Source organism: Ostrea edulis, chromosome 3 (genome assembly GCF_947568905.1).
Source record: "Ostrea edulis chromosome 3, xbOstEdul1.1, whole genome shotgun sequence".
Taxonomy (NCBI): domain Eukaryota; kingdom Metazoa; phylum Mollusca; class Bivalvia; order Ostreida; family Ostreidae; genus Ostrea; species Ostrea edulis.
This window is the reverse complement of record NC_079166.1, coordinates 75,764,207-75,908,385: the sequence shown is the minus strand read 5'-3', so window position 1 is coordinate 75,908,385 and position 144,179 is coordinate 75,764,207. Positions and strand designations below refer to the sequence as shown.

Sequence of the window (144,179 nt, the reverse complement as noted above, 5' to 3'; positions counted from 1 at the left end):
TTCATAAAGAATGTATCTATGTGGGAAAAATAAATTAAATTCGATGATCTAACTCTCCGAGGAAGAAATGACCGTCCAATTTGCCATATCTACCGAAAATACCGAAATTCGCTTCCTGGGCTGCGGGGGGTGGGGCGCATTCGCGTCGGGGTGCCTATACGGATCTAGATAGAGCAATGCTGATATTTTGGTTGTAAAGAGCATTAAATTCTAAGCAGGGTAGCATATTTGGTTGGTTTTTTGGCGGCCTCTTTAGGGCCATAGGGAGGAGCGGAGCGGCCATCGAGGACAGCTCGCTTTCTCGGCAGCAGCAAAATCAGAGACATCATTTGCCGAGGCGAGGAGGGGAGCGACCGTTGAGGACAGTTCGCTTTCTCGGCAGCAGCAAAATCAGAGAAACATCATCTGCCGAGGCGAGGAGGGGGGCGACCGTGGAGGACAGCTCGCTTTCTCGGCAGCAGCAAAATCAGACATCATCTGCCGAGGAGCAGGGCGGCCGTCGAGGGGAGCGTTGATCTCTCAGTGGTCTACTGAGTTTTTCGTATTGTAGGTGTATTTGTATTATTAACAAAAATTTAATTCTATATTCGATTGAATTGGTATATTAATGATACTGTAAAAAGTGTTTCCTCATCTAGGCACGAGCGGGACGATCTTGGCACGTGCCAGGTAATTTACAGGTAGCGTTGTTCATTCTGAGGCACGCGCCCTTGTGTATTCCAGGTAAATCCACCTCATGCAGGCACGTGCCAGGTAATCCAGTGGTAAACTTTTATTCTAAAGCACATGTCCTCTTTTATATCATGGAAAACAGTACGAAATACTTTTTAGATTAAATAGCTAGAATAATATATAGCTTCACATATTTCTATTTCATCTTTTTATTGAGAGGGGTAGACTATCCCCACTGAAAAATCGAATTTTTTATTTATCAAGGTATGTTTAAGTTCTTTATATCATTTTATTCCACGTGAGAAGACGAGAAAAATGATATCAATATCATAATTATAGCTTTAAAAATAAAAGTTCCAGTTCTCAATATGTGTGGAGAACCTGGAGTCCGCTTTTTTTTTTATGTGGCAGATTCTGACACAAAAAAGGCCGTCTCCAGGTTTTCCGATCCAAAACCCAGATATCTATACATGAAATTGTTCGTCTCGATGAGACGAGAAAGAATATGTAATTAGAATTTCAGTGGCTCCAAAAATAAAAAAGTTATTGACTGAAAACTTTAGGAATTGGACTTAGACTTTTTGTCGACGAGTAAAATGCAATCCTTATAGGGGGTGATTGTCTTATTATACACACTACAGCATTGTTTCTTACATCATTTTTCTCGTCTCAACGAGACGAAGACAATGATATCAAACACAAGGAAATTGAACAATAAATAAAAATTTCACAGGCAAATAGGTAGTCATTTTTATCGTTCCTAGCAGAATATCCTCCTGTCAAAAATCGAATTTTTTATTTATTAAAGTATTTTAAAGTTCTTTATATCATTTTATTCCACGTGAGAAGACGAGAAAAATGATATCAATATCATAATTATTGCTTTAAAAATAAAAGTTCCAGTTCTCAATATGTGTGGAGAACCTGGAGTCGGCCTTTTTTTTTATGTGGCAGATTCTGACACAAAAAAGGCCGACTCCAGGTTTTCCGATCCAAAACCCAGATATCTATACATTAAATTGTTCGTCTCTCGACGAGACGAGAAAGAATATGTAATTAGAATTCTAGTGGCTCCAAAAATAAAAAAGTTATTGACTGCTGGAGTCGGCCTTTTTTTTTATGTGGCAGATTCTGACACAAAAAAGGCCGACTCCAGGTTTTCCGATCCAAAACCCAGATATCTATACATGAAATTGTTCGTCTCGACGAGACGAGAAAGAATATGTAATTAGAATTTTAGTGGCTCCAAAAATAAAAAAGTTATTGACTGAAAACTTTAGGAATTGGACTTAGACTTTTTGTCAAGTAGAAATTAGTCCCTTCAGGGGCTTCATGTCATTTATACTCGACCTACAACAGTATGCTTTACATCATTTTCTTTGTCTCATTGAGACGAGAAAGAATATGTAATTAAAAAATATGTAGGGTGGATAATGAAAATTTTATGCCTCAAACCTTTGGCAAATTTTTTATTACTTGAGCTATGACATTGTGCTTTATATCATTTTCTTCGTCTCAAAAAGACGAGAAAGAACATGTAATTAAAATAAATGTAGGATGAAAAATGAAAATGTTATGCCCTAAACCTTTTACAATTTGGACTTAGTCATTTTACAGCGAGTGATAAAAAATGCTTTTGGGGGCTCATTTCCTTATTTATTATCACACCTTAATGTTTCTTATCTCATTGTTTTTGTCTCAATGAGGCGAATCAGGTTATATCAAGTTCATATTTCTAGCTTGATAAATATAATGATGAGCCCCCAAAAGCATTTTCAGTCATTTGTCTGAAAAAGTCTAAGTCCCAAATCAGGTTATCTGGGGTCAAAATCTTTATTATTCATGTTACATAAAATATGATTGTATATTTCTTTTCGTCTCAAAAAGCCGAGAAAGACTATGGTAACAAAATATTTTTTGGATGACAAATACAGGACTGAGGGCTAACCCTAATTTTAAATCTCGCAGAGCTAGGGTTATGGCCCGTGCCTAGGTTTGGGGGTACCCTTTGGTCGGAAAAAATATTTGATGGCATATTCTTTTTCGCCTCATTGAGACGAAGAAAATGGTATAAAGCTCAATGTCATAGCTCAATCAATGAAAATTTGGCTTTCAAAAATCTACTAATTTCCTTATAAGGCATAAGCCTAATACTCTTATAAGGAAATTAATAGATTATTGGAAGCCATATTTTCATTTATTGAGCTATGATATTGAGTTTGATATCATTCTCTTCGTCTCGAAAAGACGAGAAAGAATATGTAATTAAAATAAATGTAGGGTGGATAATGAAAATTTTATGCCCTAAACCTTTTTCAATTTGGACTTAGTCATTTTACAGCGAGTGATAAAAAATGCTTTTGGGGGCTCATTTGCTTATTTATTATCCCATCTTAATGTTTCTTATATCATTTTTTCCCTCTCAATGAGGCGAAACAGGTTATATCAAGTTCATATTTCTAGCTTGATCAATAAGATGATGAGTCCCAAAACGCATTTTAAGTTAATTGCCGAAAAAAGTCTAAGTCCCAAATCAGGTTATCTTGGGTCAACATTTTTATTATTCATGTTACATAAAATATGATTATATATTCCTTCTCGTCCCCTCAAGACGAAAAAAATGATGTAAAGATCTTTTAAATATCCTGAATAATAAAGTTTTAGGACATGAATATGTCTTTGTTATTTACCCTCCTAAAAGGGACATAATCTCAATAGGAATGTCAAGTATTTCAGGTGGCAAAATTTTTATTACTTGAGCTATGACATTGTGCTTTATATCATTTTTTTCGTCTTAAAAAGACGAGAAAGAATATGTAATTAAAATAAATGTAGGGTGGATAATGAAAATGTTATGCCCTAAACCTTTTACAATTTGGACTTAGTCATTTTACATCGAGTGATAAAAAAAGTCCCCCACACCAGCGTACTGGTGCAGAGGACAAGTTATTGGGAGAAAAAAAAAGTCCCCCACACCACCGTACTGGTGCAGAGGACAAGTTATTGGGAGAAAAACTATCTTTAACAGGAGACTTAGTGATATAAAGCAGTTCCTATTTGAGCTATATGTGCATTCCGGAGGCTAAAGTCCAAAATCAATTATGGCCACCTAAAATTAATATTCTTCAAGATACCCCAAATCTAATTGCATATTATTTGGGGCCTTTTTGAGATCAATAGTAAAGTACCTTATATCCCCTTATTCGTCTCAATGAGACAAAGAGAATGATATCAACTTTGTTTAGCTAAGTCTATGTATAAGTAAAACACAGTCCAGAAATTGGTATTTTTCCCTCGTCGGAAAAACTCTAAGTCCAAATAACAAAGATTTTGGGGTGTAAAATCTTTATTTATCACCCTAGCAATTATTTGATGACATATTCTTTCTCGTCTCGTGAAGGCGAACAACATGATATAAGACACTATAGGATAGGACCATTAATAAATATTTGGTCCCCCAAAAGGTATGTATTCCCTATATAATTCATTGTGCGTGTCAGAATTTGCCACTTAGGTCATATTATTTTTATTGATGGTCCTATCTCAAAGTTCTTTATATCATTTTGTTCGTCTCGTTGAGACGAAAAGAATGATATAAAGAACTTTGAGATAGCTTGATCAATGAAAGTTTTTCCTATTTGGCTTATATATGTCTCGGACGCTAAAGTCCAAAATCAATTATGGCCACCTAAAATTAATATTCTTCAAGATACCCCAAATCTGATTGTATACTATTTGGGCCTTTTTTGAGACGAACAAATTGATATAAAGAACTCTGATGTACTACAATAAATAAAGGGGAAAAAAATTGTGTCAGATTCTGCCACGTTCAATGAATTATATTGGAAATGCATAGCTTTTGGGGGACAAAATCTTTATTAATGCTCCTATCCCATGATATCTTATATCATTGTATTCGTCTCAACGAGACGAAAAAGAATATATAATCAAATAATAGCTAGGGTGATAAATAAATATTTCGTTCCCCAAAAACTTGTGAATTTGGACTTAAGAGTTTTTTCGACGAGTGAAAAATACAAGTTTTTGGGTTGTGGTTTTCTTATACATAGACCTAGCTATATGAAGTTGATATCATTCTCTTCGTCTCACTGAGACGAAGAAGATGATATAAGATACTTTAAGATAGAGTAATAAATAAAGATTTCACATCCGAAAAACTGCATTTTCCTGTATTTCTGTCGGCGTGGCCAAATTTCCCTCATCGGCCATTTGTTTTTTATTTATTGCCCAATCTCAAAGTTCTTTATATCATTTTCTTCGTCTCAACGAGACAAACAAGAATATGTAATTATATTTCTGATAGGATAAGTATTAAGCGTTTTCTGACCGAATAAGTGAGATTTTCCTCGGTCTCCGGATTTCCCGGACTCTGCTCCGGATAGGGCGGGGGCATATAATGGGAAACCCCCTCTCCAAGGTGGGGATAGGCTCCCCTTATGATACATACCCATAATAATGCTCAACACCCTCGTTAAAGGCCTCCACGGGGCGTGTGGCGGATTCTGACACGAAGTTTTTCCGATTTTGTCCGGATCATTTCCGGTCCGGGAGAGGAAATTTCCGAAAACCAAGACCATGGTCCGATAGCCCACCTCCAAGTATCCCCATGTACCAAATTGCATTGAAAAATAATAACAACTACTATGTTTTTTAGAGGGCTGAAAATGGCTATATTTTAACTAAAAAGCCCCACCCCCGGGGCGGGGGTGGGGGTAGAAAATCGAAAAAAAACCTCCGAGGTCGGACGAAGTTCCCCTAACCATATATACCCATACCAATACCCTAACCCATATAACGAGGCCTCCAGGGGGCGTGTGTCACAATCCGCCACGCCAGCGTGGCGAAATCCGCCACAAAAATGCTAAAGACGGCCTGTTTCAACAGGCCGACTGCAGGATTCAAACGTATTTGATCACATTAATTTTTTGACCAGCAGGTAAGTTTGAGCTTCTAGAACACGTTTATGATAAAAAAAAAAATTTTGAAATTCTTAAGATTTTGGGGGTGGGGGGCCATTTTTCAACTTTTCTTTAACAAACCTTACCAACTTAAATCGGCCGTAAAAAATTTATTCCGCGTGATATTTTAACCAACTTGGTGTCAAAATGTAGGTAATTATGTGTACTATAGATTAAAAATAAGTTTCATAACATTTTTTAAAGGTTTCGAGGAGACGCTGGGTCATTTTTACACCCACCCCTATTTTTTTTTTTAAAAATTCACTTTTGACCGCCGATAAAAATTTTACTTGGTATACTACAATAAAAAACTACATATCAATGGATAGATATTTGTAATACCTATCCAACAACACCAAGTTTGTAAAGATCGATTAATAAATACGGAAGTTATAAGACCGCAAAGTCCGAATTTGTACGAAAACCGAAAAATTTCATATCGATGTCACTTTGAGTGCCTGTATCTCAGGTATCGGATGCGACAGAACAATGGCACCTATTTTCCTGTTTAGGTACATCCTTTGGACATTTTATGTTAAAATTGGGAGGAGATAAAGTTCTGATTTCAAGGAGAAGCTGGGTCATTTTTAAACCCTACCCCCCCTTTTTTTAAATTTTCGGGTTTTGACGCTTCCTCATCATCTTTGTATGTAAAATTTTATATTTCTTTTTTCATAATTAGTTAGATCTATTCAATACCTATCGTTTGATACCAAGTTTGTTTATTTCTATGCATAAATACGATCCCCAGAGCCCGTGATATCGGCGCTTCCGCGCGAAATTTAATTTTTGAAAAGAAGTCCCTTTTCGCGCGCCTATATCTCCGTTCAATAGGCCCCCAAAATGATCTACTTAGTATCAAAAGTTTCCAAATTTATTAGGCAACATTGAATTAAAATTGCAGGCCAAAATATTTTTGAATTCAAGGCGAGGGCGGGTGATTTTTCTAACCTACCCCCAATTTTTTTTCCCGGTAATTATTTTGACCGCTTATAATTTGAGCTAGGATGCTTGGATTTTATTGAGTATTATATCAATGGAAAGGCCTTGTCAATACCTACAATTAGACACCAAGTTTGTATAATTCCATTGATAAATGAATATTTTATAAAGGATTGAAAATGGAAATTTTCGAAAAATTAACGGAAGTGTCCTATATAAATCTGCTCTTTGTCTGATGTTTGATATCATATTGGAAACAAAATAGCATGCAATTATAGCCCAATAATGTATGTTTGTGGGGGGGAAAAAAATTTGAAAATCGGTTAAGAAATGGAGGCACAAATTGAAATTCATTACAGTGAACAAATCGCAAAAACGAATAGCCGCGGAATTCCGGCTCTGTGCCATATTTAATCCCTTCTGGTACCCATACCAATTGAGATATCGTCATTTTGAAAATTCTAATGGAAAGAGCACCCCATTTACTACTAAATAGCAGTTCTAAACTTTATTTTACTATTAAAATTAAGAAATCGCAGACGCCCGGAAAAGGGGACAAATTAACGGCGATATTGACCAAAAGGATTTTTTTCGCATTTTTGACACGAGTTAAAAGGTTCATTAATGTAATTACTAGTAATGTTTTGATATTAATCAAGAGACAGGAAACATGTGAACAGATTATGAGAATTTCAAAGACTACTTATAAGAAATAAAAGTTTAACTGCCGTTCAAAATAGCGAATACATCAAAAATTCAATGAAAAAATGTTTATGGGTACCCCGGTATTTTAGCTCTAGGGAGATTACCCAGGAAGGTAGAGACATGTTCTACCTCTCAAAATACTCTAAAAGAATGTATCTATTTGGGAAAACTAAATTAAAGTCGATTAATTAACCCTCCGAGGCAGAAATCACCGTCCAATTTGCCGCATCTACCGAAAATACGGAAAATGCTTTCCAGGTCCGCAGGGGGTCCCGCATTCGCTCCGGGGTGCCTATACGGAGCTAGATAGAGCACTGCTGATATTTTTGTTAGAAAGAGCATGAAATTCTAAGCAGGGTACCATGTTCGATTGTTTTTTTCAAGCCCCTTTAGGGCCATAGAAAGGGCGGCTCTATATAGACTTTTAAGCGGATTTCCATATGAAAGGGGTAGCCCTCAGTATTTTAGCTCTACGGGGACTACCCTAGTAAGTATAAACATGTACTACCCCTCAAAATACTCTAAAAGAATGTATCTATTTAAGAAAAATAAATTAAAGTCGATTGATTAATCCTCCGAGGCAGAAATCACCGTCCAATTTGCCGCATCTACCGAAAATACGGAAAATGCTTTCCAGGTCCGCGGGGGTCCGGCATTCGCTCCGGGGTGCCTATACGGAGCTAGATAGAGCACTGCTGATATTTTTGTTAGAAAGAGCATGAAATTCTAAGCAGGGTACCATGTTCCATTGCTTTCTTGAAGCCCCTTTAAGGCCAAAGAAAGGGCGGCTCTATATAGACTCTAAAGCGGATTTCTATATGAAAGGGGTAGCCCTCGGTATTTTAGCTCTACGGGGACTACCCTAGTAAGTATAGACATGTTCAACCCCTCAAAATACTCTGAAAGAATGTATCTGTTTGAAAAAACTAACTTAAAGTCGATTGATTAACCCTCCGAGGAAGAAATCACCGTCCAATTTGCCGCATCTACCGAAATTACGGAAAATGCTTTCCAGGTCCGCGGGGGTCCCGCATTCTCTCCGGGGTGCCTATACGGAGCTAGATAGAGCACTGCTGATATTTTTGTTAGAAAGAGCATGAAATTCTAAGCAGGGTACCATGTTCGATTGTTTTTTTCAAGCCCCTTTAGGGCCATAGAAAGGGCGGCTCTATAAAGACTCTAAAGCGGATTTCCGTATGAATGGGGTAGCCCTCGGAATTTTAGCTCTACGGGGACTACATAGGTAGGTACGGACATGTTATACCCACCAAAAGAATCATAAAGAATGTATCTATTTGGGAAAAAGAAAGTAAAGTCGATTAATTAACTCTACGAGGAAGAAAAAGCCGTCCAATTTGCCGCATATGCTGAAAATAGCGAAATTCGCGTTGTGGGCCGCAGGGGTCCTGCATTCGCCTCGAGGTGCCTATACGGAGCTAGATAGAGCCACGCCGATATTTTTGTTAGAAAGAGCATTAAAATCTAAGCAGGGTACTATGTTCGATTGTGTTTTTCAGCCCCTTTAGGGCCACAGAGAGGACGGCTCTATAAAGACTCCAAGGGGGATTTCCTTATGAAAGGGGTAGGCCTCTGTATTTTAGCTCTACGCGGACTACTCGGGTAGATAGGGACATGTTCTACCTACCAAAAGATTTCTAAAGATTGTATCTATTTGGGTAAAATAAATAAAAGTCGATCAAATAACCCTCCGACGAAGAAATGGCCGTCCAATTTGCCGCATCTACTGAAAATACGGAAAATGCTTTCCAGGTCCGCGGGGGTCCCGCATTCTCGCCGGGGTGCCTATACGGAGCTAGATAGAGCACTGCTGATATTTTTGTTAGAAAGAGCATGAAATTCTAAGCAGGGTACCATGTTCGATTGTTTTTTTCAAGCCCCTTTAGGGCCATAGAAAGGGTGGCTCTATGAAGACTCCAAGGCGGATTTCCATATAAAAGGGGTAGGCTTCTGTATTTTAGCTCTACGGGGACTACATAGGTAGGTATAGACATGTTCTACCCACCAAAAGAATAATTAAGAATGTATCTATTTGGGAAAAATAAATTAAAGTCGATTAATTAACTCTACGAGGAAGAAAAAGCCGTCCAATTTGCCGCATCTACTGAAAAGACCGAAATTCGCGTCCTGGGCCACAGGGGGTCCCGCATTCGCCTCAAGGTGCCTATACGGAGCTAGATAGAGCCACGCTGATATTTAGTTTAGAAAGAGCATTAAATTCTAAGCAGGGTACCATGTTCGATTGTGTTTTTCAGCCCCTTCAGGACCACAGAGAGAGCGGCTCTATAAAGACTCTAAAGCGGATTTCTATATGAAAGGGGTAGCCCTCGGTATTTTAGCTCTACGGCGACTACATAGGTATGTATAGACATGTTCTACCCATCAAAATACTCTAAAAGAATGTATCTATTTGGGAAAAATAAAGTAAAGTCGATTAATTAACTCTACGAGGAAGAAAGAGCCGTCCAATTTGCCGCATTTACTGAAAATAGCGAAATTTGCGTTCTGGGCCGCAGGGGGTCCCGCATTCGCCTCGAGGTGCCTATACGGAGCTAGATAGAGCCATCCCGATATTTTTGTTAGAAAGAACATTAAATTCTAAGCAGGGTACCATGTTCGATTGTGTTTTTCAGCCCCTTCAGGGCCACAGAGAGAGCGGCTCTATAAAGACTCTAAAGCGGATTTCTATATGAAAGGGGTAGCCCTCGGTATTTTAGCTCTACGGCGACTACATAGGTATGTATAGACATGTTCTACCCATCAAAATACTCTAAAAGAATGTATCTATTTGGGAAAAATAAAGTAAAGTCGATTAATTAACTCTACGAGGAAGAAAGAGCCGTCCAATTTGCCGCATTTACTGAAAATAGCGAAATTTGCGTTCTGGGCCGCAGGGGGTCCCGCATTCGCCTCAAGGTGCCTATACGGAGCTAGATAGAGCCATCCCGATATTTTTGTTAGAAAGAACATTAAATTCTAAGCAGGGTACCATGTTCGATTGTGTTTTTCAGCCCCTTCAGGGCCACAGAGAGAGTGACTCTATAAAGACTCTAAAACGGATTTCCATATGAATGGGGTAGCCCTCGGTATTTTAGCTCTACGGGGACTACCCTAGTAAGTATAGACATGTTCTACCCCTCAAAATACTCTAAAAGAATGTATGTATTTGGGAAAAATAAATTAAAGTCGATTAATTAACCCTCCGAGGAAGAAATCACCGTCCAATTTGCCGCATCTACCGAAAATACGGAAAATGCTTTCCAGGTCCGCGGTGGTCCCGCATTCGCTCCGGGGTGCCTATACGGAGCTAGATAAAGCACTGCTGATATTTTTATTAGAAAGAGCATTAAATTCTAAGCAGGGTAGCATATTGGGTTGTTTTTTGCAGCCCTTATGGGGCCAGAGAGAGTGCGTCTCTATAGAGACTCTAAACAGAGCAGAAGGGGTAGCCCTCCATATTTTAGCTCTACGGGGACTACCGCGGTAGTTAAAGACATGTTCTATGCACCAAAAGATTCATAAAGAATGTATCTATGTGGGAAAAATAAATTAAATTCGATGATCTAACTCTCCGAGGAAGAAATGACCGTCCAATTTGCCATATCTACCGAAAATACCGAAATTCGCTTCCTGGGCTGCGGGGGGTGGGGCGCATTCGCGTCGGGGTGCCTATACGGATCTAGATAGAGCAATGCTGATATTTTGGTTGTAAAGAGCATTAAATTCTAAGCAGGGTAGCATATTTGGTTGGTTTTTTGGCGGCCTCTTTAGGGCCATAGGGAGGAGCGGAGCGGCCATCGAGGACAGCTCGCTTTCTCGGCAGCAGCAAAATCAGAGACATCATTTGCCGAGGCGAGGAGGGGAGCGACCGTTGAGGACAGTTCGCTTTCTCGGCAGCAGCAAAATCAGAGAAACATCATCTGCCGAGGCGAGGAGGGGGGCGACCGTGGAGGACAGCTCGTTTTCTCGGCAGCAGCAAAATCAGACATCATCTGCCGAGGAGCAGGGCGGCCGTCGAGGGGAGCGCTGATCTCTCAGTGGTCTACTGCGTTTTTCGTATTGTAGGTGTATTTGTATTATTAACAAAAATTTAATTCTATATTCGATTGAATTGGTATATTAATGATACTGTAAAAAGTGTTTCCTCATCTAGGCACGAGCGGGACGATCTTGGCACGTGCCAGGTAATTTACAGGTAGCGTTGTTTATTCTGAGGCACGCGCCCTTGTGTATTCCAGGTAAATCCACCTCATGCAGGCACGTGCCAGGTAATCCAGTGGTAAACTTTTATTCTAAAGCACATGTCCTCTTTTATATCATGGAAAACAGTACGAAATACTTTTTAGATTAAATAGCTAGAATAATATATAGCTTCACATATTTCTATTCATCTTTTTATTGAGAGGGGTAGACTATCCCCACTGAAAAATCGAATTTTTTATTTATCAAGGTATGTTTAAGTTCTTTATATCATTTTATTCCACGTGAGAAGACGAGAAAAATGATATCAATATCATAATTATATCTTTAAAAATAAAAGTTCCAGCTCTCAATATGTGTGGAGAACCTGGAGTCGGCCTTTTTTTTTATGTGGCAGATTCTGACACAAAAAAGGCCGTCTCCAGGTTTTCCGATCCAAAACCCAGATATCTATACATTAAAGTGTTCGTCTCGACGAGACGAGAAAGAATATGTAATTAGAATTTCAGTGGCTCCAAAAATAAAAAAGTTATTGACTGAAAACTTTAGGAATTGGACTTAGACTTTTTGTCGACGAGTAAAATGCAATCCTTATAGGGGGTGATTGTCTTATTATACACACTAGAGCATTGTTTCTTACACCATTTTTCTCGTCTCAACGAGACGAAGACAATGGTATCAAACACAAGGAAATTGAACAATAAATAAGAATTTCACAGGCAAATAGGTAGTCATTTTTATTGTTCCTAGCAGAATATCCTCCTGTCAAAAATCGAATTTTTTATTTATTAAAGTATTTTAAAGTTCTTTATATCATTTTATTCCACGTGAGAAGACGAGAAAAATGATATCAATATCATAATTATTGCTTTAAAAATAAAAGTTCCAGTTCTCAATATGTGTGGAGAACCTGGAGTCGGCCTTTTTTTTTATGTGGCAGATTCTGACACAAAAAAGGCCGACTCCAGGTTTTCCGATCCAAAACCCAGATATCTATACATTGAATTGTTTGTCTCGACGAGACGAGAAAGAATATGTAATTAGAATTTCAGTGGCTCCAAAAATAAAAAAGTTATTGACTGAAAACTTTAGGAATTGGACTTAGACTTTTTGTTGACGAGTAAAATGCAATCCTTATAGGGGGTGATTGTCTTATTATACACACTAGAGCATTGTTTCTTACACCATTTTTCTTGTCTCAACGAGACGAAGACAATGGTATCAAACACAAGGAAATTGAACAATAAATAAGAATTTCACAGGCAAATAGGTAGTCATTTTTATCGTTCCTAGCAGAATATCCTCCTGTCAAAAATCGAATTTTTTATTTATTAAAGTATGTTAAAGTTCTTTATATCATTTTATTACACGTGAGAAGACGAGAAAAATGATATCAATATCAAATTTATAGCTTTATAAATAAAAGTTCCAGCTCTCAACATGTGTCGGAAACCTGGAGTCGGTTTTTTTTTATGGCAGATTCTGCCATAGTTGAGGCCGACTTTAGGTTTCCCAATCCAAAATCCAGATATCTATACATTAAAGTGTTCGTCTCGACGAGACGAGAAAGAATATGTAATTAGAATTTCAGTGGCTCCAAAAATAAAAAAGTTATTGACTGAAAACTTTAGGAATTGGACTTCGACTTTTTGTCGACAAGTAAAATGCAATCCTTATAGGGGGTGATTGTCTTATTATACACACTACAGCATTGTTTCTTACACCATTTTTCTCGTCTCAACGAGACGAAGACAATGATATAAAACACAAGGAAATTGAACAATAAATAAGAATTTCACAGGCAAATAGGTAGTCATTTTTATCGTTCCTAGCAGAATATCCTCCTGTCAAAAATCGAATTTTTTATTTATTAAAGTATTTTAAAGTTCTTTATATCATTTTATTCCACGTGAGAAGACGAGAAAAATGATATCAATATCATAATTATTGCTTTAAAAATAAAAGTTCCAGTTCTCAATATGTGTGGAGAACCTGGAGTCGGCCTTTTTTTTATGTGGCAGATTCTGACACAAAAAAGGCCGACTCCAGGTTTTCCGATCCAAAACCCAGATATCTATACATTAAATTGTTCGTCTCGACGAGACGAGAAAGAATATGTAATTAGAATTTTAGTGGCTCCAAAAATAGTTATTGACTGAAAACTTTAGGAATTGGACTTAGACTTTTTGTCAAGTAGAAATTAGTCCCTTCAGGGGCTTCATGTCATTTATACTCGACCTACAACAGTGTGCTTTACATCATTTTCTTTGTCTCATTGAGACGAGAAAGAATATGTAATTAAAAAATATGTAGGGTGGATAATGAAAATTTTATGCCTCAAACCTTTTACAATTTGGACTTAGTCATTTTACAGCGAGTGATAAAAAATGCTTTTTGGGGCTGATTTCCTTATTTATTGTCACACCTTAATGTTTCTTATATCATTGTTTTCGTCTCAATGAGGCGAATCAGGTGATATCAGGGTCTTATTTCTAGCTTGATAAATATAATGATGAGACCCCAAAAGCATTTTCAGTCATTCGTCGGAAAAAGTCTAAGTCCCAAATCAGGTTATCTGGGGTCAACCCCTCTGAAAATACAGCAGGATATCCCAGGAAGTCCCGAGACAAAATCCCAGGATTTATCAGGATTGTCCTGAAAAGTCCTGCTTTTTTGAAACTGAGATTGACAAGGAATTAGAGGGACGGTATTGGCAGTGGGACATTTCAGGACTTTTAAGGATAATTTCCCCATTGAAAATACAGCAGGATATCCCAGGAAGTCCCAAGACAAAATCCCAGGATTTATCAGGATTGTCCTGAAAAGTCCTGCTTTTTTGAAACTGAGATTGACAAGGAATTAGAGGGACGGTATTGGCAGTGGGACATTTCAGGACTTTTAAGGATAATTTGAACACTTAAATTTGCCTTTTATAGTCCTGCAAAGTCTCACTTAATCCTGCAATCTGAAAGGGGAAAAAGTGGGATTATTCTGGACATGTCTTGGAAAGTCCCAGTAGACAGGACTGGGATTTTGCAGGATTTTATTGGATCTCCCTAAAAATCCTGCTTTTTGAGTTGATGCAGGACTCCTGGAAAGTCCCAATTTATCCTACTAACCTGTTTTGGTCTTTAACCCTACTGTGGAATAAAACTCGAGATCCAGGATATGTGATATCTTTTCTGTAAAAGTGGCAATTAAGAATGAAATTACGAATCAAAATGATAATCTGATAATAAAATTTATTTAACATACATATACATAAATTTCAGCAATACTTATATGAACTTCCAAAGCAAGTACTTTGAAAAGTTCATTTAAATTATGGCTGGGGTGAGCTAAAAAGCACTATTTCTTACGTAAACAAATAATTAAACAAGAGGTCCATGGGCCACATCGCTCACCTTAGTCATCTTGGTCCATATTTAAAGATTTCCCATATACTTGTATGTAAAACTTTTGTCCCTATAATGTGGCCAAAACCTATCCTTGGGGGCCACGATTCAGGGTTGTCACTAGAAAATATTGAAGACGAGTCCCGGTATCATGGTTTGTAAGCAGCTTGAGTCCCATGAAAATTTGACGAGTCCCATGAAAGTTGAATTAAAGAGTCATTTAGATTTTTCCTACACCTTTATTTATACCGAGTGAACACAAGCTAATGTCGTACCTCTTTTCACTTTCATCTTCAACAAATGACAAAAATCAGTTAATTTTCGTCTAGCCCATGCATAACAGTGCAGTGATCACTTTGTACACATGAAATTAAAAGTAATCATTCACAACTCGGTCTCATACAACTAATTGCCCATTGCAAACAGAATTACTTCCCCGAATCCTCTATCATCGATACAACCCTATTCAGTATTAAACAAAATTTTAATTAAATAATTATTGTGATAAAATAGATGCGTACTAATTTTGTTTGTAAAATGATGTAAAATCTACCAAAGTTTACAAACTACGCTACTTTCAATTCCAATAAAAATGGCTACCGGAAGACAAACATTTATAATTAAATATAGATCCTGATTTGTAAAAAAAAGAAAAAGAAACATATATAAATAACTGCCTGTGAGTGGCAAAATGTTTTTTTACTTTGTATCTAAATTTCAATATTATATTCTAATTTGCACCTAATTGACTGCACTAAACGCACAAGTCGGATTGGGACACTGTGAACTCGGTGGTATCATCTCGGTTCACATTAGAGCGTAACGTTTTACCTAGATTTTTTCCTATGAGTTTTAATTAATACACAAATCAGGGCTTCTAAGTAAAATTATGATTTTTACTCAGAGTCCGAGACACGTCTGCAGGACTCGCCATATCAGACAAACCCCAATGAAATTTCTGTGATCCTATTCTTGCGTTAGTGACAACCCTTTTACAAACTTGAGTCTACACTATGTCGGGAAACTTTCATGTAAATCTCAGCTTTTCTGGCCAAGTGTTTCTTGAGAAGACAATTTTCATAAAGATTTTCCCTGTATATTTGTAAGTAAAACTTTGATCCCCTATTGAGACCCAATCCAACCCCCCCCCCCAAACCCCCGGTCATTGGTTTTAACAAACTTGAATCTGTACTATGTCAGGAGGCTTTCATGTAAATTTCAGCTTCTCTGTCCCAGTGGTTCTTAAAAGATTTTTGAATGACCCACCGTATTTTTGCGATTATCTCCCCTTTGAAGGGGCATGTCCCTTCATTTGAACAAACTTGAAAGCCTTTCACCCAAGGGTGCTTTGTGTCACTTAGTTTGGTTGAAATTGACCCAGTGGTTCTGGAGAAGATGAAAATGTGAAAAGTTTTCGCCGACGACAGACAACGAACAAATTTTGATCAGAAAAGCTCACTTGAACCTTCGGCCCAGGTGAGCTAAAAAAAAAATTTTAAACAGGTATTATCAAATTGTCCCTGAAGTTGAATTTTGTTTATCTTGATGTCACGGGTAACCTGGTTCAAAGATCTATTTCTTCGACTCGTGGGTGGGGGAAGGTGGCTCCAGACCTAAACAACTTGAGACGGTCTCTCATCTTGTTTCTAACTTCTTTGAGGGCCATCTCTGGATTTTTCTCTGGTACAGAGGCTTAAAAGATAGCATAATGAATTATTTGAGAGGTTGCATAACAGGTTTTGTAAATGAACATCATGCAAAATTTAAAATATCTATTGTATATATGCACCTTCTGCATCGTCTTCCCTTTTATCTAAGCCATCTTTGGTCTCACGGGCGTTTTCCTGTCACACTGCATGATGTCGGTTCATCCACTGAAAACAGTGCCTTATTAAGTCACTTGATGATATTCTAAATTCATAACTATCTCTTCAAGTCCATGCTACAATGAAAGAGAACAAGTACTAGATAAACATATTGGAAACAGGATGATAATTTGTTAAGGTGTGACAATTCCACTAGACTACCAAAAAAGACGAATTATTACAAACCAAAAGTAAAAATACTAACCAGCAACGCCGTGTATTTTGAACAACTAGGCCTATCCCCCAGTTTCTGAGTGTAAGGTGAATCCTATATTCCTATCTGGAATCCATTCCATGCTTGATTGCATACTGATTCTGTTGAATGTTCTCCATCCTTGCGAATATTTCCCTGACTTCGCGCCCAGAAAGGAACATTGAAAAAAAAGCGCTTTGATCACTTGCGTGAACGTCAGGTCGTACACTGACTGACTCGTCCCCAGGTCAACACGTAACCAAAAGACGATCAGTAAAAAGTTATACAATCGACCAGTGGAAACCCAGTGTATAAGACTTCATATACATACATATGATATATTTTATACATGATATATCTTATATCGAATTAGAACGGGGAGAAGAAAAAAACACGACAAGCTTCGTACATTGTACAAGTTGACCGAAACGACATCACCGGAAGTTACAACTTTCAAAGAAGTCATTTATGATTTAAAGATTTGTGAATGGAAATCAATAACATCGGAATGAAAAAGGACTACGGGGTAACGGATGACACTCTGTAAGTACCATATGCTTATTTTGTTTACGTTTGTAAATGATTACATGCATTGGAAAAATACACGCTTGATCGCTGGACCACTCGAAATTCCTCGATACAATCATTCTATTTACAGCTTAACATATCAAAACAAACTACTCTTTTTTTTAACGTAAACCATTGACTGGTTCGATCTAGATGGAAAGGGTATAATCACCAGAACATTGTATCATGGATATCCATCATTATGATTCTGTTTCGATCAGTTGACCTTGTTCTGTAATTATTACTGCTTCGTAAAATAACTACGGACAGTACGGTTACAAAATTTAGCATGGCAAGCTGATTGTATCCATCAGTGATAATTTATTGCTATTTGCACCTCAAAACATTGATGTGTCAAAGAAACTTTTCTAAATATAAAATTTTTAATCAGTGTCTTGAAAATTAAGTTTCTTCATTAATAATTTGTAATTAATTATTATTGCAGGAGATTGAGAACCCAAAAGGTACATGCTGTGCAAGAAAGATGTAAACATGCGAATTCCTAAATGTACTAAATATTAAAACATCAACTGCAATCTTCAGTGGTGACATCCAAAAGTTGATATGCCATTGGTACTTCAAGTGATACGACCGTGACATTGGAAAATCCTTTTAACTTATCATCACTTGAGCCTGAATTGCAATCCTTTTGATACAGACATTTTTTTAAGTTCAGTTTTGAACATTAATGCAGCTGTGTCATCTCTGGAAATGGAAAAGCCTACCACAGAATCTGATGAATTTTTTAACATTCTTTCACAAAAAGGGATCTTCTTTATTTTGAAGAAGGTAGCCCAGGAACTGGAAATCTGTTATCAAAATGATCTTAATAATACACTGGACAATATTCTAACCTTAAAAAAAACATGACAAACCCGATTGAACTCCTGTGATGAAGCATCTCAAAACTCAAATTATGGTAGTCTTTCAAGTGACATTGAGGATTTCAATAGTGCATTTGACAGTAAAGTGATTTTAATTCAAGTTCAGATTGTTGTCATTATAAATTTATAAGAAGTGTTCTCATAGCCAACATTTTTCAAGTCTACTTTTGATGAAATATAGTCTTTTCTATTACAACTTATTATGACATGATTGTTGTTGTATACATAAATGTTCTTATCCACGAATCATTCACTGTTCTTATAGGTTTTTTTTTAGCCTGAACTATGTAGCAATGACATGTCAAGGTAATCCAGAAAATGTAAAATCTTTTCTTTGATATGACAAGGATTTAATTTTGTAACAATTAATATCTAAAAGTCCTGTAACCCTCATTAAAGTCCTTTATAATCTGACTTTACTGGTTGTAAGATTTTGAGGGTAATTGCAAGACTTCTCTCTTTGTATACTTTTAATACAAAGTCCTGGAAAGCAATGTAAAGTCCTGCATTATCTTGAATGTATCAAGTATGAGATTTTTAGGGAATTTCTGGGACGATGTTTTCGTCTTCATTTTATAATAAAGTCCTGAAAAACACAAGAATGTCCTAGAAAAACCTGCTGCTATGAGAGTGGGACATTGTAAGACATTTAGGTAATAAATATGTCCTAGAAATTCTTGCAAAGTCACTCTTGATGTAAGTGGGATATTCCAGGACAAATGCAGAAACATGAAGTCCTGTATTATCCCACTGCATTAGGACATGGGAGAAGTGGGACTTCACAAGGAAGTCCCAGGACTTCCAGGGATATCCTTCAATTAAGCAAAAAAGTGGGATTTATTTTCAGAGGGGTACATTTCTATTATTCATGTTACATAAAATATGATTATATATTCCTTCTCGTCTCTTCAAGACGAAAAAAATGATGTAAAGATCTTTTAAATATCCTGAATAATAAAGTTTTAGGACATGAATATGTTTTTCTTATTTACCCTCCTAAAAGGGACATAATCTCAATAGGAATGTCAAGTATTTCAGGTGGCAAAATTTTTATTACTTGAGCTATGACATTGTGCTTTATATCATTTTCTTCGTCTCAAAAAGACGAGAAAGAATATGTAATTAAAATAAATGTAGGATGGATAATGAAAATTTTATGCCCTAAACCTTTTACAATTTGGACTTAGTCATTTTACAGCGAGTGATAAAAAATGCTTTTGGGGGCTCATTTCCTTATTTATTATCACACCTTAATGTTTCTTATCTCATTTTTTTCGTCTCAATGAGGCGAACCAGGTGATACCAAGTTCTTATTTCTAGCTTGATAAATAAAATTATGAGCCCCCAAAAGCATTTTCAGTCATTCGTCGGAAAAAGTCTAAGTCCCAAATCAGGTTATCTGGGGTCAACATTTTTATTATTCATGTTACATAAAATATGATTATATATTCCTTCTCGTCTCCTCAAGACGAAAACAATGATGTAAAGATCTTTTAAATATCCTGAATAATAAAGTTTTAGGACTTGAATATGTCTTTGTTATTTACCCTCCTAAAAGGGACATGATCTCAATAGGAATGTCAAGTATTTCAGGGAGTAAAAATCTTATTACTTGAGCTATGACATTGTGCTTTATATCATTTTCTTCGTCTCAAAAAGACGAGAAAGAACATGTAATCAAAATAAATGTAGGATGAAAAATGAAAATGTTATGCCCTAAACCTTTTACAATTTGGACTTAGTCATTTTACAGCGAGTGATAAAAAATGCTTTTGGGGGCTCATTTCCTTATTTATAATCACACCTTAATGTTTCTTATCTCATTGTTTTCGTCTCAATGAGGCGAATCAGGTTATATCAAGTTCATATTTCTAGCTTGATAAATATAATTATGAGCCCCCAAAAGCATTTTCAGTCATTTGTCTGAAAAAGTCTAAGTCCCAAATCAGGTTATCTGGGGTTAAAATCTTTATTATTCATGTTACATAAAATATGATTATATATTTCTTTTCGTCTCAAAAAGCCGAGAAAGACTATGGTAACAAAATATTTTTTGGATGACAAATACAGGACTGAGGGCTAACCCTAATTTTAAATCTCGCAGAGCTAGGGTTATGGCCCGTGCCTAGGTTTGGGGGTACCCTTTGGTCGGAAAAAAATATTTGATGGCATATTCTTTTTCGCCTCATTGAGACGAAGAAAATGGTATAAAGCTCAATGCCATAGCTCAATCAATGAAAATTTGGCTTTCAAAAATCTACTAATTTCCTTATAAGGCATAAGCCTTAATACTCTTATAAGGAAATTAATAGATTATTGGAAGCCATATTTTTATTTATTGAGCTATGATATTGAGTTTGATATCATTCTTTTCGTCTCAAAAAGGCGAAAAAGACTATGGTAACAAAATATTTTTTGGATGACAAATACAGGACTGAGGGCTAACCCTAATTTTAAATCTCGCAGAGCTAGGGTTATGGCCCGTGCCTAGGTTTGGGGGTACCCTTTGGTCGGAAAAAATATTTGATGGCATATTCTTTTTCGCCTCATTGAGACGAAGAAAATGGTATAAAGCTCAATGTCATAGCTCAATCAATGAAAATTTGGCTTTCAAAAATCTACTAATTTCCTTATAAGGCATAAGCCTAATACTCTTATAAGGAAATTAATAGATTATTGGAAGTCATATTTTCATTTATTGAGCTATGATATTGAGTTTGATATCATTCTCTTCGTCTCGAAAGGACGAGAAAGAATATGTAATTAAAATAAATGTAGGGTGGATAATGAAAATTTTATGCCCAAACCTTTTTCAATTTGGACTTAGTCATTTTACAGCGAGTGATAAAAAATGCTTTTGGGGGCTCATTTCCTTATTTATTATCCCATCTTAATGTTTCTTATATCATTTTTTCCCTCTCAATGGGGCGAAACAGGTTATATCAAGTTCATATTTCTAGCTTGATCAATAAGATGATGAGTCCCAAAAAGCATTTTAAGTTAATTGCCGAAAAAAGTCTAAGTCCAAAATCAAGTTTTCAAGAGTAGAATTTTCAATATTCAAGCTACAGCAGATCTGATTACATGTTCATTCTCGTCTTTTCAAGCCGTAAAAGATAATATAAAGATCTATTACATTACTTGAAAAATAGAGGTTTTTTTACTTTAATAGGATATTTCTTATTTCACCTGTTAGGCCAGCATTTTTTTATTTTTAGGTTTACGAACCCAAGAATTATTAAGTCCCAGAGGAGGAGGAAATAAAAAAAAAAAATCCATATTTTGATTCATTATCGACTTTATTCTGTAATGTACATTTATTTTCGCTGTTTCTTTGATGCTCGTGTAACCGGCTCCTTTCCACTGGCTACACAGTGGTTACAAATGGGACGAACAAGATAGTTCGACCTTAAATTGTTTATTTCATCGTTATCAGCCAAATCTTCGTCTTTGCCACAATGAAAACACACAGACTCAAACACCTGGGCAGTTCCTGTTATAAATAATGAACTATTTTGATATTATGTTTGTCATAAGTTACCAACTACCTCCATAGAGCATATATATTGTGAGGCTGTAGAATTGTAGACAATTTTCAAAATTCTCATAAAATGCATCAATTAAAATGAGTACCAGAATAGTACGTGGTCTCCATGGGGCTCTGACAATTCATCCCCTCCTTAACGATGATAATATCTTGGTAAGCACCACCAGGGAAAAGAGGGTTACCACATGAGTAAAGCAGCTCTTCCTTCACACGAGTGACTGCGGTTTCTTGCTCCCTAGTTAGTTTTGCAGCAGAATACACAACCCGTCTTTTTCCACAGTCATGGCAGACAACATAGTTGCGAACTTTGGCTATTAAATAAAAGAACAACATATGATGGATGAAATAAATAAAAACTTTACCATTTTTGATGTTACCAACATCGAAAATGGTAAAGAATATCAAATGAACTTGTTTTGAACACATTTTTTTTAAATATCAGATTGAACAACATTTATCAACTTAAAATGTACCCAGCAGAAGTTTAAACTTTGTTAACTGACACCATTTAAAATGATTTTCAAGTAAACATGTAACAAACCAGCAACAAGCATGGTCTTGAATTTTTTGTCTCTCTCTGTAAGTTCAGGTTTTTTGTGCAAAGAGGGTCTATCTGAATCTGATGTTTCAGTGCCATAAACTTCAGTAAATGGTTTGAATCTGCCATCACATCCCAATACTGGGTCAGGTAAGAAAGAAAGCTGTTCAAACACATCATGAGGAAGTCTAGGTGGGTTAATTGTGCAATATGAGCAGCAAGCATCCTTGCACTTCTTCAGCTGAAATTTATGATCCAGTGTCCTAGCCATATTATATTAGCAAGCAGGTAGAGTGTGCAATAGGAAAGTTAGTATACTAGCTGAGTATGAAAAAGCATGAAAGAATGAGTGTTCGTTACAAGATTAGTACATGCACTGTTTCTTTGATCAAGCTCAATTTAATGCATATCTAAGCTTCATAAATAATTAGGATACCAAAAGCTAGCAAGCTATTATTCTACGAAGGGACATTAACTAATACTTCACACCATTATATGTCATTTTAACATGCAAAAATTACAATGCATATTACCATACCTGAAAGGAATACTGGCGAAACCTTGCATGTGACTTCATGAATGCATGAACCATCCTAGATTTTTCAAAGTTTGAAATATCTTCTGTTTTGTAGTCTTGATCGAGCACATGAATAATTTCAAGCAGATCTTTGATTTCTCCATCTGTTGCTGCACTGTGCACATGAGCAGGTTTTCCTTTTAGTTTAAGTTTCTGAAATCGTTCAGAAATAATAGTGATAGGCTCCTGAATAGAATCTATATAGTCAGTTTTGAAATCTGGATTTTTCTCAGCATATCTTCGTATGGAAGCAAGTGATGTCAATCGCTTTGCTTGTAGCTCTCTTCCCTCAGACATGGCTGTACGACAAAGGGCGGTATTCTGCAATGCAATATTCAAAATTGACATCATCCTCTCTGCAGGATTATTATAGCTTTGGTTTGGGGCTGTTCTAACACAGACTAGCAAGTCTAAATCCAAACTCATAAATTCCAGCAAAGCAGCAACTTGAACAGAGCGAAATGTTGTCCTGTGGTCAGGACCACCATCTGTATAACGGAAGAGTATTGGCTTATCCAAATTCACATCATCATGACTATGAAACTCCCGCAAAATGTTGATGGTTTCCATACCATGCCTAAATGGAGTGGAGCTCTGGAATACCTTGTCTTTCAGTGTAATATGTAAGGTTCCTGAATGAAATGAATCTCTGGAATTTTCAGGAATAGACACTTGAAAGCACACTGAAGGTACCATCCCAGCAATGCTGTAATCGTGATCGAGACAAAGTAGGCCTTTGCTATTGCTAATTGTCAGTCCTTGATGATGTGCCCTAACACCAGTGGAAACAGGTCGGTATGGTTCACCTATGGGTACGATTGCTTTATCATCAAGACACTGTATGTGAGCAAATTCCCTGTACTGGACGGCCATGTCTTTCAACATGTAGAACTGATGTAAGGCAAAGGATGCATCATCATGTTGTGCACGCAGCAATCGTTGCTGTACAGCATATTTAACATTGAATCTGCCGGTGTAGTTTGCTGCCGTTTTAGCCATTGGGTTAGATGGCATGAAATTCAGTCTGATCCAGGAATTTGAAGGAGTCGGATCACCTGGAGGAAGTCTTGCTTTCACTTGTTCTCGTAAATCATCAATAGAAATTGCAAATGGAAGATAGGATGTTGAATGCTGGCGGCGATCATCCACTGTTGAAACCTCCTCCAGTAACTTGGCAAGTTCATCCCAAAATGGTTGTAGCTTCGGGTCACAAGGACGGCCATTGTTTTTCCTAAGGTCCACTATTAAGTCTTCATCATCACTAGATAAAATAAACTTCAAGAATCGTTCATCAACAGCTGCAGTGGTTTGATTCTCTGCACAGTATTCAAAATTTGTAAGCTTGAAGAACATATTTCTCAGTTCATATGGTTTCAGATTCGGATATCTTTCAAAAAACTCTTTCCTTATTGCTCTGGTAGAAAACACAGGCATTTTGTCCTTAATGTGAGTCACTACTTCAAGTTCTTTTTCAGCACTTCTTTCATTTGCACATGGTATTTTCCATAAAAAAAGTGAATTGCCAATGTAGTTCCCAAAACTGATTGAAAACAATGATACTGGAAATGGTAACACGCTCTCTATCTTCATTCTCCATTTGCGCCTATCACTCACCTCACTAGGTTCAAAATTGTCTAATGGGACTGCTTCGTAAGTATCCAAGGTTTCAAGTTTTGAAATAAGGGATTTACAGTCAGTTGGTACAGACTGACCTGGATTACCTGAAATATTAAATATATTTAACAAATTTTGTTTGTGAGAAAATGATGAAAAATTGTCAGATGCCTTTTATTTATATATTAAAGAAATCTTTAGGCCTTCCTTGTATTGAAATTTCTTTGATGACACGTACATTGTACCATTATTTTGGCCCTTGCTATTCAAAACTTTGACCTTGTGATGATGTTTTAAATACTGACCCTCTATAGACTTTAAGGACCAATTGTCGTTGAGAGATCTAACAGGTGTAGGGGATGCATGGTTTTGGTTGGTACGCTCCTGCTGATTTGCTAGAAATTTATGGTATTTCTCCAATGCCTTGTACAGACCATTCACACATTTGTAAAATACTTGAAAGCGAGGATTCGTCCACCATGGATACATCAGTACCTCTGCTAAGGCATCTAGACTGGCCTTAAGTTCTGGCTCTTTCATCTGTAAAAACAATTTAGTCACTGTATGTTGTTGTTATCCTATTTCTAAATAAAATATTGAAGTATTTCAGTAAAAACTAAGACACCCTGGACATGTTTGTTATTTTTTTTTTTTTTTTTTCAAAACAATAATCCAAAATATCAAATATCATTTTCACATAGCAATCAAGTTTACCTGTACACCAACATATTTTTTATGACACTTTTTCAAATCTCTGTATCCACAAAAGTAGAGCTCGTCTGGGATCTTGCAGGATCTTTCCTTCATTTTGTCAAGAAAAGGGTCAATAAACCAAAGAGTTTCCACTAGAGTGTTGATGATCTTTGATCCAATATCCTGCTGTTGTCTACGAAAACCAACTTGAAAGGTATCCATACATTTCTGAAGAACATCATTATAGAGCTTGTCCTTATTGTTTGATGGTGTCCTTCTACAAAATTTTAACAAAAATTCAAAAACTTTGAAATAAAATTTCAAGAGGAACACTATAGCTATATACATGTAAAGTGAAAGTAGCTCAAAAAGAGGATTTGCTCGTACATTGCATTTTAATATTGCCGACTTTTAAAATTACATGGTTTTTTGTTGTTGTTGTTTTCTTTTTTTTTTTTTAGGGTTTTTATTACTTGATAAGAACTTACTTGGGTGGGGGCAGCCAGTCATAAACTCTGTTTACATCACGGAGCACATCAAAAGCATTTCGTTTAGTTGGTTCGGGAACTGCCTTGGCGTTGTTTTCATAGTATACCACTAAGTATCGCACCCCAAATGCAGCGACAGTATGCATTGGCATGTCGTTCGGTATTTGCATCGCATTTTCACTCTGCCTTGAATTTGCTTCATCTGGGTCAGTCTTAAAACCCTCAATTTTCACCAAATGCCTCATCTCACCAACATACCCCTGAACAACAAATTCCCCAGCAAGTTGGGTGTCCTCCGATCGAGCGAAAACTTTCCGAACGGCACTCCCGTCGATATATTTAATACTAAACCAGGCCATACACGTTTTCTCCATCAAAGCGCCATGTTTTCATCAACCGGAAATACGAGTTCGTAAATTCAAAATCTCGATCCCGATACAAATTTGACATCGGAAAGAAAAAAAATCCCAATTTTCTCAATTTTATTTTTTTTCTGAAAATTCGAAAAAGCGAGCGGCGGGTTTGTAAACCTAAAAATAAAAAAATGCTGGCCTTAATGTCAAAGTATATGTATAGATATTTGGGGGTCAACTTTTAATTTCTTAAGTTATATGAGTGTGCTTTATATCATCGTTTTCGTCTTAAAAAGACGAGAAAGAATATGTAATTAAAATAAATGTAGGATGAAAAATGAAAATTTTATGCCCTAAACCTTTTACAATTTGGACTTAGTCATTTTACAGCGAGTGATAAAAAATGCTTTTTGGGGTCATTTCCTTATTTATTATCACACCTTAATGTTTCTTATATCATGTTTTTCGTCTCAATGAGGCGAACCAGGTGATACCAAGTTCTTATTTCTAGCTTGATAAATAAAATTATGAGCCCCCAAAAGCATTTTCAGTCATTCGTTGGAAAAAGTCTAAGTCCCAAATCAGGTTATCTGGGGTCAACATTTTTATTATTCATGTTACATAAAATATGATTATATATTCCTTCTCGTCTCCTCAAGACGAAAAAAATGATGTAAAGATCTTTTAAATATCCTGAATAATAAAGTTTTAGGACATGAATATGTCTTTGTTATTTACCCTCCTAAAAGGGACATAATCTCAATAGGAATGTCAAGTATTTCAGGTGGCAAAATTTTTATTACTTGAGCTATGACATTGTGCTTTATATCATTTTTTTCGTCTTAAAAAGACGAGAAAGAATATGTAATTAAAATAAGTGTAGGATGGATAATGAAAATGTTATGCCCTAAACCTTTTACAATTTGGACTTAGTCATTTTACATCGAGTGATAAAAAAAAAGTCCCCCACACCAGCGTACTGGTGCAGAGGACAAGTTATTGGGAGAAAAAAAAAGTCCCCCACACCAGCGTACTGGTGCAGAGGAGAAGTTATTGGGAGAAAAACTATCTTTAACAGAAGACTTAGTGATATAAAGCAGTTCCTATTTGAGCTATATGTGCATTCCGGAGTCTAAAGTCCAAAATCAATTATGGCCACCTAAAATTAATATTCTTCAAGATACCCCAAATCTGATTGTATATTATTTGGGCCTCTTTTGAGACGAACAAATTGATATAAAGAACTTTGATGTACTACAATAAATAAAGAAAAAAAATTTTTGTGTCAGATTTTGCCACGCTCAATGAATTATATAGGAAATGCACAGTTTTTGGTATGTGAATTTTTTATTAACTACTCAATAGTAAAGTACCTTATATCCCCTTATTCGTCTCAATGAGACAAAGAGAATGATATCAACTTTGTTTAGCTAAGTCTATGTATAAGTAAACCACAGTCCAGAAATTGGTATTTTTCCCTCGTCGGAAAAACTCTAAGTCCAAATAACAAAGATTTTGGGGTGTAAAATCTTTATTTATCACCCTAGCAATTATTTGATGACATATTCTTTCTCGTCTCGTGAAGGCGAACAACATGATATAAGACACTATAGGATAGGACCATTAATAAATATTTGGTCCCCCAAAAGGTATGTATTCCCTATATAATTCATTGTGCGTGTCAGAATTTGCCACTTAGGTCATATTTTTTTTATTGATGGTCCTATCTCAAAGTTCTTTATATCATTTTGTTCGTCTCGTTGAGACGAAAAGAATGATATAAAGAACTTTGAGATAGCTTGATCAATGAAAGTTTTTCCTATTTGGCTTATATATGTCTCGGACGCTAAAGTCCAAAATCAATTATGGCCACCTAAAATTAATATTCTTCAAGATACCCCAAATCTGATTGTATATTATTTGGGCCTCTTTTGAGACGAACAAATTGATATAAAGAACTCTGATGTACTACAATAAATAAAGAAAAAAAATATTTTGTGTCAGATTTTGCCACGCTCAATGAATTATATAGGAAATGCACAGTTTTTGGGGGACCAAGTCTTTATTAATGCTCCTATCCCATGATATCTTATATCATTGTATTCGTCTCAACGAGACGAGAAAGAATATATAATCAAATAATAGCTAGGGTGATAAATAAAAATTTCGTCCCCCAAAAACTTGTGAATTTGGACTTAGATTTTTTTCGAGGAGTGAAAAATACAGGTTTTTGAGTTGTGGTTTTCTTATACATAGACCTAGCTATATGAAGTTGATACCATTCTCTTCGTCTCACTGAGACGAAGAAGATGATATAAGATACTTTAAGATAGAGTAATAAATAAAGATTTCACATCCGAAAAACTGTGCATTTTCCTGTATTTCTGTCGGCGTGGCCAAATTTCCCTCATCGGCCATATTCTTTTTATTTATTGCCCAATCTCAAAGTTCTTTATATCATTTTCTTCGTCTCAACGAGACAAACAAGAATATGTAATTATATTTCTGATAGGATAAGTATTGAGCGTTTTCTGACCGAATAAGTGAGATTTTCCTCGGTCTCCGGATTTCCCGGACTCTGCTCCGGATAGGGCGGGGGCATATAAAGGGAAACCCCCTCTCCAAGGTGGGAATAGGCTCCCCTTATGATACATACCCATAATAATGCTCAACACCCTCGTTAAAGGCCTCCACGGGGCGTGTGGCGGATTGTGACACGAAGTTTTTCCGATTTTGTCCGGATCATTTCCGGTCCGGGAGAGGAAATTTCCGAAAACCAAGACCATGGTCCGATAGCCCACCTCCAAGTCTCCCCATGTACCAAATTGCATTGAAAAATAATAACAACTACTATGTTTTTTAGAGGGCTGAATATGGCTATATTTTAACTAAAAAGCCCCACCCCCGGGGCGGGGGTGGGGGTAGAAAATCGAAAAAACCCCTCCGAGGTCGGACGAAGTTCCCCTAACCATATATACCCATACCAATACCCTAACCCATATAACGAGGCCTCCAGGGGGCGTGTGTCACAATCCGCCACGCCAGCGTGGCGAAATCCGCTACAAAAATGCTAAAGACGGCCCCTCTGCAACTCCTCCGTGCCCCATCCGTCTCTAGCACAAGCCACGTAGTTGTCTGAAAAGACATAATTATACTAAGTTTCATTTCCAACTTCACTGTAGAAATGTAATAAACGATCATACCCATATTATCATGTGGTTGATGACGCTATTCAAAGTCATTGGGGGATATAAGAATACGATGTTATACCTTTCCAAGGCTGAGATGCATAATGTATATGATATAATGTCAAGGGGGATAACTGTGTAATATAATCTGAAACACATTGTGGGAGAATTTAATCCCGACTATATTGTGGACTAAGTTTATGTTACCATTAATAGTCAAGAAATGTAAGTGCGATTCATACACAAGCGATATATGGACTTTGTAATAAAATATATCATTATATATCATTTACGAAAAGAGAGCTTGCAATCATATTGAAAAGGAAAAAATGCAGAGATAATTACATGTACAAATGTCATACACATATACGCGCGCGCACAGACGGGCTAAAATACATTTCTAACATTTCATATGAGCATTAAATAATAACCCAGGTACTGGTATTAAATTGCTGGGGAAAAAAGCAATAAATGAAATCATTTCCGATGCTGCTTTCTTTTCCACTAATTTTCCAACAATAAACAAATTTCATACAATTTGTCCATGAAAAAAACCCAACAAAAAACCGCACTTATCATGACAAAAACTGATGTGAAAAATGCATCCCACTGAACATGTTCTGAAGAATAGATAGTGTCTGTTTTTTCGCCTTCAGAAAGCCGCCATAAGAGGTGACAGTCACAGGTCTTTTGGACGAGACAGTGAAAATCGAGGTATTGTGTCACAGTGAGTATTACACTGTATGCGTAACACGATAAAAAAAAAACCACAGTAGCGGGCTGCAGTGTGGGTCATAGGTCAACATTGCGGGTTTTCACCTGATGTCGGGAAGCCTTGAAATGAGAGAAAGACGTTCCAAGGAAAAGCTTTCTTTTAAAAGTGCGTGATTTTTCGTTCTTGTTGTAACCAATACAACGTACACAGTTTTTCTTCAAACTCATTATATTACAGTTTGTGAATCAATCAGTCACCCATCGAGTAATTAAGATAGTTCGTTTATCCTATCTGGCACGCATCTATAACATTCCCAATTACCATTTTCTTCATGCATGATCATTTTTTAAAGATATCGGATATTCGTTATTTATTTATTTTGTCAAATCTCATCACAAATGTCCAGAATTTGAGGATTTAGACAAACGACTGGCAATACCTGTTGGTGCGGACAGTGTCCACAGACGGATTTCCTGGTCGTTGTAGGCGAACACGGTTCCGCAAATAGACTGGTAGGTCTCAGAGATTGAGTTGAATGTAACACCTTCAACACAAAATGATGACAGAAATCATTATCAACAGGTCTAGATTTCATCTTTTTCTCTAATAGGATTTGATTTATTGAAGTTATATTGGTCATCGAAGCTAAATATTGCTAAAATAATATCAAGGTGCATCATCTGGATTTCCGGCTATCAGGCATTTCTATTTCGGGTATCGAATGTTTACAAGAACTTTATATATTTTACGACAATTAAGGAGACCCACATGTCTGGGTGGCGGATCGCAATACCCCCTCACATACACCCACATGTCTGGGTGGCGGATCACAATACTCCCTCACATACAAACACTGCCGATCCTGATGGTCATGGACATATAATATCATTTTGCAACGTTTGGTGGTGGTGGTGGGGGGGGGGGGGTCGTAGGAGAAGATAAATTCATAAATTTCTAAAATTCATAACACGAAAACTAATTTTCTCGAAATTACAAAATCCTAATTCGTGATTATGGTGGCGATCGTGTGGGATGGGTTCTTCAGTTTGTTGAAGAAATGCAAGCTTACATTCCTTCAGTACTACACAAACGATAGGAGTACCCTAAAGTAAAGGGGAAATAACTAACTTAACATGTAAAAAGTAGGGAAATTGAACGTTCGTTGTGAAAAAGTGTGAGTGGGTGGGTTAGTCCGAATAACGGTTCCAGGTTTGGTCTGTAATGGGTCCTCCGGGTAATCTAGACTTGTACTGTACATTCAGTGACAGATATAGTGATACATATACATGTCCATCCGAACAAGTGAGCAGTTACTGCCTTTAGCTGGTGTATATGTCCATTGAAATTATGGTTTATGTTCCCAGTGGGCAAACTATTGAAGTCAAAGTGATGAATGATGTCTCATGCTCCGATGATGATTTATCTGTTAGAGATGGTAACCCAGCAACAATGGCCGAAAACTTTAAGTTAGAATATGTTACATATTCAAGTATTTCTTATGAATCCATATATCTAATTGATACCACCGCACGCGCAGAATATACAGTGTACCTCGCCGCTTTATTCGATACCGTGTAAGTGGTATTCTTGGCGAGACACAAATTTGGCAATTTTTCCATAAATATGAGTATATATATATTTAGCGAGAGCTAATCTTAGCGATTTCGTAATTTTCAAGGGAGATAGAGCTTTATTGCATCCAATATCAAATAAAATGTTAGCGATAATGCCGAAATTAAACCATCGCTAAAATTCTGCTTATACGGTGATGCACACAATCCGTTCGGGAGCTAGAGGGTCACTTGGCTTTGGTTGCCTTGATAAAGATATGCAATTTTGCTTATAGATGGAGGATAACCTTGTATTTCATTTGCTAACGTTGAACACGAATTTTGGTTGTTTTACTAGCATATACACTTATCACCCGCCGTTTTCAAAACCTGGACCAAACTAACAATTTTCACGATTTGAATTCCTTGGGTTTTTTGGTCAAAACGTCTTGCATTAATAAGCATCTAGACATGTGTTGTTACGTAATAGTCCGAGTCCTCTATAAAGTTATTTTTATCAAACTCACATCATCTGTTGGGGTAATTATATTGTATGTCCAGAGCTCAAAACTCAAAACCGAGAACGTTTTGAGAAGCACATTATTCACGCATTTGGACAATGACCTTTGCTCCATACAATCTAGCAATCGTGACTAATACCAAAGTATCCGTAACCTCAAAAGTCGAAGGTATTGTGTCATGGCCGCTCGGTGGATTATCTAAAAGTAATTTATACAAGTATTGATACAAAATGTTGATTATAATTGTACAGTTCCTAATTAGTCTTATTTTGTTGAAGGTTCCAAATATAATGGATACGATTCTAGTCAATGTATCTTGGACATATTTCATAGATACACACCTGTTCTGTGTTCACTAAATGGCGGAGGGGGTATTTATTTTATATACAGATGTTCACTAAATGGGGGCTATTTATTCTGTATACAGATGTTCACTAAATGGGGGCTATTTATTTTGTATACAGATGTTCACTAAATGGGGGGATATTTATTTTGTGTACAGATGTTCAGTAAATGAGGGGATATTTATTTTGTATACAGATATTCGCTAAATGGGGGATATTTATTTTGTATACAGATATTCACTAAATGGGGGGATAGTCATTCTGCATGTATACAGATGTTCACTAAATGACAAGGGGGGGGGGTTATTTATTTCGTATACAGATGTTCACTAAATGGGGGGGGGGGTTATTTTGTATACAGATATTCACTAAATGGGGGTGGGGGGATATTTATTTTGTATACATATATTCACTAAATGGGGGATAGTCATTCTGTATACAGATGTTCACTAAATGACGGGGGGGGGGTATTTATTTTGCATACAGATGTTCACTAAATGGGGGGGGGGGGGGAGATTTATTTTGTATACAGATATTCTCTAAATGGGGTGATATTCATTTTGTATACAGATGTTCAATAAATGGGGGGGGGGGGGTGTATTTATTTTGTATCACCAAGAAGAAATAGATAATGTCATTTATGAAAGGTAAACCCTCGGTTTGTCACCGAGATGTTTTGGTTGCCAAACAGACCGAGGTTTTACGTTTCATAACTCACTTATAATCGCTTTCATACCCTTTGTTGATGCATGTTTTACATTGTTGCCAATCTGTGGTATTCACCGATTGATGACATGATCAGTTAGATTTGATTGGAGATGTCCAGTGAAACAAAGCCTCCTTTTATATGTTGAATACATTGTTGTTTACTAGTATTTGAAAGTAAGCAGTGGCGGATTTAAGGGGAAGGGGGGGACCGGCTGCGACCCCTAAAATGTTCAAAGTTAAGGTAAATCGTGGTATCTTGTTTAGAAAAATGTACTAAACGATAAAAGAAGGAACAATTTCTTCCACTCCAGGAGAAATAAATGACAACATTTTTTTTTATTCATTAAATTTCTTTATTGGGAAAACTTAATTTTTTTTCAAAACCCCTTAAAATTCGCGTCATTTTATTACTTTCACTTTATCAAAAATGATAGAAAATTGTACAAATGACTGAATAGGATACATAGTTCAAGCCCTATAAACTTGAAAAATCTAGGAGCTTCCGGGGGCTCCCCCCTTGGTCCCCATCAGGGCTTCGCCCTGGATCCACTGGGGCCCTCAAACCCCCTGCTTCATAAAGTTGCGCCTCTCGTAACTGAAATTCCAGGATCCGCCCCTGGTTAGTATCCAATGTCCACAGATCGATGAAGTGATCATCGGGATGTTTTAGTTCCAATATGCATTATATGGTGTCATTTTAATATCATTGTTCATGGTCATATTGCAGTCGTAAAAATAAACACATTCGTGATACCATTGTTCAAGGTCGTATTGCAGTAGTAAAAACAAACACATTCGTGATATCATTGCAAACAATTGTTCAGTCTTACCTCCTGCCTCAGAAATATAGCCATTGGATAATTTTAGCTGGACAACTACAAAATCTGGATATCTACCGAGTCCATGTGTAATAGACTTGTGATTGTCCGCTAAATAAAAAGAAAATAATTTCAATAAAACACGAATTGTCGCATTGCATCTAACGTTCAATACACATTTCACACTCATAAATCAAAAATATTTACACGGGCAATACGATAAGTGGACAAAAACCCTCGTGAGGGAGGGGGAGGCATTCGTTTAATTAACGCATGGCATGGTTTTTAAATGGTCTATAACTGCAATCTGACTTTTAGTTTTAACACCTTATAGTAGTAATGAACTTGAGTTTTCCAAGATAAGGAGTGTATTTTCTTTCAAGCGGTAATTCGCATCGCTATCAATTTATTGATAATTTTTAATGAAAATTTGATATACATGTACAATGGAAGTGCAGGTGATGAAAATAAAATTACTCGTGTTATCATGAGGTTATTGGCATTCTGCCGCATCGAATGTGTGTCCCAAACAGCGACGTCTTTATTATTATGGACTTCTTATGAAATGATAAGACAATCTGGAATCTATGTTCACCGTACTGTAGTGGTATGATAAGGTAATAACGCTAATTCTTAAGATATGGTGTTTCATTGCAACAATACTGCAATTTGAATACATCGAACTGAAAAAAAAAACCCACCAACAAACATTCTTTGGGCTATGAGATTTTATTAGAATTTAAAATTTCTGATTATTAAAATTGAAGTATTTGACGGATGTCCATTAGTATGATGATAAACAAATACGTATACATCATCAAGTGAATAATTTCCCAGCTTCATGCCATGGTTTTTTTCTCCTTCAGAAAAATCAATGCATCATACAGAGAAGGTCACTGGTGTTATTTTAAAATAATGACAACTGCATGGATTTAAGTTTTTGTTTATCTAGTCATCGACCTGTATGCCTGTTTGCATTCATCTAAATCTATGAATGTAAAATTTTGTTTTTGAACTTATCCAATTTTGTTTGTACTAATACGCATATTTAATTTCTGTTATGGACTCGATTTTTGCTTAATCATCACAGTAAACAAGGGAAAGAATGATTTCCGTGTGTATAAAAAAAACCCACATCAAACCCATGTGTTTCCTATCAACAAGAAGAACAGACTCCGTTGGATCTCTATCCATAATTATTTTTTTAATAATTAACTTTTTGGGACAATGCCCGGTCTAATCTGAAGATTTGGTACACTCTAGCTTTTTTTCCCTATGGAGTAGCACTTAACGAACCGGGAAGACATGATATGAATATGATATGAATGTGTTTCTTATTTCATTTTACAAGAACGATCTATTTCTTTAAAGAACTATAACTTAAAGTCATTCTGCCATCAGCATTACGTATTTCGGATTTTCCAAACAAACGTTTTACAAAATCACGTGAGATCTAAGGGAATAGGAGGCGTGTTCATCTATGACCGAATCTATTATTTGTTTATTCCATAGAACCCTTTCTAAATTCACATCAACAGCACTGAAATGAGGACATCTCTAGACCAGAGAAAGCAATAGTCCTTGTCATATTAACTCAGCTGTAGCTCCCCACCCCCTAACAAAACACCATTAACCCCTAGGCACAAACATAACTCTCAACCTATTCCGAATAATAACAATAAACCTAGATACAAACCTAACTCTACTACTAGTCCTAATAATGACTATGAACACAACCCTAATTCTAACACTAGTCCTAATAATGACTATAAACCTAGACACACTCCTAATTCTAACACTAGTCCTAATAATGACTATAAACCTAGACACAATCCTAATTCTAACACTAGTCCTAATAATGACTATAAACCTAGACACAATCCTAATTCTAACACTAGTCCTAATAATGACTATAAACCTAGACACAATCCTAATTCTAACACTAGTCCTAATAATGACTATAAACCTAGACACAATCCTAATTCTAACACTAGTCCTAATAATGACTATAAACCTAGACACAACCCTAATTCTAACACTAGTCCTAATAATGACTATAAACCTAGACACAATCCTAATTCTAACACTAGTCCTAATAATGACTATAAACCTAGACACACTCCTAATTCTAACACTAGTCCTAATAATGACTATAAACCTAGACATACTCCTAATTCTAACGCTAGTCCTAATAATAACTATAAACCTAGACACAACCCTAATTCTAACACTAGTCCTAATAATGACTATAAACCTAGACACACTCCTAATTCTAACATTAGTCCTAATAATGACTATAAACCTAGACACAATCCTAACTCTAACACTAGTCCTAATAATGACTATAAACCTAGACACACTCCTAATTCTAACACTAGTCCTAATAATGACTATAAACCTAGACACACTCCTAATTCTAACACTAGTCCTAATAATGACTATAAACACATCCCTAACTCTAACACTAGTCCTAATAATGACTATAAACCTAGACACAACCCTAATTCTAACACTAGTCCTAATAATGACTATAAACCTAGACACACTCCTAATTCTAACACTAGTCCTAATAATGACTATAAACCTAGACACACTCCTAATTCTAACACTAGTCCTAATAATGACTATAAACCTAGATACAACCCTAATTCTAACACTAGTCCTAATATTGACTATAAACCTAGACACAATCCTAACTTTAACCCTAGCCTAATAATGACTATAAACCTAGACACAATCCTAATTCTAACACTAGTCCTAATAATGACTATAAACCTAGACACAATCCTAATTCTAACACTAGTCCTAATAATGACTATAAACCTAGACACAATCCTAATTCTAACACTAGTCCTAATAATGACTATAAACCTAGACACAACCCTAATTCTAACACTAGTCTTAATAATGACTATAAACCTAGACACAATCCTAATTCTAACACTAGTCCTAATAATGACTATAAACCTAGAGACACTCCTAATTCTAACACTAGTCCTAATAATGACTATAATGACTAATAATGACTATAAATCTAGACACACTCCTAATTCTAACACTAGTCCTAATAATGACTATAAACCTAGACACACTCCTAATTCTAACTAGTGACTATAAACCTAGATACAACCCTAATTCTAACACTAGTCCTAATATTGACTATAAACCTAGACACAATCTTCACTTTAACCCTAGCCTAATAATGACTATAAACCTAGACACACTCCTAATTCTAACACTAGTCCTAATAATGACTATAAACCTAGACACACTCCTAATTCTAACACTAGTCCTAATAATGACTATAAACCTAGACACACTCCTAATTCTAACACGAGTCCTAATAATGACTATAAACCTAGATACAATCCTAATTCTAACACTAGCCCTAATATTGACTATAAACCTAAACACAATACTAACTCTAACATTAGTCCTAATATTGACTATAAACCTAGACAAAAATCCTAACTCTAACACTAGATCGCCCCCCCCCCCCAAAAAAAAACACCCAACAACTATAAACCTAGACACAACCATAATTCTAACTCTAGACCCCCCCCCCAAAAAAAAAAACTAACCCAAAACAATAACTATAAACCTAGACACAACCTAAACTCTAACCATACCCCCTAAAAAACAGCAATCATAAACCTAATGTTATGTACTATTTTGATATTAGATATTTTAGAAACTGTATTACCGAATTTCATGATTTGAAATCACAAATTCGTGTTTTAAATTCGAATTTGTTTGGGAAAAAAGACTTTTAAATTTGATCAATAAATTCTACAAATTCTTCAAAACAAATTTCAGAATTTTGAATAACAGATGAAATTCTTAATAACGAATTCAGGAATTCGTTATATACGTTTTTGATAAGTCCTAAATGGGCTTCCGGGCTTCATGTACTATATCAATAATGAGAATTTTACGAAGGAAGTGGAATTAATCAAACTAAGTGGATTGTTTGATGTCGGTTATTAATCATACTAAATACATGTATGTGCGATACTCTACAGAGTTAATGAACTCACCTCTTGAAATGCTATGACTTCCGGATATGGTAAAATTCGCCGGTGGTAAATCACATAACCCCCAAACTTTAATCCTAACGAAACCTCGCACATAGTTGGCTTGAAAAGGACCAGCAAAAGCAGTACCACCTAAAATACATGTATTAAATTGACAATGAAAATAAGGACCACATTAATAGGAAAATGATTTGCATGATTTACAAATTGCATTTTTATTGTTTAGCTTTCAATTCAATATATCATCTAGGAAATAGGTTAGAATTCATCCCGTTCGTTCATGTAATCGAACCCTATATCTATTATTGTTGTCATGAAAAAAGAAAAGAACTTCACCGGTTCTTGGATGTAAAACTTGTACGGTACGATTTTGATGCACCAGGTGCGCATTTCGACAAATAATGTCTCTTCAGTGATGCTCAACCGAAATGTTTGAAATCCAAAATAACTATGAAATTTTAGAGTTAAATATAGCCAAAAACCGCGTGCCAAAAAATTGGAGCCAAATTCGTCTAAGGATAAGAGCTATGAATGAGGGAGATAATCCTTAATTTTGAAATGAGTTTCTAAATTTTATAACATCAATTAAATATACATCCGTATTTTCAAGCTAGTAACGAAGTACTTAGCTACTAGGCTCTAGAGACCCTCGGGGACTAACAGTCCACCAGGAGAGGCCTCGACCCAGGGGTCATAATGTAAAACGTATACGGTACCAAGTTTTTGCGAAAAGTTACGATCTGACACCACCGATGAGTTTGCTATCAAGATCACGAAAACTCTCAGAAAATGTACAGGGGAAAGATCGGTAATTAAAGAGATTTATCTTAACAACTGTAGACCAGGACAATTCTATTTACTGCCAAAAATCCACAAAGAAGACATACCAGGCTGTTCAATAGTCAGTGCCATCGGACATCCTGCGAAGAAAATCTCCGAATTCCTTGATTGATATTTCTGTCGGCATGTAGAGGATTTACCTTCATACCAGACACTCCTGATTACTTAAGTAAACCTCTTCTTTGGGTCTGCCGGACAATGCTTCATCACATCACTCATCCAACTTCATCACATCACTCATCCAACTTCTTCATATCACTTATGCAACTTCATCACATCACTCATCCAACTTCATCACTCATCCAACTTCTTCAACAAGGCTTATCAACATCATATCGACAGAATGCAAAGGGAAACATGGAACCTTAGAATGACAGCATTCCACCTTCAAAGTATCAACAAATCTACTGACCTCACTAAGATGAATATAAACCTTTACCACACCCTGAACTCCAGCTAATTGTTTGATCATATCTACAATACTATAGCCGTATTTCTCATTCTAATTCTAACTTAAAACCACGTTTTCTAGCTTTACATGTTAGCTTATTATATAACATGCTAGTTACAGGTATGTGTGCTAGTCTAGATTTTGAACATCTTGCAAGCGCCCTCTATGATAAAGTGATCAACCCGATGACTTTGGCCACTAAAGGTAAAATCAAAATCCTGTCATCAGTTCTTTGCGATTCTATACTGGTCTCGTACATCATCCTTCTGTCTTAGATATGGTCGATAAGGGTAAACCTAGAAGTCTTGATGAGTATCCGAATTTCTAGACTGCTAATCCACTGTTCGTTAATTTGGTCCACATCTACGCTCCTCCGTATTTGGACTCTATGCCAAATTTTCAAATTCATTCACATACATTGCATGATAGGAAATTTCACCGGATATGAATTGATTTTTGCATCGATCATCATCAATGATTAACTTGTCCTCCATTAGATTGATTAACTAATAATTATTATATTGCACATCGTGGATCAGCTCATTGAACGGATATGATTTGCTCTAATTCATTCCCGAGTTACATGTGGCATATTGAATAGCAGGTCAAAAATAACTACCTGTAATTTGTTGCAGTTTTAGTCTAGTTTCTGTGCTATTCGTTTAATTAAGATTTTTCTACCTTTAGTCATCTTATTTAAAATATGTTCCTTTGTCCCGAAGAAGTCCCCAAATTTAAAATTTATTCATGTCGTTGGTCATTAATGTGCATTATGTCACTGATAACTGCTTTAATCTTAGATGAAATGAACATTTCTTTGGGATAACACGACAATTGGTAACAATAAACAATGCTAATCATGAGAACGGTACACCACAAGACCGGATTAATTGCAATAAACGAAATTGTTCTTCAACGAAATATTTTTATACCAAATTTGATTAATCTTGTACCGGTGGTTCTTCGGGGAAAAGTCGGCAGTATGAATGTGAACAGCTATAACAAAAATGGTGGACGACTGACAAATTCTGGTCTAAATGTGAGTTATACTAATTATCTTGGGAAGAAACGTCTTAGACAAAAGAAACGAAAACTGTACATGTTAAAGGAATCACAAGTCAAAACATTCATAAAACATGTTTCCAAACTACATTACATATACATTTACAATTTCAACATACCTGTATAAATCATGACCCCTTTATATGAGTTCTCGTCTCGATAAGGGACAAACACTTTAACATGAAGCTCGTTATACAAATAGACCACTCCACCATACACATTGTCACTATCATCATCTCTTTGTGCCGATCCTGATGCGGGGAAAATGACATCATTTCCGCCCTCTTGAACCTTCACTTGCACTTCAACTTTCGCGGGGATCTGCCCTATAGGATGTGGAATTACAACTGGACTCGATACCTGAGCTTCAATTGGGAACCAACTGCTGATATATATGGATTGCACGTGTACTGTGAAAAAATATAACCAGCATTCAAAATCGTCAAAAATGCAGCAGATTCTGGAAATAAGATAAAACACTGTCCTTAATTGCCCTTATATAATTTCTTTCTTCCTTTATAAACTTTCCCGCCGGATTTGTCATTGATACACTTTTTAGATGTTCAGCTCGTGGTCACAACACATGCTGACTACTAACAGTATACAGTGTACTCGCATATATAATGTAATGTGTACATACAATTTCAAAAGACATTGAATTAAAGATGGTATCAAATATGAAATAATGCTATGAAGTAATGCCCCTCTTGGTTGTACCCCCTTTGATTGGAAGCGTTATTTTGGCTCGCAATGATGAGATACATTCATTATATATTTATACTGTGTACTATGTCGACAACTTCCTGTCCATGATAATGATATTGAAAGTCATTCAGAAAGAAATTCAAAGATTTTCCAAATTTCAGACATTTTAACAATAAAATAGGAGTTTGGAAGCCTTTCCTAGTTAGGATGTTTAGTCCCTACCTACCGAGGATTGTCTAGGCTCTCCCTAGAGAGGACGTTCTTATCCCTTTCAAGCGAGGATTGTCTAGGCTCTCCCTAGAGAGGACGTTCTTATCCCTTTCAAGCGAGGATTGTCTGGTACCTACTTCACGAGGGTTCTCTGTATTCTCCCTAGTGAGGATTCTCTGGTACCTCGTTAGCAAGGGTTACAGAGTCCCGATCTATAGAGCATTATCTGATCCCTCTCAAGCGAGGATCATATTATTTCTCCCGACCGAGGATTTTCTGGATTCTCTCTAGTGAGGAATGACTGGTCCCCCTAGCGAGGATTCTCTGATTTCTCCTAGCCAGAATTGTCTGGTCCTTCCCTAGCGAGGTTTGAGATGTTCTTCCCTAGCGAGGATTACATGAAACACCCATAGCGATGATTATGTTGTCATTAGAGACATTACTCATCAAACTTAAATCAGGCTGTTCAGTTAGTGCAGTAATGAAAGTGCTCTCATTACCAATTGATGAGGAGTGATTATTGTGATATCACTTTAAATCCTCGTAATGAACAGTGAGTGCGGCACTCTTACTACACATTAGCCTGACCCAAGTTTAATCCTAGTCATAGATTATTGTTATAGTATTTTTACGTGTACCTATACATCTTTAAGCCGCATTTGATTTCTGCAATCAACAGTGGTGTACTGCTCTTGTTCCTCTGCAAGAGAACCGACATGTCCTATAGACGAAAATCAATAACGATCTTTTGGGATTTTCATGGGCATAACTTGTGCTTCTTTAATAGCTGATCCGTTTGCCTGCCTTCAAGTAGATATTGGCTACATCGACGTTTTATTTCTAACAATACCCATTTCCATCCATATGTCGATTCGATTCATCACAATGACCTCGAAATAAAGGACACCACAGAATCTTCCATATCTATGTCATATTTAAAATTTTTATTGAACAAAGATATTAAACAGCAAACTAACAACTCAACTTTATAAAACAAAATCCGGATGGCTTAGACTTCTCCAATTTCAACTTCCCAGATTTATTTAGTTCATTTTATAAAATGTTTCATATTCATCACATGTATGCATTTTTGTTCAGAATCTGTCGTGTAGTTTACAATATATGCATGGTACTTCGAATTTAATTTTTTATATGACAGATAATATGTTGAGCATATACATGTATATCAAATGTATATTATTTCATATTGTTGTTTTATGCTAATGAAATAAAAAAAACTTCCATATTTATGTAACAACATTCCACTGTCATCTACATAAGATATTCATCTACATATTCTGCGTATGATTAATTTTTCTAAATTGAGGTAGTTTACTGACAAATAAGCTGATGTTACAGATATTACAACAGTCATGTTTGAAGCCAGCATTTCGCAAATTCTATGTTCGTTATGATGGTCTAATTTGCAAATACCCTCTGTCAACAAATCGAATGATGTCTGATGGTTTTGATTTTACATAGTTACATGAACTGCTTTTGAATACAGATGACTCTGATCAAGGCTCACGGCGAGTATGACTGGTGAACAGGGAATGCTTACTCTTGCTAGGCACTTGGTCCCACTTGTGGTGTGTACAGAAATTAGTGTTGTCCTACTCTTAGATTTGTATTCTCTTTAGAATTTATGATATTGCGAAATGCTTGAAATTATTTTTTCTATTTCCTCTTCTGCATGAGCGATACTTTAATCAAAGAATGGTAGTGATTATCGATTTTTGTTTGAGATATTTTATTATGAATACTCATAAATATACTAATATCGTGTGTCCTTGTAGATTGGGTGGATGCATAATGTCTTATGTACGGCCGTTAAGCAATATATGAAGGCAGCGATAACCATTTGTGCCCACCGCATATTGACGAAAGTATGTTTTGCGTCTCACTGTGCGTAAGAGTTCACGAAGGCAAAAATTATTGGGCAACTCAGAAATAGCGTATTATGTTAATCATTGCAATAGTCAACTCCTACCCGTAATATTCCACTGTTACTGTGCACTGAGACTAAATAAAAATAATATATGAGTATTATTAAATAACGTAATCCTTATTGTATTCTAGTCTCTGATTGATTGAAGTCAAATTGAGGAACGCAGGCTATTTTTGTATAACCTGGTTTGGTATGGGGACACACTCTCTTGACAATCAGTTGCCGGAACAATTTTTTTCCTCTCTAAATTAACATCGCAGCACTGATTTGGGCCTTTTATGAAAATTTCGTAAGCATCAATAATTGACGATGAAAGTTTTATATATCCAATCTACAAAAATAGCCATATGGTCTTAATTTTAAAATCAACATCGCGTAAATTATATGGTCGTTATAATGATCTAGTTTGCCAATACAACATATCATTGGGTCAAATTCTGTCTGACGTCTTTCATACCGATTGATAGGCCGTTCTTGGTACACTGGTTTTGACTACGGTTAACTCCGTTTACCTGGTCATATTGTTAACACGTGGAGCATTGTCAACTGTGCTTTCATGGTCTTTTTTCGGAATCCATGAAGACTTATCTACAATACTACAGGTTTCTATTATTTTTATCCGTGCATATGTAAGTCATTCCACAACCGGCTTGGCCAGTTATAATGAAAGTGTGGCATCTCTGACCGGGTTCGACGCCTTCACTGGGTTTGTATCCATGTTTATAATTAACAGTATTCTCTTAGTACTTACTCTTTCGACGTTTCGTATAGCTAATGGTTTTTGCATATATATGGAAGATTTTCTCGTTCTAAAATTTGTTGGTTATGCCTGGTTCTATCTACTGATCAGGATATACGGCTCACGGCGGGTGTGAGCGATCGACAGGGGATGCTAACTCCTCCTAGGCAACTGATCCCACCTCTGGTGTGTCCAGGGGTCCGTGTTTTCCCAGCTATCTATTTTGTATTGCTTGTAGAAGTTATGAGATTGATCACTGTTCGTTATCTTCACCTCTCATTCAAATGGTAGAAATAATTCAATTTCTGGTTTAAGATGTGATTTAATGACAACTATGTAAAACTAAAGTTTCAGTAAATGGTACAATTGTAAATACAGCTGTCAAGCTTTGTGGCATAATTCAACATGATGAACAGAATATAAAAAAATCGTAGTTTTTACATTACCTTCTTTTTAATGAGCAATTTTGACCCTTTTTTTTGGCAAAATTTTAATAGCTTCAGTTTTGTATACAAATAATGAGGATTACGTGAATCAACAGAAAAGTACATATGTAATATGAGCGTGATTAATTCTACACAATGAGTACTGCAAAAGTCTAATGGAATATCAATCAATCAAATATTATGGAAAGTTATTTCACCATTATGAATCTAAAAGGCAATAAAACTATTCAATTTATTAGTCACTAATGATTTGTTACACTCGAGGTACACGTGTTCTATCTGTAAATCAGTTGACACTTGTTGCATGAGAACTTGGTCGCAGCCCACGAGAAATATAGATTTAAAATGGAATTCTAGGGCGTATGGCTCAATTTGAAAATTCAAAGAAATTCTCTTGAAAACAGAAAATTTCTTTTATCAATATTTTATTCAATTTACATCTGAAATTTAAACTGGTTGTTTCCACATTAAAATAAAAGAATTAACTGCCGAGCATGTCTTGGTTTTATTGTTAAAGTGGACAATGGATGCACCAACTCTAACATTGAATGTGGCTATGCACAGTATCTTCAGTTTGCTTTTAATTTCACGCTAACAGAAATCAGTTGACGCTATTTTTGCCGATGGAATGATTTCTAGATTGTTGTCACGTATGTACATACATGCATATCTCTGGAATTGAAAGGTCCACAGAACTGTTATCGTTATATAAAATTTACATATGACTAGTGGTCTCTATATTTTTTTGGAGATGAGTCTATGCATGGAAACACATGTGTTATAAAAATATGACAAATAGTCTTGAAGCCGATGTACTTCTTAGAAAATTCATTATTGATGCCTTCAATTAACCCAACAAATAAATAAACGAACACATAACAAAGACGTTATTGCAATAATGTCAATAAGACTTACTACACAAATTGCGAATGATCAATTAACAAAAATGATAATTGGAAACATGAAATCATCGCATTCCAGCAATCCCCTTCACGCTCTGTGAACACACCATGTTACATGCATTTTTTTTTCAGATTGAAGGTTGTTGTAGAAACCGTAAATTCAAAGGTACCGCTGAAGCGTGGACTTTCAGTCAGCGGGACTCCGTGTTTTTAACCAATACTGCAATATGGTCGCTGAAATTACTATTACTAATCCTTTTCTGCATGTAGGAATTTTTTAATAGAATTCTGTGAAATATCACTGTTGACATTAAATTGTATTTCTAGTGATATTCTAGTTGTTTTCTATTTACATATTCACTTGATTGACAGTAGAAAAGTAAGTTTTACAGAAAGTCGAATATGTACACGTGTTACGAACTCGTACATGCGAGTTTTACGAACTTGCTTCATTTTGTATATATATGAAACTTATACGGCACCAATTTAGATGCACCGGATGCGTATTTCGACAAATAATGTCTCTTCAGTGATGCTCAAGCCGATATTTTGGAAATCCGAAATAAAAATAATCTTGTAGGAGCTGAAAGGAAAACCAGTATGCCCAAGTCTGGAGCCAAATTCGTCTGAGTATCAGAGCTATGTATGAGGGAGATAATCCTTAATTTTCAAATGAATTTCTAAATCTTATCACAGCAATTACATATAGATCTATATCCGTATTTTGAAGCTAGTAACGAAGTACTTAACTTCTGGGCTGTAGAGACCCTAAGGGACTAACATTCCATCAGCAGAGGCCTCGACCCAGGGGTTGTAATATAAAACCTATACGGTACCAATTTTGATGCGCCAGATGCACATTTCGACAAATAATGTCATAAAATCGTATATAATAAAATACGTTCAGCAAAGTATTTGCTACTAGAGCTGACTATTGAATCTGTTTGTAAAGATGGTAAGATGTGATAGAGTCTGCATTACTTTGAGTGGAATTATTCCATAGAGGAGTTGATAAAATGAACTCACCAAAACCTATTTTAAAGCCACAAAAACCGATAAATGAGTTGTGCATATAGCCAATTTCTCGTTTCAGATAATGGTCAATATCACATTGTGGATAATTGTGTCACGAAATGTGTATCTGAAACGTTTGGAAACCAGTACATATTCTAGTCAACCAGTATGTGGCCTTATAATAAATCAGCATAAAAAGTGAAGATAACGAACAGTGGTCAATCTTATAATCTTATAAGCAATACAAATCGACCGGTCACACCTGCCGTGAGTCCTATATCTTGATGAGGTAAACGGAGTAATCCGTAGTCATAAGCAGTATATAAAGAACGGCCTGATGAAACATGTCATTTAGCATTTGACAAAACGACAGGTAAATGCAATGCATTCACCAAACTATTAAATATTCATACTTACTCCTCCTAGGCACCCGATCCCACTTCTGATGTGTCCAGGGGTCCGTGTTTATGCAACTTTCTATTTTGTAATGCTTATAGGAGTTATGAGATTAATCACAGTTCGTTATCTCCACCTTCCATGAAAAAGCATCATTCAACTGGACATAATGAACAGAATATCAAGAAATCCATTTTTTATTCCGTCTTTTTCATTGAGCAAGATCATGATTTAGGGCTCAGGCGGGTGTGACCGGACGACATGGGATGCTTACTCATCCTAAGCACCTGATACAACCTCTGGTATATCCATGGATCCATGTTTCCCCAGCTCTCTGTTTTGTATTGCTTATAGGAGTTATGAGATTGATCAATGTTCGTTATATTCACCTTTCCTTGAGCAATTTTAACTTTAAACATAGTGGGTTTAAATATGTGTGTAAGTAATGAAGATTACGTGAATCGACAGCGAAGTGCATATAGAATGTGAGTGTAATTAGTTTTACACAATGAGTAATGTAAAAGTCTAATTGAATTAATCAGATATCATGGAAAATTATTTCACCACTATAAATCTAAAATGCAAGAAATTAATTTAATATATGTATTTAGGAAAGGAAGATAAACTGACGTTTTATTCACTATTAATTTTCTAATTTCTATTTTTTACACACGAATTCACGAAGTACACGTGCTCTATCTGTCAATCAGCTGACGCTTGCTGGTCCCCATCAATCACCTGAGTCACCTTGGCTCATATTCAAAGATATTTCCTATATATTCGTACGTAAAACTTTGATCCCTATTGTGGCCCCAACCTACTCCAAAGGGGGGGGGGGGCATGATTTATACAAAATTGAATCTGCACTATGTCATGAAGCTTTCATGTAAATGTAAACTTTTCTGGCCAGTGATTTTTCAGAAGATTTTTAATGATTGTTCCTATATATTTGTAGGTAAAATTTTAAAATTTTGATCCCCTACTGTGACCACATCTTACCCCCGGGGACCATGATTTTTACAAACTTCAATCTGCACTATGTTAGGAAGCTTTTGTGCAAATGTAAACTTCTTTAGCCCAATGGTTTTAAAGGAGAACATTTGTAAATATTTTTTTCCTATTTATTAGTTATGTAAAACTTTCTATTGTGGCCTCATTATAACCCCAGGGGTCATGGCTTTAACAAATAAGATTTTTCAAGATTTTCCCTATGCATTTGTACCTAAAACTTTCATCTCCTATTACTTCAGGAGGTCACGATTGTAATAAACTTAAATCTGCACCGTTAGAAAGCTTTCATGTAAATTTCCACTTTCCTGGCCCAGTAGTTTTTGAGAAGTTTTTAAAATATTTTCCCGATATCTTTATATGCAAATCTTTGATCCCCTATTGTGGCCCCCATCGTACCCTGGGGCAATAATTTTAACAAACGTGAATCTGCACTATGTCAGAAAGATTTCATGTAAGATTCAGCTCTTCTAGCCCAGTGGTTCTTGAGAAGAAGATTTTAAAAGATTTTCCTATACATTTGTATGTAAAACTCTGATCCCCTAGAGTGGCCCCATCGAACCCCCGGGGGCCATGAATTTAATAACATTGAATTTGCACTATTTGAGGAAGCTGTAAATTTCAGCTCTTCTGGTCCAGTGGTTCTTGAGAAGAAGATCTTTAAATAACCCCACCCTATTTTTGCATTTTTGTGATTATCTCCCCCTTTGAAGGGGCATGAGTCTTAATTTGAACAAATTTGGAAGCCCCTCAGCCAAGGATTCCAAGTTTGGTTATGATTGTTCCAGTGGTTCTGGAGAAGAAGTCGCAAATGTAAAAAAAAAAAAAAAACCCACACCAAACTTTACAGATGGACAGAAGACGTACAACAGGCGATCAGAAAAGCTCATTTAAGCTTTCAGCTTACCTGAGCTAAAAAATATCGGAAATTCTATTGCGTGTGGTTTGATTTTCAAACTTGTGAGATTGTTTTTTTTTTTAAAGAAGTGCTAAGGTCCCCACTACCCTGAGCCAAGTTATTGCATAGAGGAGTAGATAAAATCAACCCCCAACGACCAGACTTCTTGGATCCGCGACTTACACTATTCGATCGTGATTTTCATTAAATTGGATGCAATTCGTGTCATTTTGAGCATGGAAGCAAAATGTGTTTGTGAAACAATATGTTATGGTCAAACTGAAGGTCAATGTCATCAGGTCATCAGCTCAAAAATGGTACGGAAAGAAATGCCTTGTTGCAAGGAATACACAGATGAAATATAAAGTTCTTATCACTCACAAGTTATGTTTTTGCGGACAAACAGCGAGGCGGGCATGTCATCAACTGTATGCCTTTAAGTCTCCGATTTCGGGATCATACAGACTCTATTTTTAGCATAGCAACATGTATTATTTCATACAGTGTAATGCGATAAATATACAAGTTTTGAACTCATTAGGAAATCAATCTGCTAGTAACCCTTATTTGATAACTGTGGGGAAACACTGTCTTCCGTCCAGCATCGTGTTGCTGAAACTGACTGCTAATTGTAATATCAAAGTATTTAAAACAACATTTCTAGAAATAAATTAATAAAACATGAAGAAAGAACTGAAAAAAGTAAAACTAAATCTAATTAAGCGATAGATGTATTGCAAGTTTCGTTCATCTGATGATTAATATTTAATGATACATCACATGTAAGAGTTTCATTGCGTGGATCTGACTTACCTATCAGAGAGAAGAGTAGTCCGTGGACAGAAATCGCTTTCATCGTGGACGTGAACATCACTACAATGTGTTTTACTACTCTACTGGCAAAACAAGACTACGTTAGAAAACAGCTCGCGATTCATCGGCGCAAAGAACTGTCATACAGGGTTCTTTTCAACACCATTGATTTTTGTTTAGTTCTAATTTGTTTCAAATACATGTACATGTCATATTGAGTTACTTTCTATTGGCTTTGTAATTAGCGATCTTTTACTTGCGAACGGAGACTAAAACGCGAAATATTTTATGAGGACGGTATACTATTTGTTTTTCATTTTAAATTCAACGTGCACGATGTCGCTTAGAATTTCAAGTATAAGTCAAGCACTGGTCCAGCTGAGAATCAAGCTGAAGAGAATAAGCTGAACATTTCTAATCGAAGAAATATTTTTGCACATTAATTATGACAACAATGAAACACTAAATTAAATAATGTGTACTAGCGGTAGTTACATTCTTACTCCAAAACAAAACATTTAACTGCATTGTACATCTTCAACTTGATCATATTACAAATATACACGCATTGAATAAGCTGGTATTACTGTTAGAATTTATCATACATTTATTTTACACCATACATGCACTTATCCTATTATATTCACATTTCCAATGTGTTTGCCTTTGATATATTTACAGATTTTAGTGATAAACATTTCCTCATGAATGCGCTGCAGAGGTGAACAACGCACATATGAATACATATAAGTATCTTGTGTCCATTTTAATGCCTGCAGATTTTGACAGTAAGGAATGTAAAATTTTAATATGAAAAAATAAATTTCATAGTTGAAGATGCATGAGGTTATAAACTGCAGCGCTTCACGTTTTCTATGAAGTGCGGTAAAATGAAATTTATTTGTGAAGTAAACAATTGTTCAGCTTTTATCACTGATTTGATTCCACTCTCGTTTTATTCTGATACTTTAATTCATAACTTATTATAATATGAAAAAAAAATGATTGGCAATGTTATAAACAATCATGTAAATTATAGGATTTTACAATCGACTTCCTGTAAGATGAGCAGTGAGCAGCAGCATTAATTACAGTGGAGGAATATCAGAGAAATGTCTAAAATAATTGCATGTAGCAACAATGGCACCCGTTTTGAGTTCAATATTATCAAATATGTTTGCCGTCAATGTTTTTAGAAATTGTAGTGATAGTCATTCCTTCGTTGATGCGCGTATGAATATAGATAAATATAGTACGTTCATTTTCCCTGCTGGGAATTCCGATTGAAATAAAAGCAGAATGTAAATACAACAGAATGAATTTCAAATTTAGATTTTTCAAAACCGTTCCACTTTGCTCTTTCTTACGTACTACTCAGTTGTATCGCAGTACGATACAGATTATCGTACATACATACTTATTATCTCGTATGTACGACTTATTTATGTCACGTGTATCACTTAGTTTGTGATAGTACGACTTATTATCTCATACGCAATACACAGATAAAGTTTAGTTTTTCATTTGGCAGTAATTACGCAACGCCTCCATAGCATAGACCTTCTCAAAGTAACCTTCTGAATACAACTGTAAACTCTTGTGTAATAAGTTATTGTACAGCTTACATCATCAATGGTCGGATGGGAACGATAAACACACACTGAGTGGTATAAACCCGTACAAATAACAACAATGATGTCATAACTAAATTATCTATATTATCGATTTTCTAATTAGTAATCTGATATTATATTTTTATCGCTCATTTCAATGTTCGTTTTTCTAATTGTATTGTGTCGTCCAATTTCACTAAGACAGATGCACATTACCCACGCATTAAATCCTGGTTATCCGAGTTAATCACCTGTAAAAACATTGATAGGAGTTCGATATTAAAAGGGAACTGGATGATGTACCAGAGCGCGATGTAGTGGATGATTTAGCAAAAGAGAGCAAAGTATAGTTAGTGTCATATAGAAAAAAAATGGCAAACCACATTATTTTACTTGATAATGTAGAACTACAAAGAAAATGATGTAGGGGGGGGGGGGGTAAACGTAGAAGGTATCATTCTGAGAACAAGAATGGCGTCATATTAAATTATCAAGAAATGAACTTATATTGGATTGCTGTATACAGTTCTGTTTAAATAATATCAGAGTGAGGCCCGTTAGAGTAGACAACTGTTTGATATTCTTTTCATACAAAACTGTGTTAGGCATTTATTGTACTTAAGCATTAATTAATACCTAAATTAATGACAGACTACTCAGTGATATCGGAAGTTAATTTTTTTCAGACCAAACGAACAAAGAAATGACGTCAGAGCAATGTTCTAGCATTGAAACCTTTGAAAGAGAAAGGACTTGAGAACGAGTTAACTCTACATAGGAACTGACACTACATCAACAAAAATAATGAATAAATGATTGCGGGCCTGTTGTTGCTATGAATGGTTTGCTGGTTTATACAACTGATCTTACGGATCAATAAAGCTTAAACCATCGACATGTAGCACATCTATTTCTTCAAAGTTGTGACAGTACAATTAGTTCTGAAGAATATTAGATGTTGCTCAAATCCTAGAACCACGGAGCATGCATCACTAGGTCTATAATTATGCTTACTTAATAAAAATATTTTTTCCTCCACCATTGCAACATTTCTCCCGTTTTGTAATATCTTTGATGTGATCTTTAACAGTGACAGTGTACCAGATAAATAATTAATCGAAAATGTCTTAGCGAAAATTTCCCACAGAGGTGATCCTTCACTAACTGACAAGTACCGACCCGAACCTTTGTTTGACTGTCTCACTCAATAAAGGGGTACAGCTATTGTCTTCCGGGTAACCGTTTGAAATTATGCATAGACAAAATCTTAAATAATTCAGTGCTATTCAATTATTGAAAATCTTAAATAGTTCAATGTTATACTTGAGTAAAAAGCCCACAATTGTGTTGTTTTGTAATGCCACGCTATCCCCGTCATACATTTAGACTGTTTCGATATGAGGATTTTTTTTATCGTACTGATGCAACTGTATACACTGTCTCCACAGGACTCCTCTTTGTAAAAATAAAATTAAACATTGAATAATAACAACAACCACACTATCATTTGTAAAAGTAAACTAGTCTGAGATATATTGTATCTAATAAATAGAACCACTTGTTACCAAATCGTTAAACTTGTTTATCGTAAACGCAGTTCTAACTCAGCTCCAAAAGCGTCTCAGAGAGAAAAGTAACAGTCGGTCATTTTATTTCAATGTTACTCCGAAGGTGGACGGACAAGTGCTTGTTTTTAACATATAAATTTACGTCCTGCTCATATCTAAGTAGATTTAGACACCTATGTGTATAGGGCTTAATTGTAGCTGTTTTAGCTATATAATTCACATGCATATGTTGAAGATGAATATATCAATGTTTACAATTCTATAGATGCTCAAAATAGACAATGTTACACATGGTAACTAAGAATTTTATATTCATCTCACGTTTACGCTAGTCATTGTCCTACATTATGATATAAAGTTAATATATCTGTTAATTAAAATGTTTATAAATCCGACAAATTTTGTTACAAAATCTCAACAAAATGTATTGAAAAAACAAGAGATGTTTGTAAAACACATATGCCCCCCGTGGTTCAAAATTGAAAAGGGTTATACACACACATCATTTAATTGAGAGTAGTAGCATCAATTCAAAATATTGAGCAGACAATATCTTCCTATGTCAAGAGTGGATTGACCATGTGACCTAAAAATCAATAGGGGTCATCAACTCCTGAAGATGTACCAGTTTACCAAGTTTGATGTCTGTCAAGCAAAGGGTTCTCAAGATATTGAACGGACAGTATATTCCTATGTCCAATTTGACCCTTGACTTTTGACCATGTGACCTTAAAATAATTAGTAGTCATCTTCTCCTGAAGATATACCAGTGTACCAAGTTTGATGTCTGTCAAGCAAAGGGTTCTCAAGATATTGAGCGGACAGTATATTTCTATGTACAGTTTAACCCTTGACCTTTGACCACGCAACCTCAAAATCTATAGGTGTCATCTTCTCCTGAAGATGTACCAGTGTACCAAGTTTGATGTCTGTCAAGAAAAGGGTTCTCAAGATACTGAGCAGACAGTATATTCCCATGTCAAGTTTGACCCTTGACCTTTGACCATGTGAAATCAAAATCAATAGGGGTCATCTTCTCTTGAAGATGTACCAGTGTATCAAGTTTGATGTCTGTCAAGCAAAGGGTTCTCGAGATATTGAACGGACAGTATATTCCTATGTCTAGTTTGACCCTTGACCTTTGACCATATGACTTCAAAATCAATGGGGGTCATCTTCTAAAGATGTACTGGCGTACCAAATTTGATGTCTGTGAAGCAAAGGGTTCTCTAGGCATTGCATGGTCAGTATATTCCTATGCCCAGTTTGACCCTTGACCTTTGACCATGTAACCTCAAAATCAATAGGGGTCATCTACGCCTTAGGATGTACCAGTGTGCTAAGTTGGATGTCTTTCAAGCAAAGGGTTCTCAAGATATTGAGCGGACATTATATTCCTATGTCCATAGTAGATTGACCCTTGACCTTTGACCATTTGACCTGAAATACAATAGGGATCCTCTTCTACTCATAACTAACCCACATATGAAATATCATTATCATCAAATGAATGGTTCTCAAGATATTGTGCGGACAACACATGGTCTACAGACCGACCGACCGACCGACATAATAACACAATGAACAAATTGATATAAGCTATCCATTAAAAGTTATGCATTACTTTTAATAGACCGCTGGATATCACAAAGAGGAAATAAATGCTTTCAGAATTTAAGACTCCCAGCTGAGATCCAATGTATTGAATGCCCTCCCCTTATTTTTTCATAATTTGGCAAATACATATCATAAATTATATCAGTTTGTTCAGAACATCAAGAATATTAGTATTATGGGTGTTGCATTGAACATGTATTAATGAGTTAAACAAATATTAGTGAAAACTGATTTTAATTAGGTTTGAGACGGCGGAACATTAATTGGCAAGATTGGGAATGCACGGCATTCGTGACTGGTATCTGTTACAGTCAAACATTTGACGTCACAAGTACACGTGAAAAATACTGACACAATTCGGTGTGGACGACCGCAGCAAAATTTTGGATTGAAATTGTAGTTTTTTAAGTCAATTTCCATCCACCATGCAATCGTATGTACATTTGTATCATAACTAATATAATGGGTATAAGGCACACACATATAATGTTTTCTGAAATACATTGATGATCAATGAGTGCTTGGGATATTTCAGTAATCATCAACACAAACCTTATAACTTTATTTGACTTGGAAATGATGTGTCACTAACCCTAACCTAAAACATTTAATGGAAGACATGGACTATCATGATATGTTGAAAATCGTAGGTCTCTTTACACAAACCCGAAAATTAATGGACAAAAGGTATCAGGTTATACATTTATAGCCCCCCCCCCCCCCCCCCCTCAAGTATGCACCCAATCCCACTGATTCTACTTTATAAAACACTAATTTTAATCATGATTTGTAAAATATTAGCAGAATATAAACTGACTTGCACAGCATTCCTGATGCTATTTGCTGGGGGGGGGGGGGGGGGGATTATCATTACTATTACTTCACACAATATATCTATTCAGTGTGCTTTGATATGTTAACACGAATGCATCTAGAAAATACAATGTTTGAAAAATTACATCAAATTAAATATTAAACAGTTCAAACAAACGATCATATCCCGGATAAAAGTATTAGGCATCTTCATGGCAATTGACAAAAGTGGTTAACTCACTGAAATATCAGAACATCAAGCGGACACAAATCGGACAGGGAAGAGGAGGCGATGATATAGACCCCACCTACCAACAGCGGAGATATTCATTATACACTAACCTACAATTATGTTAGGGGTAGTCAGATTCCTCCCATAGAAGCAGAAATAACAGAACCTGTGCACCACCAGAGTACACTCTTGGCACTCATAAGTCGCCAAACATCTGGATCAGCTTGTAATGGATAGGGTGTGACCTGTCGACAGGGGATATATCCTTTTCCTAGGCACCTAATCCTACTTTTGGTATATCCAACTGTCCGTGTTTGCCCTACTTTCAATTTTGCATTACTTAATTTTGTATTACTTAATAGGAATTATGAAATTGATCGCTTTTCGTGATTTTCACCATTCCAAAATTATGCGTTTTTAAAGATGTTTTAAATAACTAGTTGCAAGGTCTATCAACTGTATCAAAATGAAAAGTTAACATAACGAACAGCGATCGGTCTCATAACTCCTAAAGGCAAGCAAAAATAGATATAGGCAAACATGGACATATAGATATATATACAAGAGGTGGGATCAGGTGTCTAGAAGGCGTAAGCACACCCTGTCGACCTGTCACACCCTCCATAAGTCCTTTATCTTGAGCAGAACAGAAGAATTGCATGCATTTGTTGCATGTTACTTTTATCTTATTAAATTTTTTTACGAAAATTTCATGAATGCGGCTCCTTTTATATACATGTATGTACTTGTGCATGAATAAGGTATTTAATTATGATATAAACGTAACAGTCTTTTTCGAATGAATACTTCGCAGCAATTTAGGATTTGCTTTATTTTGAATAAGTAATTTCTATATTGTTACCGTGACCAAATCTTTCACAACTATGACACTTTGTTTCTTATTTATTAACTAAATCATATATACATGTTCGCTAAAGAGAAAATGGAAATGCACACCTGAATGACACATATTTCCATTAGGTTTATATAATAAACGAGTTGCATATATGTACAAGATATATAAAAATATAACATATTATTCTACGGAGCCATTAGTTCGAAAGTATGAAAGAAAGCATTCACACTATTTCACGTAGTACCGTTACCCAACCGTCCGTTACAATCCAATGGCATCCGTTCTATATCTACTGATAAACAGCCCTATGGAAATCAACAAAGAAATAGTTTTATTAACTATGAATAAGAAAACATATCAAAATAACATAAGTTTGATAACTGGATGATATATCTTAAAACTTAAAAAATACCTTAAGTCTTATTTTTATCCAACAAAACGTAACCGATTGTAAAAATATTTTGGCGGACCAGAGAAGTACAACAGAAATAAGTTATTATGCATCACGCCATTATTATAATGAAAATACAAAATGAAAATATAGCAGTTCACAAAATGTGTTTACAAGAAACGGATAAAATAAAAATAGAAACGTAACAAGATTAAACATTTAGTGAACAGCACGTAAGCGGCAACCTATGTACAAGTATATCAAATAAAGACATCGTAAATTCAGAAAGTTTAACATACCTCAAATGTGTTTGTTTACTTTTACTTATTCTACGTTAGTATGAAAAGTAACGAATCGCAATGTGAATAGGACCACACGCACTATTATTAGAATGGTCAAAATATTCATCTCCACCAAAGGTAAATCAACTCACAAAAGGTTGCACTACTAAATACAAATCACATTAAAATTTGAACAGCCAAATACTTACAGATATATAGCGGCCTTGCATGCAACGTACATAAATTCACAACAGAAAAGACTCCCGCAAATAAACGTCACTGTTTTATGTACGTAAACACAGAGAAACATAATAATTTGGATTGCAATATAAATTATGTAGTATTTTGTCGTCTTGGATACTAAATACCTTGTTTTGTTGTTGGCGTTATTCTTTCCGTCAACACAAATCAAAAGTCAGAAAGAGAGAGAGAGAGAGAGAGAGAGAGAGAGAGAGAGAGAGAGAGAGAGGATTTATTTAGCTTATATTAATTGTACACCTTTTTCAGAGCTATGTGTCTCACAAAATCTTGAACATCGTCATCTATTTCAATAGCTAAAGTATGTACCTAATTTTTTTTTTCAATTGCTTCATATGTGTGTATGCATATATTATGTACAAGAGAACTGTTAACGGTACACCATATGCCCGTCGGACAGTGAATTCAACCGGTATAGTTAGTTTATCTGACTGAGTAAATTCTAGAGTAATACCTGTGTCCTTACATGTAACAAAACAAAGTCCAGAACATTGTTTGACCTAATTTTAATCTTAAAGTAAGTCATAGTGCATGTGTTTCTCTGTAACAGAGTTGTGCCAAATTGTCAGTGCAATATATATATATATATATATACATATATATTAAAAGAAATAGAATAAACAGTACACAAAGTTAAAAATTTAACGCAAGCGCTTTCATTTTATAATCCTCAGGCGTTACATTTTAAAATAGTTTTGAAATGGTTTGACGTCATAAAGGCGTCCTAACATTTCACGTACATAACGACGTCATAAACGAATGAAGGGAAAAGGATTTTACGTTAAGCATATTATGACGTCATAGATAATAACAGTAAACATATTTTACAGTAAGCTATTGAGAGCCGGTTTTAAAGTCTTAATAAAGTGTCTTTCTTTTTCTCGTCGGGAAATAGTATTTTCTGTATACAGTTTATAAAACGGAAATACATTGAATTGTCCGTGGCCACACACATCTATATGTTCACTAACTTTAATTTTTCTGTATTCGGGTGCTGAAATGTGTTGTTTATGAACTCGTATACGAGTTCGCAGAGTAGTTCCAGTTTCACCGATATAATGTTTTCCACAGCCAGCACATGTTATAACATAAATTAAATTTTTGGTGGAGCACGTCATATCTGAATTTACCGTAAATTCCTTGTTGTTAAATTCGAACGAACTTCCTTCCCTTAAGTATGGGCACGTTCCGCATCGCCGATCGTCACATTTGGTAACGGTGAAAATTTTTTTGTTGGACTTTTCCTGAAAATTAGATTTACATAACAGTCTCCTAAGATTTTTCGGTTGTCTCTTGCTGTTGATAAAAGTATATTTCTTCATAATTTTCCCCATTTTTTCATCTGTTTTTAGTAGGTCGTTGAGTTGCCGAACGATAGGTGTAACATTAGAGTTCCTTGGGTTGTATGTTGTAACAAACGGTAAAATGTGTGAATTTGTTGTGGGATTGATTTTGGATTTATTGATAAGATTTTCTCTATTGAGTTCTCTGGCTTTCTTGATTCCGTCGTTTATAAGTTTGATTGGATAATTCTGTTTTTGTAAATAACTATTTAATTCCCCTAAACGTTGTTCTCTGGTAGGTTCTTCGCTAACGATGGTACATATTCTTCTGGCGAGGTTGTAAGGTATGGCACGTTTTGTGTGTCTTGGATGCGAGGACGAAAAGTGTAAATACTGGTGAGTGTCCGTGTGTTTGTAAAAAATATCTGTAATTATTTTATCCTCCTTTTTGATAACAGAAACATCCAGGAATGGTATACAAGATGTACTGTAATCCATTGTGAATTTTAAATTGATATCCAATTCGTTTAGAATGTTCTTAAATTTATTCAAATCCGTAATGTCTTTGTTCCAAATAATGAAGCAATCATCCAAGTATCTTTTCCAGTTTTGTCTTATATATAGACCGAATTGTTCATCTAAAAACAGATGAAAAAATGGGGAAAATTATGAAGAAATATACTTTTATCAACAGCAAGAGACAACCGAAAAATCTTAGGAGACTGTTATGTAAATCTAATTTTCAGGAAAAGTCCAACAAAAAAATTTTCACCGTTACCAAATGTGACGATCGGCGATGCGGAACGTGCCCATACTTAAGGGAAGGAAGTTCGTTCGAATTTAACAACAAGGAATTTACGGTAAATTCAGATATGACGTGCTCCACCAAAAATTTAATTTATGTTATAACATGTGCTGGCTGTGGAAAACATTATATCGGTGAAACTGGAACTACTCTGCGAACTCGTATACGAGTTCATAAACAACACATTTCAGCACCCGAATACAGAAAAATTAAAGTTAGTGAACATATAGATGTGTGTGGCCACGGACAATTCAATGTATTTCCGTTTTATAAACTGTATACAGAAAATACTATTTCCCGACGAGAAAAAGAAAGACACTTTATTAAGACTTTAAAACCGGCTCTCAATAGCTTACTGTAAAATATGTTTACTGTTATTATCTATGACGTCATAATATGCTTAACGTAAAATCCTTTTCCCTTCATTCGTTTATGACGTCGTTATGTACGTGAAATGTTAGGACGCCTTTATGACGTCAAACCATTTCAAAACTATTTTAAAATGTAACGCCTGAGGATTATAAAATGAAAGCGCTTGCGTTAAATTTTTAACTTTGTGTACTGTTTATTCTATTTCTTTTAATATTTTATACCGGACACTGTGATTTTTTTTAAAAACACAATTTGGATATACATATATATATATATATATATATATATATATATATTCATGATGAGAAAAAGTCCAGGAAACATTTGACCTACTCTTAACACTTAAGTAGGTTCCGATGCATCAATCCAGTCGTAACGCAAATCAAACTCGTATTCCTCCGAAAGGAAGACTGTGAGTCTGATGATGGACGTACTTCCAGAACTGTTTCAAATAGTCAGCATTAATTGTATGGTAGTTATCCACTTCGTGATGGGGACATTTCACGTTCTTCCCTGACCCCAGTTCACTTTCCTCTAAAAACCTCCCCTCTATCTCCAATCCGATAATCTGATCCTGTTCTGGCATGCACGTGTGTCCTATTCGGAAAGACAGATGCTTGTGAAATGTTTTTGTAACAGCTATCAATATCTGGTCAATTCTTTGTCTGATCGCAACAGTAATGTCTCTAATGAGTTCACCTCCCCTTCGTATTATTTGAAGCTGGATTGAATCAGGTGTTACAAATATCACGACATAGTGATCTTCATATTTAAACATAGCAGCGTTTTTGTACAAGCATTTGATGTCATTATCCTTGAGGACTTCCCATTTGCTGATCTTCATACAAGCCACAACAACTCGATAAAACAGGAAGTAGGGCAAAAAGTCAAAGGCGTACACCAACACTGATGTTTTTGATGTTGATTTTTGGATGAATTTTTTCTGGGTTTCTTCAAATTTCTTTTTGTTCATGCAAGGGATATAATGAAGGTCAGGCCCAACAGCCAGCAATCCCAGTCGCTCCATATATTTCAACATGGAACCTTTATGATGCAGAAGACCCCTACCATGTTCGCTGTCAGCTTTCTTATTTTGAGTGTTGATATTCTTCTCTTCCAGCTCCCATATATCAACCAGAAGTGAATCTTTCAAGTTCCCTGTGTTGTAGTACTCAATCCAATCCTGGCGACTAGCAGTGTATCCACTTACGTGCAGACTATCCGTGATGATTGTTTTAAAGGCATTCACAAACCACTGGACATCAGTAATGACTGAATCTTCAAGTCCTTCTTCATTAAAGTAAAGAACCCGCCCAGCATCATGATAATATCGCAACATATCAGCTGCACTCTGGGCCTTATCTTTTTTTTTGACAGGGAGTATACGATGAATGTCCGAGATAGGTACAATTCGTTCCAGTTTCTTCTAATTGATCTCGCTGTTCAAAAAGACCCACTCGTGTGGTATTTTCTCGCTCCATTTTGAGTGAGTTGTTAAGTCGATAATGCATCTCTCCAGTTCAGCGATTGGCTGATTTGGTGGAAACTGTATCAGAAAACACCGGTCTGTTCTGATATACTGTGCAAGATCAGATTGAGCTGGTATTACTTCTAGTAGGCAATTCAGGAAATCGACCTTGTCCTGTTGAAGTAGAATAGTTATCTTTAAGCTATGAAAAACCGTCTAATAAATGAACTTGTGAAATAGAGATATATCAGGAATTAAATTTATGACTTCATAAACAAGCTAATTCCAGGAATCTATATCTCCGCTTATGGACAGAGCAAGTGCTTGGAACAGCAACTGAATTAATTATTTGTTTCTAGAAAATTTTATCGCAAATATGCATTTTCAATGCTTTGAAATATAAAGCAATATTGAAACTAAGTACTACTAATGTGTATAAACAGCAATTACACATGTTAACCTCCTCCCCCGTACCAATCACAGAAAGTAAGACACAGCCTTTCAATAAATCCTGAGTCAAGTTCTTAATAGCGAGCGAGGCTCGCGTCGTGATGAGCTCCCCCCAATGACTACACATCTGAATGACGAGATTTGATCTTCATCAGCTGAAAAATGATGAGGATTACCAAATGTGTTCAGGAAAAATGCCACCTTCACTGTGGTAGTTCATTGAAAAACCCATAAATAAAATTAACCTGTTTTGAAAGTACCGCAGACGAATTTCATAACAAAACAATCCCGTGGGGATCTGGGTTAGAATAGGTCCTCAGTACCCTTTGCTTGTCGTAGAAGGCGACTAAATGGGGCGGTCCTGCGGATGAGACCGCAAAAACCGAGGTCCCGTGTCACAGCAGGTGTGGCACGATAAAGATCCCTCCCTGCTCAAAGGCCATAAGCGCCGAGCATGGGCCGAAATATTGCAGCCCTTCACCAGCAGTGGTGACGTCTCCATAAGAGTGAAATATTCTCGAGAGGGACGTTAACCAATATTCAATCAATCAATACCAAAACAAGTTTTCTCATACCTGCGTTCATTCTTAACTTTGAGTTATTGCTGTTGATATGTTTGGTTTTTAAAGAAAACTACTGAAGCTAAAATAGTAAATATGACATCACACCGCACTGTTTACGCTGAATGTGTTATATTTCATTTATTTTGTAAACTATTTCATTAACTCTAGTAAGCAATATAATATCACTACTTAAGTAACACTTTTCACACAACGAACCCAACCCAGTTGGCTTTCCCTATCGTATGAGAATAGCACCGATACACATATTCATTATATGGAGTGAATTCTATATTGATTATCATTCCTTTCATACCACAACTATGAAGGATAATGGACTACCAAGTTACAAAGCAAACTAATGTGATGAAAACGCATTACAGTCCTATTGAAAATGACTGAAAACTTAGTATAACTGAATAACTGACAGATGATGACGAAACCGAAAGACGGTTAGAAAACATCTTGTCTCTTCCGGTGGGTAATTTTATTCTAATTGGCATATTAAAATAGAGAGTGTATCACAACGGAACTTCTAATCCAAAAATGTGAAAGTCACATAACTCCGGAACAGAACTGATGAAACTGAAAACCAAAAGGACATTTGATATTTTCTGATCCTAATTCTAGCATTATGTGTAAATTCTATAAAAATCTGCTCAAGTTGTCTCAAGTTGCTACGTGCTGCATAAACCGTTATTATCTTATAGATGTCAAGACATTCCAAGTCTCATAACTCTGTAGCGACACATCCTAGGAATCTGAAAAAAGGGGTTTGTCTTTGCCTAATCCAATTGTTATGTATAAATATATGGGAATCTTACCAAGGCAACTCGTGTTTGAGCGGGTCATAGAAAGGTTTGATTGGAAATCAGACGGACGCAGAGACGAACGGATAGAATAATTACTACATGACACATCCATATGGCGATCCTAGTAAACATACTTCTTTTGTATTACCTTGTATACTGTATTTTCCCAGTGAGAGGCCACAATGATCATCTCCACCCTCTGTCCGTCTCTTGTGGAACAATAAGTATGGACAGATTTCAGCCAGAATATGAAATATTCTATAACAAAAAAGAGCCATATGAACAACGGGGCTTAACTCTTACATTTACATGTTGCTAATTACATATGGATCAAACATGACGATGAACTGAACCCCAGAAATTATGTGAAAATAACATTTTAAATTGCATAAAAGAAAGACTCAAAAGTTCCGTAAATATGAGTACACAGGAAACATATATACTTGTACCTCCGTATGTCCATCCAGCAAAAACGGTGTCCGCCTGGTCACACACTTTCTTATCCACCACCTGGTCCAGACGTTTAGAGGCGTCCACTACCACCATGTAGAAAGCTCTTCTGGTCAGGTAAATCTGATGACATGCGTAGTACGCACACTGTCCTCCAAAGTCAAAGAAAGTTACCGTCTTTTCATCAGTCCCATTGCTGTTCTTTTTGCCACCGATATCTTTTGACCTAACTGTAAAAAGCAATATATTATCACTAAACAGGTTTTGTTTTAAATCTATATCTAAAAAGGGTGTTATATTTCCATTCTCAATTGATGTTTAGCATATGACGAATTGGCAAGAGCTTCGTAATCATTGAAGGTAAATTTCAAACATGTCTAGTGGTCTAGCGTAACGATGAAACATTTAGACGAGTAATTGGGTTTATTTTAACCAATAAAAAAAGGAACATTGAAATCTTAGAAAATTATTGATAGAGTTGCGATTTTGAAATGGTTTCATTATTAAAGATATAGGATGTCCATAATCAAATTAAAAAGGAACAAGATGTATAAATATGTACTTAGAGTCGTTTACCTTTGCTTCATACTTAGATATTTTATTGAAAACAGATATTAACGACAAACGAACAACTCAACTTTATGATAAACGGGATTATTTAAGCTTCTACGCAAGAGCTTGTTCTGCGTATTTATTCATCTCAATTGACTCGATGCAAAAGAGCACAGAAGCTTGTTCTGCGAGCGATCAATTTTTAGAAAGAGACAGACTACTGACAAACAAGTTGGTGGTGCAGGGGTCCCAACTATCTCGTTTAAAGTCAGCAGTTTGCATATTCTATGGTCGTTATAGCAATCTTGTTTGTGAATACAACATATCATTGGGTCAAATGCTGTCTGACTTGTTTCATACCTGATTGTCAGACCGTTATTGACGCACTAATTTTGACTACGGATAACTTCATTTACCTGATCAAGGCTCATGGTTGGTGTAACCGGTTGATAGGATATGCGTACTCCCCCTAAGCACATGCTCCCAACTATGGTATTTACAGGAATCAATGTTTGTCTAACTCTTTATTTTGTATTTCATGTAGGAATTCTGAGATTGATCACTGATCGTAATCTTCACCTTTCATAGTTTTGATTTGTTTAAAAAAATCAACTTATTCCAAGATGTCGTATTCATAAATATAGATATTGCCACCGACAATATGTACCTCGTTAAATTGGGGAACAGGATGGCTTCAGCATATATTGTTGTAAGCGACAATATGTCCACACGGAAAATATGTACTAGGAGGGTTTATACATGTGTATATCGTCGCCACCGGCAATGTGTGACGGAGAAGATGTGTACCATAACAAAGCCACGACTTAAAGGAATGATACTACAAAAGCACATCTTCCTTAGACTTCCGATTTGATATATGATTAAGAAAGTGTTTTAAATTGTCCACGACCAGACCTCATGCATGTTACAACGATTTGTATGTGATTTCTACTTTCGTAAAAATGGAGAGCAAGAATAGGACAATGTGTGGTCTACATATTGAGACAAGACAATTCATCATTAGACTATTATGATGAGAATGCGTTGTCTTTGAAATCCAAATAAGAGAGCATATATATTTCAAAGAGACTAATGAAAGGTGAAGATAACGAACAGTGATCAATCTCATAACTCCTACAAACAATACAAAATAGATAGTTGGGCAAACACGGACTCTTGGACACACCAGAGGTGGGATCAGGTGCCTAGGAGGAATAAGCATCCCCTGTCTACTGGCCACACCCGCCCTGAGCCCTATATCCTGTTCAGGTAAACGAAGTTATCCGCAGTCAAAATACTTATACATCAAAAACATAAAATCATTCTTTTTAAAACAGCAAAGTCTATATCTATAAGAGTATGAAGACATGAGGGGATCCGTAGAATTTACAATTTCGAGTTTTTGGGAGTTTTGTCACTCTTTGTATATAGTATTGATTTCTACATTGAAGGGGAGTTATGAAATTAAAAAGAAAGAAGTGGGGGTCATGGTGCTTGTTGTTGAGCGACAGTGTATTAATGTGTGTTTTTTTCACTTAGAATTTATTAACGAAATATTACCATGAACTCGATTTGTCTGTTGATGTCAACAGAAAAAATATCAGAAATCAATGAAATCAGGACGCTCTGATGACAGCTTTTCACAATTCAGAATTTGAGAGTCCTTCAAGAGTATCTCCATTCTTTTTAAATTGCACATCATCAAAATGCCTAGCTTAAATATTTGAGATAGATGAAAGGCGAAGATAACGAACAGTGATCAATCTCATAACTCCTTTAAGCAATATAAGATAGATACTACGGCAAATATGGCTCCCTGGATATACTTGAAGTGAGATCAGGTGCCTAGGGGAGTATGAATTCCCTGTTAACCGCTCACAGCCGCTGTGAACCCTTTCTGGGTTATCCGTAATCAATATATATCATTGAGACAGATGCTGTCTGACGAGTTCCACACCGATTGTTAGGTCATTCTTGGCACATTAATTTTGACTACGGACACCTCCGTTTACCTGATCGTGATATAGGACTCAAGGCGGGTGTGACCGATCGACAGGGGAAGCTTACTCCTCCTCGACACCTTATCCCACCTCCGGTGTTACCAGGGGTCCGTGTTTGCCCAGCTATCTATTTTGCATTGCTTATAGGAGTTATGAGATTGATCACTGTTCGTTATCTTCACCTTTCATCCGTGTGCCAAGAACGGCTTAACCATTAGTATGAAACAAGCCGGACAACATGTGACCCAATGGTAGGTTATGGTGGTAAACTAGATTGTTATAACGACCATAGTTCTGAAACAAGAGATGTTTGTAAAAACGCATATGCCCCCAATGCTGCAAAATTGAGTAGAGTAATACACACACATCGTCTAATTGATAGTAGCATCACCAATTCAAAATACTGAACAGACAATATTTTCCTATGTCAAGAGCGAATTGACTATGTGACCTAAAATCAATAACGGTCGTTTACTGCTTATGATGTGCTAGTGCACCATGTTCGGTGTCAAACAAGCAACTAATTAATACTTAGAATATAGGAGACAATATTTTACTATGTCCAGTTTAACCTTTGACCTTTCAGAATGTGACCTCAAAATCAATAGTGGTCATCATATTTTACAAATATATCAGTGTACCTAGTTTAATGTCTGGCAAGCAAAGGGTTCTCAAGATATTGAGCGGACAGTATATTCCAATGTCCAGTTTGACTCTTGACCTTTGACCAAGTGACCTAAAAATTAATAGGGGTTCTCCTCTTCTAAAGATGTACCAGTATACCAAGGGCCGTGTCCCTCAGGCAAAGGCTTTTCAAGTTATTGAGCGTACAGTATATTCCAATGTCCAGTTTGACCTTTGACTTTGATCATGTGATCTCAATATCAAAAGGGGCCATCTACTCTTTAGGTTGTATCAGTGTACCAAGTTTGACGTATGTCAAGCAAATGGTTCTCAAGATATTGAGCAGACAATATATTCTTATGTCAAGAGTAAATTGACCTTTAACCTTTTGACCTGAAAAACAATAATGCTCCTTAACCCACATATGAAATATCATTAAGATCAAGTGAATGGTCCTCAATATATTGATCAGACAACATGAGGTCTACCGACCGACCGGCATACCGACCGACTGACAGGTGCAAACCAACATGCCCCTCTATGAACTATGAAGGGATGAATAACAAGTAGGAATTATGGATTGAATTTGTGAATTATTGGCCAAAATGCTGAATGTTCATTAGAAATTTCAGGCAAATCATAAATATGTTTTTAAGAACATGCATTCTGTTTATAAAGTATATGAGCCAAAGAACAAGGTGCGATTTTGTATATCAATAAAAAATGTCCACACAATTTCTCTGTTTTAAGTGTGTTTTGAATTAAGCTTGGTCTATGTTTTCAGCAAGTGAAATAAATGCCAAATACACTATTTCAACTTAAATCAAAGTTATTGCATATTTTGATAGCATTATTACGTCAAGGATTAGACGTTTTCCCGCCTTTTATTCAAAAGGAACCCGATAACTGTTAAAGTTCATCCAGATCATTGTTTGGGAAAATGTGTGCCCATCCGTAGAGCAAAATGAAATTAATATATATCGTGTATTAATAGAAGATGAAGAGTGTATTTGATTACGAATTTGCTCGATGCATGGGCTGTATGATTTCTGAAGGGAGAAACCCTTGAGTTAATGAATATTTCATTGATTTTGGCATTTGTGGCAATTCTATGCGAACTTCAAGCTCCTGTCATATAACACAAAACAATTTTAGATCAAATTAAACATAGTTTGGGTTTGCTTATACATATACATTCCTTATTCAAATGCCAGATTTTGGGACTCCTGTTGAAGTCATCCATTTTCTGGACTAGATGACTGTAGTAACTGCTACTTGTATATCTTATACACGCTTACGTAATAATTATTATCGATTTTTTGCATAAGACACAAAAAACTGCAAAGGCATGCAAATTTATATCTTTTGGATTACAGAATCCTTCCACCACAAAATGTAATCCATTCAAAACAGATTTACATTTTGAATCAACATGCAAACATTTAACAGGATATGTGTAAGTGGTAAATATATGATATACTAGGGTAAATAGAATAAGTATCGAATCATGATATAAACAGTTATGGTATCATTCTAAGCTGTTATGCTCAAACGATGAGTGACTAACTTTCTTATACAACCCCGTGAACATATTTTGTCATGATGGAGAGTTGATCAGTGCTTGTTTCATGACGTCATCATCAGTGATGGATCGATCTATTCGTGAGACCTTTATATAACGTCGTATTACATCGAGGTATGGCGGTATTTCGTCAATGAATACTATTTCATCAATCACTATGTTTACCTTTTAATGTTTTTGTTTCTTCATATATTTGGAATATCTCCTCGTGGACCTCCAGTCCTTCCGTTGACAGCACACCCCGTATCTCTGCGTCACTACACCTGAGCAGACGTTTCAGTAGCGTGGTCTTGCCTGCCCCGGCACATCCTACGATCATCCCCCTGGCGTGGTGGACCGTCTGTGTTCCTCTCTTGGCGTACTCCATATACCGCTCTCTGGCCTCTTGGTCCCAGTCCAATATTTCCATAGGGACACCCACTGTAAAAACAACCCCTCGATTCAATGTTTTACAATACAATTATTTTAAAAACTCATCTACCAGATGATTGTCAAAGTAGTTTGAATTAATTGATAATCTGCTTAAATGGCTCAGTTATCGGAATCCACGGATAGAAATGAGGAATATGTTGCAAGAAGTTAGAGATGCCTAATTCTTATTATATTCAATAAACATGACATTGACCATTTTGAACTCACCCTGATACCGAAATTCCTCCCCTGGGGTCACGAAATTTACAATTTTAGTAAATGATTATCTGCCCTTTTTAAACATCCAAATAGTATAAATTTACCAATTTAGTATCAATAGCACTAACGAATATTTCATTTAAAGTTTTACATGCAAGGTGAAGATAACGAACAGTGATCAATCTCATAATTCCTACAAGCAATACAAAATAGATAGTTGGGCAAACACGGACCCCTGGACACACCAGAGGTGGGATCAGGTGCCTAGGAGGAGTAAGCATCCCCTGTTGACCGGTCACATAATTACTAATTTGCCATTCTGGCCCTGCCCTGTATTCTGTACCTTTACTCCCGGGCTCATGAAAGTTATATTTGTAATAGAGGCATTCCTGTTCCAGGCATCCCCAATTGCCTCGAATCTCAATTTTCACACATGCTTGTTAACCTCTTGGAAGACAGAGAAACTATGCTTGAAAATATTCTACAAATAATCAGTGTAGAAGAGTATCCTTTGTTTGAATATCAAGATCATGAATGGCAATTTTAATCTTTAATCGGTTGTGTTCAAGGTACAAGCTTTGAAAATATTTCTTATGCAAAATGGAAGCAAATCATGTTAACTGTTGCAAATACATTGTATAAAAATAGAGGTTTTTTTGTCATAGACTGCCGTAATCTGTAGATTATAATCATTAGTTTCAAATATGTACATACTATAAATATATATTTTTTTCCTGTTCTGTTCAAATAAGTTTATAATTTGATTATGATATACTCTCCATTAATTTGGAGGAAATAAAGAATATCTTATCTTATCTTATCTTATATGAATGATTAGAGAATATTTTGTTTATATATAGCAAAAAGATTCCAAAGACCGTTGTTAGAAATTGATCTAAGATAAATCACAATGCAAGTCCAAATCACATTATGTATCTGTTATACAAACATTTTTACATAATAATATATGCATATAATAGACTCTAGAGTCACTCTGTAGAATCAATCACTTTGAAGTGCAAATATAACAATAAACAGGACCGCTCCCTCGAAATAATGCATACGTATGTACATCACATGTATGTTACAGGTGGTACAGGAGTCATATTATTTGAACAGGTGCCAAACAGTTAGGAGCTGAACTAGATTTTATAAAAATTAAATAGAATTCTGACAAAATGTATGCTACTAGCGGTATCCATAGAAGTAATTTATAAATAGAAAGGAAATAATTTTTAAAAAACTGTAAATGGTGTCGGTAGACACATAATGCCACTTAAATACGTGTCCTATTTATCAAATCAGAGGTCAAAACGAGAGAAAAGGTCACTCAACCATCACCCATGTATAATACACGCTTACTGATGTTTGGCAGCCACATACACACACACACACACACACACACACAGAGAGAGAGAGAGAGAGAGAGAGAGAGAGAGAGAGAACATCGGTAATTGTATACAGGTACGGGAAGTTCCATAGCAGTCCAGGACGATATCAAACATACAAAGATCAAGATAACATCATGTTTCTTGAAATGAAATTGTATCTTTTTATTTACTTCATCTATATCATGGAAATCAATTTTATATGATTCTAACCTTAACCTAAAGGCGACGACAACGAACAGTAATCAATCTCATTACCCCTGTAAGCAATACAAAATAGAGAGTTAGGCAAACACGGACCCCGGGATAGAATCTTCTTTTACCATTACCTGTTTATGACAGGTGTGATCAATCAAGAGGAGGTTCTTACTCCTCCAGTTCACCTGGTCCCACCTCTAGTGTTCTCAGGGGCCGTGCTTATTCTGTTCTCCAATCTGTAATCTTTATTGGATTGATGAGACCGATCGTTATCTGCACTTTTCATTATTAGAAAATTAATTTGTTACGAAAATCTCTCTCTCTCTCTCTCTCTCTCTCTCTCTCTCTCTCTCCCATCTTTATATCACTAAAAATCAAGCATTCTGTTTTCACAAAACAGTTAATGCTACAGACATTGTCTTTTCTGAAAATAAATGCTTTTATGGATCGGATACCTTAAATGCCATTTGAAACTGATTTCACAAGGATTTTACGCCCATATCTATGAACGACATTGTGATTAAATTTATTTACTGCTTTCGCCAAATTTGAAATCTTTGTATCGTCTGTCGCTCATACAGAGCACGCACGTAGCCAAAAAAGGAAATGGAATGTACGTAAAACATGGCAAGGGGTCTGGGGCCCTTGAGGCCCACGTGGATCGAGAGCAACGACCTGATGGAGGCCATGGGGGTGAATCCCCTGAAGCTCCTGAGTTTTACTAATGAAATCACCTATTATGTGCATAGAAACAGGAGTTCTTGTCAATTTCCAACGTGCATTATTCAATTTGAATCAACACACCGTTGCTACATCTAGTTTGCCCAACTATTTATTTTTTATTATTTACAGGATTTATGAGATTGATCACTGTTCGTTATCTTCACATTTCATCTATCAAAAAAATAATAATTCATTGCTTAAATATATGACAAACAATATTTTTTGTGTCAAAAATATTTTCATCGGTCATTGTGGTATTTTCCTTTATTTCGGAATATTGTACTTTCAGATGTTGCAAAATGAGGTAATGAATTCCACATTTCACTCAAATTAACCCAATTTCTGATACAGATTATTGACTGATGAAAGCAAAGAGCTATATTTTCCGCTTCTTCTAAAAGTGGAAGACAAAGATATTTAACTTTTTTAAAATCAATTTTCTTAATCACAATAACTCTCGTATGAAAATATATCTAACTTAAGGTAGTAACTGAATTTGATCCCAACTATATCTCTGTAAAATATTTTCTTCTAGAAAAAAAAGGAAAAAATAAATTAAAAAGTCACTGCATCTAATATATATATATATATATATATATATATATATATATATATATATATATATATAGCCAATTCTCCGGAAAATATGTTATTTTAGGAGAGGGGACCATAATACGACATCGGGCGCTTGATGAGAATAAAACCATAAAATAATTAAACACCACAAGTGTCTGTAGGCATGGTAGATACATGTATACATCCCCCTCTAGTTTGAGAAATGACATAAGGTGGTACTGTATTAATCAATAGACCACAATCAGGACTTAAGAGATGTTGTTAACCCACTCACACTTATTCAAAGAAAGGTGAAGATTACGAACAGTGATAAATCTCATAACTAATGTGCAACATCAGTAGAGTGTTAATGCTAAACTTCTAGTAGATTCTGACTCTTACTGCAACATCAGTAGAGTGTCAATACTTAACATCTAGCGAAAAGATACAAGTAGTGAAGGATCCTATAAAATCAATAAAACGAAATGTAGGAGACGAACGATTATGACAGACCAAATTCTCTATTCTAAGTTAGCATCATAAGTACATTGTCACCTATTCATCAAAAATCATGTCATTTAAACGATTCTTGATAAAGTATTGGTAATCAATGTAGAAACATTCTGTGGATAACAAAGTCAGGTGATCCATGATAATCATACTTACAACGTTTACTGATACTGTCATGAATATCCCTGTCTGACACGGTACAGTGTGTGAGGATGTCCAGCTGTAGTCTGTCTATGAACAGGTCGTACATCTCATCCGGTCTCTTCGGTATATACAGACATCTCTCTCCATCACTCTTCTTATAATTCCACGACCTGCAGTATTCTGATATCACGTCACGTGACGCCGTGGTCAGGAAAAACATGAGATCACTGTCCTCAACCAGACACTCCGTAACGAACGCGTACATGACGTCATGTTGGATGTCGTCTGATTTAAATGTGATGACCTCGTCCTGTGTCTGAATGATATCATCTGGAAGATTCCCCATATGGACGTCATCAGACAAGGCAAGCTCTGTAAAATACCTCTCTCTGATTTTCCTTAGAACATCTTGTTGTTTGTGTTTGTGGCCCTTGGTATTTACGGTATGTTGCTCAGCTAACAGAAGGCAGTACAGACGACTTCTGACATTTTCTGGATACTCGTGATATTTACCTGTTACAAGTAAAATTTTATGATGCACTCTTAATTAACATTAACAATCATTAACATTTACATAAAAAGTCGCTCAGTCTACTGGCCTAACCTAGCAGAATAGTTCGTACAATGTCGGAATCAAACCAGTGAATTTAAAATTATTATTTTAATATTTTTTTTAGATTGCAGCTGATTTATGAGGGAAGAAAATAAAACTTCGGAACAGGCAATAGAGACTTCTTAGACAGAAAAGAGTCGAAAGGAGTCAGTATTGCTGGTCTTGGCGGCAGAAGGCTAAAACTTATTTGATCCCTTCATGATCTATCACTCTAACGTGTGTATGTCGGATCAATGAGTTGTCCAAACAGTACAATGCCATTGTGACAGCTTTTAAGAATACATGCATTTATCAAAATTTTGGTGAATGACACATGGAGAAACTTTAAACAGAGCTAGCCTAGTTGTTATGTGATACATCCCCGGCTTCCTCATGTTTTATTACGCTCATACTCAACACTGAGCAGCGATTATTTCAATAAATTTATGGACAATATCAGATTTTAAGACTCGAATAAGAATTTTGGATTATCCATTTTTATCTAAGTGATGTACTTTAAAAAAAACAAAACATTGATACATGACTCCCGATAAGTGTTAGAATAAAGTGGGAGGGGGGGGGGTGATAAGACTGTTTTAACACTTGCAATGAAATTATAAATCATACCTAGTTTATTCAAATGCAAGTATTTCATTGAAAGTATGCGAAACGTTTCGTAGAACATTGTAGTCTTGCCTTTTATAATACTATCTATTCGATCTTTAGTTAAAGTTTTAGTCAGACATTCAAAATATTCATCCCGTGGGTATCCAGGTTAGAATAGGTCATAAGTACCTCTTGATTGTCGTAAGAGGCGACTAAATTGGGCGGTCCTTCGGATGAAACCGTAAAAACCGAGGCCCCGTGTCACAGCAGGTGTGGCACGATAAAGATCCCTCCCTGCTGAATGGCCATAAGCGTCTAAGATAGGCCTACATTTTGCAGCCCTTCACTGGCAGTGGTGGCGTTTCCATGTGGGTGAAATATTCTCTCGAGGGACGTTAAACAATATTCAATCAATCAATCAATCCATTCAAAATATTCAATGAAATGTTCATTTAAAAACTAGGCCTCCGGCATACATTGTATAATATCACAGTTTTAACGATCTACAGTACAGCTACTTCTGCATGGATTAATCAGGCTTGATATGCCGTATGTACAAAAGGTCTTTTAATACAATACATGAACGTTTGATCATTGGTATTTTCTCCCGTGTCCCAATTCCACAATTAATAAAAAAATTAAATGTTATACACGTCATATCTAATTTTTTTTTGAAAGGGCATTATATCGACACGTCTACAATCGCTGTGCAAATGTATATAATCCATTTTACCGGAAGTTTACCCTCTCGCTTTCTATACATCCCGGTGCGAGCGCTGCTAAACTAAGACCACATTTCCCACCACACAGAGTCGACCGTCACTCTGCTTTGCGTCAATGGTTACATGTATCATTTAGACGTTACATAAATGTTTGGTCTACAGAAATAAGAATGTATAGCGCGGAATTGACGATTTGGTTTATGGTCATATATAATTATCTTACGTATATGTCGGTGTTATTCATGTGTGAAGATTCAAGTTGTCAATTTTATTTTGGAGGAAAAGTGTATAAAAAAAAAAAAAAAAAAAAAAAAACCAGGGGGTACACTCTTAGTTCACAACCCTTACCTGGGGGGGGGGGGTGTGTCTAAAATTCAGTGTGTGGGTTTATCACGAAAACGAGCTGTTGCATTTGAAAACTAATGTGTTATAATCTATTTTGAATTGATTTCGAAGATTTCAAAAGCAATTCAATATGAAACTGCTATACCCATCAATTAATCTTTTCCCTCATTGTGTACAAAATGCAGATAATACATGCGTCCACTATTTTACAGTTGCAACACAGAGACACACGTAAAATTATCACATCACAGCAGTAGCTAACGCGGTATGGATACACTATAATGACTATCTCTAAATACACTGGCGGATATAGAGGGGTGTGTGTGTGTGGGTGTGTGTGTGGGGGGGGGGTGTGTGTGGGGGGGGGGGGCATGCCCCCCTCTATTTTTTTCTTCAAAGTTTAGGTTACAAATCAATTCGAACTATAGAAAGAGGGAAAATCAAATCATATACATGTATATAATAATTGATTCTAAAAGTTGCAGGAATGTCAAAATACGTAAAGTCCCTAACTCCGTCACTTTCGGGAAACCCTACGCCGTTTGTAAATGAATGTGATTGTGATGTAATTTTTATCATGCTGAAAATCTACAATGAAATGTCAATAAGTTATAACAGTCACTTCAAGAATATATCAAATACAAATAACAATAGATTAATATGAAATATATTATATCTATCATATGTTAAGTGAAATCAGTAAGCACTTTCCCTCTCATGCGCTATCACATTGATTCCTGCGTCGAAGCGCCAACATGCTTATTTTCACCTGACAGCCACTCAGATGGAGGTCTAAGTCATGGGTTAAAGATGATATACCCATATTTGATACCGTGGCTTAAATATATGAATTTCCGCCTATATCTGCCTTTATATGCTCCATGCACGTTGGAGATAATGTAATCGCGACATTATTACATGTAAATAAAAATACGTTATATTAACCTTACCTATTTATTTTGTTGATACTTTTCCTAAACTACAATTCAAAACTTTCTGAAATTTTTCCAATTGTATTTGTAATAGGGGGTAATTGCAACTATAAAGGCTAATTATAGGATTAAATTTTACTCTTAAAATCACTAAAACTAAGGAGCTTCCGGGGGCGTCTTGAAAAAAAATCCACGCCCCCCCCCCACCCTAACCAGAATTCCTGGACCCCACCCCTAAAATATTACTATATTTGATTATTATAATGACTTATAGTAACGTTATCTTATATCTGTGTTTCTGTGACCCTGATTGACCTTTATAAATCCTTTACTGAGTAGCTTAGAAAAAAATTGTTCCAAAGACGTCATACACTGATTAAAAAAAAATCAAAAGCAATTCAGTTGTGCCATAATTATTTGACTTTCATCTTATCTATGACCTTGAACGTTTTTCATCATTTCTCCATAGTTCATTAGATTAATTCCAGATAACATTAATTTATTAAGTTCTTTTAAGAAATGAAACTTATAATTCTTCACTCCATGCATGTATCAAACAAAAAATTGGACGGAAAACTTCATCATTGCGCGTAGCAAATTTTCGTTTTATACATGCATCAAATAAAGAATTATAAGTTTTATTTCTGATCATTTAATTATATCTTTAAAATAGAAAAACAAATAGTTTCTCTCACCTAAAAAAAAAAGGTTGAATCAACGTTTCTGATGCGTAGGAATACCTAAACATAACAATACTATGGAAACAACGACCAAACTGGCTGTGCGTTCAGGTGAGGCGCAGTTACTGGGCAGAACTAAATGGATTTTACGTCAAATTAAAGGAAAATCGGATCACGCGCTCGTCCTTTTCCGTAACCTGTTCATTTGCGGTTACGGAAATAGCCGAATAGTTACGATTACTTCTACCAGTCAGTGCCCTACGTCATCAAGTTGACTATTCTGCCACGTCATCATTAGGCCTACGTGTGCTGTTTCTTTAAAATAATTTGTATGTTATTCACATCTTTGGTTGTGTTTATTTTTGGTATCATCAAATAAATAAATTTTGTTTACAATGCATGTTTGGAAATGAGATCGGTCGTTAAGGGGAACGATGCATTCCAGAGAAAACTAGTCCCGCGTGATTAGTGCAGATGAAGTCCGGACGATTTTTTTTTTTTTGGACACAGAAATTAAAGGAATTTTTCATCCAATCTGCATCGTTGTTACGTCATCACTTTAAAAGTTATTAAATTATTTACAAATGAATCTTTTTAATTAAGTGCATTTAACCTTACCGGATTTCCTCCTGTTCCTTTCACATTTCAATATTACAGCTATTTTGTAATAGCTCATCAGGGACTGGTCAATAGTTATTGGGGAGTTGGGACCGGTGCAAAATGCAAAAGGACACACATTTATCTTGACTTACATACTTATAGAATTCCAACTTTTTTATTGTCAACACTGATTTTTTTTTTTTTTTTTTTTTTTTTTTTTTTTGCAAATGTAGCAATGAACAAAAAATATCATAAAGTATTTAAACTTTTAATTCAACTATCTTACAAACAATAATGCTGAATTGTGTTCATGATTTATTTCATGTCCAGGTTGAATATACTAGAGATAATTTGCAAGAACATACTGGATCTTTGAAATTTTTCAATATCAAAACATGTAATAAAAAAAAAATCACAAAAGAAGTATTCAGATGTGAATAAAATTGCAAACATTACATATACGTTTTGCATGGAGTATAGATTTCAATCATAGAAAATACAAATGGTGTATCATGTTGGTCATAACCTGAAGGATACAGACCAGAAATTAACTAAAGTCTAAACACATATTTGATAATATGATAGTTTGCCAATACAACTTATAATTGGGTCGAATGCTGTCCGACTTGTTTTATACTGATTGTCAGACCGTTCTTGGCACACTGATTTTGACTACAGATAACCCCGTTCACGTGATCAAGATATATGGATCACGGTGGGTGTGACCGGTCGACAGGAGATGCTTACTCCTCTTAGACACCTGATCCCACTTCTGGTATAACTAGTGGTCGGTGTTTGCCAAACTCTCTATTTGTATTGCTTATAGAAGTTAAGTGATTGATCATTGTTCGTTATCTTCACCTAGAGAGTATTGAGATGTACAAATACCTGCAAGTACATGAGACAACAATTCAGTACAACAGTAATTTAAAAAATTGCAAAATATAGCACTCTAAACAACACTTTAAGAAAAAAATAAGATGAAAATAATGAGATTTGTAACTTCGCTAGACAAATTATCCAACAAACATGACAAAGTAAACAAACGTTTCTCAGGAACTTGAATACCTCAGCTGATATAACAATGGAGAGACAAATTTTAAGTGATTATTATGAAGAACTCAGGAGATTTTTAAAATGAAGTAAACATGTTGTTTATTCTAACATAGATATTTATTTATTAGATAGGACACACACTTTTATTACACATCTGATATAGGACAGGAATTTTTTTGTATTTTTAGAAGATACGACATAGGGCTTTTTTCAAATGGTAATATGGAATGCACTGGTCCCACCCCCAATAAATATTCACCGGTCCCTAAAGAATATTATCAATGCACAGTGTGATACCCAAGTATATTAAATTGATTGATGGAATGTTGTTCAACGTCCCTTACGAGAATATATTACTCGCATGGGGACCACCGCCGATGAAGGGCTGCACATCCTCGGCCTATGCTCGGCGCTTATGGCCTTTTAGCCACATCTGCTGTGACACGGGACCTCGCTTTTTGTGGTCTCATCTGAAGGAACGCCCCAGTTAGTCGCCTTCTACGACAAACAAGGGATACTGGGGACCTATTCTAACCCGGATCCCCACGCGATCCCAAGTATATAAATGAGGATCTGTATTTCATGTGTAAGGTGAAAATAACGAACAGTGATCAATCTCATAACTCCTATAAGCAATACAAAATAGATAGTTGCGCAAACACGGGTCCCTGGACACACCAGAGGTGGGATCAGATGCTTGTTTCTTTCTCTTTTATTAGAAGTAATTTTGGATAATGATAGCCTTTCTATTCATATCTTAGGAACATGTAACCTATGCATAATTGGTATTTATCTTACTAGTAATTTTCTAAAAAGTTTAGTAAATTTGAACAATATTTATTCAGAGTGAAATGAATGGGTAAAGCTTGCATCAAAATTTTAAAAAAGGCTTGAAAAAAGTGACATTTGTTAATCAGAACACTTGGATTTGCTATAGAAATAATGTATCAGATTGAATAATTATCAGGGATGGTGTTTGGAAAGTTTTCGTCCTTATATTTGTGTCATATGATTTGTAAACAACTGAAAGTTAACGGTGTTAAATATTCTTAAATAAATAGCAATCGATTCGAGTGTTTCAAAGGTTCTCTTTATTTCGTATATATTTTTAATATGATTTGGACAGAACTCAGATTTACCTGTACAGAAACCTAGCACAACATCAGCATAACTTAACTATATAGGTTTAAAGGCTGTTACTAACACGACAAAGTGATTTCCCTAATGCGAAAGCACATCAGCTTCTCATATTCATGTTGCAATATATCATGGTATTTATGTCTCCCGTATGACTCGATAAACATGAATATGTTCTGCGTAGGATCACGTTTTGAATTGACGTAGACTATTGACAAAAATGTTTAATTAACAGGAGATTCAACAGTCTCGTTTATAGTCGCCATTTTGCAAAGCAAATTCTCTTGTCCTTTCAACGATGTACATAATGTAATTCATAAACACACCTGGCATTAGATCGAATACTGTCTAAATCGTCCCAGTCCAACTAATTACCCCAATAATGATTAAAGGCCCAGAACGATTTATAGACTCAAATACATTGTATCAATATTAATTGATTTTCAGTACAGAGATTATCCTAATAATAAGTCTTTAAAAACATACAAATTTATAATTTTTATTTTTATCCAAACCACATGAACACAGGTGTTTGACGATTTATTATAACGTTAATTTGGGTAATAAATGAACGTGATAAGTGAAAGTACAGACGGTTTTTTATTTATTGTTCAGTTTATGAATTGGGGTTAGAAATTCAACTTAGAAATTATATATAATACTGCAAATTCTATGCAATGGCTTGTTACAATATTCAAACATTCTGAGTTGTCGTGTAGTGACAATGTCCAACTAAAATTCAACCAAACTATAATACACATTTTCCGAATTCGTTCCTGCATATTACATATCTGAGGAGGTATACGGAATTTTGGGATTGACTTTGGTAGTAATGTAGATTTACTTTGTATGAATATATTAACGCATAGAGTAAAATTGTATACCATTTGGTCGATTGTTTTCATATCAGCGAAATAGGGTACCTTATAATTTGAATTTTATACCTTTACCCTTTGATAGTAAATTCGAACCCAAGGGATATAATTGCCTGTGAGCAAGACGTATATAATCTACTTACATGCAAATGACTGTTGTAAAAATCAATGCATTCTCTGTATGATGTTTGAATAATAGATTAAAACAAAAATATTCAAATTAATGGTAAACTAAGTATGTGTAAATGTTGCTTTGCTCGTTTTGAAATACATTTCCCACTGGAAAGGGGGATTTATCGGTCTCTCAAAGCAAAAACACAACATGAATAAGAGACCTTAGAGACCTTACGTAATCATAATGACGCCATATCACATTGAAACATGGAAAGATCACTTGCTTACATATATTCTTCCTAGGATTCATTATTAGCGGCAATGTTGTATGCAAGGGTAAGTTTTAATGTAGTAAAAACTTTCATAGAATCAAAATCCGCAAATCATTGCATTTTCTGATATAAACATATTTTATATTGTGGGTAGTGGCAAAGACTAAACACTGCAATTCCCAGCATTTTCTCAATATTGGAGTGACTTCAAAGGCAGCGATATATGCATTGCATGCATAACCTACACATGATTTCTGTTATGAATATCGTAGCGAACGTCACCTTCAATATTGTGATCAATAAGCTCCGTAGAACTAAGATGACCGCCTTCACAGCGCAATGCTTCGTTGTGGTTGCTATATGTAAGTGAATCATTGCGGTGTGCAAATGATCTGTATTTTTCAGTATATCTGTACAATTTGATAAACGGAAGATTAGTACTTTCTCTGATTGCATAAAATGATAAGGAATTACTCTAATTTTGGGACATCTTATATGATATAACTTAATTTGGGTTAGTTACGTGTGGTTTTTTTATAATCCGCTTTGTGGATTATAGAGAGTAAACTTACCCAAATTAGATTTTATCGTACATGTATAATATGACCCAAAATTAAAGTCATTCCTTAAATACTTACCACAGCATTCTCCTATTCACCTATATTTCATCATTCACAAAACTTCATTCGAAAATTCGGAGGAAAACCATTTTCCAAAAACTTCAATCCTTCACAAACATCTTTCTACTGGTGCATTTCATGTATCCGCATAAACACAGCAAAATCGTATTTCAATAAAGTCGTGGTTATTGTGGAAGAAATTTTAAATAACCGACGTCCTGTTTCAAGGTAGGAGTAACCACGATCAATGACCTCCCTGTTAGGGGCATGATCAAAAGATTGATGTCGGATAAAAATCTAAATTCAAATAGTTAGTGAGAGGAGGATAGAACATCCCGTAAGTTCATGTTATCCGACATCGATTATATTTTAGTGGGAAAAACGACAAGCGACGGTTAAAAACCACATACAAATGTAATAATATCACATTTCAATGAACATTTAATGCTTTTAATTAACTTTCATTTGTGAATAAACAGTAGAAAATGTACCGGTATATAGAGTGCTATGTATACTTGTATGTGTTTACTTATGAAGCGATTAGTTTCAACATTCATCGTATCTAGTTTTAAGGGGGACTTTCGAAACTATGTGAATTTAGTATTTTGTCTGACATTAGAGTTTTGATCTCGCCCCTTAACTTTTTCTAAGCACTTAGACAGGTCTAGATCCTAAATAAGGTAACGAATTAGAATTACAGTTTAACTTAAATTGCTGCAACTGTAGTATATAAAGGAGAAAATCTTTGGCTGGACCGGGAATCGAACCCGGGACTCCTGCATTTCTAGTCAGGTGCTCTAACCACTGAGCTATCTACTGAGTAACTACTACATAACGATATTAATTTCCTCAATCTAATTAAAATCATACTTCTTAGATCCGCGCCGTATACGCTGAGGAAGTAGATCTGACATAATCCGATTAGGTGTCATGTTCAGATGAACTTTATGTCAGCCAATCAGAGCGTCGGCTTTGAAATCGTAGGTGTTCACAATTCAAGGAAAATGACTGCGATTGTTTGGTTTGAAAGAAAACATATCGCAGCTAGATGCGACGTCACCATGCACCGTTTATATCGACTGGCGTTTTATTCCTCGCGTTATTTAAGTAAACCATCTTGAAAACTATTCAAATCGTACCCATCCCTATTCATACATAAATCGGGATTCACAAATGATTTAATTTAGGTGTATTTCATATCGTACGTTTTGTTGTTTGTATGAACGGAATAGATTAGGCATTATTGCGAAAGTTTAAAATTCGTTATGCGAGAATATATATTTCTACAGTGTGGAATAAACTTCGTGGGAGAGAGATTACAGCAATTTGTTTACGAATTATCAGGAACCGCCTAAATAGCCATCATTGTCTGTATGGCGCAATCTGACTGGCTGATAGTTCTCATGAATATTCCAAGCAAAAGGTCATGTGGACATGACCCCCTATTGGGTTATGTCAGATCCTATTGTAGCGATTGTGAGCGTATTCTAGGATCTGATGTTAATTAGATTGGCAATTTCCTCATGAATGCGCTGCATTGTTAACAAAGCGCGTATGAATCTTGAAAGATATAGTACGTTTATTTCAACGGCTGAAAATTCCAACAGAAATGAAATAAAATTCAAACACATGTATTGTATAAACAAGAAATGTTTTAGAAACATATTTTCACCTTTTTATTTGGAATAAAAATGAATTTGTTACTAAAATTTCGTTAATTATTCTATATTAAAACCACTGTAAATTACATATGTTTGCTCACCTGAACCAAAGGCTCAAGTATGATTTAGTTTTAAATTGAACGTTTTCCAGTGTTTGTCATCAGCGTTGTAAACTTTTCCCCATTTTCATCATCTTCTCTAGAAACACTGGGCCAATTTCAACAAACATCGCACAAAGTATTCTTGGGTAAAGGGGATTTAAGTTTGTTCAAGTAAAGAGCTACACTCCTTCATAGGGGATACACATGTAAAAAGAAAACATTCAAAATAATGTGGGGCCATTTTAATACCTTCTCAAGAACCACTGGACCAGACAAGTTTATATTTACATGAAAGCTCTCTGATATAGTAAGAATTCTAGTTTCTGAAAGTCATACCTGTCTGCGAGAACATTTGGTAATTGACGAATATGTAGTCATGTTTAGTACTTAAGCTTGATAATTAATGATTTTTAGTCGTTACATGTACCGTTGAGTGTTTGTTTTTCTGATCCAATCAACTTTTGACTTACTCTGCTTTCTGTAAGCTGTGTTGTTGATTATGTAAATATCCCAGTGTGGGTGGAGACCTATACATGATCTCACGATGTCAGGTCTCCTGTATCTCCAGAACCACTTGACGTGTTGTACACTCCCCTGTGATCCGCCTCTGCAGTGCACACACTCCCCACTATGTTCCAGGTCCCTTATAAACTCCTGTCGTTGATCAAACGTCATGTCTTGTAATATGGTTGTTGGAACATGTACTGCAGAAAATGATAAACACACATCGTTGATAACATGCACGTTGTAAGTTACATATTGAAGGATTTAATTGATGTGTATTACAGTGAATAAACAAATGCTACATTTTATTATTCATATTACTTATGTACTCGTGGTATAAACTACAACATCGGAGAGCAATGCGACGTGTATCCACTTAATAATGACCAGGTGGTATTAGATCTTAACTCAACATCTAATGTTATAAATATAGTATATTAGGAATGTTAATTCTACCTATTTGTACTTCATACATTATAAGGATGCAAGACATGAAACAGTTTTGCATTTTAATGTTCCGTCTTACTAAACCAAATTCCAAAAAGTCTACTTTCCTTTTCACAATATTTTTATTTTAACATTATATTCGAGCATAATAACTGATATAGATAAATCTTGGAATTCATGTTGAAGTCACAGAGGCGTAGATGGATGTAAAAGTTCGAGTCATAAGTCACTAGAAACCTTTAAGAAGCACGGGTGACAAGAGTGTGATCAGCAACACGGATTGTGAGCTGTAGGTGCAATAAATCGGTGAAATATTGTGTGAAGAGAAATGAAGGAAACACGCTGGAATAAATTCAATGCACTGGGGATAAACTAGGAAACGCTGACAGTCACGCTGAAATACATAAGTTGCAGCAAAATGAATGAAAATATATGTTAACGGAAAACCAACATATCAACTAAATCACAAATGGAATGACCTCAGCTTCATTATCATTATCTTCTCATATTCATATAGCAATTTTCCATTAAATACCTGCATATGGTGTTATGCCTTTCAACTGATTCCATACTCAAGAAGTTGTTCTGCGAATTATCGTTTGTTTTAATCGAGTCAGGCTGCTGACAGAGAAATGGATGTCCAGGGGTTTCAACAATCTCATTCATTAAACTCAACATTTCGCAAATTATATTGTGGTTGTTATATCGATCTAATTTGCCAATACGACATGCCAAAGGGTCAAATGCTGTTTGGCGTGTTTCATTTTAAATTCATTTCATTCTTGTGCATACTCTAAGTTCAAACGTATGTCAAAGTATTACTTGTAATTCGCCACATGTCGGCTGTACGCAACATGTAAGTAATGTACAACTTTATGCACGGTACAAGAACTCCCTCATATGAATACCACACGTTGACAACGGGTTAAGACTATTTATGTGACATAGGTATAACGTGTGTCTAACTGATTGATTAAGACTATTTATGTCACATAGGTAAAACGTGTGTCTAACTGATTGGTTAAGAATATGAATGTGATATAGGTATAACGTATGTCTAACTGATTGGTTAAGACTATTTATGACACATAGGTATAACGTACGTCTAACTGATTGATTAAGACTATTTATGTGACATAGGTATAACGTATGTCTAACTGATTGGTTAAGAATATTTATGTGATATAGGTATAACGTATGTCTAACTGATTGGTTTAGAATATGTACGTGATATAGGTATAACGTATGTCTAACTGATTGGTTTAGACTATTCATGTGACATAGGTATAATGCATGTCTAACTGATGGGCTGTGTACTTTTAACTTATTTGTAACATATAACTGATGATTACATTACATCTATTTAAAGTATGTCTGACGACCTTGACTTTACTGGACTTGGTTTTTTAAAAGGTAGAACTTTTCAATGAAACGCTTCTTTTATTAAGATGTTTCTTTTTGTTTTTGTTTTGAATGTTTTAAACAAGTCATAACATAACTAAAATGTTCATATGAAAATCATTTTATATTAATGTCTTGGAGATTATAGGTAAAAATTCAACAGTCAAATATTGAAGCAAAGAAATGAGGACAACTCTTTTAACCTGTACATCCAAACGCATCGCAATAAGTCATAAATTATGAAATATAACAGGTGTTCAGAATTCTTAAAATTTTACAACAGAAATCATGACGATTTTCATACTCGTGACCTTCAGAAAAAATAAAAAAAATTAAGGAAATTTATCAATATCTAAATTATTTACATACCATTTTCTCTTCAGAAATACTTACAGTTATATCTTGGACTTACAAAGAAACATATTCCATCAGAATTACCAGGATTAATTTTGCATTCCAAGTCTATTAAACATGCATACCGCCTATTTAATTTGTCGATATCAATCTTTGACAAAATAAGAAATCGTGTAATGTATATACCCAGCAGTTATTATCTTACAGTCACGAACAATAAACTACAAAATAATTAATGAAAGATAATCTGAAATGTTGGTCTTAACAGGTTGGCTATTGGGGTGGAGTTGCCTAACTCCCTTTTAATTGGCAGGTTTTGGTGTGGGAGTGTTCTGTAATTTTTGTATTACTCCATCCTTTGATAAACAGTGCTAAAGGCATGGCTATCACGATTTTGTTTCTACAAAATGTCATAATGACATTGACCTCTTACCTTGTTACACGACGCATCACTAGGATACTGTTGATAACAAAGCTGCATGCAAACTATCAAATCAGTCGATTGAAATGTGGCATGTAAAGTGTTCAATTTTTTTTTTCTTTGAAGTTCCATAATGAACTTTAACTTTTTGATCCCAAAATTTAAAAACGTTTCTTTACCGAGGGTGTTTACAAGCTTTTTCTATGAAGTCCCATCGTGACCTTTGACCTTTTGATCCCTAAAAAGCATTGGGGTTTCCTCTCTCGATAACAAAACTGCATTTGAATTTTCAAATCAACCTACCAAAATGTGATACGTAGAATGTCTACCGTTGACTATGAATTTAAGTCCCGTAGTGAACTTGAATTTTGACACCGAATGCAATTGGTTTTTTTCATGATTGATGCCAAAGGTACATTATGTATATGTGTATCATATCAGTTGACCAAAAATGTGGCCTGTATAATGTCTACAAGAAGTACCGCGGTGACCTTGACCATCGAGGCTTTTTTCCGTTTTAATTCATGGTGTTATCAGTCAGTTTCCTCCCGTGACAATTTGAATAAACCCAAAGGAAACCGACAGGAGGTAACCGACAGATAGCTCCATAAAACCAAAACAACTCCCTATATTTACATTATTTATTTATCTTGGATACAATTAAAGTCAATTGGAAGTTGGATATAATTAAAGTAAACTTTTTCTAAGTAAGAGAGAAAATAAAAGCTGTTCAATAAACTGTCAGGGGGTTAATTTCTTGTCGCGAAAGAAGTGTGTGGTGGTAATCCTGCATGATGAGAAAATTAAGACATGCCCTTGCTTGTAATTTTATCTCAGACAAAGACATTGGAATCTGTAATAACAAGTATATCTCTACCTCGCCACCTGTTTTCTCTATGATATTTAAATCTCCAGTGTGTCAATTTCCCCACAACTTACAACCGGATGTAAATATCACAGTTTACAGAAAATGAAAATTAAATACGCAGGAACTATGAACATTAACATGGAATGCCTTGAGTATTTCAATTGATGATTATATTGTATCTGTTATATTGGGGGGGGGGGGGGTCGTATGCAATTAGAAAGTATTGTTGATAGTTCTGACATTAACCGTAAGAAAAAGAATAAATAATTTGTAAGCGAGGAAACTAGGTTTTGACGAGGGAATTGGAAAATAAAATTGATTTGATTACTATTGGTTTGTTAGGTATAGGTAATTGTAAGCTGATAAGCCTGCATGCTCTGGAGTAGAGACATTGTGTACATGTAATGAACATACACACACTGGGTTTTCTCCTGTGTGTTGTTTTAAGAATACGTACTGGCCAGACCCAACAGGTGTACATAGAAAACAAAGTTCGATTGAAAGGGGAAACCAAACTCTTTCTTTTAGCATAAGATAAGATTTACATTTTTTATTCCTAAAAGCACCAACAATATTTTGTTATCAATAATTTTTTGAATAAATTCTCTAAGTCTACACAAATACCATTAAAACAGACGGAACATATTAATTTTGCACTCATATACGGTCATTTGTAAATCTATTCGTATTATTTTTTCAATGTAAAAATTATCAGGACACATCCTCTTATCCAAGATACATTATGATATGTAGCATTAAAAATACAACACCCCCCCCCCCCCCCCCCCAAGAAAACCACCATACAATTAAATGTCGATTTCTTCAATAAAAAAGTGGAGATATATCAAATATGCTAAATCCTATGTATAGCTGGTTTTAGTAAGGACCAATATACATGTAGGTCCCTGATTTTCGTTTTTATTATTTCTTAAATGATTCATTTGTTATACTGATATTTAATGCTAAAAAGCTGAAGATAAGCATGCCGTTCTCATTTTTTTCAACGAATGAAAAAGCCATTGTACAAGTAGTTTGCCATAACAGATAAACAACGGTACTTCACACCGCGAAGGTGTAACTCTGCCCCGCGATGAAATCCCGCGGAGAGATAGCGCAGGAAGGATTAACACCGCGAAGGGAGCGGTGACTAATACGAAATCTGCGATGGTCGTACCGTAAGGAATCACTGTTCAGCTTGCTAGTTTGTTGGGTATGTGTGGTAATCAACAGCACCAAGTGTGATAATTTATGCAAAACGGCTTCGTCATGCAGGCAGATTCAAGGAACTTCTGTAAATTCCGGCCTTCTAGTGCCTTTAGTTTGATTGCATTGTTAGGATGATATTCATTTAATCTCTGATGATCAGTGGTGGATCCATGATTTGCTAAAAGTTGGGGTGGCAATAGCTTGCTGGGGGCTCCAATGTTTTGAGTCTTCTTAGGTTCTTTTTATAGGTTCTTTTAGCTTTACTTCATACGCATGATAATATTAATAGATATCAAAAAGGGGGAGAGACTCTAATTCCGCCACAGGTGAAATCCACGTTTATGGGCCAACATTGATTTCAATGTACATATCATTCAAAATCATGACTATTCATAACGGGCAACAGTGAAACAACATCACTATAGCTGTATTTGATTCGCTTACAGAGGACGCTTTAAGTCATACAACTGAAATTGACACTATTTCGTGTAATTCTAAGTCATTGACGGGGGTACTGTTAGCAAATGCGTAAAAAGTGGTTTAAAAGGACTTCCCATCTTAGTGTGTTATTACCAGGGGCATAGCAAGGACTATTTCAATGTGTAGGCCGAACGATGAAGGTTTGACCGAGGTGAGAAACGCCGGAGGGGGGGGGTGCGGGAGGGGGTTGCCCCTTTCCGCTGGGGGGTTGCTCGGGGTGTCACCACCGAAATATGTTTTGAACTGTTGGGACTCATTTGCATTACTCTGAGCATCAAAATAATTTTAATACATATTAAATATTGTATAACTTTTCAAAGATTTGTAATTGTTAAGTCGAGTGAGTCATTGTGATCTCAATAAGTTTATAGAAAATATGCAACCATTATTTATGTCATGTAGAATGCATTATAAAAAGAAAATTAAGGTCCGACGGAACAATAATTTTATATCCGATTTTAAAAACTAGAAATATATATGAACATATTATTTTTGCAAATATATATGGACAAAATGTGTTTTGAAAAAAAAAATGTATAGGCAAGTGCCTACTCGAGCCTAACGAAGTTTCCGCTTCGACTGGTACATATAGCAATATCCGGTGTCGGTGATGCATAGTGTATTTTATCATATACCAGTAGAAGGCCAATCTCTAAATGTTACAAAAAGCGTGACACAATTACATTTATCGAAGGAGGTATGAGGTAATTCACATATTTCAGAGAAATCATCATCACAAAAAAATATCAATAAAGAGGCCCACGGGCCTTATCGGTAACCTGGATACTAGTGAAAAAGTATCACTACTTCCATGGGCTACGAAATCTAGAAAACACAAATTCCTGTTCTGAATATCTAAATTTTAATGTTCAGCAACAATATAAAACACGATGTGTTCTTAAAACTTCACTGCCTTCAAAAGTGCATACACCAATGAAAGGCTCTAAATAGTAGGTGTATTAATATTAAAACATCAAAAGATATGAAGGGGCATCGTGGCCAAGTGGTTAGAATATCGCGTTCAAAATCACGCGCGTTCAAAATCACGCGGCCTCTCACCTCTGTCGGCGTGGGTTCGAATCCCGCTCGCGCTGATAAGTGAGAAAGTTTCCCAGTTTACTTTCGGAAGGTCGGTGGTCTCTTCCCAGGTATACTGTATCTGGGTTCTCTCTTCCACCAACAAAAACTGGGCGCCACCAGATAACTAAAAAAATCGTTGCGTGTGGCGGCAAACATCAGTCAATCAAAACATATAACTAATTTGGACTCATAAGCCTGGGTTTTAATTGAAATTCAACATTTTTTGTACATCCTTTTCTGCTATTCCTAAGTATGCATTTAGATTCATTACAGTATCAGCAAACTTACACATAAATACTATATACTAAGTTTGGCCCCACCCTGGGGTCAGAAACATTACTCTAGGGATCATCAAATTTACAATTTTCATAAAAGACTACCTGTTCTATCCATTTAGTTTCAATTTAGTATAAAGCACTAAAGAAGATGTTTTAAGTGTTTTACACATAAACACTATATAACAAGTTTGGCCCCATCCTGTGGTCAGAACCCCTACCCCAGAGATAATGAAATTACAATTTTGGAAGAGACCTTCCTGCTCCCCATCACCATGCATTTAGTTTTTGTTACACGTGTGCGGTTCTTGAGAAGAAGAATTTTGAAAATTAGTCAATTTTCGGCAGTTTTTTTTTTTCGCCGCACCTAAGGCACCAGGGGTGCAGAAATCCTGAAATTTAAAAATTATGCCCCCTTGTTCCAAAGACGTTTCATGCCAAATATAAAAAGAATTGGAGTGATAGTTATCAAGAAGAAGATAAAAATGGATATTGTTCACACATTTAATAACTGACAATTTTGACCCCACCTTGATACATGTACCAATACCAATACCCCTGGGATCATGAAATTTACAATTTTGGGAAAGGACTACCTGCTCTTTCTAAATATCTATTTAGTGTCAATATACTATCAACAGCACTAAAGAAGTTGTTATTTAAGTGTTTTACACATAAACACAATATAACAAGTTTGGCCCCGTCGTGGGGTCAGAACCCCTACCCCGGGGATCATGAAATTTACAATTTTGGTAGAGGCCTGCCTGCTCTCCATCACCATGTATTTAGTTTTTCATACACGTGTGAGGTTTTTTGAGAGAAAGATTTTTGAAAATTGGTCAATTTTCGGCAGTTTCTGCCCCGTACCCAAGACACCAGGAGTGCAGGAATTCTGAAATTTACAATTTATGTTCCCTTGTTCCAAAGATACGTCATACTAAATATGAAAAGAATTGGAATGATAGTTATCAAGAAGTTAAAAATGTCTATTGTTCACACATTTAATAATTGACCATTTTGACGATACCAGAACCCCCCCCCCCCCCCCGGGATCATCAAATTTAAAATGTTGGTAAAAGACTATCTCCTCTTTTTAAATATTTATTTAGTTTCAATATTGTATCAATAGCACTAAAGAAAATGTTATTTAAGTGTTTTACACATAAACACTATATACCAAGTTTGCCCCCCCCCCCCCCTTCCTCTGGGGTCAGAATCCCTACCACGGGGATCATGTAATTTACAATTTTGGTACAGGCCTTCCTGCTCCCCATCACCATGCGGATGACGGACGATGCACGACGGCGGACGACAACTGATTGCAATAGGTCACGATTGCAATAGGTCTACTCAGGTGACCAAAAAAGGGAGGGGATTAGTAATATCCATAGTTCAGATGTCTGTGGTGAAAACATGATTTAATGAGTATACGGGTCAAATGCATTGTTGAATTGAATTTCAAAAAGTTGATCTTGTATATATATATATATATATATATATATATATATATATTGCGCCTGAAATGGAAGCTAAACGTTGATTAAAATCAGGAACTGTAGATTTCGCGGGCCTATTACCCGCTCATTGCTTTATGATCAGCTGAATGGCTTATCAAAATTGCAGTGGCGGATTGAAGGGGGGGGGGGGGGGGAGCCGGCGCCCCTCCCATTATAATTAAATCGAGGTATCTTGTTTATAAAAATGTACTAAACGATAAAAAAAAAAACGACAACAATTTCTTCCACTCCCATGGAAATAAATGACAAATTATTTTGATATTTTGAATTAATTTATTGGGAGAATTTAATTTTTTTCAAAACCCTTAAAATTTGCGTCATTTAACAAATTTCACCTTATCAAAAATTATTGAAAATAGTATGAATGACTTAAATAGGAGACATATTTCAAGCCCTATAAGATCTGTAAAATTCAGCAGCTTTCGGAGCTTAACCCTCCCTGGGTCCCCATTAGGGCTTCGCCCTGGACCACCTCAAGGCGGTCCCCAGATCCCCTAATTCATAAAATGGTACCCCCCGTAACCGCAATTCCTGGATCCGCCCCTGATATTAATTAATCGGCCGGGTATAATGGAAAGTTATTGTGAATCTAAAAGCAATGAAATCATTTAGTCTAACTATTTAGTAAAGAAAAACTAATTTGGTATTTGATTGGTTGATTGCGTTTTTACGCCGATCTGGCAATATTTTAGCCATTTTATGGCGGTTGAATAGATGAAATATGTTTAGTTTTGAGTGTTTGGGTTTCCCTGACGGCCCCAGTGAGCCTCCTCTCTCGAAAATCAGGGAAACGATCTTTTGCGTGCCGGGGGGTTGTGCTCCTTAATACGCGACATCCGTTAACGTTCCATCCAAATGATCTAAAAGTTAAGAATATTTACTCAGGAAAAAATACAGATCATTTCGTTTATATCAACAGTTGTATTATCAAAGTATTCAACCTTGTCTGCAAAAATCCCATTTTTGTAAATGTTGTATAATGTAATGGTGGTCAATATTTGTAAAATGTTTTGCATTGATTACACATTACCAAATTAAAAAGTATATCCCTTACAGGCATAAAATCATTGCATTCTAAAAGTATGTGATGTAGAGTTAATGGACAGTCACAAGATATACATTCAGACCGAAGTCCTCTGTTCAGTAGGTGATATTGGGTCAATTTTGAATGTACGGTGCGTATTCTAGAATGTCCTGGCGTTCCATTACGAAGTGACACAGTTTGTTTACTTTTCAATGAATAGAATAAAGTTTACTTGCGTCACATGAATCCCAGAAGATGTGCCATAGGGAATTTACATAAAGTTTTGTGAAATATTCTAAATCAGTGTAGGGGATTTTTAAAGTGTGCAATGTCATCTTAAAGTACTTTTTTGCCGACCACGGGAAAATGTGCATTTAAGAAAAACTTGAAATTCTATGGCGTATACTTTGAATTTCAAACTTTTTATAACACATGTTCTTGAAAACACAAAACAAAATATTTTCCTTATCAATGATTGATTTAAAACTGAAATTTTGAACTGCATGACTGGTTGTGTGCACATTAAAATAATCAAAATAAATTTACTGCCCAACTCATAAACACATTTATTGGTTTATAAATAAGGTGGAAACTAAATACTTTCACTCTAACATTGAATGTGGCGATGTACGATATTTTCAGTTCGCTTTAATTTGTGTTTGAGCACAAATCAGTTGACGCGACTATCATCGTCGATCGATTGATTTCCCGATTGTGAACACATGTGTACATGTATATGTGTCCTTGAATTTGAAAGGTCCATGCAATTGTTACAGAATAAGCAGAAACCGCAATTTCAAAGACACCGACTTTTCTAAGCCCATGCAACCACCACGGTGGCCGAGATGTTAAGGCGTTCGCCCCCAATGCGAAAGACCGGGGTTCGAATCCAGACCACGACAGACCTAAGTCGTTAAAACAGGTAGTGGCAGTTCCATCTCCAAATGCTCAGCATCAGGTGTGAATGTCAAGGGTTCTCGGAGATGACCTTAACAACGGATGACCCGTGTCACAGTAGGTGTGCCACACTAAAGATCCCTCACTGTTCAATGGCTGTAAGCGCCAAACACAGGCCTAGATTTGAAGCCCTTCACCGTGGTGACGTCTCCATATGAGTGAAAAATTCTCGAGCGAGATGTTAAGCAAGATACAATCAATCAATCAATCAATCAATCTAAGCCCATGCTAAAGCGAGAGCTTTCAGTCCGCGGGGCACCGTGTTTTTGACCTGTACTGTATTATGATCGATGATATTCCGTCTGCGTGTAGGAATTTTTGAATGTGTGAAATGTCGCTGTTGATATTAGAGTGCATTTCTAATAATATTTTGGTTGTTTTTCAATTTACATATTGACTGACGGTAGAAAAGTGAGTTTTACAGAAATTATGCATTTACACGTTGAATACGTACACACGTTTTACGACCTATTTAGTGCTAGCGCTGAACCTTGCATCTGTTTGTAAAGAAGTGCCAAGATCCACACCACCTTCAGCCGAGTGACTGCATAGAGGAGTTGATACAATAAACATAAAAACAAAAACAAAAAAACACATACACACACAAATCAAACATTAAAACATTAAAAAATAAGAGGCCCATGGGCCACATCGCTCACTTGAGTCAACTTGGTCCATATCAGATATATATTTGCATGTAAAACCGTAGTCCCTATTATGGCACTAAGGTAACCCTGGAGGCCAAGGTTTTTGCAAACTTGAATCTACACTATATCAGAAAGCTTTCATGTAAATGTGAACCTCTTTGGCCCAATGGTTCTTGAAAAGAAGATTTTTAAAGATTGTCCCTATATATTTGTATGCAAAACTTTGATCCCCTATTGTGGTCCCATCCTACCCCAGGGGGCATGAATTGAACAAATTTAACTCTGCACTATGTTAGGAAGCTTTCATGTACCTATCAGTTTTTCTGGCTCAGTGGTTCTTGAGAAGATTTTTAAAGATTTCCTCTGTATATTTGTATGTAAAACTTTGATCTCCTATTGTGGTCCCATCCGACCTCCGGGAGCCATCATTTTAAGAAACTTGAATCTGCACTATATTAGAAAGATTTCATATAAATTTCAGCTTTTCTAGCTCAGTGGTTCTTGAGAAGAAGATTTTTAAAGATTTTTCCTATATATTTGTATGTAAAACATTTGATCCCCTTTGTGATCTCATCCTACCCCCGGGAGCCATCATTTTAACAAACTTGAATCTGCATTATATGAGGAGGCTTTCATATAAATATCAGCTTTTCTGGCTCAGTGGGTCTTGAGAAGAAGATTTTTAAAGACTTTTCCTATATAGTTGTATGTAAAACATTGATCCCTTATCATGGCCCTATCCTACCTCTGGGGACCATGATTTTAACAATTTAGAATCTGCACTACCTAATAAAGCTTATCTATGAATTTCATCTTTTCTGACCCATTGGTTTTTGAGAAGATTTTTTAATGACCCTACTCTATTTTTATCTTTTCTTGATTATCTCCCATTGGAAGGTGGCCTGTCCCTTTATTTTAAGAATGTTGAATTCCTTTTACCTAAGGGTGCTTTGTGCTAACTTTGGTTGAAATTGGCCCAGTGGTGTTTGAGAAGAAGACAGACATTTTAAAAGTTTACAGACGGACAGACGGTCGGACAGACAGACGGGCGGACGCCGGAATACGGATGATCAGAAAAGCTCACTTGAGCTCTTAGCTCAGGTGAACTAAAAACGGAAAAGAAAAAAAAATGAAAGAACGAAATCCGATCTAAAAAGTAGCCGCTTCCAAAATACTGTACATAACATATTGCAATATACTTGATTGTGTGTATTTGAAACTATAGCAGATGAATATAATTCATTTGAGATGCAATGTTCCACTATATGTGGTGAAAGCCGTTCTCAATTACGAGTTCCATCGGACGTCTGGGTTTTCTGTTTTACTGAAATTTAGTTCGTGTATCAGTTAATATGATGTCATCGCTATGCGATTACTAACATTAACAGGGGCTAAGCCCGTTTTAGTTCGAACTCTGTGATGCCTTGAATAAATCTATATTGATGCATTACAGAATCCGGGCTCAAAACGGGATTACCCCCTGTACTGACGTTTAGTATCTCAGAAATCAATGATGACACAAAATATATCTTCTTCTTACAGAGTTTCATACCCCCATACAACAATTTTACATATATTAACCATATCTATATTCTGTAATATAATGGTGTAATCTTTATGTTTAGCTGAAATGTCACCAAGTCTTGTGAAATCTGTGTGTCCCAACTAATTCCGAGACTTATAGTAGACATTGGAACTTTTTTACACATACGGGATTGTTTCCGTAGACCTTTATATATACACTGAAATCCACTGTATCATTAATTATAAATACGTTAATGTACAAAACGATACCCTAGCTTTAAACAATATACATCGATAGATTAATACATGATTGATCTATTTATAATTAGATAAACATTAGATTGAATACAGTTGTTTCACAATCTGTTTAATACTTACATGTCTGTGACACTTCATCACAGATTCTCGTGTCCTCCATGATGACGTGGGTCAGTATGTTCATCTGTAGACGGCGTATGAGTATGGAATCACAGTACGGGTTGTTACTAATGAGACATTTCTCTCCAGACTCCCTGGTGTATCTCTGTAATCTCAGATACCTCACTGCTGTAGTATAACTGTATAAACGATACAAGGGGACCAGTATACCATTATATTTTATACAACATTCCATAACACGGTACATGGTCTCGTCCTTGGCGTCCTCAGTGATGTCTACTCCGTCCTGATCCCAAAGAAATCCACATGACTTCAGTCCGTCCAGGGTCCGCTGTGCCTCCTCACTTGTTACACGGTTCTCACCATACATCTTCTTTCGTATCCCATTAAGAATGTCCAGACAGTCTGCATCAGTAAAGTCGGGGGTACCGGAGTCAGAACACAGAAAACACAATAACACGTACACCTCGTCATCAGACAGGGAGGAGAACTGGTCTGGAAAAAAATACTACCATGAAAGTTGAAAGTCATAAGTCGCAGTCTTTGTTGTTTTTGTTCAAAAATATATAAACAGGATATTTTCAGCGGAGTCTGATTATGATTGATAATGGTTGAACAGTTTTCTTTAATCAATCATCAGAAACATTTCAACAGAACACTGCATGGATAATTACATGTACCAAACATGATTGTAGTTTTCATTAAATTAAATGTCTATGTATGTAGGCTATATGTTGTAGAAATGGGTCTCAGAAAGTATAATTATAGCACAAGAATGTACATATATACTCATAGAAAGAAATACTTTTTCAACATAGGCCCTATGTTGACAAATTATTACTTTCTTCCTAAGCGTATATATGTGTGATAGGGGAGGGTAGTTCTTGGGTATGAATATAGAGATCCAGATCCAGCTTTACACAGGCTTTCCCTGACCCAACTTTCCAGACATAATTGTCTATGATCTGACGTTTCTGATGACGCAATAAAGAGTCAGAATAGCTCATGTAATTTAACATCGTCATCGATTTTAGAGTAATGACTTTGGAATAAGTTATAGGCAGATTTAGGGTTTTAGATACTTTTCACAATCTCCACCCCAACTCATTTACACTTTTTTGGTTGTGTACACAACATTTTAGGGAGATGTTGAGACCCGTTTATACAAGAGGATGCTGTTATTTTACTACGTAGTGTGTTTGATTCCTAAGTTCTAGTCTTCGTTGTAACTGAGTTACATGTAAAAGGTTCTCCCAATAGGCCGGGGGTCTGCGGTAAATGGAGCAAAATCCTGCATTTTGAGCATTCCCTGGCACTTCTTTTTAACTTTTGAATTTTATGCTTCTTAATAAAAAAAAAAATAAAAAAATTAATGTTACATATACTTTTTAAGAATTCTTAAGTGATTCTTGTATCTGCAGAAAATATCGTAAATATATATCAGTGTGTCGTCTTATTTATTGTATAATTAAATTATATAATGCTGTTGATAAATTTGAATGATACAATTAGGCCTACATGTAAGTATATGCACTTTTCTGATAATTTTGACTCAAAGTCTCGTTGAAATTGAATAAGAAATTCTTTTGGTCCCCCTCTGGATTCGCCCTTCTAAGTAACACCTTTATCAGGAACAGATTAGCGATAGATTGATTGTTGGGGGGGGGGGGTGTTCGGTTTTTCATTTTACGTCCAGTCGAGAATGTTTCGCTCATACAAAGATCGAAAATTCAAAGAAAATGTTCAGTTTACAAATATTTTATTGATGGATAATATCTTCAATATTATCTTAGAAAATAGATTCCATTAAAGTTACAAAGGTGTATATCCAAAATGTCTTCATCCTCGCACTATTTAGGAATAGAACCAGGCAGATATTTTAATGCAATCAGAACTAATAGATGTTGTACTTTTGTGGGAATAATATTGAAGATGAATACCATTTTATATTAGTTATAATTATATATACAGAACTACGGGGGGAAACATATTAAGAAATATTCCTATAAAAAACCATCAATGTTTAAATTAAGGTAAGGTTTGCAACAACAGGGAGATAACTCTTGATATACCTCAATTCACTTCGCGCTTTATGACGTCATAATGAAAACATGCGTCACGTCATAGTTGTGTCGAGGGAAAGCGTCATAATATTTACTTGTTGTCTACTACCGCTCAAACTTCCACCAGAGTTCGTTTGCTCACAAACCAAACTCTTCCACTTAGACATTATGGGATAGCGATTTCTTAGGCCGCGTATACTGTGACGTCATTGTAGAATGACGAAAAAACATAACGTCAAACGTAAACAACTTTTAAAACAAGAAGGTAAACCAAACTCCCCGTCAAAGCCTCATTACGTCACCTACGAATATACCTCTCCTATCAATCGTAACTACTCGGCTAATTCCGTAACTGCAAATGAACCTCGTATGTGGATCGACGCCATCAGAGTTGGTTGTTACGTATACATAAACGTAACTTTGACTTCACAGTCGTACGTTACACTATGAAACGTGAACTTTCAAATGCATCTAAGATATTAGACACATCTAAGGTATTGTACCACTATCAATTTCCACCTACATGTTATGTATTTGAGTAAATAAGACGTTCATGACACCAAAACTAAATCTGTGGTGAAAATATAAATAACATTATTCAGGGATTCGGTTCTGGCCTTTTAACTCTCATCCACGGGCGCGCTTCCGGCGAAGAAATGCATCGATTTGATGCAATTCTTGCGCCGATCCACGTCCGAGTCTTCTTACCGGTTACGGGAAAAGACAAGCGCATGATTGGATTGCTCTCCTATGTGACGCAGCATAATATACAGATCTGTATATTGTGAGTCACAATATACATATTTGTATATTGTGAGTCCGCGATTATCACGCAGGCAAATGACACTAAAGAAGTAGGTCGTAGATAAAAGTTTGAAGATATTGACATTAAGAGCATTAATATAAAAGTATGGATTTTATTTTAAACATAAAATGATCAAAAGATCATTAAAAATTAGGGATGCTCTGTTCAAATTATTGTGTAATGTAATGAACTTGATGTTTACGTTCTTGTTTTGATGGTTGTTTATGTTTGACGTTATGTTTTTTCGTCATTCTACAGTGACGTCACAGTATACGCGGCATATGAAATCGCTATCCCATAATGCCTAAATGGAAGAGTTTGGTTTGTGCGCAAACGAACTCTGGTGGAAGTTTGGAAGGTAAACATCAAGTTCATTATTTTACACAATAATTTGAACAGAGTCTCCCTACTTTTTAACGATCTGTTGATCATTTTATGTTTAAAATAAATTCCATACTTTTATATCAATGCTCTTAATATCAATATCTTCAAACTTTTATCTGCGAACTACTTCTTTGGTGTTATTTGCCTGCGTGATAATTGCGGACTCGCAGTATACAAATCTGTATATTGTGCTGCGTCACATAGTAGAGGTCTATTCGTAAATGACGTAATGAGGCCTCGACGGGGAGTTTGACTACCGCTGTCAAGTGTCGAGCGGCGTATGTGTAACCCTCTATGACAAAATAATAATAATAATGTTTCTCAAATGATCATTTATAAATTATTTTCTTTGATATTATAGAAGTCTACATTTTTGGGAGTTGAACTATGTTCAATCTCCCTTGGTCATCACGCACTTTTCTGCGCAGTAATTTGTATTGATTTGTATAGTGGTCGTCAGCGGGGGTTCTGTGTCAGCTGATTTACTCCTAGGTAAATCAACATAAACTTTTATAAACATCCGCCATTAAATAATCCATGTAACTTTTCTGAATTAATCTAATTTTGATAATTGACATGTAAGTAAATGCGATGATATTGTATTCAAATCAATTTGAATACAAGATTTCGATCAAATTGATACTGATATACATAGAAAAATAAACGATAATTAACATTATTTGACTAGTGTTTCATTTTTAGCGGAGTTGCGATGAAGTCGAACTCGGCTTATGATCTGATGAAGTGCCTTTGGGCGAGCAGGCGGGCACGCATCAACATTTCATTTCCGCACCATAGCTCTTGAGCAAATTATAGGATCTCATTCAAACTTAGATGGATCGTCACCCTCAGTACGATGAGAAAGTCTATTGATTATGGGGTCACTAGGTCAAAGGTTAAGGTCACAGTGACTACAAATAGACTGAAATTTGGAGAAAATTTTGTTTTCCGCACCATAGCTCTTGAACGAATCATACGATCTCAATCAAACTTAGATGGATTGTCACCCTCAGTAAGACCAGGAAGTCTATCGATTCTGGGGTCAAAGGTCAAGGTCACTGACCATAAATAGACTGAAATTTGGAGAAAATTTTGTTTCCCACACCATAGCTCTTGAACGAATTATAGGATCTCAATCAAACTTAGATCGATTGTCACCCTCAGTAAGACAAGAAGCCTATCGATTCCGGGGTCACAGGGTCAAAGTCACAGTGGCTATAAATAGACTGAAATTTGGAGAAAATTTTGTTTTCTGCACTATAATTTTTTAACAAATTGTAGGACCTCAATTAAACTTAGATGGATTATCGCCCTTGATGAGACAAAGAAGCCTATTGATTTTGGTCAAGGGTTAAAGGTCAAGGTCACAAAGGATTTAAGTCGGCTGAAATTTATGTACGCAAAATTTTCCTCCCTGCTTGATAATTCTTGCAAACTTTTCTGCCGGTTCCCTCTATGCCCATTCTTTGCGCAACTCGGTTTGTGCATCTCCGATGCCGGACGATTTTTAATTTTTTTGCATTTCAATTATTTTGAGTTATTATACAATCATTTGCCATTCCATTGATCCTCTACAGGACTGTAGTATACTCAGGTGACAGTTTAGCATATTGGACTACCTTTTCAAGTAATGAATCCTTAGAATTAGCTACAACTAGGATTAAACTTGAATGTATATATACAGGGAAAAAAACTTCTTCATAACTGCAAGGCATTGATAACCATATTGATTTGAATGTTTGGACCATAATATGTGGTCACATTTTTCATGAGAATATAAAGGGGTGAAATTCTAGAAAACAACAACACGATTTCAGTTACTCGAGGAGCGTTGTGGACCATGGGCTTTCCATTATCTATGTTTGCTGTTGTAACGCTTTGAAAAACAACAACAGTTGATTTGTATCTAAAATCATGATAATATTCAGTCATTTATCTCCCTATCCTTCCAGTGCTATATGTTCTAACTGAATTTCCACAATGTTCAACTCCCATGAGTACTTTCAGTACTTTGATTTTATATATACATATGTAGTATGCGCTACGGTTAATTTCCGTTAAAATTATATTGTGAACATGTAATCTCCGCAAATCTTGCTAGGGAAAGTAGGATTTATTTTGACGCTGTTATAATCGATCATTGTTTGTGAATAGTATCCTCAAAGACAAGGTTCGACATCAACGAAGCTAGGAATTCTTATGTCATTCACAAGCATTTCTAAAAATAAACCTGCCAATGCTTTATCTCTCTAATTACATGCACTTTATATTTCAATGCTATGAAATCTACTTGGGCCGACAGAGCGATTTATCGCATGAACTTTTAAATGTAGAAAACGCGACTGATTTGATCACGTAAGAATAAAAAGGTGTCTTCTCTAGTATATCTTAAAATAGTCTGAATTTTGTCTGAGGAACATCTGCATATCATCGACTTTTAAAACATATTTATTAGTGTCATTTTTACTAGATTTACGTTACCCCCCCCCCCCCCCCTTCTAGATCCACCACTGACCGGGCTTTATATTGTCGTGAAGGTTACAGTTGTGTGTTAAACTTTGTAAACAGACATCAAGCAATAGAACAAGAAGAGGTAATTTATTTCAAAGATGTAGTATATAAGATAGGTTCAGATTGATGTAACACGGAATTTATGACTCGGAAGCAGGACCATGGAAAACCCGCTGGGATATTCAAAATATTATATTGTATTGAATTTAGAAAAAAAACAACTCAACATCTTAATTTCTAATAAATGTGATACTACAATACTTGACAAATACATACAACTATCATTTATCAGTTTGGGGATGCAATTGTATCTTATTCATGAAAATATTCACTGCACTCTTCAAAAGTTGTGCAATTATAAAATAAAGTGACAAATCTCATAAATGAAATAATTCTTTTTAATATCTTACCATGGAAGCAAAACCCGGTGGGTAGTAATTATATCTGCTTTCTTAAAGCAATACAAGCTGTAACTGACGGAAATAAATTAAAAAATAAAAGAACAAATAGTCAACATATATGTGAATGAATATATAGAACTTAATAGGATCAAAGTGAATCTGAAGCAATAAACCCGTCAAATCAGCAGAAAATAAAGATTCATGAATCATTGTCATCCTGTCAGTAATTCCTGGGCCTCGTTCAAAATCGTAGCGGCTAGCCTAGCTGCTAGGCTAGATATCTAGGTCTATTGAACGCACTGTATGAATTAACGCTTATTATCCCTACGTAGGGCTAGCCTGGCACATCGTTCAAGATCGTACCGCTACCGAGCCCTTCGTAGCCGTTACGATCTTGAACGCAGCCCTGATCGTAACCTCCGATGTGCATTGACCTTGGAGGTCACCAGTTCGGAAAACGCGAAAGAGAGGCACTGAGCACGTGTTAGATTTGTTAACAGTTTAACATGCCAATTTTATAGAAAATTCACAATCAAAATTTCATTTGAGTGGCACATTTGCGTAATTATTACCTTTTTACACTTGCATAGTATTTTAGTCATTCATGAAACAACGTAGTATTTTAAATCAAACGACACGTGTAGTTCCTCGCGTTTGTATATGGCCTCGGTCTCAGCAACCCGATCATGTTCGGCAATCATCGTTCCCATGTCCATGTAGACGACACAATGGCGGTTTATACAAAACGTTCATTGTATGTGTGCTCTCAAACAATATTCCCTTGTTTATTTTGCAGAATTTTTCTTCAGATCTTTGGGATTATACTAATTGAACTGGGTGGTGTTATTTGGCAATCTAATTAAAACCAGATCCTAAAATCCGCTCACTTAGATCGCTACACTAGGCCTATTGTAGCGATTGTGAGCGTATTCTAGGATCTGATTTTAATCAGATTGTGTTATTTGGTGAATAATTGGATAGTTGAAAAAATACCGTCAGTTACAGCTTGTATTGCTTTAAATGTTTACGGTCCAAATATTATGTTTAAAATGAAATTTTTCTGACGTAGACCTTGTAAAGCTGCTCAATATGCATATTTTGTTGCCATGACAATCAATTTAAATTTTACTCAAGATATAAAAAATGCTACTTTTTGTGTTTTAAAATTATCTTTTTCTACCAATTAGTATAATCTTACAGATAATACTCTTTTTAAAAATTATACCAGGTTTTTACCCCACAAGTCTGCCTCGTGTAGTTTTTATACCACTAGTATTCCTTTTTGTACAAAGATCCCGAAAATGTAAAACACACAAAAATAAGCCTATCTGATCAAAAACCGACACCGGCAAGTTTTTCCAAAAAATCAATTTTTAAAAGATAAATTCCTACTGAACATACTAGTATGCAACATGACTCTGTTCGCTACATGTCAAAATAATGCAAACCTTACCTTAATACAAATGTTTAACACCGAAAATTTCAAAGAAATTTGTAACCTTGGAAAAAATATATATAATAGCATAATACTAAGAGAAAGTTGTAATCCGTGACTTTACTATTTGTAATTACGTACATATATACGTTCTCCAGTAGATATACCACGTCATGTTTATGTTCATATTGTTTGTAACGCTGTACCGATAAGCTGTAAAGCTTAAAGTAATTAAGATCTTGAACTTGAGATGTCACCAGCTGTAGGAGAAGTACAGGTACCGTGCAGACCTATGTTTGTCGCTTAGGACCATAGCAGTGAGGGTTCTTTATCGTGCCAACTCTTGTCGCGACACTGAGCCTCCGTTTTGAAGGCCATATCCGAAGAACTCGTGATTCTCACTTCTAAATCGCTAAGTTGCTAAAACGGGGATAGAAAATGGAAAGCAAAACGGAACAGAATTTATGAATTAGAATGATTAATATAGATAACACCACAAATCGGGAAAAAGTATTCATTTTGGTTAAAATCAACAATTTTGGAATTGTTTACAAGCGATAAAACAACTTTATCTTAAAATTTTGCATTATAAATTGATTAACCGAATTTAGCTAAACGCTAGTAAACGAGTTTTACAAGAATTTTGAAATTTCTGCAGACAGAGATGTTAGCGAGCAGTGACACCTATGGGTAGAGAATGAAAAGAACACACGTGGTTCATAACCACCACCACCCCCCTCGTGGCAAAACGTCATTAAAGCACATGTACATGTATTTACACATAATACCGTGTATGTGTGTACTTACAACAGGAATTGTGATATGTATAAAATTACAATAATCCATGATCGTATTAAGTCAACAAGTTAACCATATTGTGTTTAATTGATTATTTTTTAACTAACAGAGACTTGGTGACCGCAGTACTCCAATACTAAATAGGGAGGGCTTAGAACTGGCAGTTCATTTCTAAACTAAATACTTGTATACGTTAAGATTTAGGTTAATTGTGAGATGAATTTTAACTCCATTCAAGCATATAGGCCTATACATTTTGTGTTCGCCTTTTAGCTATTTGATATATTGTGAAATGAATCTGTTAATTCCTCGGTAAATGTACGAACTTTCACATAGATTCATCCCAAATGAGACAAAACTTTTTTCAATACACCGGACTCGTTCGCTGTAAAATTTGATGTGATACATTATAGGGTTATTGAACTTATATTGGTGAATATCGGCACGAGTTGGGTGCAAAAATACACGAGCTTTCGAGCTTGCATGCATTAGCTTCTTTACATCGTTAGGTAGCAGGGGACAGTTTCGCACTATCAACTTAAAAAAATGAAAATACCCCATATCTAAAGTGATATTACATATGTAAAAATGTATACAATAATTTTAGGATGCATGTTAAATGTAGCTGAGTGCTTGATAAAAAGGTCCATATACAACATGTAGGTGTCACCATGATTCCTAGCATATAGATGGGTGCAAATACGAAACTAAGACACGTGGTCAGATGCTGAAGAATTCCGGTGAAAACATGCATTGTCCAGCAAAAGGTCTGTAGCTGAGAGGGAAGGTGGATGGCCCCATATGAAATGTAGATTTTTAAGAAGGGCAGTTCTTGATTGTGCACAGTGTCTAAATCTCCATTCTTGGTACTCTGATGGTATTTGTGTGGAGGGGGGGGGGGGTGCGGATTATCCCAAATGAGAGAAAATCAAAGCAAAAAAGGGGCACCTGCTCAGAGCATGTTTTGTGCACCAGCACCAGTATTTATAGATTACATGTAATGTAGGGTCATAATTTATTAACTACACCAATATGAAATACAAGTATTGATATAAAAGGGAAATATTTTTTATCACTCTGTCATAATCTGACTTTGATGTACACCCCACATGTTTCAGAACCAAAGAATCTGTCCCCTGCCACCTTACGGTAAGGTAAATATTGAAAGCTCATACTCGGAATGTTCCGGGCGCACACAATTTAAACAATGCAAAGTTAGCGTTCAATAAATTCTCAGGATATTGAACGCTCACATTCTCTAGATTTTACGCAGATTTTATAATACACTATTCATTAGCTATATAATAAAAATGCATTTTGCACCAGGTGTAGAACTAAATTCCAAGTCAAATTCAGTCATCTGCATATCTAGTTCGATTAAAAGCACGTTTGATTTCAAAAGTTTTTGTTTGGGGGAAATTGTTCAAGAAATTATTCTAAATATCTTTTACAATGTTGTTTACAGGAGGGGGAAGGGGTACCTATTATTCACTGGATAGGTTCATAAAATCTTTTCTTGCGGTCGCAGCCAGAATAAAGTAATAAAATTTGAAAGTGGTTTAATTATAATTCAAGTCTTTTTCAGTATGTTATCTTACTTATTTTTTCTTCATTTATGAGACAACATACTGTCCTAATATGGGGGAGGGATAACAAAACCAGGGAAAAGGATGGTATAAACAGACACTTGCTTAATATTCTTATTAAAACTTGCTATGCAATATATTGAGCAAACGCCTGTTGGTACAGTCATCCACAAAATACGCCATGTAAAATACATAATAATGCATCAGTATGAGGTATCAATATGAAATGGTGAACTCTGAGGGTGACTTCCTGTTCTCTCTGTAATTTTCTGCTTTTTGCCGTTTGATTCTATGAAATGCTGACCTCCTCATAACATAAATGCATAATATATTTTTAGCAACACCCGTCATAGTAAGCGGGGAACATTGACATTTTCTTTGGGGGGGGGGGGGGCTGCTGCTGTCGGGAGGTTTTTAATTGAAAATAAACAGTTTCAATGTTCTTTGTTTCTATCGCACGTAGAACTGTAGAACTAATATTTTAGTATACTTTGTTCCTGAGTAAATCATCCAAATGTTGATATAAGTAATGTGACAACTTAATTGTTATTGAAAAAGGTGTTACTTATTCGTTTGAACGTTCCCTTGTGTTGACTTTCGTCATCATTTCCCTGGTAATAGGTCATGTTCGCCACTGTGCTGACGCGGAATTTAGGAGCAAATCCACAGAATTAAGCAAACATGTATCAAAAATAGATTATCCACAAAATATTGTTTTCTTCTTGACTGATACTTAAACTAGTTTGGGTTTTTTTATCGAAGTATCTTGAATTTAAACAAGATACCTCAAGGCATTATCGGTCACCTGAATACTAGTGAAAAAGTATCACTACTCCCAAGGGCTATGATAAATCTAGAAAAAAAATCCTGTTCTGAATATCTAAGCTAAATTCTAATGTTCAGCAACAGTATAAAACCAAAAATATGTTCATAAAACTTCACTGCCCTTAAAAGTGCATACACTGATGAAAGGCTTTACATAATATAATGGGTGTATTAACATTAAAACATCAAAAGATATGACTCATTTGGACCCATCTTGAAGTCAAAACCCTGGGTTGTGAAATTCATAATTTTTTGAACATCCTTGTCTGCTATTCCTAAGTATGCATTTAGATTTTATACAGTATCAGCAAACTTACACATATGAACATTACATACTAAGTTTGGCCCCATCCTGGGGGTCAGAACCCCTACTCTGGGGGTCCTCAAATTTACATTTTTGGTAAAAGACTACCTGTTCTTTCTAGATATCCATTTAGTTTCAATTTAGTATCAAGAACACTTAAAAGAAGGTGTTATTTAAGTGTTTTACACATAGAGACTATATAGTAAGTTTTGCCCCACCCTGGGGTCAGAACCGCTTCTCCGGTTATCATGAAATTTACAATTTTGGTAGAGGCCTTCCTGGTAGAGGTCATCACTATGCATTCAGAATTACTTAAACATGTGCGGTTCTAGAAAAGGAGATTTTTGAAAATAAATTGGTAAATTTTGGGCACTTTTTGCTCCGCCCCTAAGGCTCCAGGGATGCAAGCATCCTGATATTTACTATTTAAGTCCCCCCTTGTTCTAAAAATGATCCATATCAAATTTGAAAACAATTGGGGCAATGGTTATCAAGAAGATAAAATGTCTATTGTTGACACATTTGATAACTGACTATTTTGGCAACACCCTGATACCAAAATCCCTACCCCTGGGATCATGAAATTTAAAAATTTGGTAGAGGCCTCCCTGCTCTACATCACTATGGATTTAGTTTTTTCTTACACGTGTGGAGTTCTTGAGAAGATTTTTGAAAATTGGTCAATTTGGGGCACTATTTGTCCTGCCCCTACGACCCCAGGGGTGCAGGAGTCCTGAAATTTACAATTTATGTTTCCCTTGTTCTAAAGATGCTTCATACCAAATTTGAAAAAAAATTGGAATGATAGTTATCAGGAAGAAGTTTAAAAATTGCTATTGTTTACACATTTTTAAAAATAACTGACAACTTTGACCTCACCTTGATACCAAAAACCCCTATCCCAGGGAGCATTAGATTTACAGTTTTAGTAAAGGACGACCTGCTCTTTCTAAATATCTATTTAGTTTCAATTTAGTATCAATAGCACTAGCATGCTGGAGTCTTGAATTTTACAACCGATGTCCCCCTTGCCCCGATAATGCTTCATACCAAGTTTGAAAAGAATTTAAAACTGTTCAATTGTTAACGTTCGACGGACGACGACCGACGACAACCAATTGCAATAGGTCACCTGAGAATAAAAAAGATAAACTAAATTTTTTTAATAGCACATTGACATATCTTTACATCAATGTCCCATAATTGTATCAATTTATGAATTCAACAAGAGGCTAGGGGACCACAATCCTCATCCCGAGTCACATTGACATTATTATTCTTCATCAGACGAGTTTTATTATGACTCCGTTTTATTCCCACAGGATTATGCTTTACCTATAAAGTAGAATCAATACAACGTCAGGATATGTATCTTACATTTTGTACAATACTGCTAACATGATCTCGCTGTTGTGTTCTGTCGGAGAGGATTTTTAAAAAATATTACTTTTATCTATACCCAATCATGTACTATTCAAACGCATTGAAGTGGGGGGGGGGGGCGAGGAGCCTCTCCGAACTTTTATTTTCATATGCAAATAAATATATTTTGGATGACTGTAACCTGTTTTTGATACTACCAGTGAATGAGAAGAATGTAAACTTTTAAACTGAATCCAGGTAACGACGAACCTGATATCGAAGCCTGGCCAAACAATTTGTAAGTAGGGCTCTTTTATAAAGACTTTAATATTCTCTATCCCTCTCTTCTCACGATTTAGAATGTTGAAAATCCTTTTTTTCCTTCCCATTCAAACATTTAGAAAAGTCAGCTTTCAACTACTACTTCAGCTATAGCAACTTCCACATCTACCAAGCGCTATGTTGACCTTAATTGACTGTCTGACGCGCGAGTTCCGAATTACCATGCGGGAACGAACGTTTTGCGCGAACGATCGGTTTTAGATGGGAACGAAAGGCAGAAAGACACAAGACATTTCCATATAGATTGTCTTTTTTTTTCCGGGATGACCTACCCCATCTCCAAACCGCCGCAATGGTCTAGAGCTTAGAGCCTTCGCCTCGCATGCGGAAGGTAGGGATTTGAATCCCGGCTGCGACATACCTAAGTCGTAAACACAGTTATTGACAGTTCCATCGCCAAACGCTCGGCATCAGGCGCGAATGTCACGGGTCCTCGGCTATGACCTAAACAACAGATGTCCCGTGCCACTGTAGGTGTGGCACGCTAAAAACTTTTACTGTCCAATGGCCGTTGGCGCCGAGTAAAGGCCTAAATTTGAAGCTCCTCACCGGTCTTGGTGACGTCTCCATATGAGTGAAAAATTCCCAAGAGAGACGTTAAAGAAGATACAATCCAGCAATCCCATCTTCAGAACAACCGAAAAGGTTTACATAAGATTGCTAAAATATACGAGAAAAAAGTATCGAAATTGCATTAAATCTACGAATGTCTTTACCCTGTCTTTGTTTTCGGCTTGCTAATCAATGTTTTACACAGAGCGAATTAGGACACGTCCTATTTGTTCAATGGGCTGATCCACAATGTATCAACTAGCAATGATAAACTTCAATTATTTCATGTGGGACAACATAAGAGGGTGACGATGTAGAGTAGCTCCTTGAAGGTATATGTGCCGTATCAAAAAGTAATTTGCTTGCTGTTAGAAACAGGATCAACGTTTTGTAAGTATGATAGACTATGAAAAATAATACGTTTTTATAATTTCGACAAATTATACCCAGTTATTAAAAAATTACTGGCCTACAGAATGGAAGGAGAAAATGATTTTCTAGTGCATATTTATAAAGGAGTGACGTTTACGGTGTTTGTGCCGAAGCGCGCGAGAAAAATATTAGAAACATAATGAGTTACGGTATATAGTAGTACTGAATGGGGATCCATGTTAAACATAAACTTGAACTCTACTCTAATCTATTGTTCAAAGTGGTTCTCTCTCTCCTGTTATCCGTGTGACTGTTTGTATTGTATTTTGATATCACAAGGGTTTCAACGGTCCTTTTAATGCAAGTATTTCACAAATTCTATGTTCGATTTGCTACAACAATCTAACATGGGGCCAAATGCTGTCAACATGTTTCATACCAATTGCTAGGCCGTTCTTTGCACATTAAGTTTGACTACGGATTATTCCGTTTACCAGAACAGGATATAGAACTCACGGCGGGTGTAACAGGCAGATGCAAACAAAGAATGCTTACTCATCCTGGGCACTTTATTCCACCCTGATATGTCCAGGTGTTTGTGTTTGCCCTACTGATATTTTTTTTATTATAGGAGTTATGTAAATGATCAATGTTCGTTATCTTCACCTCTACGTAGATATATTTGCATTTAAAATTTTGATCCCTATTGTGGCCCCAAATCTACCTCCGGGGACAATGATTTGAACAACCTTAGATCTGAACTATGTCATGAAACTTCCATCTAAATTTCAACTTTTATGGCCCTGTAGTAGAACATTTTAAAAGAGTGTTCCCTACACAACCGCATGTTAAACGTTATTCCCCACTGTTACCTGAAACTGTCCCTACTTTGGGGGGGGGGGTGTGTGAATGTACTCGATGTCACGAAATTTTCATATAAATTACAACTTCTCTGGCTCAGTGGTTCTTGATATTTTTTTTTAAATGACCTTAGCTACTCTTTAATCCAATTAACCCACTGATAATTTGTTCTATGCCTGTTTCATATTGTTCCAGTGTTTGTGAAGAAGAAAAGAGAAATTTGAAAAGTCAATAATAAAAACAAATGCCGGACAAATTTGATTAGAAAAGCCCACTTGAATCTTTGGTTCAGGTGTCTTAAAAATCCACCAAAATCAGTTTCAAAGTTGGAATGTGACAGTAGAACAACGACACGGACAAATGATGGGACATCCTCATACAGCCTACCTGGTTATTACAACAGTATCCAGGGATATTATTTCGAATTATTTTAGACGTTAGGGATATTAAGATGAATTGATTGGCTTTCAAGTTAGTGATCCATGTGTACTTTATAAAAAGAGCAATGCTGTTAATTATTTTAAAGTATATCTTACCTGAAAGGGGTGTTTTCCATACACTGTAGTCACCAAGCATAAGCTCTACATCTGAAATGAATTATAAACATACATTGATAAGTGCACGCAACAATTAGTAAGAATACCCCGGCAGTAGAGTTATTTTGATACAGTATTAAAGATCAGATATACTGGGATAATTTCAATGCATTGTAAACGGTTTGAACTTCATTGTTTTTGTCAATGTACAATATTTCATCAGATTAAAACTTACAGACAATTGGAGGGTGGATGTTTGTCACTGTTAAATTCGTTACGAACAACTTCCTTGTTGATCGCCGATATTATCATCTTTATTAATCAAACTATTACGATTCCTATATCGTTTTTTGTTGGATTACACTTCTTATTATAAACGATAAGCGTTATGTTGTATTTAATTTTGCAACGAAAACTTGCCTTTTTCTTGCTTTTCTTAATTTGATATAATTTGTATTCAAAGGGCCCTTATTGAATAATTATACCACATGCGTGTTTGTAGTGTTTTCGTTGTTTTGTAAATAATGATTCCTTATTAAAGTTTAGAATTTATTCAAGTCCAAAAAGTACAAAATTAAAAACTGCATTTTAACACAAAAATTTGTAAGAGTCAAAAGTAAAAGTAAAAAGTAAAAAGAGAGTCAATAACAGACAAACTCACGCATGTCTCATCTTTGACAACTCCTCCCACTTTTCATTAAATGAACCAATGAAACAAATTTAAAAACGGTACTAAAATTAGGGAAAAGCTCAATGACATTAATTTACAGGACAGGGAACATTTAGAGTAAGCATAACAAATTCAAAGAAACACCAGTCTTAGATCTGACCAAAAATCTGATAACAATTTCAAGCGAATAGCATCGATACCGTGGGACGGGGAGAAAGATGTCAAGTTTGAGAAATTACAAACACGTACAGCAATGTTCTTTCTAATGATCAAATAAAACAATTAAATTTCAATTATAGATTTCTAACAATTAATCAAAAACATTTAAACAATGCCTAAATCATTTTAAGTAAATCTAAGAAACTAACAAATTGTCTTTATCAAATAAAATATATATACGCATGTATATAACATGTTTTAGTGTGCACTATGTGTGTTAGATTGTGTCTGCATTATTAAGGATTGCCTATGGTGGTGCGTCATAGACGTATGTTTGGATGGATGAATTACAAGATAAGGCCACCGTGACCTACTTTTGAGTCACGACACACATTATTTACATTTCCAGCAAACGTTTTAATGAAAGTACATATGAAATGTTTGATCTGGCGACAGAGAATGCTACCCATCGTTGTATGTTTGTTTGTTTTACATTCCGTTGAACATTTTTCATTCATATTTCTACCTCGCCAGCTCTAGGCAATCTAATTCAAATTAGATCCTATGACCTGTTCATCTACTAATTGCTACACATCGGATCTAATTTTAATTTGATTGCAGCTGTACGTAAAGTACCACAAATTTAGACCCATGCTGAGGGACATACCGGTGATGGTTCTATAACGTGCCAATGCCTGCCGCGATACGGACACCACGTTTTTACCATTTTACGATGGGAATATAGTATAGAATAGTATAGATTACAAACAACAACGACGACAATGGCATGAGATGTATTCGATGTACACGGAATAGCAAGTGTTTTACAAACTGTTTGTCGTGTTTTATAGGATTGTAGAATAACGTAATACTTAAACCTCTGGCCTTGAACTTTGATTTTGTATATTTCTTTTGAAATCATTCTGGAAACCTCAGGAAAATATTGTGAGAAATGTGTCTTTTGTTCCTAAGTTTTAACCTATAAGTTTTTGTTGACCCCACCCTGCTCTATCCACATGCACAACTAATTTTGAAGTGATGGTTTTATATTTTTATTTGACACCAAAAACGCATCTTTTTTAAAATAATTTTTGAAAATATATGAGGTCATGAGCTGTGTCGTTTTATGTCAGCATACTTCATGAATCACCGTGGGTCGTCGTGAAAAAAAATATGCTGCTGTGAGGTGTCCGCAGTTCATGTCCTCATGTATTATCAAAATGGTTTTTTTTCTATTTACATTCTACATTCATTTGCTTTGGCCTTTAAAATAGACCTAGATGTACTATATCTATCAATATTCATACGCGCATTGGTCACGGCTGCATAACATTTATATTGGACTTGCTATCATTACAGTTGGTAAAGATATTGAAGGCAAAATATTGGAAATGTAAATATTCTCTTTTAACATCGGGAAATGAATTTATGTTTTTAATGAAATACGTTCGATGTCATTATTGCAATGTTGAGATATTCAATGTAAGAAATTCAAAAGTTGTTATCTGTTTCAATGACAAAATTCTGACATTAATTTTAGTTCCACTAAGTGAGGTTCGTCTTTCACAAAATTATATACATGTAGCATTTATCATTAATTAATGAAACTGCTAAATACGAACGTATCCATCACATAATAAATATCTACTTTACAACGTTTTTGAAAAAAAAAATCACGAATTTCTGAGTAATCATATACTGGGGTTTCACTGTATGAATAAAAGTCAACACATTTTACTCATTCCTTGAACATCATCGTAAAATGAATAATTCCATGCAAGATCTCCGTCACATTGATAAAATTATACACACAGATCGGATCACCTCCTATGGTACGCCGTTTTTATATTTATTACTATCTAAAAATATTATCAATGTTATAAGATATTTTTAAATATTTATAAGATGTTTTAAAAAATTTATGAGATTTCTTATGTCCTGTCATAACGAATAGTGTTATCTTCACCTTCCATCCTTTATAAGATTTCTTATAAAATATGAGATATATTATTTTCCTTATAAGATATCTCATTAAACATAGGATATATCTTATAGAGTATATAATATATGTCATAAACTTTATAAGATATAATACCATGTATCTTGTAACCTTCATAAGAAAAGCGTATATATCATATATTGTATGATATATCTCATAAACTGTATGATATGACTAGTTGAATATACAAGATAACTGATAAAGGTGAAATTTGTTATATAGTTCATACTTTAAAAAGTATCATTTGAGTTTACTTTTGTAAGATATCTAACAAAACATATTAAATACTTTGTTTATTTTATAAGACGCCTCATATAGTTGACGAGACATCTTATAAATATTCATTATCTTATAAAATATCTTATAAAGTTGATGAGATATCTTACAAAAGATAAAACATATGTTATATGCTTTACATGATATCTTCTAAAAAGAAATTTATCAGATATCTTCATTTTTATAAGATATCTAATGGACTTTATAACATATAGTACTTAATATACAATATATCGTCTAAAGTTTAGGAATATCTTATATAGTTTATAACATACCATATACATCTTTTGAGATAACATACAAACTGTACCTTACACAAGATATCTTATAAATTTGATATTGATCAGATACCTTATAAAAGATAGAAGATATCTCATAAATCATATAATATAGCTTTATAGAGGAATATTATAAATAAGCCTGTCATACGTCTCATTATTTTCTGTCGCATGCCAGATAGAATTAAGTGTATTAATACTCCTGACATTGAGAAATCTCCAGAAATATTCCGAAGAAGAGTGAAGCAAAATGAATCCAGTTAGAGATATCTAAAAATGTGAACCATCCCGCGTATCATGTGATGAATTAAAATATCTCATTAACCAAAATCAGATGCTTCTTAAATGATACAATTTACATTCACATCAAAAGTTAAAACAGAAACGTGCAAAATAAGCATATTTGAAGACTATCTGGATTGCACCAAAACTCAAGTTGGTTTTGAGCTTTTGTTTAAAGATCTTATCAATCGTTGAATGAATGTAAGGATATCATTAATGTAACAACAGAGTAAACAAGAGGTCAGTGGGCCAAATCGCTCACCTTAGTCACATTGCCCAATATTTAAAGAATTATCTCTATATATTCGCGTGTAAGACTTTGATCCCTAACGTGTCCCCAACTTACCCCCGGGGGCCATGATTCTACAAACTTAAATCTGAACTATGTCTGACAGCTTTCATATAAATGTAAACTTTCCTGGCTCAGTAGTTTTTGAAAGAAGATTTTTAAAGACTTCCTCAAACATTTGTATCTAAATGTTGATCCCCTAGTGTGGCCCCATCCTAGACCCTGGGACCATGATATTTATAGATTTGAATATGCACTACGTCATGAATCTATCATATATATATAAACTTGTCTGGCAGAGTGGTTCTTAAGGAAAAGTTTTAAAGATTTCCCTAATATACATGTATATGTATGTAAAACTTTGATTCCCTTTATTAGTGGTCCAACCCTACCCCCTGGGGGCCATGCTTTGAACAAACTTGTATCTGCTTTTGTCAGTAAGCTGTTATGTGAATATAAACTTTTCTGGTCGAGTGGTTCTTGAGAAATTTTTTGAAGATTTTCCAGATATTTTTATATGCAAAATTTTGATTCCTTATTATGGCTCAATCTTTCCGCGGAGGTTATGATTTTAACAAACTTGAATCTGCACTATGTCAGGAAGCTTTCAAATAAATTTGTACTTTTCTGACTCAGTGGTTCTTGATACGATTTTTTAAAAACAGTTTCACTATATGTGCATGTAAATCCATTATCCCCTATTGCGGCCCAACCCTAACCCCAGGGACCATGATTTTAATCTGCACTATGTAAGGAAGCTGTCAAATGAGTTTCAACTCTTTTGACTCAGTGGTTCTTAAATAACCTCACCCTATTTTTGCTTTTTTGTGATTATCTTTTCTTTGAAAGGGACATGAACCCTCATTTGAATAAACTTGAAAGCACTTTCTCCAAGGATACTTTTTGCCAAGTGTAGTTGAAATTGGCTCAGTCGTTCTAGAGAAGAAGTAAAAAATATGAAAAGTTTACCGACAGTCGACGAACAACAGCTCATTAGAAAAGCTCCGTTGGGTAGATGACCTAAAGAGTGTCATGTCACAATTTTGTCCTTATATGATGCAGGGGAAATTCGAATTAGATTATCCAAAAGTATATCTGGTATGTTCTGAACTTACTGACGAGCGAGCCTTTTTCTCTAGTATACCAGGGAAAAGGACAAAGCCTGTTAGGAGCACCTTTTTTGCTTATCTTACGTTATACTGTATTTGAAGAATTAAACTATACAATGTACTAATTTTAGATTTATGTTTTTTTCAATATGTTTGTATGGGTATGTTAAACGTATTCAATTATCTCAATGAGGGAGTCAGTTAAAGTGTCAGTAAGTATAAATATGATGTGTGGAATATTGTTTTGCAAAGTTTAGCGGTGTTGATGCAGTTTGATTAAAATGTATGTGTGACAGACATAACAAAAGAACATGGTAGTAGATTAATTAGGAATTGAATCCATGTACCGAAAGATGAGCACTGTCCCCCTTCCTTACACCCATATATATGATTTTAGAAATCAAAGCCTTGGGAAAACCTTTTCAGGTAATGTTCCCAATGACGTATTCAAATTCTCCCTTCCTACAGTTTAAGATATTGGAGATCGAGCTATTTTAGGGGGTATCAATAAATCTAGACAAGTCAACTTTAATTCTTCTCAAATACACCAACCCCTTCCCTTGAGAGACGATGTTACGTGCCTAGATTGGGAGACGATCAAGTAGCAGTGGTGTGGCGACTTCATTGATCAGGAAGGATGGTGAATACATCATAACAATTTACGTTCTTGTAATTATGTTCCCCAAACAAAGTTTGGGAACATATTGGTTTTACTCTGTTTCTTATTATGTTCCCCAAACGAAGTTTGGGAACATATTGGTTTTACTCTGTTTCTTATTATTATTATTATTTTTCTTTCTTTCTTCTTGGGACTTTTTTGTCCACGAATGTTCTCAGAAACTACTCAAGGGATCAATATGAAACCTTTTTAGGATGATAGTATAGCATATGTAGATGTGCGGAACGAATGTCATTTTGTCTGAAAATGCATGCATGTGCATGCACGTGCATTGGATTTTTTGTTTACCAACTTTGGAATGAGTCTAACTTTTTTATTTTTCAATGAAATCGTTTGCTATTTATATCGTAGGTATAACAAGGGACCCTTAACTGTTTGGCATCGTCAAAATTTCAATTCTGCACGCGCATGCACGTGTGCTTCAATTTGATTGGATAATACAAAACCGTTTATATCATTCATGCCAATCAAGGAAATTTAATGATATTTACAGGATAAGTAGACATGTCAAATATTTAAAGATTGATGTAATAAAAATTGCAAACGCGCATGCGCACGCACGTGCATTGTCTTTTGAAGGTTCAATTCTTTCAATGACCATAACTTTTTTTGTTTTTTGTCCAAATCTTTTCAAACTTGTATTGTATATGTATCTTGATATTCTTAACAAAAGTGTACAGTCATAATTACCATCCGGCACGTGCATGCACGTGTGCTAAATTCTGATTGGACGATTTTCAAATCGCCATAACTTTCTTATAAATGATGGAAACAATATGAAATTTATACTGTAAGTATATCTATCAAATGTCTATTGAATGACATCAACATTGATGCTGAGTCAAACTCACGTGCCCGTGTATGCACGTGCATAGCTTTTCTTTCATTTTTCAGGTACTAAAATGGTCATAACTATTGAATTAAAAACTGAAATGAATTCAAATTTACCCTGAGGATCTATGATATGAATGTCTGTGAAATGGTCTCAACAAATTTTCCATTATCAAAATCGCGTGCGCGTGAATGCGCGTGCATTGTAATTTTTGACATCTAAATTTGAGTATTGGTCTATAACATTTTGAGATTGCAATGAATAGGTTTGAAAATTAGGTTGCAGGTATGTTTTGGGCCTGTCAATTTATTAATAGTCTCAAAATCACTTCCCTGCACGCGCATGCACGTGCGCTTAATTCTGATTGGACGATTTTGAAATCCCAATAACTTTCTTAAGAGTGAAGCGATCGATACCAAATTCATATAGTAAGTATATTGTTCAAATGTCTATTGAATAGCATCAACAAAATTCTTGTGTGGTACTCACGCGCACGTGTATGCACATGCATTGCTCTCGGTCTTTGTAGTTTTGAGTTGCCGTTAATTTCTCGTTTTTCATTGAACAGTTGTGAAACTTCTCTTCTACTCATATAGTAAGACTTCTAATGTATCGAGATGGTCGAATTATGTATATGCATGTGCATGCACGTACGTGCACGTGCACAAAACTCTCAGATCTTTATAACTGATTTGTATTAGCATGAAATGGACTGAACGATATAAAAGAGTTCTATATTCACATGTTTCACAGTTTGCAATGGTCAAAACCACTTGTACTGAAATAAATGACACCACTTGCTAAATGGGGGAATGTTTGGGGAACATCTGTAACGGTCCCCGTTACAATAAGTACTAGTTATTATGTTCCCCAAACGAAGTTTGGGAACATATTGGTTTTACTCTGTTTCTTATTATGTTCCCCAAACGAAGTTTGGGAACATATTGGTTTTACTCTGTTTCTTATTATTATGTTCCCCAAACAAAGTTTGGGAACATATTGGTTTTACTCTGTTTCTTATTAGGGTCTTCCGTCTTCAGCGGAAGACCCTTCTATTATTCTATTGTTGATTTTTCACTTTTCTTATTATTATTATTATTATTCTTTTTTTTTTCTCCTTACCGATTTTTGTGCAGAAGATTTCTCGGAGATGGCTGGATCGATTTGCTTCAAATTTTCAGGATTGATGCGTTGCCATTTGAAGTTTGTACCGCCGTTTCAATTTTTGAAAAATCACTTCCGGTTGGAAGTTATCCCCCTTTTATCGATTTTCAGATGACCATTTTGTCCAGACAAAAACTCAAAAACGATAAAAGCTAGAGTGCTGAAATTTTCAGTGATGTTAGACGACATGTTGTAGTTGTGCACCTGGGTTTTCAAAATTTCCGGAAGTGCCTAGTACGGAAGCTCGGTAGGGGTCGAAAATGGAGTTTTAAAAAGTGTCCAATTTTTTTTCACGTTTTGAATGATAACTTTTTACTCGTAAATATTTTGTTTAGACATATATAACAAAACTTGTACAGTTTATTGAGATCTTTTGTGCCATATCAAGAAATGGGCCCATGGGCCTCATGGCTCGCCTGAACCATTGAATTTCTGTTACAATGATTAACTTTTTTCTCACGAAACTTTTGATAAGACATGTAGAATAAAAGTTGTTCAGTTTTGCAAGTTCTATCTATTGATATCTAAAAATAGGCCTCCGGGCGTCATGGCTCGCCTGAACAGTCGAATTTGTATCGCAATTAATATAATTAATAACTTTTTCCTCGAGAAACTTTTGACAAGACATGTAGAACAAAAGTTGTTCAGTTTCGTAAGCGTTAACTAACAATGTTAAGAAATAGGCCTTCGGGTCTCATGGCTCACCTGAACAGTTGGGTTATTGTTGCAATCTATAACATTTTTGTCAAGAAACTTTTAATAAGATATCTATAACAAAAGTTGTTGAGATTTGCAAGATCTTTCGAACAACATTATGAAAAAGGCCAACGGGCCTCATAGCTCGCCTGAAGAGTTTGATTAGTGTCACAATCAATAACTTTTTTCTGGAGAAACTTTTGATAAGACATGTAGAACAAAAGTTGTTCAGTTTCGCAAGCGTTAACTAACAATGTTAAGAAATAGGCCTGCGGGTCTCATGGCTCACCTGAACAGTTGGGTTATTGTTGCAATCTATAACATTTTTGTCGAGAAACTTTTAATAAGACATCTAGAACAAAAGTTGTTCAGTTTTGCAAGATCTTTCCAACAACATCATGAAAAAGGCCAACGGACCTCATGGCTCGCCTGAACAGTTTGTTAGTGTCACAATTACTAACTTTTTTCTCGAGAATCTTTTGATAAGACATGTGGAACAAAGGTTGTTCAGTTTTGCAAGATCTTTCAAACGATATCAAGAAAAAGGCCCACGGGCCTTATGACTCGCCTTAACAGTCTGATAAATGTCGCATAACTTTATACTCGTAAATATTTTGTTTAGAGATATATAACAAAAGTTGTATAGTTTATTGAGGTCTTCCGTGCCGTATCCAGAAATGGGCCTATGGGTCTCATGGCTCGCCTGAACCATTGAATTTCTGTTACAATGATTAACTTTTTCCTCACGAAACTTTGATAAAACATGTAGAATAAAAGTTGTTCAGTTTTGCAAGTTCTATCTATAGATATAAAAAAAGGCCTCCGTGCGTCATGGCTCGACTGAACAGTGGAATTTGTATCACAATTAATAACATTAATAACTTTTTTCTCGAGAAACTTTTGACAAGACATGTAGAACAAAAGTTTCGCAAGCGTTAACTAACGATGTTAAGAAATAGGCCTGCGGGTCTCATGGCTCACCTGAACAGTTGGGTTATTGTTGCAATCTATAACATTTTAGTCAAGAAACTTTTAATGAGACATCAAGAAAAAGGCCCACGGGCCTTATGACTCGCCTTAACAATCTGATAAATGTCGCAATCAATAACTTTTTTCTCAAGAGAATTTTGATAGGACATGTAGAGCAAAATTTGTTCAGTTTTGCGAGATATATCTAGCATTATATATAAAAAAAAAAGATAGGCCTCCGGGCGACATGACTCGCCTGATCAGTCGAATTTGTATCGCAGTAAATAAAATTATTAACTTTTTTCTCGAAAAAAGGCTGACCTCTCTAATTAGTGCCCGAGAGGGGCAGAGAGTCTTTAATTTATAACACTTAAATGATTAATATTTGTAAAACATTACTGAAGCTAAATTCTACGTTTAGAAAATATATTTGTATCATTATTTATGAACGAAAATCTCAGTCAAATTCTTATCTCATCACATCTAAAATTGGACGGAAGACCCACTCGTTGCTCGCAACGAGATCGCATCTAGTTATTATTATTATTATTATTATTATTCTTTCTTTCTTCTTGGGACTTTTTTGTCCACGAGTGTTCTCAGAAACTACTCAAGGGATCAATATGAAACCTTTTTAGGATGATAGTATAGCATATGTAGATGTGCGGAACGAATGTCATTTTGTCTGAAAATGCATGCATGTGCATGCACGTGCATTGGATTTTTTGTTTACAAACTTTGGAATGAGTCTTAACTTTTTTATTTTTCAATGAAATCGTTTGCTATTTATATCGTAGGTATAACTTGGGACCCCTAACTGTTTGGCATCGCCAAAATTTCAATTCTGCACGCGCATGCACGTGTGCTTCAATTTGATTGGATAATACAAAACCGTTTATAACATTCATACCAATTAAGGAAATTTAATGATATTTACAGGATAGGTAGACATGCAAAATATCTACAGACCGATGTAATAAAAATTGCAAACGCGCATGCGCACGCACGTGCATTGTCTTTTGAAGGTTCAATTCTTTCAATGACCCTAACTTTTTTGTTTTTTGTCAAAATCTTTTTAAACTTGTATATGTATCTTGATATTCTTAACAAAAGTGTATAGCATAATTACCATCTGGCACGTGCATGCACGTGTGCTAAATTCTGATTGGACGATTTTCAAATCGCCATAACTTTCTTATAAATGATGGAAACAATATGAAATTTATACTGAAAGTATATCTATCAAATGTCTATTGAATTACATCAACACTGATGCTGAGTCCTACTCACGTGCCCGTGTATGCACGTGCATAGCTTTTCTTTCATTTTTTCGGGTACTAAAATAGTTATAACTATTGAATTAAAAACTGAAATGAATTCAAATTTACCCTGAGGATCTATGATATGAATGTCTATGAAATGGTGTCAACAAATTTTCCATTATCAAAATCGCGTGCGCGTGAATGCGCGTGCATTGTAATTCTTGACGTCTAAATTTAAGTATTGGTCTATAACATTTTGAGATTGCAATGAATAGGTTTGAAATTTAGGTTGCAGGTATGTTTTGGGCCTGTCAATTTATTAATAGTCTCAAAATCAGTTCCCTGCACGCGCATGCACGTGCGCTTAATTCTGATTGGACGATTTTGAAATCCCAATAACTTTCTTATGAGTGAAGCGATCGATACCAAATTCATATAGTAAGTATATTGTTCAAATGTCTATTGAATAGCATCAACAAAATTGTTGTATGGTACTCACGCGCACGTGTATCCACGTGCATTGATCTCGGTCTTTGCAGTTTTGAGTTGTTAATTTCTCGATTTTCATTGAACAGTTGTGAAACTTCTCTTGTACTCATATAGTAAGACTTCTAATGTATCGAGATGGTCAAATTACTTATCAGCACGTGCATGCACGTACGTGCACGTGCACAAAATTCTCAGATCTTTATAACTGATTTGTACTAGCATGAAATGGATTGTACGCTATGAAATAGTTATATATTCACATGCTAGACAGTTTGCCATGGTCAAAACCACTTGTACTGAAATAAATGGCACCGCTTGCTAAATTGGGGAATGTTTGGGGAACATCTGTAACGGTCCCCGTTACAATAAGTACTAGTTAGGTCTTTCCACCTTTCTGTGGAAAGACCTTTTGTTATTGTTCTGTTTTTTATTATTATTATTATTATTATTTGTCTTCTTTTCTTTCCGCCGCGAGAAGATCTTGACGTTTTAAGACTTATCGAAAAACAATTTAGACCATCATATTTGACATCTCGAAACATGCTCAGATCTCACCCTGCGTATTTGATCTTTGACCCCTAACGAACTTATGGGACTTTACGCAAAAAACCCTTGTTATCGGTTCACCTCGAAAACTGTAAATGATAAGAGCATGAAACTTTCACTAAATTCTTTAGTCGATCAAGCTGAAGCGTTGTCGTGTTTACTTTTAAGTTTTCGGTGATCCCTAAAGGGAGTTAATGGCCCTGAAAGTTTCCGATTTTTACGGAAAAATTCAAAACTCCTGCAATATAAGTCGTAGAAAGACGGAACCAACTGGAATGGAATACATGACCTTTGACCTTGAAAATTAGGTCAAGGTCAAAGGTCAAGGTCATCTAGAAACTTTGAAAATAAGCAATTTTCATACCGTCTAAAGCATATAAAGTACAGATAAGGTATACTATGCACAAGTAGTCAAGAACCAACTTAAGTCAACGCATGTCATTACCATTCTGAACTTTGACCTTTGTTCGATTTACAGTGACTTGCGTAAAAACCATTGTTATCACTACAGTATGGAAACCGTAAATGGTACGAACACGAAATGTTCACTAAACTTATTGCCTGACCAATTGTAAAAGATGACTTCCGTTTTTGATGGTTTCTCGATCCGTAACAGGAATTAATGCCCTTGAAAGTTTTCGATTTCGCGTAGAAATTTACAACTCCTAAAGTATTTGTCGTAGGAAGACAGGACCAACTGAAGTGACATCCCTGACCTTTGACCTTGAAAATTAGGTCAAGGTCAAAGGTCAAGGTCATATAGAAACTTTGAAAATAAGCAATTTTCACACCGTCTAAAGCATATAAAGTACAGATTAGGTATAATATGCACAATAAGTCAAGAACCAACTTAAGTCAATGCATTGCATTACGACTCTGAACTTTGACCTTTCTTCGATTTACAGCGACTTGCGTAAAAACCATTGTTATCACTACAGTATGGAAACCGTAAATGGGATGAACATGAAATGTTGACTAAACTTATTGCCTGATCAATTGTAAAAGATGACTTCCTGTTTTTGATGATTGGTTGATCCCTAACGGGAATTAATGCCCTTGAAAGTTTTCGATTTCGCGTAGAAATTTAGAACTCCTAAAGTATTTGTTGTAGGAAGACAGGACCAACTGAAGTGACATCCCTGACCTTTGACCTTGAAAATTAGGTCAAGGTCAAAGGTCAAGGTCATCTAGAAACTTTGAAAATAAGCAATTTTCACACCGTCTAAAGCATATAAAGTACAGATAAGGTATAATATGCACAATAAGTCAAGAACCAACTTAAGTCAATGCATTGCATTACGACTCTGAACTTTGACCTTTCTTCGATTTACAGCGACTTGCGTAAAAACCATTGTTATCACTACAGTATTGAAACCGTAAATGGGACGAACACGAAATGTTGACTAAACTTATTGCCTGATCAATTGTAAAAGATGACTTCCTGTTTTTGATGATTGGTTGATCCCTAACGGGAATTAATGCCCTTAAAAATTTTAAATTTAGCGTGGAAATTTACAACTCCTAAAGTATTTGTTGTAGGAAGACAGGACCAACTGAAGTGACATCCCTGACCTTTGACCTTGAAAATTAGGTCAAGGTCAAAGGTCAAGGTCATCTAGAAACTTTGAAAATAAGCAATTTTTATACCGTCTAAAGCATATAAAGTACACATTTTTTTGTATTCAAAGACATTGTTTGAATGTCTGAAAAGGTGGAAAGACCTCTAATTGTTCGCGAACAATTAGGATTACTAGTTATTATTATTATTATTATTATTATTATTTTTCCTCCACGTGATTTTGAGTTTCAAGATTTATCGAAAAGATTTATAGTCCATAAGAATGTACTCCTTAAAATATTTTGGCAGTTCACCCTGCATATATGAACTTTGACCCCTCAAGGAGTTATTGCCCCTTTTGCAATAAAAGCTTGTTATCGCTACTCCTCCGAAACCGAACACCGTAAAGATACCAAACCTTCACTAATGTCTTCGACTAGTCAAGGAGACTCTTCAATCTATTCATTGCGAAATGATTCTTCGATCCCTTTTATGAGTTATTGCCCCTGAAAATTTTTGATTTTTACAAATAATTGAAAAAATTTAAAACCATTTATCCTAGAGACATGGGACTAACTGCATTAGAATCTTCATCCTTTGACCTTTTGATTTATATCAAGGTCAAAGGTCAAGGTCATCCAAATTATGAGAAATTTAGCTCATTTTATATCTCTTTTGTCTTTCAACATATACTACATATCATTGCATCTTTAGTATGTCCTTTTAAATCTATTTTAAAGATTTAATTTCTGTACCTTAAGACTGACCCTTTTAAAAGTTATTGCCCCTTAGAGTATTAACCTTGTTATCGCTACTCCTCCGAAACCGTACACCGTAAAGATACCAAACCTTCACCAATGTCTTCGACTAGTGAAGGAGACTCTTCAATCTATCATTGCAAAAAGATTCTTCGACCCCTTTTATGAGTTATTGCCCCTGAAAGTTTTTGATTTTTACAAATAATTGAAAAAAATTAAAACCATTTATCTTAGAGACATGGGACTAACTGCATTAGAATCTTCATCGTTTGACCTTTTAATTTATGTCAAGGTCAAAGGTCAAGGTCATTCAAAATATGAGAAATTTAGCTCTTTTTAGATCTCTTTTGTCTTTCAACATATACTACATATCATTGCATCTTTAGTATGTCGTTTTAAATCTATTTTAAAGATTTAATTCCTGTACCCTAAGATTGACCCCCTTAAAAGTTATTGCCCTTTACAGTATTAACCTTGTTATCGCTACTCCTCTGAAACCATAGACCGTAGAGACACCAAACCTTCACCAATGTCTTCAACTATTCAAGGAGACTCTTCAATCTATTCATTGCGAAAATATTCTTCGACCCCTTTTATGAGTTATCGCCCCTGAAAGTTTTTGATTTTTACAAAAAATTAAAAAAAATTAAAATCATTTATCCTAAAGACATGGGACCAACTGCATTAGAATATCCATTTTTTGACCTTTTAATTTATGTCAAGGTCAAAGGTCAAGGTCATTCAAAATTTGAGAAATGTAGCTCTTTTTAGATCTCTTTTGTCTTTCAACATATACCATATATAATTGAATCTTTAGTATGTCCTTTTAAATCCATTTCAAAGATTTGATACCTGTACTCTAAGACTGAACCCTCTAAAAGTTATTGCCCCTTACATTATTGACCTTGTTATCGCTACCCCTTTGAAACCATAGACCATAGAGACACCAAACCTTCACCAATGTCTTCGGTTTCTCAAAGCACAACTTCAACATATTCAGTGTGAAAGGATCCGCTGACCCCTTATATGAGTTATTGCCCTTTTATGTGTTTGTGCTAATCGTTAACTTTTAAACGGATAATCATAGAAACATGGGACCAACTGCAATGTGATCATTGACCTCTGACCCTGAATATTAGGTAAAGGTCAAAGGTCAAAGTTACTTCAAATATTGAGAATTTAGCTCTTTTTATATCTCTTTTCTCTTTCAACATACATCATTTTTCATTTCATCAGTAGTATGTTCTTTTAAAACCAGTTAAAACATCTTTCTTGGCCCTTAAGCCGGGCTCCTTTAAAAATTATTGCCCATCTTACAAATAAAGCTTGTTATCACTAGTCCTTCGAAACCGTTACCCCTGGAGATACCAAACCTTAATCATTAATGTTTTGTAATGATTTAGTAGACTCTTCAATCTATTCAGTGCGAAAAGATTCACCAACCCCTTTAAATAGTTATGGCCCCTGAAAGTTTTCCAAGTTTACATTGACTTGAAAGTTTTTTGGCCTCATTTGACCTACTGAAGAATGGATCAAGATTGAAGGTCAAGAAACAAATCCAGAAAAGGTGGAAAGACCTCTAATTGTTCGCGAACAATTAGGATTACTAGTTATTATTATTATTCTTTCTTTCTTCTTGGGACTTTTTTGTCCACGAGTGTTCTAAGAAACTACTCAAGGGATCAATATGAAATCTTTTTAGGATGATAGTATAGCATATGTAGATGTGCGGAACGAATGTCATTTTGTCTGAAAATGCATGCATGTGCATGCACGTGCATTGGATTTTTTGTTTACAAACTTTGGAATGAGTCTAACTTTTTTATTTTTCAATGAAATCGTTTGCTATTTATATCGTAGGTATAACAAGGGACCCTTAACTGTTTGGCATCGTCAAAATTTCAATTCTGCACGCTCATGCACGTGTGCTTCAATTTGATTGGATAATACAAAACCGTTTATAACATTCATACCAATTAAGGAAATTTAATGATATTTACAGGATAGGTAGACATGCCAAATATCTACAGCTCGATGTAATAAAAATTGCAAATGCGCATGCGCACGCACATGCATTGTGTTTTGAAGGTTCAATTCTTTCAATGACCATAACTTTTTATTTTTTTGTCAAAATCTTTTCAAACATGTATTGTATATGTATCTTAATATTCTTAACAAAAGTGTACAGTCATAATTACCATCCGGCACGTGCATGCACGTGTGCTAACTTCTGATTGGACGATTTTCAAATCGCCATAACTTTCTTATAAATGATGGAAACAATATGAAATTTATACTGTAAGTATATCTATCAAATGTCTATTGAATGACATCAACATTGATGCTGAGTCATACTCACGTGCGTGTGTATGCACGTGCATAGCTTTTCTTTCATTTTTCGGGTACTAAAATGGTCATAACTATTGAATTAAAAACTGAAATGAATTCAAATTTACCCTGAGGATCTATGATATGAATGTCTATGAAATGATGTCAACAAATTTTCCATTATCAAAATCGGGTGCGCGTGAATGCGCGTGCATTGTAATTTTTTATGTCTAAATTTCAGTATTGGTCTATAACATTTTGAGATTGCAATGAATAGGTTTGAAAATTAGGTTGCAGGTATGTTTTGGGCCTCTCAATTTATTAATAGTCTCAAAATCACTTCCCTGCACGCTGATGCACGTGCGTTTAATTCTGATTGGACGATTTTGAAATCCCAATAACTTTCTTATGAGTGAAGCAATCGATACCAAATTCATATAGCAAGTATATTGTTCAAATGTCTATTGAATAGCATCAACAAAATTGCTGTGTGGTACTCACGCGCACGTGTATGCACGTGCATTGATTTCGGTCTTTGTAGTTTTGAGTTGCCGTTAATTTCTCGGTTTTCATTGAACAGTTGTGAAACTTCTCTTGTACTCATATAGTAAGACTTCTAATGTATCGAGATGGTCGAATTATTTATATGCACGTGCATGCACGTACGTACACGTGCACAAAACTCTCAGATCTTTATAACTGATTTGAACTAGTTTGAAATGGACTGAACGTTATAAGATAGTTATATATTCACATGCTACACAGTTTGCAATGATCAAAACAACGTGTACTGAAATAAATGTCACCACTTACTAAATGGGGGAATGTTTGGGAACATCTGTAACGGTCCCCGTTACAATAAGTACTAGTTAAGGTCTTCTGTTTTCAACGGAAGACCTTCTAGTGATTCTACTGTTTATTATTATTATTATTTTTTTTTTTTTTTTTTTTTCCCTTTCGTCTCCTAGACCGTTGGATGGATTTTCCTGAAACTTTCACAGGTTATAGAGAACAATGGTACCTCGAGGCATTTTTTTCATTTTTTTCAAAATTCACTTCCAGTCGCAAGATATGTCCAATTTTCGTCTTTTTACAAGATATTTTGTCCAGCGTTTTTCTCAGAAACGGTAAAAGATAGAGTCACCAAATTTTCAGAGTTAATAGATCTCACTTTGTAGGCGTGCAGTAGGGGGTTAAGAATGTCGGCCGTCACTTCCGGTCGTCACCGGAAGTGATTAAAGGAAACAGGAATTTCAAACTTTTTTCTTTCAAATTGAAACCTATTTCGGTTTACTATATCTCGTTCTAATTCTCAAAAAATGTTGACCCCACCGGAAGTTGAATCTTCAACTTCCGGTTATATCAAAGAAAGCCTATTCATTCTCTCATTTTTCAGTGCCATAAATCTCGGTCATGAAAGTAGTTAATGAGTTGAGTTTTAAATATATAATAGTCACTATAAATGTCTAAAGTCACGTCAAATAATTTTGTAAAATTTACTTCCGGTCGGCAAATACGGCTTATTAGCTGTTTTCGTTGTCCAGCGTTTTTCTCAGAAACGGTAAAAGATAGAGTCACCAAATTTTCAGAGTTAATAGATCTCAAATTGTAGGCGTGCAGTAGGGGGTTAAGAATGTCGGCCGTCACTTCCGGTCGTCACCGGAAGTGATTAAATGAAACATATATTTCAAACTTTTTTCTTTCAAACTGAAACCTATATCGGTTTACTAGGTCTGGTTCTAATTCTCAAAAAAATGTTGACCCCACCGGAAGTTGAAACTCGAACTTCCGGTTATATCAAAGAAAGATTATTCATTCGCTCATTTTTCAGTGCCATAAATCTCGGTCATAAAACAAGTTAATGATTTGAATTTTACATATGTTATAGACATTATAAATGTCTAGAGTAAATTTAAATATTTTTGAAAAAATTCACTTCCGGTCGTGAGATATAGGGTGGACATATTCAAACCTTGTTTTTTCAGTTTCTCAACAATGAATATAGATAGACGCTTGAAACTTGTAGAGTTGATCAACTGACATTAGTCCATTGTACACATACATTCAATTTTTTTGTCCGTCACTTCCGGTCTATACCGAAAGTATTTGAAAAAATGTCGATTTTCCGATTTCTTCGAGTGATTTCTCAGAGATGGCTGAAATTTTCAGGAATAATGTCTTATGAAATGACCTTGCTATAATTATTTTTGTTTTTACAAAATTCACTTCCGGTCGGAAAATATGGCCGATTTTCTGTTTTTCAAAAGGAATTTTGTCCAGCATTTTTCTTGGAAAAGGTAAAATATAGGTTCATCAAATATTCCGGGATGATCAATCTCCGTTTGTAGGCGTCCAGAAGGGGTTTGAACATGTCGAACGTCACTTCCTGTCGTCACCGGAAGTGATGGAAAGAATCGCAAATTTCAAACTTTTTCCTTTAAATTGAAACCTATACTAGTTTATTAAGTCTCCTTCAAAGTGTCAAAAGAATATTGACTCTGTCAGTAGTCAAAACGACTACTTCCGGTTTCTTGATAAAATACCTTTTTAATTTTCGTCTCTTTGTCCCCATAAATCTCGCTTGTATTTGAAGTCTTTCATATGATTTTCACATGTCTTAATAAAAGTATCAACTTGTAAAGTTTTGATCATTTTGTTTTTCAAAATTGACTTCCGGTCGGTAGTAACCTACTACTTTTTCTTTCTTAGGTTTACTTTTTTTTTGAGAACTCTTTCAGATAAAGACGTGAAATTTTCAGGGAATATAGACAGTAAAGAGTCGCTGTCATTTATAGGAAAACGCATCTGAATAGTACTTCCGGTCGTCACCGGAAGTTACGAGAAAGGAGTAAAAAATTCGATAATACATTTCTCATTCATTGTTAAGGCACATTTTCTGATACATTTAAATGGTTTTTGTAGGAACAGAAAGTTCTTTACCGGAAGTGGTCTAACGGAAGACCTACTCATTACTAGTAATGAGTTTCTAGTTATTATTATTATTATTCTTTCTTTATTCTTGTCACCCTTTTTTGTCCACGAGTGTTCTCAGAAACTACTGAAGGGATCAAGACGAAACCTTTTTAGGATGATAGAATACTCTTTGTAGATGTGCGGAACGAACGTCATTTTGTCTGAAAATGCATGCATGTGCATGCACGTGCATTGGATTTTTTTTTACAAACTTTGGAATGCATCTAACTTTTTTATTTTTCAATGAAATCGTTTGATATTTATATTCCAGGTATAACTTGAGACCCTTAACCGTTTGGCATCGTCAAAATTTCAATTCTGCACGCGCATGCACGTGTGCTTCAATTTGATTGGATAAGACAAAACCGTTTATAACTTTCAAGTAAATTAAGACAATTTAATGATATTTGTAGGATAGGTAAATATTATAAATATCTACAAATCTATGTTATAAAATTTGAAAATGCGCATGCGCACGCACGTGCATTTACATTTGAATATTCAATTCTTTCAATGACCATAACTTTTTTGTTTTTTGTCAAAATCTTTTCAAACTTGTATTGTATATGTATCTTGATATTCTTAACAAACGAAAACAGTCAAAATAACTATCCGGCACGTGCATGCACGTGTACTTAATTCTGATTGGACGATTTTCAAATCGCCATAACTTTCTTATAAATGATGGAAACAATATGAAATTCATACTGTAAGTATATCTATCAAATGTCTATTGAACGACATCAACATTGATGCTTAGTCATACTCACGTGCCCGTGTATGCACGTGCATATCTTTTCTTTCATTTTTCGGGTACTAAAATGGTCATAACTATTGAATTAAAAACTGAAATGAATTCAAATTTACCCTGAGGATCTATGATATGAATGTCTATGAAATGGTGTCAACAAATTCTCCATTATCAAAATTGCGTGCGCGTGAATGCGCGTCCATTGTAATTTTTGACGTCTAAATTTAATTATTGGTGTATAACATTTTGAGATTGCAATGAATAGGTTTGAAAATTAGGTTGCAGGTATGTTTCGGGCCTCTCAATTTATTAATAGTCTCAAAATCACTTCCCTGCACGCGCATGCACGTGTGCTTAATTCTGATTGGACGATTTTGAAATCCCAATAACTTTCTTATGAGTGAAGCAATTGATACCAAATTCATATAGTAAGTATATTGTTCAAATGTCTATTGAATAGCATCAACAAAATTGCTGTGTGGTACTCACGCGCACGTGTATGCACGTGCATTGATCTCGGTCTTTGTAGTTTTGAGTTGCCGTTAATTTCTCCTTTTTCATTGAACAGTTGTGAAACTTCTCTTCTACACATATAGTATGACTTCTGATGTATCGAGATGGTCGAATTATTTATATGCACGTACGTGCACGTGCATAAAACTCTCAGATCTTTATAACTGATTTGTATTAGCATGAAATGGACTGAACGTTATGAAATTGTTATATATTCACATGTTTCACAGTTTGCAATGGTAAAAACCACTTGTACTGAAATAAATGACACCACTTGCTGAATGGGGGAATGTTTGGGGAACATCTGTAACGGTCCCCGTTACAATAAGTACTAGTTTTATGTGAAATGGGGAACACTTGTTTTTATATGGTTACAACAGGGTTAACGTTGCAAGCTACTTTGGTGAATGTTGCTTTCAATGTTGCATTACAGACAAAGTAATTTGGGCCATAACTACGTTATAATTTTATTATATATGGGGTCATAGTTTCATAGTTGTTGCATGCTATTTATAGATAGTATCTTATGTACATGTACATCAGATACCACGTCCTATATACCTTAGTCCTTTTACCGAGTTTTACATTGGCAAATATTAGGAATTATGAAATGAATTTCTATTGACAATCTATATGGCAAACATACAAAGTGCTACCATTAAATACATAGATTCGAAATTATGCATGGATTTAATCATGAGTGACAACACCTTACTACAGAAAAATTAAACTTCGATTTTTCTTCTGTGTTTTTAGAACAGTGATTCTGGAGGTTGTAATGAATATAAACTTTAAAATATATTCCCCTTTTTCTTATCAGTTTTTCAGTTTTACTTATAGTGGGAGTTTGTGAATATTCTTTTATCCCTATAATTGAGGTTCCGCGTCGGAAGTCCAAATCTGTATTGATAAACCTTTCAAGTCCATGTGACATTTCTAAAAAATCACAATCCGTATACATGTGTTCGTTAACCTATACAAGAGGCTCATGGGCCACATCGCTCACCTGAGTTACCTTGACCCATATCTGAAGGCTTTCCATAAACATTTGCATGTAAAACCTTAGTCCGTATTGTGGCCTCAACCTACCCCTGGACGTCATGATTTTTACAAACTTGAATCTGCACTCTGTCAGGAAGCTTTCATGTAAATCTCAGCTCCTCTGGCTCATTGGTTCTTGAGAAGATAATTTTTAAAGATTTTCTTTATGTAGTATCATGTAAAACTTCCATCCCCTATTGTGGCCCCGACCAACCCTCGGGGGCCTTGATTTGAACAAACTTGAATCTGCACTATGTCAGGAAGCTTTTATGTAATTCTTAGCTCTTCTGGCTAATTGGCTCTTGACAAGACTTTTTTAAAGATTTTCCCTATATATGTCTATGTAAAATTTTGATCCCCTTTTGTGGCCCCATTCTATCCCCGGGGACCATGGTTTGAACAAATTTGAATCTGCACTATGTCATGAAGCTTTCATATAAATTTCAGCTCTTCTGCTTCATTGGTTTTTGAGAAGAATATTTTTAAAGACATTCCGTTGAACATTTTTCATTCATATTTCTACCTCGCCAGCTCTAGGCAATCTAATTCAAATTAGATCCTATGACCTGTTCATCTACTAATTGCTACACATCAGATCTAATTTTAATTTGATTGCAGCTGTACGTAAAGTACCACAAATTTAGACCCATGCTGAGGGACATAACGGTGATGGTTCTATAACGTGCCAATGCCTGCCGCGATACGGACACCACGTTTTTACCATTTTACGATGGGAATATAGTATAGAATAGTATAGATTACAAACAACAACGGCGACAATGGTTAATGAAAAATGGCATGAGATGTATTCGAGGTACACGGAATATCAAGTGTTTTACAAACTGTCTGTCGTGTTTTATGGGATTGTAGAATAACGTAATACTTAAACCTCTGGCCTTGAACTTTGATTTTGTATATTTCTTTTGAAATCATTCTGGAAACCTCAGGAAAATATTGTGAGAAATGTGTCTTTTGTTCCTAAGTTTTAACCTATAAGTTTTTGTTGACCCCACCCTGCTCTATCCACATGCACAACTAATTTTGAAGTGATGGTTTTATATTTTTATTTGACACCAAAAACGCATCTTTTTTAAAATAATTTTTGAAAATATATGAGGTCATGAGCTGTGTCGTTTTACGTCAGCATACTTCATGAATCACCGTGGGTCGTCGTGAAAAAATATGCTGGTGTGAAGTGTTCGCAGTTCATGTCCTCATGTATTACCAAAATGATTTGTTTTTCAATTTGCATTCTACATTCATTTGCTTTGGCCTTTAAAATAGACCTAGATGTACTATATCTATCAATATTCATACGCGCATTGGTCACGGCTGCATAACATTTATATTGGACTTGCTATCATTACAGTTGGTAAAGATATTGAAGGCAAAATATTGGAAATGTAAATATTCTCTTTTAACATCGGGAAATGAATTTATGTTTTTAATGAAATACGTTCGATGTCATTATTGCAATGTTGAGATATTCAATGTAAGAAATTCAAAAGTTGTTGTCTGTTTCAATGACAAAATTCCGACATTAATTTTAGTTCCACAAAGTGAGGTTCGTCTTTCACAAAATTATATACAATTTTAAAAGAGTGTTCCCTACACAACCGCATGTTAAACGTTATCCCCCACTGTTACCTGAAACTGTCCCTACTTGGGGGGGGGGGGGGATGTACTCGATGTCACGAAATTTTCATATAAATTACAACTTCTCTGGCTCAGTGGTTCTTGATATTTTTTTTTACATGACCTTAGCTACTCTTTAATCCAATTAACCCACTGATAATTTGTTCTATGCCTGTTTCATATTGTTCCAGTGTTTGTGAAGAAGAAAAGAGAAATTTGAAAAGTCAATAATAAAAACAAATGCCGGACAAATTTGATTAGAAAAGCCCACTTGAATCTTTGGTTCAGGTGTCTTAAAAATCCACCAAAATCAGTTTCAAAGTTGGAATGTGACAGTAGAACAACGACACGGACAAATGATGGGACATCCTCATACAGCCTACCTGGTTATTACAACAGTATCCAGGGATATTATTTCGAATTATTTTAGACGTTAGGGATATTAAGATGAATTGATTGGCTTTCAAGTTAGTGATCCATGTGTACTTTATAAAAAGAGCAATGCTGTTAATTATTTTAAAGTATATCTTACCTGGAAGGGTTGTTTTCCATACACTGTAATCTGAAATGAATTATAAACATACATTGATAAGTGCACGCAACAATTAGTAAGAATACCCCGGCAGTAGAGTTATTTTGATACAGTATTAAAGATCAGATATACTGGGATAATTTCAATGCATTGTAAACGGTTTGAACTTCATTGTTTTTGTCAATGTACAATATTTCATCAGATTAAAACTTACAGACAATTGGAGGGTGGATGTTTGTCACTGTTAAATTCGTTACGAACAACTTCCTTGTTGATCACCGATATTATCATCTTTATTAATCAAACTATTACGATTCCTATATCGTTTTGTGTTGGATTACACTTCTTATTATAAACGATAAGCGTTATGTTGTATTTAATTTTGCAACGAAAACTTGCCTTTTTCTTGCTTTTCTTAATTTGATATAATTTGTATTCAAAGGGCCCTTATTGAATAATTATACCACATGCGTGTTTGTAGTGTTTTCGTTGTTTTGTAAATAATGATTCCTTATTAAAGTTTAGAATTTATTCAAGTCCAAAAAGTACAAAATTAAAAACTGCATTTTAACACAAAAATTTGTAAGAGTCAAAAGTAAAAGTAAAAAGTAAAAAGAGAGTCAATAACAGACAAACTCACGCATGTCTCATCTTTGACAACTCCTCCCACTTTTCATTAAATGAACCAATGAAACAAATTTAAAAACGGTACTAAAATTAGGGAAAAGCTCAATGACATTAATTTACAGGACAGGAAACATTTAGAGTAAGCATAACAAATTCAAAGAAACACCAGTCTTAGATCTGACCAAAAATCTGATAACAATTTCAAGCGAATAGCATCGATACCGTGGGACGGGGAGAAAGATGTCAAGTTTGAGAAATTACAAACACGTACAGCAATGTTCTTTCTAATGATCAAATAAAACAATTAAATTTCAATTATAGATTTCTAACAATTAATCAAAAACATTTAAACAATGCCTAAATCATTTTAAGTAAATCTAAGAAACTAACAAATTGTCTTTATCAAATAAAATATATATATACGCATGTATATAACATGTTTTAGTGTGCACTATGTGTGTTAGATTGTGTCTGCATTATTAAGGATTGCCTATGGTGGTGCGTCATAGACGTATGTTTGGATGGATGAATTACAAGATAAGGCCACCGTGACCTACTTTTGAGTCACGACACACATTATTTACATTTCCAGCAAACGTTTTAATGAAAGTACATATGAAATGTTTGATCTGGCGACAGAGAATGCTACCCATCGTTGTATGTTTGTTTGTTTTACATTCCGTTGAACATTTTTCATTCATATTTCTACCTCGCCAGCTCTAGGCAATCTAATTCAAATTAGATCCTATGACCTGTTCATCTACTAATTGCTACACATCGGATCTAATTTTAATTTGATTGCAGCTGTACGTAAAGTACCACAAATTTAGACCCATGCTGAGGGACATAACGGTGATGGTTCTATAACGTGCCAATGCCTGCCGCGATATGGACACCACGTTTTTACCATTTTACAATGGGAATATAGTATAGAATAGTATAGATTACAAACAACAACGGCGACAATGGTTAATGAAAAATGGCATGAGATGTATTCGAGGTACACGGAATATCAAGTGTTTTACAAACTGTCTGTCGTGTTTTATGGGATTGTAGAATAACGTAATACTTAAACCTCTGGCCTTGAACTTTGATTTTGTATATTTCTTTTGAAATCATTCTGGAAACCTCAGGAAAATATTGTGAGAAATGTGTCTTTTGTTCCTAAGTTTTAACCTATAAGTTTTTGTTGACCCCACCCTGCTCTATCCACATGCACAACTAATTTTGAAGTGATGGTTTTATATTTTTATTTGACACCAAAAACGCATCTTTTTTAAAATAATTTTTGAAAATATATGAGGTCATGAGCTGTGTCGTTTTACGTCAGCATACTTCATGAATCACCGTGGGTCGTCGTGAAAAAATATGCTGGTGTGAAGTGTTCGCAGTTCATGTCCTCATGTATTACCAAAATGATTTGTTTTTCAATTTGCATTCTACATTCATTTGCTTTGGCCTTTAAAATAGACCTAGATGTACTATATCTATCAATATTCATATTGGTCACGGCTGCATAACATTTATATTGGACTTGCTATCATTACAGTTGGTTAAGATATTGAAGGCAAAATATTGGAAATGTAAATATTCTCTTTTAACATCGGGAAATGAATTTATGTTTTCAATGAAATAGCTTCGATGTCATTGTTGCAATGTTGAGATATTCAATGTAAGAAATTCAAAAGTTGTTATCTGTTTCAATGACAAAATTCCGACATTAATTTTAGTTCCACAAAGTGAGGTTCGTCTTTCACAAAATTATATACATGTAGCATTTATCATTAATTAATGAAACTGTTAAATACGCACGTATCCATCACATAATAAATATCTACTTCACAACTTTTTTAAAACAAAATCACGAATTTCTGAGTAATCAGATACTGGGTTTTCACTGTATAAATAAAAATTAACACATTTTACTCATTCCTTGAACATCATCGTAAAATGAATAATTCCCTGCAAGATCTCCGTCACATTGATAAAATTATACACACAGATCGGATCACATCTTATGGTATGCCGTTTTTATATTTATTACTCTCTAAAGATATCATCAATGTTATAAGATATCTTTAAAAATTTATAAGATGTCTTAAATTTTTTTATGAGATTTCTTATGTCCTGTCATAACGAATAGTGTTATCTTCACCTTCCATCCTTTATAAGATTTCTTATAAAATATGAGATATATTATTTTCCTTATAAGATATCTCATTGAACATAGGATATATCTTATAGAGTATATAATATATGTCATAAACTTTATAAGATATAATACCATGTATCTTGTAACCTTCATAAGAAAAGCGTATATATCATATATTGTATGATATATCTCATAAACTGTATGATATGACTAGTTGAATATACAATATAACTGATAAAGGTGAAATTTGTTATATAGTTCATACTTTAAAAAAGTATCATTTGAGTTTACTTTTGTAAGATATCTAACAAAACATATTAAATACTTTGTTTATTTTATAAGACGCCTCATATAGTTGACGAGACATCTTATAAATATTCATTATCTTATAAAATATCTTAAAAATTTGGTGAGATATCTTACAAAAGATAAAATATATGTTATATGCTTTACATGATATCTTCTAAAAAGAAATTTATCAGATATCTTCATTTTTTATAAGATATCTAATGGATTTTATAACGTATAGTACTTAATATACAATATATCGTCTAAAGTTTAGGAATATCTTATATAGTTTATAACATACCATATACATCTTTTGAGATAACATACAAACTGTACCTTACACAAGATATCTTATAAAATTGATATTGATCAGATACCTTATAAAAGATAGAAGATATCTCATAAATCATATAATATAGCTTTATAGAGGAATATTATAAATAAGCCTGTCATATGTCTCATCATTTTCTGTCGCATGCCAGATAGAATTAAGTGTATGAATACTCCTGACATTGAGCGATCTCCAGAAATATTCCGAAGAAGTGAGAAGCAAAATGAATCCAGTTAGAAATATCTAAAACTGTGAACCATCTCGCGTATCACGTGATTTACATTAACCAAAATCTATGTTTCTTGAATGATACAAGTTACATTCACATCCTAAGTTAAAACAGAAACGTGCAAGATAAGCATATTTGAAGACTATCTGGATTGCATCAAAACACAAGTTGGTTTTGAGCTTTTGTTTAAAGATCTTATCAATCGTTGAATGAATGCAAGGATACCAATAATGTATCATCGGGGTAAACAAGAGGTCCGTGGGCCAAATCGTTCACTTGAGTCACATTGACCCATATCTAAAGAATTATCTCTGCGTATTCGCATGTAAGACTTTGTTCCATAATGTGTCCCCAACTTACCACCGGGGGCCATGATTCTACAAACTTGAATCTGCACTATGTCTGACAGCTTTCATATAAATGTAAACTTCCCTGGCTCAGTAGTTTTTGAAAGTAGATTTTTAAAAGATTTCCTTACACATTTGTATGTAAAACGTTGATCCCCTAGTGTGGTCCCATCCTAGCCCCCGGAACCATGATTTTTATAGATTTAAATCTATACTACGTCAGGAATCTATCATATAGATATAAACTTGTCTGGAAGAGTGGCTCTTGAGGAAAACTTTTAAAGATTTCCCTAATATACATGTATATGCATGCAAAACTTTGATTCCCTTTAATAGTGGTCCCACTCTACCCCCTGGGGGCCATGCTTTGAACAAACTTGTATCTACTCTATGTCAGGAAGCTGTTATGTGAATATAAACTTTTCTGGTCGAGTGGCTCTTGAGAATTTTTTTGAAGATTTTCCAGATATTTTTATATGCAAATTTTTGATTCCTTATTATGGCTCAATCCTTCCCCGGAGGTTATGATTTTAACAAACTTGAATCTGCACTATGTCAGGAAGCTTTCAAATAAATTTGTACTTTTCTGGCTCAGTGGTTCTTGATACGATTTTTTAAAAATATCTTCACTATATGTGCATGTAAATCCACTATCCCCTATTGCGGCCCAACTCTAACCCCAGGGACCATGATTTTAACACACTTTAATCTGCACTATATCAGGAAGCTTTCAAATAAATTTATACTTTTCTGGCTCAGTGGTTTTTGATAAGATTTTTTTATAAAGATTTTCACTATATGTATATGTAAATCTATTACCCCCTATTGCGGCCCAACCCTAACCTTTTAACACACTTTAATTTGCACAATGTGAGGAAGCTGTCATATGAGTTTCAACTCCTTTGACCCAGTGGTTCTTAAATAACCTCACCCTATTTTTGCATTTTTGTGATTATCTTCTCTTCGAAAGGGACATGAACCCTCATTTTCCCTAGTATCCCAGGACAAAGGACAAAGCCTGTTTGGAGCACCTTTTTGCTTATCTTACGTTATACTGCATTTGAAGAATTAAACTATACAATGTACTAATTTTAGATTTATGTGTTTTTAATATGTTTGTATGGGTAGAATAAAGGTATTGGATTATCTCAATGAGGGAGTCAGTTAAAGTGTCAGTAAGTATAAGGATGGTGTGTGGAATATTGTTTTGCAAAGTTTACCGGTGTTGATGCAGTTTGATTAAAATGTCTGCGTGACAGACATACCAAGATAACATGATAGTATATTAATTATGAATTTAAGATGAGCACTGTCCCCCGTCCATACACACACATATGTGATTTAAGAAACCGAAGCCTTGGGAAAACCTTTTCAGGTAATGTTCTCAATGAAGTATCCAAATTCTCCCTCCCTACAGTTTAAGATATTGGAGATCAGCAATTTTAAGGGATATCAACAAATTTAGACAAGTCAACTTTAATTCTTCTCACCTACACCAATCCATTCCCTTGAGAAACGATGTTACGTGCCTAGATTGGGACACGATCAAGTAGCAGTGGTGTGCCGACTTCATTGATCAGGAAGGATGGTAAATACATCATAACAATTTATATTTTTGTAACACGGTAGATTTATGTGAAATGAGGATCACCTGTTTTTATATGGTTACAACAAGGTTAACGATGCAAGCTACTTTGATGAATGTTGCTTTCAATGTTGCATTACAGACAAAGTAATTTGGGCCATAACTATGTTATGATCTTAATATATATGGGGTCATAATTACATAATTGGTGTATGCAATTTATAGGTAATGTCTGATGTACATGTATATTAGATTCCAAGTCCTATTCACCTTAGTCCTTTTACTGAGTTTTACATTGGCAATATTAGGAATTTTGAAATATATTTTCTATTGATAATCTAAATTTCAAACATGCAAAATGCTACCATTAAATACTTAGCTTCGAAACACGTTAGTATAGAAAAAAATGGATTTCGCTTTTTCTTCTGAAATATTTTGTGGTTTTAGAACATTGATTCTGGAGGTAGTAATCAATATCAATTTTTCAATATGGTCCTCTTTTTCTTATTAGTTATCAGTTTTACTTATACTGGGAGTTTGTAAATATATTCTTTTATACCTATCGTTGATGTGATGCGTCGTGAGTCCGTATCTGCATTGATAAACCTTTCAAGTTCATATGAAATTTCTGAAAAAGAATTTTTTAAAACATCATAATCAGTATACATGTAGTCGTTAACATATACATGTAAAAGTTATCGCTCGATGTGCATCCGTTATCTTCTACTTCAATTACCGTATCACAAGTCTCAGGATCAATTGCTAATGATACTGTATTTATAAGTATTCTGGAAAATACAGTGCTTTTTTGTCAGAAAACTTGGTTCTTTTGGTTAGCATCCAATTACTTAGTTCTAGTGATGTCTCTAGTTGGCACCCACTTACACTATTTCAAACAATAATGCAGTGTAACTGATGTAATGAAAAGAACTTCTGAATTGCCGAGTGATTACAATGAATTCAGTGGATAAGCAACCGAAAATAATACACAACAATTTCTATCAAGGAGTTCAAATTATCCAAACACAGCATCATCTGAACATGAAATAATATCAATGGCATGTATTTCATTCCTGTAAAACATGCAAGTAATGTTTCTTGTTTTGATAGTGGTGTCAAGAACGAAATCATTGGATGAATATACACCTTATCAAGACATGTACTTCAGACAATTTTGTTGTAATTTGTAGATGCATAAGGTTTTGTACCTTCTTTTCTAGCTCTGTTCCTTTTCCTCAAACAGACTATCCAAAATAGAAAGATTGCAAGAACAAGAAGGAGGACTCCAGCAAAACTGCCTGTTAGTATTGCCTTCAGGACATTGTCATCAGACTGAATGGCTGTGTTCATGGTAGAATTAAAGGTTGTGTCTGTGATATTCGATAGATTTCTGGGTGTTGAAGTGAACGTCTCATTCGAGAAAGGCGTTGTCTCCCTGTTTTATGTAGTGAAAGCAATATTTTAATTTCATATAACAAGAACATAACAGGATTCTTTTCTATTTAAAACAGAAACGATAAACTTATCTTTATCATCTGTTTGTTGATTTAACCTCTTTCTGTTTCTTACCATCTTTCTTAACTTACATATTTGGACAGGTTGGATCTTCATAATAGCATCGATCTTGGGTATTAATTTGATGACAGGCTGGATCTGAAAAAGAGAAAAGGTAGCCTGAAATATTTACACTCTGCGTGATATCTGTAAATCCACAACACATAAAGATCGCATATGGAATTTTACAAAGAGTGCAACCGCATGTTCAGAATAAAATGTAAATGCAAGGATTTTATTGTCAAACATATCTAACTCTGTGTTGTTTTTTTAAAGCATTAAACCTACCATTGAAACATATAACTTACTTTCTATGCTTGATTAAAGATGTAATGTATTTACCATACTTAGAGGGGTAGAAAAGTTCATTTTGCTGATTTTGATTCTTCATCTAAAATCATCTTATTTCCTTCTAATATTATTTTTAAAAAGATAAATGAATGAAATTTATCAACTTTGAAATGATCCACTGTGCGTCAAAATTTACATTAGGTGCCAACTTATATAACAGATTGATTTTTTTTTCCAAGAAGCAAACATTGAGGGGATGTAGGAATATCATAATTGTTTTAAATTTGGAAATAAGTGCAGATAAATACATGGAATTGTTATTAATTACAAAAGTGACCTGTTCAGTCAAATGGACTCATTTCAATGATTTAAAATAAAACGACCTTTACTATCACTTTCACAATGGCTTACCTTGTATTTTCTGATCTTTTGTATTTAATTAAAATTTACAAGGACTTTTCATACAAATGTGATTTATTTACAATAGTTAGCAATACATCATTATGTTTTCTCTATAATTATATTCTATTGATTATAATTTATAAATTTCGTTTACTTACGCGGTAATAAAACATAACATAATTAATGGAATCATGTATTAACTTTTGATTGTACGACATGCATGTATGTAAAACTTGGACGTGACCAATTTTCATGTATCAGATACACATAGCGACAAATAATGTCTCTTCAGTGATGTTCGAGCAAAAATTTTGGAAATTCGAAATAACAATAAACGTGTGAGAGCTGAAAGGAAAACTAGAGTGCCACTAGAGTGTATGCATAACCATTCTTTAAATCAATATAGTGTACTTACATTTATACAGATCAGCACTTGTGAAGTAATACGTTGTACAGCCCTTCTTAAAGTTGGTACAGCTAACTGCATCATAACTTCCATCACTGTATACTTTCAAACACGTGCCTGGTTGGAGAGCAAGTGGTTACATTATCAATATCAATAAGTAAAGGAAGTGTCGGATACAAAATATCCGTACAGAACTGAGTATTACTTAATGTATCGATCACTAGGCCAACTGGGTTATCAGATATATCAAATATTTCCTGTTCTACATCTGTAAGCTCAATTCTAATATCCAGCAACAGTATAAAACAATGTGTGTTCTTAAAATTTACATACCCCCGAAAGTGCCTATACTGATACAAGACTTTAAATAAAATGATATATATAGCATTAACATGATGTGACTAATGTAAACCCGTCCTTGAGTAAAACAAGATGTGTTTGTGAAACAAATGTCCCCGATAATGGCCAATTCCGAAGATGGCCAAGGTCACAATTAAGGATATATGTCTTGCTACTAGTAGAAAGATCTTGTCACAAGAAATGCTCATGTGCAATATGAAAACTCTAATATTTAACATTTAGAGGTTATGACCAATGTCAATTTTTTAAAAGTAGGTCAAATGTCAAGGTCAAAAGGTTTAGTACCCACGGAAAGGTCTTGTTACAAGGAATACCCATGTGAATTATCAAAGCTCAATCACTTACTTAAGTTATTAGCAAGGATAAAGTCTTCAAAATGTAGGTCAAACTCCAAGGTCACCAGCCCTTAATGGTCAAAAGTTAATACCAAGGTTAAAGTTTCAGACAGAACGACAGACAGGACAAAAACAATATGCCCCCCTCCCACCCCGATCTTCGATCTCGGGGTCATAAAAAGAATCACAGTGTTGGTATATTCTTTTCTGCATTTCCTAAATATGCATTTACTTTTCATACCCTAGTTTTTTGCAATATTATAGAAGCCTTTTAAATGACAAGGACAATAATGACAATGTTTTTATTCCACTTTAGAAGCGAGTTACTGTACATGGATTTACCTTTCCTTACAGCTGTACAGTTGTCATGGTTGTGGAGAAGATGTTTGAACATTTGTCATTATTTGGCAGTTTTACTGACCCCTTTGGCCACACCCTAATAACAAAGCCTCTACCACTGAGGCCATGAAATTTACAAGTTTAGTAAAGGGCTACATGCTGCTTTTGAATATCTATTTAGGTTGAATTTATAATCAATAGCATTTAGAATATGAATTGTATGTTTTACACATAAACACTACATACTAAATTTGGACTAGGCCTGAAGTCTAAACTCTATCCCTGGAATCATGAAATATAAATCGCTGGTAAAGGCATTCCTGCTCTACGTGCTCTG

General features: G+C 35.3%; 3 protein-coding genes and 3 long non-coding RNA genes across 7 annotated transcripts; 1 reads left to right on the top strand and 5 right to left on the bottom strand.

The window, feature by feature from the left end:
* Window positions 1-16,223: 16,223 nt before the first annotated feature.
* Window positions 16,224-17,292, bottom strand: LOC130052880 (uncharacterized). The gene is made up of 3 exons (XR_008801257.1): window positions 16,982-17,292; window positions 16,701-16,853; window positions 16,224-16,603 (listed from the first exon to the last, which is right to left on the bottom strand). It is a non-coding gene; the product is annotated as an uncharacterized LOC130052880 (long non-coding RNA).
* A 64-nt stretch (window positions 17,293-17,356) lies between these two features.
* Window positions 17,357-18,834, top strand: LOC130052879 (uncharacterized). The gene is made up of 2 exons (XR_008801256.1): window positions 17,357-17,512; window positions 17,982-18,834. It is a non-coding gene; the product is annotated as an uncharacterized LOC130052879 (long non-coding RNA).
* Window positions 18,835-21,700: 2,866 nt separating this feature from the next.
* LOC125665845 (uncharacterized) lies at window positions 21,701-26,411 on the bottom strand. The gene is made up of 6 exons (XM_056159031.1): window positions 25,878-26,411; window positions 25,411-25,666; window positions 25,002-25,236; window positions 23,044-24,803; window positions 22,054-22,278; window positions 21,701-21,913 (listed from the first exon to the last, which is right to left on the bottom strand). Exons 1-5 carry the CDS (start codon window positions 26,249-26,251, stop codon window positions 22,207-22,209), a joined length of 2,697 nt encoding a protein of 898 aa, XP_056015006.1. The 5' UTR covers window positions 26,252-26,411; the 3' UTR covers window positions 21,701-21,913; window positions 22,054-22,206.
* Window positions 26,412-30,525: 4,114 nt separating this feature from the next.
* Window positions 30,526-42,094, bottom strand: LOC130053648 (uncharacterized). Its single transcript, XM_056161019.1, has 5 exons — window positions 42,064-42,094; window positions 40,581-40,871; window positions 38,112-38,240; window positions 34,087-34,185; window positions 30,526-30,677 (listed from the first exon to the last, which is right to left on the bottom strand). The coding sequence occupies exons 1-5, from the start codon at window positions 42,092-42,094 to the stop codon at window positions 30,526-30,528; spliced, it is 702 nt and encodes a 233-aa protein (XP_056016994.1).
* An 18,096-nt stretch (window positions 42,095-60,190) lies between these two features.
* LOC125667824 (uncharacterized) lies at window positions 60,191-143,654 on the bottom strand. Of its 2 annotated transcripts, XM_056159032.1 has the most exons (13): window positions 143,514-143,654; window positions 142,818-142,925; window positions 141,742-141,808; window positions 141,364-141,590; window positions 140,715-140,783; window positions 110,809-110,859; window positions 95,672-96,166; window positions 83,059-83,292; window positions 72,288-72,788; window positions 68,293-68,547; window positions 63,369-63,599; window positions 63,068-63,177; window positions 60,191-61,271 (listed from the first exon to the last, which is right to left on the bottom strand). In XM_056159032.1, coding segments are annotated over exons 3-13 (2,391 nt in total). In that variant the 5' UTR covers window positions 141,744-141,808; window positions 142,818-142,925; window positions 143,514-143,654; the 3' UTR covers window positions 60,191-61,055. The 2 variants fall into 2 exon arrangements, with proteins under 2 accessions (XP_056015007.1, XP_056015008.1); XM_056159033.1 differs by lacking the exons at window positions 110,809-110,859; window positions 140,715-140,783; window positions 141,364-141,590; ... (1 more) ...; window positions 142,818-142,925; window positions 143,514-143,654 and adding an exon at window positions 103,412-106,014.
* LOC130052881 (uncharacterized) lies at window positions 87,991-95,060 on the bottom strand. The gene is made up of 2 exons (XR_008801258.1): window positions 93,577-95,060; window positions 87,991-92,001 (listed from the first exon to the last, which is right to left on the bottom strand). It is a non-coding gene; the product is annotated as an uncharacterized LOC130052881 (long non-coding RNA).
* Window positions 143,655-144,179: the final 525 nt, after the last annotated feature.

Coding starts and splice junctions, on each gene's coding strand:
- LOC125665845 (XM_056159031.1), bottom strand. CDS start 26,251: ATGGAGAAAACGTGTATGGCCTGGTTTAGTATTAAATATATCGACGGG. Junction 25,667..25,877: donor GACTGGCTGCCCCCACCCAA/GTAAGTTCTTAT, acceptor AAAATTTTGTAG/AAGGACACCATCAAACAATA. Junction 25,237..25,410: donor AAAAATATGTTGGTGTACAG/GTAAACTTGATT, acceptor TTGTTTTTACAG/ATGAAAGAGCCAGAACTTAA.
- LOC130053648 (XM_056161019.1), bottom strand. CDS start 42,094: ATGTCGGTTCTCTTGCAGAGGAACAAGAGCA. Junction 40,872..42,063: donor CTTGCAGAGGAACAAGAGCA/GTACACCACTGT, acceptor ATTTTTTCACAG/TACACGTGCAATCCATATAT. Junction 30,678..34,086: donor CTATATTTCTGAGGCAGGAG/GTAAGACTGAAC, acceptor TTTGTGTTGAAG/GTGTTACATTCAACTCAATC.
- LOC125667824 (XM_056159032.1), bottom strand. Junction 72,789..83,058: donor CACAGCTTACAGAAAGCAGA/GTAAGTCAAAAG, acceptor TACTTGTAACAG/GTAAATATCACGAGTATCCA. Junction 68,548..72,287: donor TGACAGTATCAGTAAACGTT/GTAAGTATGATT, acceptor TTGTTTTTACAG/TGGGTGTCCCTATGGAAATA.